Raw genomic sequence first — 144179 nt, forward strand, 5'->3', positions numbered from 1 at the left:
GAGCGGAAGGCTCTCCCTAAAGTAAACTGCTCGAGGCTCTACAGGAAGGGATTAAATGACGAGCTCTGATACCTACTCGGCCACATGTGATACAAAGAGAACAAATACGCAGCTGAGGAAAATCACAGGTAGCCAGACTCAGAGAATTTAATTAGCTTGGCCACAACTGAACCACCTATTTCCACTTTCTTACAAATTTACTGTGTTCATCTCCAGGCTTAGGCTGAACGCTTAGTTTTCCATCTCAGCTAAAGTCTAGATGTGTAAGCCGCAGGAGACCACACTCTTCTCATTATGCATGTGTAAGTTCTACTAGTGCTCATTTCTGTCTGAAGAGCTCTCTCTTTGATTCTCAGGCTACTGCACATTGGTTTTATGCATCAAGTATCACTGATAAAAAGCCCAATACCATTCTGATTTTCTTTCCTCTTGTAGTTGATTTGGTTTTTATTCTTCAGGATTTTCTTTTTATCTTGACTGCTTTGAAGTTTCATGCCAAGTTATTCATTTTTGTGAATGGTGTAAGGTCTGTGTCTAGGTTCACTTTTTTTTTTTATTTTAAAAGAAAAAAATGTAGTTGAATAAATGTGACATGTAACATTGTATAAATTTAAGGTGTGCCTTGTGCTACTTTGATACATTTTGATATTATAATATGCCTGTCATTGTAGTGATGCTTATCAGCATTATTTAATTATAGTACAATATTATTGACTGTGTTCATTGTACTGTGTATTAGATCTCTAGGGCTGATTTACTGCTGGTTACATGTTTGTGCCCCTAAACTCCATCAGTCTTATCCCCTCAGCCCTCAGCCCCTGAAAACCACTATTTTACATTCTGTTTTTCACAAGTTTGACTTTTCTAGATTCCACATATAAGTGATAGAGTACAATAGATTCATTTTTTGCTTCTGGCCTTCCAGTTATTCCAGCGCCATTTGTTGAAAAGGTTATTCTTTTACTATTGAATTGCATTGGCTCACTTGTCAAAGAGCTGTTAGGGTTTATTTCTTAGCTCCTTAATCTGTGTCATTGATCTGTATCAATCTATAAGTCTGTCACCAATACCCTGCTATCAGTTTGCCCTGCAAGAAAGGTTTACTAATGTGCCCTCCCAATAACAATGTTTTACACTTTCTCCATATACACATCAATAATGAACGTTATCTGTCTTTTAAACTGCCATATGACCCAGCAATCCCACTCCTGGGCATACATACCAAGGAAACCAGAACTGAAAGAGACACGTGTACACCAATGTTCATCACAGCACTGTTTATAATAGCCAGGACATGGAAGCAACCTAGATGCCCATAAGCAGACTAATGGAAAAGAAAGCTATGGTACATATACACAATGGAATATTACTCAGCCATTAAAAAGAATGCATTTGAACCAGTTCTAATGAGATGGATGAAACTGGAGCCCATTATACAGAGTGAAGTAAGCCAGAAAGATAAAGACCAATACAGTACACTAATGCATATATATGGAATTTAGAAAGATGGTAACGATAACCCTATATGCAAGACAGAAAAAGAGACACAGATGTATAGAACATACTTTTGGACTCTATGGGAGAAGGCAAGGGTGGGATGATCTGAGAGAATAGCATTGAAACATATATAATATCAAGAGTGAAACAGATCGCCAGTCCAGGTTGGATGCATGATACAAGTGCTCGGGGCTGGTGCACTGGGATGACCCAGAGGGATGGGATGGGGAGGGAGGTGGGAGGGGGGTTCAGGATGGGGAACACATGTAAATCCATGGCTGATTCATGTCAGTGTATGGCAAAAACCACTACAATATTATAAAGTAATTAGCCTCCAACTAATAAAAATAAATGGAAAAAATAAATGAAAAAAAATAAAATATTTTTCCAATTCACTGAACTTCCACCCCAAATCTTTACTTTTTCAAAATGCCTAATAAATTGTTTTTGTTTAATGATTTGTTGATACTGTTTACATATTATAGATATTGAACTTGTGTTACCAATATTGCAAATAGTTCCCTTCAGTTTCCTAATTTTCTTTTAACTTTGCTTCCCTTTTATCACACAGAAGTTCTGCATTCCTGTGTAGTCAAAACAGTTTTTTAAGTTCATGGTTTGGGTAAATGTTTTACTTCTGGGTTTCATTTCTTACTTAGAAAAGCCTTTGACACCTGTCAGGTTCCTAGGAGTCAAATTCTCAATCTAATAGTAGCAATCATGTGGTACCTGTATTTACATATTTTCATTTGAAATTTTTGCTTTCTTATATCATCATTCTAATTTTATTAAAGTTATCTAATATTAAATGGAGCTAATATATTGAATATTATCTCAAAACAATGTTTGTGTCTTACATGAAATGCAAATAAAGTGGATAAAAATAAACATACATTTCACTGTTAGGTATACACACAGAATAACTGAAACCATGTGTTCAAAGAGAAACTTGTGCAGGGCTGTTCACACAGCACTAGTTACAAGAGCCGAAAGGAAGAAACAAGCCAAATGCCCATCAAATGATGAACAGATACTAGATACTATCATATTAAGTGAAGTAACCCAGACAGGGAAACTCAAATATCATATGATATCACTCGTAGGTAGAATCTAAAATATGACACAAATGAACTTACTTACAAAACAGAAACAGGCTCACAGACTGAGAAAGCAAACTTATGGCTAGCAAAAAGGGAAGTGGGGGCTAGAAGGGAAACATTAGGAGACTGGTATTAACATATACACGCTGCTGCTAAGTCACGTCAGGCATGTCCAGCTCTGCGCGACCCCACAGACGGCAGCCTACCAGGCTCCCCCAGTAGATAATCAACAAGATTACAGCACAGAGAACTCAGCTCAGTATTCCATAATAACCTGCATGGGGAAAGAATCTAAAAAAGAATGGATACATGTCTAACTGAATCTTTTTGCTGTACCCTTGAAACTGACACAACATTGCAAATCAACAATTAGCGTGCGGGCACGCCAAGTTGCTTCAGTCGTGTCCAACTCTTTGTTAACCTATGGGCTGTGGCCCGCCAGGCTCTGCTGGGATTCTCCAGGCAAGAATACTGGAGTAGATTGCCATGTCCTCCTCCAGGGGACCTTCCCAACCCAGAGATCTAACACTTGGCTCTTCTGTCTCCTATACTTCAATATAAAATTAAATTTTAAAAAATGATGACAAAAAAAAATTGATGACAAAATGTGGTATACCATACATGGGAATAGCACTAAGAGTGAAATACTGACACATAATGAGCCTGGAAAACCTCATGCTAAGGAAAAATAAGTCAGACACAAAAGTTCTCATATTATATGACTCCATTTATATGAAATATCAAGAATAAGTAAATCCAAAGAGACAGAAAACAGATTAGTGGTTGCCAGGGACTGGGGAGAGGCAGCAGGGTTAATAGAAATTGACTGTGTAATGAGTGTGGGGTTTCCTTATGGGAAAATGAAAATGTTTTGAAACTGGGGAGAGGCAATGGTTGTACAGCATTTGCGAATATAATAAATGCCATTGAGTTGTGCGCTTTAAGTGCTTACATTTATATCATGTATGGAGAAGGAAACGGCACCCCACTCCAGTGTTCTGGCCTGGAAAATCCCACGGACGGAGGAGCCTGGTGGGCTGCAGTCCATGGGGTCGCAAAGAGTGGGACTCGGCTTAGTGACTAAACAAGGCAACAATATCATGTGTATTTTATCTCAGTGTTTTTTTTAAGGTACAAATATATCAATAAATGTTTCTTTCTAATATGACGATCTTAATCTCTACCCACTGCAAATGGCTGTTATAATTCTGAGATGAAGGAACTTTTTAGTCACCCCAATATTAGCATAGAACTACATCATGACCAAATATTGGGGTGACTAAAAAGCTCCCTCAGTTTTTAAGTAAAAATAAAAGACACATTTTCCTTTTCACCAAGAACTTTATTGAACAACATATTCACCATCTTGTTCTACTACCTTCTACCATTTTTCAGGCAACTACACAATTCCATCTTCCCAAAACTTTCTTTTTGAGCAAAAAATTGTTCCAGATGCCTTTTACAGTCTTCCAGGGAATTGGCATTTTTTTCATTAAGAGAATTTTGTAGAGACCAAAATAAATTGACATCTGAAGTTGTAGTGTCTGGTGGATACAGCAGATGAATCACAGCTTCCCAGCCAAGCTGTAACATTTTTGCCTGGTCATCAAAGAAACATGTGGGCTTGCATTATCCTGATGGAAGATTATGCATTTTCCATTGACTAATTCTGGAGACTTTTCATCAAGTGCTTCTTTCAGCTGGTCTAATCAGGAGCAGGTCTTGTTGGAATTAATCGTTTGGTTTTTCTGGAAGAAGCTCATAATACAGGACTCCCTTCCAATCCCACAGCATCACCTTCTTCAGATGAAGACTGGCCTTTGGTGTGGTTCATTGCACTTGTCCCAGACTGATGGGTTGTACCACTGGCTGCATTTCCCTGCCTGGTTTTTCTGTCCTTTGCTATGTAAACTTTTGGCTCTCTCCCATGGTGGGCAGAGTGTGATGTCACCTCTGGTCTCCGATGGCTGGCTTTGGCCAGGGGATGTTAAAAATGGGATGCAGAGAGGGTCTAGGAAAATGATTGTGCAATTGAGCGTAGGCCATTCCTAGCTAGCCTGCTGGTTCCAAAAGGGCAGTGAAAACAGAACTGCCCCAGTTAAATTGATTCAATAAAACTCCGAATAAATCAGCCAGCCATCTGAACCCCAGCATGGCACAAGCCACCATATTCACTCTTAAGAATTTATCCAAGGAAATGTTTTAACAAGATAAAAACAAAATAATGCACAAGAATGTTCAGCAACATGTTGATTACAATATGGGGAAACTAGAAACCTAAATATCCATGAATGGGGGTCTTTTTAAACACATCATGATATAAGAGAATGAAAACTTATGCAGCTATAAAAATTGAAATAGACATTTTGCTTCTTTAAATAGGAAGATACCCATTACATACTATAGAATAGAAAGGGTAAAAACAACTTAGAGAACAGAATGACTGACATGAACTCATTCGTGTAAAATGTGTAAATATTTCCACATACGTACATGAGAAATATCTTAAACAATGTTATCTGAGGTTTTCTCCCAATTGTCAGGGTTTAGGTTTTTGTTTTTCTCTGCATCATTTGACTTTAACAGTGTACATGCGTTATTTTTACAGAACAAGTGAAGTGTTCAAAAGCAAGTAAATTACTCATCTTTAAAACTAAATATATGGGAACCAAGGAATGGATGAAGATGATGTGGTACATAGATACAATGGAATACTAACCAACCATAAAAAAAGAATGAAATATTTTCATTTGCAACAACGTGGATAGACTTGGGGGGTATTATGTTAAGTGAAATAAGTCAGACAGACAAAGAAAAAAACCATATGCCATCACTTATATGTGGATCTAAAACCTACAACAAACCAGTGAATATAACAAAAAAGCAGACTCACAGATACAGGGAATAAAGTAGTGGCTACCAGTGGGGAGAGGGGGTGGAGAGGGGCAAGATAGGGGTAGATATTAACAGGCACAAACTACTGCGTATAAAATAAGCTACAAAGATAGACTGTACAACACAGGGAATGCAGCCAATAATTTACAGTAACTAAATGTAGCATAACCTTTAAAAATTGCGAATCATCATTTTGTACACCTAAAACCTATATAATGTTGTACACAAGCTACACTTTAATTTTTAAAAAGAGATTAAATATAGGAGAAAATAGACCTTTGCTCTTAATTCCTGATTCATTGTCAAGATTCATACTGGAAGCCCCAGTTTTTCTGCACACACACAAAAAAGAGCAACTACTCATTTTAAAACAAGTTTAATTTTTTTTATTAAAATTGAGTGGGAAGTACAAAGGTGTTTGTTATGTTATGCTTTGTACTTTTTTGTATGTCTTATTTCATAAATATTTTTGAAAAAATGTAAAACCTGTTTTATTGCTCAATGTATTTGATCACAAAAGCAATTTTTTTAGTTCTGAGCCTCTTAATGTTCATATTGAAGACTATTTTTAATAATTTGCTCAAAGCCTCTAACAAATAAGCATCATTTAATAAAGCTATTATTTACTGAACTCCTACTATAATCAGTGCACTATATCAAGGCCATGGGAAGTGTTTTTTTAAGTACATGACAAAAAGTCAACTTATAAGAGGCAACAACTTCATATTTTGAAGAATATTCTCCTAGTAGGATATGATACAAAGAATTTCTGCCTATAAAAGTATCTAAATGTCAAAGCTAGATTTCGTGGAGAAGATGAATCTCTCAGGATAGAGAGCATAGGTGTTCTAGGCCCATGCTTCCATCGGCTTAAAACTTGGCTCCAAAAACTGGACGGTCAATAGCGAACTTTAATTACACCCCAATTAAAAGCATCCTGGCCACAGGGTACTGAAAGGAATATGTTTTAAAGAAAAAGAACAAAAACAGTGATATTAAATAGGAAGCTTATGGAAATAGAACTGCCATATGACCCAGCAATCCCACTTCTGGGCATACACACTGAGGAAACCAGATCTGAAAGAGATACGTGCACCCCAATGTTCATTGCAGCACTGTTTATAATAGCCAGGACATGGAAGCAACTTAGATGACCATCAGCAGACGAATGGATAAGGAAGCTGTGGTACATATACACCATGGAATATTACTCAGCCATTAAAAAGAAATTTGAATCAGTTCTAATGAGATGGATGAAACTGGAGCCCATTATACAGAGCGAAGTAAGCCAGAAAGATAAAGACCATTACAGTATACTAACACATATATATGGAATTTAGAAAGATGGTAATGATAACCCTATATGCAAAACAGAAAAAGAGACTCAGATGTATAGAACAGACTTGTGGACTCTGTGGGAGAAGGCGAGGGTGGGATGTTTCAAGAGAACAGCATCGAAACATGTATATTATCTAGGGTGAAACAGATCACCAGCCCAGGTTGGATGCATGAGACAAGTGCTCGGGCCTGGTGCACTGGGAAGACCCAGAGGGATCGGGTGGAGAGGGAGGTGGGAGGGGGGACCAGGATGGGGAATACATGTAAATCCATGGCTAATTCATTTCAATATATGACAAAAACCACTGCAATGTTGTAAAGTAATTAGCCTCCAACTAATAAAAATAAATGGAAAAAAAATAAATAAATAGGAAGCTTAGATCAGCAACCCAAAATTGGCCAAAGTCCCAAACTGACTGTTCTCCAAGACTACTTAAAGTTGCTGGAGCTGTCTTGTTGTCAAAAAGACTCTGGTGTACACACCTCGGTCTTGGCTCCGTGTGTACACACAAATTCAGCTGTGACATTTTCAGCTCATTTCCTCTGCTTTCTACCAAAAATGAGGACTCAGCTATTTGTAAGAGCTTTGCATCATTGCCAAGGGACACACTGCAGCCAGATTTCTCAGCAGAGGACTGAATTGGTGATATACTCACTTTAGTTCTTCAACACAAAACACCTGCTAGAGGTGGTACTTGTTTCTTCAAACCCCTGCAGTTGATTCTCCAGTACAGTGGCACTTGATGCTGATTTGCATTTAATGCATTTTCCCTTGGGTCTTGCCTTCCCTCACTGTCTGTGTATCCCTAAAAGTCAAGAACAGCACCTACTCATCACTGAAACCCCAGGACACCTACGATCTGTCTGGTAAAGAGTGGTCCCTCAGTCAGTCAGTCAGTTAAGTCGCTCAGTCTCCCCCGACTCTTTACGACCCCATGGACAGGAGCACATCAGGCCTCCCTGTCCAACACCAACTCCCAGAGCTTGCTCAGACTCATGTTCATCCAGTCGGTGATGCCATCCAACCACCTCAACCTCTGTCATCCCCTTCTCCTCCCACTTCAATCTTTCCCAGCATCAGGGTCTTTTCCAATGGGTCAGCTCTTTGCATCAGGTGGCCAAGGTATTGGAGCTTCAGCTTTAGCATCAGTCCTTCCAATGAACATTCAGGACTGATTTCCTTCAGGATTGACTGATTCAATCTCCTTCCCTTTCAAGGGACTCTCAAGAGTCTTCTCCAACACCACAGTTCAAAAGCATCAATTCTCCGGTGCTAAGCTTTCTTTATAGTCCAACTCTCACATTCATACATGACAACTGGAAAAATCATAGCTTTGACTAGACAGACCTTTGTTGGCAAAGTAATGTCTCTGCTTTTTAATATGCTGTCTAGGTTGCTCATAGCTTTTCTTCCAATGAACAAGTGTCTTTTAATTTCATGGCTGCGGTCACCATCTGCAGTGATTTTGGAGCCCAAAAAAATAAAGTCTGACACTGTTTCCACCGTTTCTCCATCTATATGCCATGAAGTGATGGAACCGGATGCCATGGTCTTAGTTTTCTGAGTGTTGAGCTTTAAGCCAACTTTTTCACTCTCCTCTTTCACGTTCATCAAGAGGCTCTTTTGTTCTTCTTCGCTTTTTGCAATAGGGTGGTGTCATCTGCATATCTGAGGCTATTGATATTTCTCCCAGCGATCGGTCCTTCAATAAGCAGTTCTTTTTAAAGACTTTTTGGATGATATTTATTGATTTATTTTTGGCTGTGCTGGGTCTTCGTTGCTGTGTGTGGGCTCTCTCTAGTTGCAGTGGGCTGGGGCTGCTCTCCTGTCTCGCTGCGGGCTTCTCTTTGTGGTGGCTTCGTGCTGCGGAGTGCGGGCTATAGGGCGCACCGCTTCAGTAGCTGCAGCTTGTGGGCTTGATAGTTGAGGTTCTCGGGCTCAGTAGTGACCGCGGCGCCCAGGCCTGATTCCTCCGTGGCATGTGGGTGATCTTCTCGCCCCAGGGATCGAATCCATGTCTCCTGCATGGGCAGGTGGCTCCTTTACCACTGAGCCACCAGCGAAGGCCAAAGATGTTGTTGTTGTGGACCATTTTTTAAAGTCTGTATTGAATTTGTTACAATATTGTTTGTTTTATGTTTTTGGTTTTTTGGCCACGAGACGGGGGGTGCTGGGGGGGGGTTCTTAGCTCCCCAACCAGGGATCAAACCTGCACCCGCTAACTGGAAAGCAAAATGTCTGAACCACTGGACAGCCAGGGAAGTCCCAGACAATGGTTTCTTAATCAATTAATACATTCTAAGCCTGTTTCTAATTCTGACCAATAAAACTCAATCTGTTTTGCATATAGGGTTATCGTCACCATCTTTCTAAATTCCATATATATGCGTTAGTATACTGTGTGGGAGAAGGTGAGGGTGGGATGTTTTGAGAGAACAGCATCGAAACATGTATATTATCAAGGGTGAAACAGATCACCAGCCCAGGTTGGATGCATGAGACAAGTGCTCAGGGCTGGTGCACTGGGAAGACCCAGAGGGATGGGGTGGGGAGGGAGGTGGGAGGGGGGATCGGGATGGGGAATACATGTAAATCCATGGCTGATTCATGTCAGTGTATGGCAAAAACCACTACAATACTGTAAAGTAATTAGCTTCCAACTAATAAAAATAAATGGAAAAAAATAAAATTAAATAAAATTTTTAAAAAAGGAAAAAAATAAAAACCTCAATCTGATGAGATACACTAAAAAGGACACTGGATCTTAAGTACAGTGATGTAGTAGATAGTATTGGTTATCACCTCCACATCCACTTTATAATACTGTCATCCCTTGTGGCAAAATCTGCTTCCCATGACTGAGACTAAAAATGCCAAATATTCATTTTAGCTGCCCTTTTTGCAGTTAGCAATAATAAATGTAACCAAACTCGAGCCATACTGATACACTGGGAAATCTTAGGAGAACTGTTTCTTGGAAAGATGTGAACGGGAAAGTAGCTCAGTTCATGTCCAAGTCTTTGTGACCCCATGGACTATACAGTCCATGGGATTCTCCAGGCCAGAATACTAGAGTGGGCAGCCTTTCCCTTCTCCAGGGGATCTTCCCAACCCAGGGATGGAACCCAGGTCTCCTGCATTGCAGGCAGATTCTTTACTATCTGAGTTATCAGGGAAGATGCATCTCCTAATTAAAACGGGGAGAAGGAAAGAACGTGAAAGAGAGAAAGAAGACGTAAGAGATGGAAAAGGAGAAAGGGAGGGAGAAGTGGATGAAGTCAAGCAAGAAGGAGGGAGGGGTTGGGGGAGAGAGGGAAGCACAGTGGCAGAAATGGGCAGGAAAGGAAGGAGAAAGGAAGAGGGAGGAGGAAAGAGAGAGAGAGAAAGGATTCCTGTCTCTCTCTTCTGCTTTGGATTGATTCTATAATGTGAAGATGTGATGGCTGGAGCTGTTGCAATCATCTTGTGGCCTTAAGGGGTAGGTCAAGAGAATCAAAGAGACACAAGCCTGGCTCCTTGAACTGACCTGGAACCACTTGCTTCCAGTCTTCTGTTTATGTGAGATTGCTAATGTTTTTCATGATTAAGCCACTATGATCCAGGTACCTGGTCACATGTACCCAAAAGCATACTATCTGATACAGAAAACGTAGGTTTAAGACCCAGCTCTGTCACTTACTATCTGTATGACCTTAGAAAAACGTCTTAATATCTCTTATTCTCTATTTCTCTATCACGGCCTTCTCACAGGAATTGTATCATGAATGGTTATGAAAACTATTTTAATTACAGGTTGAAGCTAATGATATTCTCACACTTTGTCAATGATTGTTGACAGACCATGTCCTCAAATCTCAAAATCAACAGGTAAAGAAAAACATACCATAGAAACAAGATCACAGTCTGCTGATGAGCAGAAGCAATTAAATTTCTCACATCTCCAGATTATCTTCTTTTCAAAGAGAATTCCCAGAGACTCATTTGACCCAACCCAAGAATTAGCTGGGTGTTTTTTTTTTTAATGCAACGCTCTACCATGATTTTAAATAATGCCGATTTTAGTCTTTTTAAAATATGTTGAAAGTGGACAGAGAAACATTTTTCTGGAATGTAATTATTACAAACATGGACTAATTACAGGAGCAACCTAAGGGCTGTTTTTCTGTCCAGTTTGTATATACTCGCTCACTGTGGGTAATGGCTCAGTCACTTAGAGCAGCATAGAATTGCTCAGCACTTACAGTTCAGTCTTTTCTATACTTTTACTAAGTGAAAACATACAAATACTATAAGACTTGGAGGCAAGCAAACGATTCAGGGAAAGTATAAGTGTTTTCCACGAAGGTCACTTAGGCTGATTCAGGATGGTTTGTGCTCTAGATGCACACGTCCACAGGAACTCCGCCGCAGACGCTCATCAACTGGAAAAGTACAGCCTGCCCTTGAAATAAGAGGCTTGGTGCCGGGAGCTGACATCACAGCCCTACCCCTAAAAGCCGTAAGAGAAGAAACTGACGGGCAAGCGACAGTTTGCGGGTTCGAAAGCCAGCTCCGAGACCTACCCATGCAAGGTCACGAGAGAAAGCCTGAAGCAAGCAGATCAGGTTTACAGGATTTTGAAAAGCTGCCCGGCTAGTCACCTTAAATGATCTCTCTTTCTGATGCCTGCCTCAATGGAAACACTCCCTAATTTTCTGACACAGCAGGAAGGCACTTCACCGTCTCTATCCCAATAAGAATCAATTTAGAACTTAAATCAATAATTACCCAGTGGGTATTTATGGATTATTCAGTGAAAGGATGTTAATTTAAAATCCTTTGCTGCATTTGTTACCAAAATGCATTTAACCCTTGTATAATAGCATGATTGTTATAAACTAACAAAAAAGCATAAAAACCTGATTAATAAAAGACTAAATAATACAGAACCTTAGGGTAAAGATCTATTAGAAACAGAAGAAAAATTTTAAGGGTTATGGTATGTATTATAGCTGCTGTGTTACCTTGCGTATTTGCCTTTAATGTGCTAAGGTATAGTTAAAAAAACCATGTTAAAAGTTAAAGATCTAGAGAAATAAGAATTAGCCCAAGTGTGTAACAATGAGATGGTGTTAATTGTCAACACAGAGCTAGCAGATGGCTCACATCACTGAAGCCGCAGAGTTGTATGGTAAACTCTTAATAAATGCAACTGACAACTTGCAGAAAGATAAATTTTTGTATTAACAAAATAAATCACTCTTACTATCCCTATGACCTGTTACCTTTCAGTTAGGTCACATAAAAAAAATAAGTTTACAACAACCTACCTGCATGAAAGTAATAGCTCAAGGCCAGAAATCAGGCTAAAAATTACTATAAAATAGAAAGCAAAAAAATCTGTTTCCTAAAAATGCAAGATGTAATGCATAACTTGTAATATGTAAGCACTTGTACCTTGAAAACGTTTGTGAAGGTATAAAAGCGGTTGTCAAAAAGTAAAACACAACTTAGGCCCTATCAAGGCTGTCTCACTTCTTCTCTCATATCGCAGACGCCTCATCCGAGGGTACCCCCAGGATCCTGCCGAGGCTGGACCAGGCACTATGTTTTCGAAGACTTCCTGTTGATGATAAGTAGACTGAGAATTCTGATCTGCTCCACCTACACACTCCCTTCTCCACTTCCAGGAAAAAACTTCCAACCGGGTCACATGTTCAGCTGTGATACCCAATCAAAAGTGGGCATCATCAACTGGACAACATCCTCCTTGAGCCCAGGGATTGGTTCAGGGGCCCATGTAACCAACAGACAAATCTGGTCCCTATGGACAGTTGGAAAACCCCATCTCCAATAAGGAGCTCTGCTGGACCCATAAGGACTAGTTTCATATCTGAGTCAGCTTTTAGTTCATGCAGCTGCAGCTGCAATCACAGGCTCTGGCAAGAATGCTCTGATTAATTCAAAGATGTGTACTCAAACTGCTCCTAGAAATAGTAGCAATTAAATGGGTGCAAAGTCAGCCAATCGAGCTCAGGAAAAGACCTGGAACTGAGCTTCAGTGGACTGAGTGAAAATGGCGAGGAGGGATGTTTCGGGAACAGCATTGAAAACATGATATATCTAGGGTGAAACAGATCACCAGCCCAGGTTGGGTGCATGAGACATGTGCTCGGGCCTGGTGCACTGGGAAGACCCAGAGGGATCGGGTGGAGAGGGAGGTGGGAGGGGGGACTGGGATGGGGAATACATGTAAATCCATGGCTAATTCATTTCAATGTATGACAAAAACTACTGTAATGATGTAAAGTAATTAGCCTCCAACTAATAAAAATTAAAAAAAAAAAAAAAAAAAAGAATTGCTCAGCACTTACAGTTCAGTCTTTTCCATACTTTTACTAAGTGAAAACATACAAATACTATAAGACTTGGAGGCAAGCAAACGATTCAGGGAAAGTATAAGTGTTTTCCACGAAGGTCACTTAGGCTGATTCAGGATGGTTTGTGCTCTAGATGCACACAGTCCTACAGGTGAACTCCAGCCTGCTGACGCTCAGTCAAGCGGAAGTACAGCCTGCCCTTGAAATAAGAGGCTTGGTGCCGGGAGCTGACACACGAGGCCCTACCCCTAACAAGGCCGTAAGGGAGAAAACCTGCCGGGCAAGGCGGATCAGGTTTGCAGGGGTTTCGAAAAGGCCAGCTCATGAGACCCCACCCATGGCAAGGTCACGAGGAGAAAGCCTGACAGGCAAGGCAGATCAGGTTTTCAGGGATTTCGAAAAGCTGCCCCCGGCTCTCACCTTAAAGATGATATCTGTCTTTCTGATGCCTGCCTCAATGGACTACTCCCTAATTTCTCTGACACAGGCAGGAAGGCCTTCACCGATCTCTTCCCAAATAAGAATCAATTTAGAACTTTAATCAATAAGTTTCCCAGGTGGTGGTATTTTATGAGATTATTCAGGGTGAAAGGAGTGTTTTAATTTAAACTCCTTTGCTGGCAGTTTGTTAGCCAAATGCATTTATGCCCTTGGTACTAATATGCATGATTGCTTATAATATCCTAATCATAAAATAGCATAAAGAACCTGATTATATAAAAGCCCTAATAGATATAGAGCCCTTTTAAGGGGTAAAGGAGTCCTATTAGAAAACATAAGAAAAATTATTTTATAGGTGGTTATTGGGTTGTGATTTGCTTTCTGTGTTTATGCTTGCTGTATTTTTGTCTTTAATGTGCTAAGGTTGTGTTATAAAAACCATTGTTAATATAGTTAAAGATCTAGAGAAATAAGAACTTAGCCCTAGTGTGGTAACAATGAGATGGTTGTTAATTGTCAGTCAGGAGTGCTAGGCAAAAGCTGCCTCACTGAAGCCGCAGAGTCTGTATGGGGTAAACTTCTTAGATAAACGCAACTGACAACTTTTGCAGAAAGATTAATTTTTGTATTAACAAGAATATAATTCTACTCTGTACTATTTCCCTATGACCCTGTTACCTTTCAGTTAGAGTCACCATAAAAAATGGAAAATAGGCTTACAATCACCTGACTGGCGTGAAATGTTAATAGCCTCAAGGCCAGAAGATCATGTGCTAAAAATTACTATAGAATTAGAAAGCAAAAAAATCCTGCTTTTCCTAAAAATCAAAAGGATGTAATGCTAATCCTGTGTAATCATGAGTAAGCATCTTATACCTTGAAAACGTTCTGTGAAAGGGTATAAAACCGGTTGTCAAAAAGTAAAACACAGACTTGGCCCTATCAAGGCTGGTCTCACGTGTCTTCTCTCTCTCTCACCGACGCCGTTCATCCTGAGGTTACCCCCTGGATCCTGCCGAGGCTGGACCCTGGCAGCTTGGGTTTGAAGACTTCCTGTTGATGATAGTAGACTGTAGACTACTCTTCTGTCTGCCCCACACATACACACTTCCCTCTCTCCCTCCTTCTAGGAACAAACTCTCCCCACCAGTCACAGGCTTCAGCGTGTGACCCAATCAAAGTGGGGGTCATCATTGCACTGGGACAACATCCTCCTGTGTGAGCCCAGGATTGGTTCAGGGGTGCCCATGTAGAGCCAATCAGAATCCTTCCCTGGGTTCCCTGTATGGACATTAGGAAAACCCCATCTCCAATAAGAGAGGCTCTGCTGGGACCCAGAAAGGACTAGTTTCATCATCTGAGTCAGGCTTTTAGCTTCTGCACGCTGGCAGGCTGCCAATCCACAGGGCTTCTGGCAAAAATGCTCTGATTAATTCAAAGATGTGACTCAACTGCTCCTAGAAATAGTAGCAATTTTAAAATGGGTGGCAAAGTCAGCCATCATCTGAGCTCAGAAAAGACCTGACTGAGCTGTACCAGTGGACAGAGTGATCAACATGACGAGCAGAAGCAGAGAGTAGCTAACAGCAAAGATTAACTGACCCAGAGAAGAATCGAGAGCAGCACCACACAATCGAATCTTCATGTGACCCACCCATATAATTTTAAATCCTCTAGCAGCTGTTTCGGAAAGTAAAATGAAAGGTGAAAATAATTTAAACAATTGGTTTAATCTAACATAGCCAAATCTTATTATTTCAACATGCAATGGATATTTTAAAATTATTAGTAAGACACTTTGCTTTCTTTTAGTTGTAAGTCTTGAAGTCCTGTGTGTATTTTTTTTTAATTTACTTATTTATTTTTTGGCTGTTCTGGGTCTACATTGCTGCGTGTGGGCTTTCTGTGAATTGCAGCGAGTGGGGGCTACACTCTAGTTGTGGTGCACAGGCCTCTCACTGCAGCGGCTTCTCTTGTTGCTGAGCACGGACTCTGGTGGATGGGCTTCTGTGCTTGTGGCTCACAGGCTCTGTTGCCCAGTGGCATGTGGGATCTTCCCAGACCAGAGATCAAACCTGCAATGTACCCTGAATCAGCGGGTGGATTCTTAACCACTGGGCCACTCAGGAAATCCTTGTGTATTTTATACTTATAGCTGACCTCAGTTCAGACTAGCAGTATTCTATGTGCTCAATAACCTCATGTGGCTGGTGGTTACCATATTAGATGGTGAAGCTCAAAAGAATAAGATAACCTGATTTTTAACTTTTGCTGACAGTTCCCTAATATCTGCTTGAGCTGGTAATCAGTGATTCCCCTAGATTCACAGCCTCATTTACCAGAAAAATACATAGAAACTCCATGTTGGGTATTGTAAATGGCAAAGTCAAGATTTCATGTGGGTGTGAGTACACCCAAGTGTGTGTGTCAAGAATCTGAAACACCTTGTGTGGACTATGACACCTGCTCAGCAAAAATACAACCATGGATCATCCCTTCTGCACTGACGCCCAGGCTGTTGAGCAACTCTCTTGGAGAAAAATCATGTAACTTGGAGCACTGGTACCATTACAAATTCAAGGCTTTAAACCTCAACTGGAAACCTCAACAGTTGTACCCAGAAATTCTGTCCCTGGTCCATCCCCTTCCCCACTGTCCTCAACAGCTCTTTCACACTTTCACGATTTTCCTTAAGCCTGTTACCTCGGCATACCACCTTCCTCTGTCAGTTTCCCATGGATAACTCTAACCTTCCTTCATAGAGAAATGGAAGCTTCATGTAAGAATCCCATTTCCCTAAACCTGTTTCTCCTTCAGATTGCAGACTTCAGCTTTTATCCATCTTTCCTCTTGTCCGACTCCTGTCACCTCCCGCCTTCTTCAGAGCTTGCTCCAATCTGCCCTACTTCCTGCCTTTCTTTGGCCTTTCTTCTCCACTTCCTCTTTCTTTTTTTAATGGATTTTGTTTGTTTATTTTATATTAAAGTATAGTTGATTAGGAGCTTCCCAGCTGGCTCAGAGGTAAGGAATACACCTGTCACTGCAATAGACATGGGTTTGATCGATCCCTGGGTCTGGAAGAACCCCTGAGAAGGAAATGGCAACCCAGTCCAGTATTCTTGCCTGAAGAATCCCATGGTCAGAGGAGCCTGGGGGGCTAACTCAGCAACTAAACAACCACCACAAATAGTTGACTAACAATATTCTCTTAGTTTCGGGTGTACAGCCAAGTGATTCAGTAATACATGTGCACGTAGCCTTTTTCAAATTCTTTTCCCATTTAGGATGTTAGGCATAAAATGCTTCTTTTTCTTCAGTATATAAACGTGTTCAAATTTCTATTGTATTGAAAATTATATACACCCAACGATTGCTATTGCTCCCTTTCTCTTCATCCTCTCTAAGAAATCTGTCCCCTTTACTCCTTGAAGATGGCCCTAGGATCAGCAGAGATGCCTCTTCCTGGAGAATCCAAAAGAGCCTGCTCTTCGTTACTGGCTCTCAGCAGGCTTTGAGTCGAACACACTCTCTGTCTTGAAAATCTCCCCACAACTCACTCCATGACACAATAGCTCTCCTGATTTCTTCCATTTCTAGCTACTCTTCACAATCTGTTTGCACCTTTCTCCCCCTTTGCTGAGTATTAAAATATCATTGCTCCTTAAGTTTCAATCATCTATGCCCTTGTCTTTTCAAGCGTGGTCTATGAAACAGTAGCATCACCATCCTCTGGACCATGATGGAAACTCAGGCTCGTGGGCCTTCTCCCAGGCCTTCTGAATCAGAATCAGCATTTGCACAAAACTCCCAGGGCATTTACAGGCACATTCCAGGCTGAGAAGTGCTGCTTTTCCTGGCCTCTTCTCATCCTATGCATTTCTCCCAAGCAATCTCATCTGCCCTTACAACTTTCATCAGTATTCTTATACCGATGATGCAAACGTGCATCTCCAGCCTAGCTCTCTCTTCTGAGCTCCTTGCATGTTCATGGGCTTTGTTTTTTGTTTGGGTTAAGCCATGAGGCATATGGAATCTTAATGCCCTGACTGGGTATCAAACCCATGCCACCTGCAGTAGAAGCGCGACATCTTGACCACTGGACCATCAGGAAGTCCCCCTTGCACAAATTGCTGTCAGGAAATCTGCCCAGTTTACATAACATGGATATCAAATTTGTACAATTCCACGGGGAAATTTGATCCCATGTGTTCAGATAAGGGGGAGATGCTGAGAGAAGAGTAATCAAGGACCTCACCTTGGAGCTGGCATTAAACATGACCCAAACCCAGGAAAATGGGGCGGGCAGGGATTCGGATAAAGGGCGAGTGAAAGGAAACCTAAAGCATGTTTGTCTTTGTAACTGATGTGTAACGCTTGCCCCCAAGGCAGTCCCCTCTTGCCAGGAAGTCTGAGGAAGAGGCAGCGATTCAAGACTTCTTCAGCTGGGGTGAGAATTGCCTAGATCTCTTGGTCTCTCTCCTCTTCCAATTTCTTTTTATTCATTGAACAGATGTCTACTGAGTTCCTATTATGTGTCAGTACTGTTCTAAGTGCTAGAGACAAAGTACTGAGGAAAATGCAAAAATTGTTGCCCTCACATTCTTCATAGAAATATTTCTCTTCTCCCCTTAGTGAGTCACTTAAAAAAGAGATGATCATACGAGTTGAGTCCTTCAGTGACCAAGCTCCAGGACTCAGGAAGAAATCCAAAACATCACCCGAAATCTTTAAGGGAAAGGCTTTCCGTTTGTGAAACCTACCAGTAAGAGTGAATGCGCAAAAACGGCCTGAATCCTTCATGTTCCCATTGGCCCTACAGAGAGGCTTGATGGAAGCTGAGCCCCTGGTAAGCCAAAATGACTGATGCATTTATTCTAGTGCTTATCTATGCTAGACTCTGAGGTCACAAAGATAAATAACAGCTCTACCCTCCAGGAGGGATGGGAGGTGAACTGTGAATGGAACAGTGCAAATCCACCACATCTGAGAAAACTTTTCCAAGTAGATTAATAGATGTATCAGTGTAAATCAAAACACTGTGAGACAGCCTGCTGTATCCCTTGTTTAGCACAGATTTCACTTGTGACACAGTCCCCATTCTTTGGACAGGCTAATTAAAACCAGCACTCTAGTCCAATGACAATAGTACACCAAAAAATTAACTAATGAAACACACCCACAGAAGTAGTCTAGTAGAGTGCAGCTAAGAGCAGAAAAACATTGATAACAAAACACTAAAGCGCAGAAAATTTACAGTGGGATTGTAGATTAACTGCAAAAATGGAAAGTTCCCCTGATACCTTCATAGACTGATAATTTCCTCAAATCCCAAAGATCATGGCCTTAATTATGTTTGATAATTGCAAAAGTCTGCCACACTTACATCTTCACATTTTTCTCTTTATATCGTATTTCAGGGCTTGTCAACCACAAATTGGCACTTGCCACGGGCGCTTGCCATCTCCCTCTGATTTACAAGGATTTACAAGGATTAAATCATGAGCTGCTATATCATGCAGTCAAAGCCACTGACCTCCAACACCCTGTGAAAGGAGCTCAAGGTGGAGAACAGAAATGAGGCCCTCGGTGCTCTGGGGAAAACGCACAGAACAGGCCTTCACAGTTAGATGTTTCCAGGAGAGGATTTTAGGAGCCCAGTTCTTACATCTCCTCTCATCTAGAAAAGCACTAAAATCCTTCATGGTGACAGTCTGCTCTTCATGACTAGCAGAAACCTTCCACAAAAAAAATATGTTTCATTGCATGTACCCCGCCCTTCACCAAAATCACATGTATACTGACCTTCCCCCCTGCCTCTGTGGAGCAGTTTCTCAGAGCTATCTGAGGTGTTCTCTCCCGGGCTATAGTCTTCTTTTTGCCCCCAATGAAACTCAACTCACAACTCTTACATTGTGCATTTTTTTTTAAGTTGACATGCTAATAAAGTAGGGAAGAGAGAAGTAGAGCTTTGATATCAGGCCTCTTACCTTTTTTATCTCAATCCCAATATTGCATATTTCTAGAAATACACAATAGTGCATAATAGGCTTCTCTATCTTGGATTGGTAGTGCTGTATGTTAGCTATCATTGCAAAATTATTGTGTCTCCTACATGGAGACTGAAATTACAGACAATGGTTACTGACAAATTTCTCTCCAGTTCACTGATTCCTCAAAGAGAATGGATTTTCTACCCAGCTACAATTAATTATCATTGTTAGAGAAATCAGAATGCATGGGACAGCTTGAACAGAAAACACTGCGTGCTTCCCTTTCCACTGTATTATATCAGTAATCACATTCTCCAAAACCAATTTGTATCCTAGAATCTTTCTAAAGAAATAGCTACCCACTATATAAGCTACCTGTGGAAAAGTCAGGCACAAAAAAAACTCCTGAACTGTGGGGACGCAGTTTTGGGCAATGAGAGAAGACATCAGCAAACAACAAATGTTTTATCATCTCCTGTTGGTCCCAAGAACGTGGAGGATCTGGGAAAGTGATGCTGTGGTACCAGGTAGCCCAAGATGGGACGATCCAGGGTGCTTAAGGTAGTACTTCTGCCTAACACGCCACCCAAAACTTGATGCCTGAAAACAGCAGCCATAACAACAAAGTCCTACTGTTGAGCACAGAGAACTATATTCCGTCTCCTATGATAAACCATCATGGAAAAGAATACCAAAAAAAGGAATATATATATTTATATATATATAAAGAGTATATATATATATATATCTGAATCACTTTGCTGTGTAGCAGAAGCTCACACCTTGTAAACAACTGCGCTTCAATTAAAAGCCAGCATCCGTGTGTTATTCCCACCTGTGTCTGGGTCAGCCGTGCAGTCCGTGGATCTGAGCACACTCGTGTCTGCCGCCAGCTGGCAGGTCGGCCGTGCTCTGGCTGACCAGTGGTGGCTTCAGCAGAGACGCTCCTCCACGAGGTCTTCTCACCTTTCAGCCCACTAGCCTGGGCTCGTTCTCGTGTTGGTGGCAAGGTGAGAACAGGAGCATGCAAAGCCTGTGATGACTGGGATTGGCCGAAAGCAAGCCACCGGGCAACCCAGATCCCCGGGACAGGGCAACGGACCCCACCTCCAGACGAGAAGGTCCTCAGAGTCAGTGCAGAGGGCTGCAGCACAGGGTGGAAAATCATGGAGGTGTCTTGGCGTAAGTCTAACAGCCCTGCGAAACCCCCTGGCTAGCCGCCTTAGACATCACATTTCTACCTGGCGCACCCTTGGGCGGCTGTCCTTACTGTGACCCTGTCTTGCAATTGCTCAGTTGCTGTTCCCCTCTAAAGGCAAGTCGGAGGAGACAGGGCAAGAGGGGAAGAGGAGGACGCTGCCAGTGTCTGCAGGGCTTTATCATCTCTCCATCCGCACCAGTAACACATCCAAATCCGTGCTCTGGCCCCCTGACAGGCGGAGCAAGCTTCCCTGCCCCTCGGCTTTGGAACAGCACTGTGCCTTGCTTTGGCTGATGAGACGTGCCAACAGCAAAGGCTGAATGTGTGCTTGTGCGTTACGTTTATACTATTGTGCTTGAGTCTTTGCCGTGAGAAAAACATATTCTGGGTAGACGCTGCCCCTTCAGCATGGAGCAGACCAGCCCAGATCACCCAGAGTGTATGAGCCAAAAATAAATGTTTGTAGTTGCGTGAAACTGAAATTGACTGAGTTATTGACCAACTGAACTGAGTAGATGAAGTTGGTTTACAATCTTATGCCAGTCTCTGCTGTATAGCGATGTGGCTCAGTTATGCACATACATACATTCTTTTTTTAATATTCTTTTCCATTTTGGTTTATCCCAGGAGACTGGATATGGGTCCCTGTGCTATATCGTAGGACCTTGTTGTCCATCCATTCTCAATGGAAGAGTTTGCATTCACCACCTTCATGAAAAGACTCACCATTATTAAATCTGCCAGTTTTTATTTAAAAAAATAATAGAAGAAATGAAGACAAGGAAGAAAACAGGAATTCTGAAGGCAAGAAACCAGCAAAGAGGTGACGAAATCACCATCTTTAATCTGGGTTTATTCAACACATGAATTTTCTGGAAAGAAGTCATACAGAGTTGTTTTTGCTTACGGAACATTACAAGCATTAAACCAAGAGCATCTTTTCTCTGTGTGTGTGTATGTGTGTGTGCATGCATGTACTTCTTGTTTTAATGGTAAGTGCTGCTTGTGACTAATCATTAAGAGAGAACTTTGTATCATTTTCATAAGCACAATGGGATACACTGGTGTTTGTTAAAGATCTGTCCCATATTCCCCCATCTGTGAAATAGAGACTAAGATGCTACGATGCCTCAAGGGTTTTATTTTCTGGGGATTTTTTTTCCCCTGAAGAATAATGGAAAAGATAATTGAAAAAATTTAAGGAAATACATAGTGTTATAAACACTAAATAATAATTACTTGTAAGAACTGAAATGAGAATTGCTTTGCCAAGAATCTTGAGTAAGATTATAGCTCCATTATTTGTGAGGAACAGCTAATGAGAATCCTCATTAAAATTTCTAATTTTCTACTGACTCTTTAACAGGTCGAAATTATTAGCAAATCCCTATCAAGCATCGTGAAACAGAAAGATATTCAAAGCAAGCAGTTTAATTTCCTTTTGGGATACGGTTGACCAGGGTTGTCAGAAGTCACACAGCCATTGCAGAAAGACACAGTACTTCCAGTTAGAGAGGAAAAGAATCAGTCCCAGCAGACAAGGCTTCACAAAGATACTAGGCTGGGGCTTCTAGTTAGTTGGAATGCTAACTGATGTGATATTTGTATACTACCCTTCCAGAAGACTCGCTGCTGATTCACTCATGTAAACCAGTAATCATAATAACAATAATAACAGCTACTATTTATTCAACAGCAAGCATATGCCAGAAACTTCAAACTATCGTATCCTTGACACTTATCATGTACACTTCTTTATGTATAAAAGATGCCAATAAACGTTCCAAAAGTGAATGAATATTTATAAGTACTGTTGGCACCTTAACTCCTTCTTATAGACAGGAAACAAATAATTTGGGTGGTAAATGACAGAGTCACTTTTTTGAATCCAGAGCCTGTTCTCTTTCCATGACATCTCACTTCCTCTCCCATGTGGACAGGAAGAGCAAAATGGAAATGAACAGAACCCTTGCTCTTCAGACATTTCCCGTCTCAACCAGGTGGAGATGTTACCTGCCACATCCTGAGTCAGGCTGAGTCCAGCCATCCTGCAGGTGAGGTGGAAGGCCACGGCCCAGCTCAACTGAATTTCTCCACCCCCAGCTCCGGTGCCTCTGAGGCTGTGCCCTTCGGAAATCAGTTTGAGGAAAGGTATCCTGGTGCTTCCAAGCAAAGAGTCCAGCTAGTAGGGCTGCCAACACCACCCCTGCCCTAATCTCCTCCTTTGTCCCTACCCCGCCAAAGGACTGACCAACTCCTGGTAAACAAACATGGCCCTGTTACCCCACAGCAGGAAAACACTTGAGCAAGTCTGGGCCTCCAGGATCCCTTCCTTTTCCTGTCCAATTCTCCTCTTATCTACCGGGCAGAACACCCCCCCGCCATCATCCCCACCCCGTCCCACTCAGCACACCACATCGTTTCTCTAGTGCTAACTAAGTATCATGAGCATAAAGTTTGAAGCCAGAAATCTTGGCTCTGCCATTTACTAACTGACTTTCAGAATGTCACAATGTCACCTAAGGCTTGGTTTTCTCATCTATAAAGGGGGGGCTAATGTAAACATTTTAAAAAATACTTAAAGGCAAGCCTTTCAAATCTCACCAAAGGTGGCATTAATCCAGGTACTTCAGATGGGCTGTCAAAACAAGCTTGGGTGAAGAAGAATGATTTTTTTAAATTGATTTACAACATTGTGTGAATTTCTTCTGTACAGCAAATGTTAGCTGTTCAGTTGTCTCTGACTCTTTGCGACCCCATGGACTGTAGCCCACCAGGCTTCTCTGTCCATGGGATTTCCCAGGAAAGAAGACTAGAGTGGATTGCCTTTCCATTCTCCAGGGGATCTTCCTGACCCAGGGATCAAACCCAGGTCTCCTGCATTGCAAGCAGATTCTTTACCATCTCAGCCACCATCAACGAGATAAAGGATAAAGAAGATATGGTACATATACACAATGGAACACTACTCAACCATAAAAAAGAAATAATGCCATTTGCAGCAATATGGATGGACCTGGAGATTATCATACTAAGGGAAGTAAGTCGGAAAGAGAAAGACAAATATCATATGATATGGCTTACAAGTGGAATCTAAAAATATGGTACAAATGAACTTATTTACAAAACAGAAATAGAGTCACAGATATGTAGAAAACAAACTTATGACACCAAGGAGGAAGAGGAAAAGGCATGAGTTGGAATTTGGGATTGACACACACACATTACTATATATAAAACAGCATAACAACAAGGACCTACTGTGTAGTACAGGGAACTCTACACAATAATCGGTAATACCCCACATAAGAGAAGAATCTATAACAGAGTGGACACATGTATATGGATAAGTGCATCACTTTGTTGTACACATGAAACTAACACAACAATGCAAAACAATTATATTCCAATAAAAATTAATTTAAAATGATAATAAAGATCTGCCAAGCACTAAAACTAGGCTGGAGTAGAGTGAGCTGAAGTGGTGTAGATTATTTAGGAGCTTTTGAACCATTGCAAGGACTTCAATACTTATTCTGAAAGGGTTTGAGCAAAGGAGTGGTGTCAATGGCTTAGGGTTTATAAGGGTGATTCCAGCTGTTGGGTTTGAGAACAGGTGGCAGGGACTCAAGGAGAGAATCAGGGAGACTTACGACAGGGCCACGACAGCGGCGTGGACAGGAGAGGACAGTGACATGGACCAGGGCTTTGGAAACTGGGAGGGGACAGGGAGTGGACAGATACAGATATATTTTAAGGTTATCAGAATGGGCAGATGTCTGCAAGGTGCAGCCACAAATAAATAAAGAAAGAAGGAAAGCAAAAAGGAACATGATTCAAAAAGGTGTCTTATCTTTATAGTCTGGGACTGATAAACCTTAATAGGGGAAGAAGAGGGGGAGAAAGGACACATATGGGAAAACAAATGACTTTTAGGAGAGATAAATGGCCCCTCAGGAGAACAGACGACAGGTACGGTTTTGTGACAATGTCTGTTTAGATGTGGCTCCAGCTTCTCGTCTGAGCGATGAGTTCATCTTCCATCTTCCCTGGGTGTGCATTCCTGGAAATGCTACCACCACTGAGTTCTTCTGAGAGTCTCTGCTCTTAGGCAGATAAAAAAGGGTTCAGGGGAAAAAAAGTTTATTCTCAAATGACTTCATTTCAAAATAATATTTATGCCTCAATGGCATATTCTGAATCCTGCCACTGTGTTCTGCTACCTTTATTTTAGAGATACAAACTGGAATGTTTCAAAGTAAAGTGTATGAATGTAATCTGTTTCAAAATAATCAAGAAGAAATAAGAAAAGTGAATGGGCATTGGGTAAGACAAGATTGCTCGTAAATGGGTAACTGCTGATGAATACATGGGGGTTGTTATATTTCTCTCCGAATATTTTTAAAAATTTAAAATTTTTCCATCATAAAAAGTACAGAAGGACTACCCTGATGTTCCAGTGGTTACGGCTCCACGCTTCCATTGCAGTGGGGCTCAGATCTGATCCCTGGGATAAGATCCCACAAGCTGCATGGTGCAGCAAAAAAGAAAAAAAAAAGTAAAGAAGCAAAACAAAAAGGAAACAAAATAAAGCACAATAGTAATATGGTTTTTAATTAATTGCTATTATTGAACACATATTCCAGGCAACATGCTAACCACTTTACATTTATTACCTCTTTAATCTTCCCAACAACCCTGAGAAGTAGGTTCTATCATTATTCCCATTTTATAGATGAGAAGCACAAGGTACATTGCAAAGAACACAGAGCCCATTAGAGGTCAGAACTAGTGTCTGAACCCTTCTAGGCTGGCTCCAAAGCCTATTCTTCCAAAATTCTAGACAAGCTACTTATTAGATCCATGTGGCTTACCAAACTGGGAACTCTATTCTCAGTTCCCAAGCCGCTTTCCTAGTTAATATGCTGCTCTGGTGATATCTTTCTGGGGGGTCACCTCCTGGGTCTTTGTATTTGACATTATTATTCAATTCCTTTTTCTCACCCACAATATAAAAATTAAGCTTAGTTAAATCCTTCTGTATCTGAATGCATTTTTTATCAACCTTCTCCCTTCTGCTTTAGTCCAAAATATAACAATAACAAGAAATCTTTTAGAGGAGAAGAAAAAGACCCAACGGCTTGTATAAAACATGAGCATTTGAGTCCTGTTAATCTCCAGCATACAATTTTAACTAGGCAGGGATAGATTCAGGTCAGGAGCCAGTATTTTTAACCATCACTGTGTACAAAGGATTTTACATCGGCAGTATTAGCATAATCTTTAAACCGACATCAGAAAACAAAACCACAAGCTACAAGGAACCTTGAGAGGTCATCTCATCCCCCGCTGCTCTAGGAAGGGGTGGGCCTGAGCCAGCCAAGAGCGGCAGCTTTCTCATCTTTCATCTCTTCAGAAGGAATGTCTTAAGGTTCTTTGTTAATGCTTTACGCTTTACACTGCTTATTTTAGGGGAATTAATGTCTGGATATGGCGCTTTTAACCTTGACAAAGCTTTTCTCCTAGTTAATAACAGGTCACATGGATGACACTATAATAGTAACTGTAATAATAATAGTATTAATAAACCTATATAGAAATATGAAATAATAAAATCCAAACCAATTGAATTTTCTGGACTTAGCAACAAAGCTCCTAGAGAATTCATTAATATGGAAAAGTCCACATTCATCTTTTAACAAAATAGCCACTCTCTGTATAGAATAGAGGCTTAATATATTGATAACCTTATTTGAGGCTCAAAACCATTGTTGCATGGGTAATATCGTTGATTCTGAAACCAAGCAGCACCCTGTGGGGCCCTCCTAAGCTCCTCTGTGTCCCCATTTGTTGTTTATAGAGAAAGGCTTTAGTCTCTTAGACCTTCCCTAAGCTCCAAAGAAAAGGCAGGTGCAGTTACTAATTAGGGAAACATGAGATCCCAGAAACAAAAGAAAGCAGTTAAAGAAGAAAAAGAATGAAAACAGTACAGTGATGAAACAGTCTTACGTTCCTCCTCAAGAAAAATACATAACAATCTGATGCATATTGATGCTTTTGAACTGTGGTGCTGGAGAAGACTCTTGAGAGTCCCTTGGACTGCAAGGAGATCCAACCAGTCCATCCTAAAGGAGATCAGTCCTGGGTGTTCACTGGAAGGACTGATGTTGAAGCTGAAACACCAATCCTTTGGCCACCTGATGTGAAGAGCTGACTCATTGGAAAAGACCCTGATGCTGGGAGGGATTAGGGGCAGAGGTTGAGATGGCTGGATGGCATCGCCGACTTGATGGACATGAGTTTGAGTAAGCTCCAGTAGTTGGTGATGGACAGGGAGGCCTGGCGTGCTGCAGTCCATGGGGTCGCAAAGACGAGAGACTGATCTATGCCTATCTCTGAGCAGTTCTGCAGGAACTGAGACCTCCCCCAACCCGGGTGGAGGATAGTCACTCTAGGCTGAGCACAAGAACAAGAGCCCAGATTGGCCGGAACAAGAACGCTGATGATTAAGATCCCTGAAGCATCACCCTGTCACCTCCCACAAACCAATCAGAAGAAAGTCATGCACCCTGCAGCCCTCCCCTCAAAGGCTGCCTTTAAAACCTTCCCCTGAAGACTATCAGGGAGCCTGGGCCCTTTGAGCATGAGCTGCCCATATTCCTTGCTAGGTGCCCTGCAATAAACACTGTCTTTTTTCCTTTCACCACAACCCAGTGTCAGTAAGTTGGCTTTGCTGCGAGGCAGAAAGTGGACCCAAGTTTGTTCCAGTACATTTATGGATGAGAAAAAAGAGGGGTTTTTTCTCCTTTTTCTTAAATAACAATTAAAAGCAATCAGAGGGTGGTTGATGAGCAATCAGAGGCTCATCAATCATGAGCTGATTGATCATAAAAACTGCAACTCCCCTCCCACACCTGACCTTTAAAAATACTATCTTGAAACCCATCAGGAAGTTTGGGCTTCCAGAGAGCTAGCTGCCCCTGGATGCCTTGTCTGATGCCCTGCAATAGAGACTGTGCTTTCCTTCACCAGAGGCTGGTGTCAGCAGATTGGCTTTAACTGGGCACTCAGGCAGGTGAACCCAAGTTCAGTAGCATCATGAAGATGAAATTAGAAAGTGTTAAGAAAAGTACTTGAAATACTGCCCCATATACTACATAAGCATTGTTGTTGTTGTTCAGGCACCAAGTCATGTCCAACCCCGTGACCCCATGGACTGCAGCACTCCAGGCTTCCCTGTCCCCCACCATCTCCCGGAGTTTGCCCATGTTCATGCTCATTGAATCAGCGATGCCATCCAACCATCTCATCCTCTGTCACATCAGTTATTGCTATTACAATTATTGTTACTATTCCAGTCCCCAAATCCAGCTTTCTAAATTTATGCTGCAAAGTTTCTGGATCCCCTACTGGCACAGAAAGACTAGCTGGCTGAACATCTCTGAAAATGCGCTTCCTTGAAGACTTTGAGCAGGAATTAAGCAACTACAGCCCACTGACCAAATCTGCCTCCCCACTTCCAGCTCCCGCTCCAGGTCACAGCCTGCCCTGGCCGCTTGCTTAAGTATTGTTTATAGCTGCCTTTGCACTAGAAGGGCAGAACTGAGAAGCAGCAACTGAGACCATATGGCCCATAAAGCCAAAAATATTAACTCTCCAGCTCTTCACAGAAAAAAAACTGGCTGAGCCCCAAGCTAAAGGCATTTTTGTTCAAAACAACATAATTAGGCTTTTAAAATTCAAGGTACACTGCTTTAAAGCAATTCTAAAGAAACTACCAAAATATCCATGACCCTTCCTCCTTGGTCCCAGAGATCAAAGCTGAGCCTCAAATGACTAGACGGAGCAAAGCATTACAGCCTCTGCTAACCTCAGCCAAGAGTTCCACCCCCTGGACTTACTGGTGACGGTAAAAACAACTCTCTTGGTTTTTCCAAGGTCATGAACAAACTGCTCTTCATTGCTGTCTTCCTGAAACAAAGATATTTTAAGTCACTATTAGAGTTAACATTTTTCTGTTTGTATTGGGGTGTGTGTGTGTGCTGACGTGTGTGTGCCTCATGCTTGGCTGGATTCTGGGAATACGATTTTTGTTCCCAAGAACAATAAGATTTCTCTTCTCAAAAAGTTTACATTCTAACAGAGGAATTTAAAAGCTTAGAAAAAAATATTTTAAAAAGATCATTTCTAATAGTGAGAAGAGATATGAAGGAAAAAAAACAGGGCTCTGGAATGGAGAGAGATAGGGGGTGTCCTTACGATTGGGTGCTAGGGAAGACTCTCTCAGGAAGAGGCGCTTTGCTGAAACCTGAATGTCAGGAGGAAGCCAATATGCACACAAATGAAAATGGACAGAGAAGAGCAAAGACAGAGGCGAAAAGGAGCTTGATACCCCTGAGGAAGAAAAAGAAGACAGCGCGGCTTGGATGCAAGCAGTATGAGGCCGGCCGGAGCGGGCCGATGTTTGCCTTCCATCCACTCTGAGGTGGGCAGCCACGGGCAGCTTTCCAGCCGAGAAAAGGCATGATCTGATTTACATCAGAAAAAGATCAATTCAGTCAGCAGTGACTGGAATCGTGGCAGGGCCTTCCAGGGCCCCAGAATGGGCTCCTGTTAAACACTCAGAAATTAATTTTCTGAGGAGACGGATGTGCTGACAAAGCAAGAGATTTTATTGGGAAGGGGCGTCCGGGGGGAGAGGGCAGGGGAGCCCAGGAGAGCTGCCCTGCTACGTGGTTCACAGCCGCAGGTTTCATGATGATGGGTTAGGTTCTGGGTTGTCTCTGGCCAGTCATCTTGCTTGTCCCATATTTGTTCTGACTCAGGGTCCTTCCTCATGGCGAGTGCTTCTCTCAGCCAAGATGGACTCCAGTGCAAAGGATTCTGGTAGGTTGGCAAGACATATTATGGGTTGGCATCTTCTCCCTCCTTTTGTTCCCTCTGAACCCTCCCAGGAGCAGCACCTTGCTTCTGTCAGGGCTTCCTGTTGGGAGACTACTCATGCAAGTGGTCATCATCATGCCTGAGCAAGGCACATAGTTTCAGTCAGCAATTCCCTAACAAAATGAATGGTGCTTGGGAAGCAATGGAAAGTGGAGGCAGGAGGACCAGAGATTTGGCTCTTGCAGGAACTCGGGGAGACTGTCAGCTGTAGTGGAGGTGAAGGCAGTGCTGTGCAGGGGATATTTGGAGGACACAGTAAGTTAAGTTCTGGAAGGAGGGGCTGTGGGAAAGCAAACAGGGCAAGAATCATGGGTGCCTCCAACTAGTCTTATGGTTGGTGGAGTAATTTTCTGAGATCCACTCGTTTGTTCATTCAGCAAATGTTTATCAGGAAGACACTTTGTGCCAGGTACTGTTCTAGACACCAGGGATCACAGCAGCAAAATTAGCAGCAAAAATCCCTACTCTGGGGACTTCCCTGGAAGTCCAATGGTTAGGAGTCTGCACTTCAACTGCCATTGGCCCGGGTTCCATCCCTGGTCAGGTAACTAAGATCACACATGCCAAGCAGCACAGCCAAAAAATAAATAAATAAAATCCTACTCTGGTAGAATTTAAGCTCTAGGAGAGAATAGAAAATTCAGAGGATTTTAGGGGAAGCAAAGACTTTGGGAAGGAAGACAAGGGGAATCATTTACCAAATCCTTCAATTCTCCGATTCTGTCTCCTAAATATTCCTTGCACTAGTTCAAGCTGAAAACAGATGGCAGCTGCATTAAAGCCGTATTCAGGGTGTTAATCAAATAGGAGGCTGTTAGACTGATATGGCTCCAATGTCCTGGCAGCCTGAGTCAGCAAACCAAAATCTAAGGCTAAAATGCCTCAAGGTTATTAAAGTGAAACTAAGGACAGCCAATCACATTCAGCCAGCCGGGCTTTAAGCTGTATCCAACCAGCATGTCCCTGCCTTACTTCCTACAAGCCAGTCTCTGAGCTCCAGCCGGTGAAGCTGCCTAAACACAGTTTGGTGCTGGCTGATTTGAATCAAAAAATGTTCAAATAAACTCTTAAAATATTTGAAATGCCTAAGTTTATCTTTCAACACGGAGCATGCTTGAAAGACACTGACAGGGACACTTCCCACTGGGTAGAGCTGCAAACAATGCCTCTGGTCCTGCACTTTGCACAGAAGTGAGACTGTGTCAGTATTCCTGAACAGTAGCCAAAGGTCTGGGCTTCAGTCAGGGGTCTGGAGAGAAAAAAACCTGGAAGATCAGAGACGAGACAATCTGGGGTGGAGGCACGCAGAGGCACACACAGACCCTCCATGGAGGGTGCAGACTTGCATGTCACATGTTCACACCCACCAGAAACATCCACACGTTTATCCACTCAACAACCCAGGAGACAAAATGACTCGGTCGGCTGATGCTGTCAGCCATTGTCCCTGGCCACCCAGAACTTACACAAGAGGTGTCAGAAGTAGTCAGTGTCCCAGAGATGGGGCCACAGGCAGCACTGCGGACTCCCAGTTACCAAGATGGATCAGCTGCCTCTGCATGCCCCAGCAAGCTGCAACGGGAGGGCCCGTGGGCCATCCTTATTGGTGTCGGGACTTCCCCGGTGGTTGGTCCAGGGGTTAAGGCTTTTCACTGCCAAGGCAGTGGGCGTGGGCTCTATATCCCTGGTCAGGGAACTAAGATCCCACATGTCTTGCAGCATGGCCCAAAAAAAAAAAAAAAAAGGCATCCTCACAGGTGAGGATTCCAATTCCAGGCGTGGGTTTGCCTTTCCTGCCAGCTCGGTGGTCTGCGGGTCCACAGGCACGGGACCCCTTACAACACAGCTTATAGGTGCTGGCTCAAAAACTCCGGCATTCCCCAGGCGAAATCTGAAGCTGGCCCCCAAACACTGAAGGCAAGGAGGAACCAAAGTCAGGCAGGTAGGTGGCAGATTTAATAAGCAAGGGAACGTACATAGGAGGACTGGCTTGGGCGCCATAAGACCAGGCGGTATCTCCACCCTCCCGCCAAATCTTAACGTTCACGCAGCGACCTTAACCCGTTCAGTCGTGTGTTCAGTCCAGAAGGTCTCAACACCTCACTGCTCTCTCTCCAGCCTGCGTCCTTGCAAATGGATCCCACCGTGGGAAAGGAGGGCAGGAAGGTACATTTCAAGGTCGGGGAGGGACTGAGGAGCCTCTGATTGCCTGGGGCCAGCTCCAGGGTCAGTCCAAGGTCACATCCTTTTTAAGACCCCCCCCTCGACACTCCAGGCCTCACCAGTGGCTCCTCCAATCCCCCTTGCACCCCCACCCCCTCCAACGGGCCCTGAGAGGTCAGCAAGCCATTTCACCAGCATCAAGATGGCTTGTGGCTTGTTTGGCAGCAATAGGCACATGGAGAGAAAACAGAGATCAGAACGATTCCCAAATTAAGTAACACCTTTTCCCCATCAAGAGCCGCATGATCCAAACCACAGATTTACTGAAGTTCCCTTGGCTGTGGGTGGATCACTCCGGGTGTTCACTTGTGTCTCCATGTGACTTTAATAAAGAAGACACACTCACAGATCCATCAGGTGTGAACACACAAGATCCTGTTTAGATAACAAACACAGGCACCTCCTTGTGAAGCAGTGAGAACTTCCCAGGCCATTTTAGTTTGGAGGACGGCTTTTCTCCCTAGAGGCATTGTGGTATACAGAGGGGGCTGGCTTTGCCAGCTACTGTTCAAGGCTTGCTGGGTGAACTGGGGAAGGGCTTCTATGTGGGCTAAAATAGCATCCAGGCCAATGGAGGGATGAAAAGAACAGGCCTGCCTGTCCTCGAGGAGGGGGAGTTGGGCAGCTTTAGGACCTGACCTGGTTGAGCATATCACATATGCTGGCGGGAGCAGGCAGCCCAGTCAGGTGTGAGATGGACCGGGGTGGGGTCCACCTGACCAGGACCCCTCTCTCAGTGGGTGCACATTTCACTCTGAGAACGCTGCTTTTCCACAGCCAGCTGGCAGCACCACAAGGGTTCCCCCTGGACACGAGAGCAGGACGCAACCCTCCTCCCTGGGTGGGACGTCCCACTGCAGATCCCCAAGCATGCCACCTGTCCCGGGCGTGGGGGCTTGGTGCTCCCAGCAGCACAGCACGTTGACCCACGGTGAGAACAAGGCACTGCTGTCTGCTGACACTTCAGTCCTTCACGGGGTTCTGATTTTCAGCAGGGCCCCCAGGCTGGCCTAGCGGGCAACAGTCCCTGCCGGTTGATTACTGAAGTGCATAAAGTCTGGGACAGCGTCTTAGTCCACCCAGGCAAGGTGGTTGGACCTGTTAGTGATTTAGTCTGCTGCCTGCGGCTGTGAGGGCAGAGGGAACCTCCTTTGAACACCATGCTCCTTTGCTAGTCTCGCACATCCCGGCCTTTGACACGTGTCCCCCGGTCACTGTTTGACGAGGGAGTCAGTTCATGGCACTCCGCTTCTCTGATAATCCGAGGGTGGCGGCCTGGTTCACGCGGCGGTGGGAAAGCTTGAGTTAGTCCAGAAGCAGTGTCCACGAAAATCAAGGCATATTTAGAACCCTCACTTAGTTGAAATAATCTGGTTGCCAACCCATCACTGGTGGCAGGGGTGGCCCCGGACTCCTCTGGCAGCTGCCATGGGCACTGTTTAGGAGAGGACATGCTGATGCTGCATTAACCAACTCAGTGTATTTCAAGGGCAATGTAGGGTCCCGGCAACATGCCACCCCATCCTGGCGCTGCAGCAGATGCCCTTCCTGTGCATCCCACCTACTGATGATTCTGCTGAAGGGCCAGTAAGCAGGGCTGGTACCCAGCCTGGGGCATCAGCCTCCCAACTGCCAGGGGCGTCAGCGCCTCCTGAGTGGGGACATGGAAGACAAGTGAGGTGCCCCAGGCTCTTGCAGGGGGATGCACACGTCTCTCCATACATCCTGACCACACGAGGGGTTATTCATGAACATCTGCTTCCAGGTCCCCATTGTCCAAGCCACCAGGTTACTCCCTTGACAACAGCCCAGCTGTCAGGACAAAGGGCAATGGCTAGGGCTCAGGAGGGACCCCCCAGCTCAGTGCTGGCTTCAGCCCCCAGCTGCTGCATTCAGCCCCGTGACAAGAACAGATTCTTATTGAACGTATGCAAATAACTGTGTTGCCACGAATATAAGAATACTCGTTCTAAGATCTTCTGAGCTCTGGAGAGATCAAGTAGGGAGAAAAAGATAAATGTTTCATCTTTGTTCCCAAGGGTGTAAGTCAGCAAATGGCTGATAGTTTAAAAAACAAATGCTTTTCTTAAATCTGGAGAAAACATTAAAGAACCAACAATGTTTCCAATAAAGAGTCATAAAAATCATAGTCATCCTCAGCAGTTTTCCATCAGAACTCTGTGAATCTGTATTCAGTTTAGTGGTGTGATCTCAGTTATCGGAAAGCTATGAAGTGAAGTGGAAATGAAAGTCACTCAGTGGGGTCCTACTCTTTAGGACCCCATGGACTATACAGTCCATGGAATTCTCCAGGCCAGAATACTGGAATGGGTAGCCTTTCCCTTCTCCAGGGGATCCTCCAAACCCAGGGCTTGAACCTAGGTCTCCCGCATTGCAGGTGGATTCTTTACCAGCTGAGCTATCAGGGAAGTCCTTTGGAAAGCTATACTTTTCCACAAACCTTGAAGGAACGCTTCAAGATTCTTCTTACAGCAACACTGCAAAAGCATCAGACCATGACGAATGTCTGTAAATGACAGAAGGACTTTAAAATGGCCACAGATGAAGATCTGATGAGAGTTCATTATAGCACAATTGGCAAGGAAATCTGGTCATCTCTGGGACTCGCATCCTCCTGATGACCTCCTCCGACACTAAGCAGGGGACCTGCTTCGTAGCAAGGACGGGCCGTGGGCAGAGGCTAGGACACGGGATCCCTGGGTTGTGTGACACGCCCTGCCACGAAGAAGCAGCCGGCCTCCCAGAGGGCTGAACTGCCTTCCAAAGGGACCCTCAATCACCAGCTTAGATGCAGTTCCTGAAGGGATGTGGCACCCATCCTCAGGATGCAGCATCTGCTTAAATCAAAGACTTCTCTCTCTCTCTTTTAGTTGCTAACTTAGTCTGACTTTCCAGATCCCATGGAAAGAGTTCACCAGGCTCCTCTGTCCATGGGATTCTCTAGGCAACAATACTGGAGGGTGTCGCTGTTTCCTTCTCCAGGGGACCTTCCCGACCCAGGAATCAAACCTGGGTCTCCTGTATTGCAGGCAGATTCTTTATCAACTGAGCTATGAGGAATACTGTTTGGGGCTAAGTCCCCAGTAAGAACACCTGGGTACAGAAAGGGGCATGGGGAACAGGAGTGACCCACTTACCATCAGCCCACTGATCTAATCACAACGAGGAACTTCATGCTTTCCATTCTTGCCACCCTGAGCTCCACAGAGTTAAAGCTCTGATCTCCAAAGGGGACACACTCTCTGGCCAGGGCACACAGCCAGTGTCTTATTAGAGCCAGGACACTCTGGCCTCCGGTGCCCCAGGGACCAGAAAGTCAGCAGACTGGCCGTGGGATTTGACCCCGACCAGCCAGGGCAGGCGGTGCTTCTTCGCAGTGGGACGGGGGGACGTGGACGCCATCCTGGCGGTCCACCTGGGTGCCTCCTGGTGCCCCCAGGCTTCCTGATGCCAGGGGTCTCTGACCCCACAGCCACTGCTGTCTGAGAAGCGTGTGTGGTGGGACTGCCAAGGGCTGGCTTCCAGGAGTAAAGGTTTGAGTCACCAGGCAAGCGGCCAAGTCCTGCCAACGTAAGGGCTGAGGGCGAAGGGAATTTAGAAAGAACAGTGGCTTAGGCAGAGGGTGGCTCCTGACCAGGGCACGCCTGGAAACGGACGCAGGGCCAGGGGCTGCTGCAGATCCCACTGACTGTCCTCTTCTGAATTTTCCTGCAGAAAGGGAGGCCCGCAGGAGCCGGCAGGAGCTGCCCCTAAACCAGCTGGGAGTGGACCCCTGGTACAAGGGGCGCAGCATAGGGACCATGGAGCATTCATTCGATAGGACTCCATTTATAGAAAATTCTAGAAAAGGCAGATCTTATCTACAGTGACAGACAGCTCTTCTGGAGCTAGGGGGACTGACTGCAAAGGGGCACGGGGAGATTTTTGCAGTGATGGAAATGCTCTATGTTCTTTTATCTTAAATCCTCAGGATTCTCTTTATTTATTTCTTTATTTTTATGTTTTTGGCTGCATTGCATGGCTTGCAGAATCCTATTTCGCCAACCAGGGATGGAACCCACGCCCTTGTGCAGCTGAAGCGTGGAGTCCTAACCACTGGACCACCAGGGAATTCCTGGAAACGCCCTATATTCTGACTGAGGTGGCAGTTCCACAAGTGGAACTATTTTTATCAAACTTATTTGACTGTATACTTGAAATGGGTGCAATTTACTGCACATAAATTATGCCTCAATTTTCAGGCTCAGCCGCCACCTCAGCTCAAGCTTGTCAGCCAGCAAAGCCACAACCCACGTGAGCGACAAAGTGATTGCTGCTTCCCCTACACCCTGCAAATCGCCTACAAGAATCTCTTGGGGCCAACCCTGACCAAACATACAGGAGAGCGAATTCTGGGAAATGCATCCATAGTTCAGCCTGGCCAACTTGACAGGTTACAGAACCATTGTAACACCCCAAACATGCAATGGCTTCCAACTATTCTCAGTGCCTTAATAAAACTTATGAGGTTCTGGGACTTCCCTGGTGGTCCAGTGGCTAAGACACTGTGCTCCCAATGCAAGGGGCCCAGGTTCAATCCCTGCTCAGGGAACTAGATCCCACATGCTGCAGCTAAGATCTCACATGTAACGAAGACCCAGTGCAGCCAAATAAATAAATAAATAATATATATACATATAACATATATGAAAGAAGGACAAAATATATATGATAATATATAATTCATAAGATGTATGAAAGAACAAAATTGTTTTTAAAAGTTAAGGTTCTTTGTGACCTGATTTCCACCAGACCTTCTGGCTTTCCCTCCTGCCTGCTTCTCAGGCTACATGTATTGACATTCTGTGCTGATGCTCTTTCTAAATTTCCTAGTCTTTCCAAACTATGCCTCCTGGCTGGAATGTTCTTCCGTATGTCCCCCTATCCCGGCTGAGACCTGTTCACCCTTAAGGCCTCAGCTGCTTTTAGGGAACCACTTCATCCTTGGTGGCCAGTACATAAAACCACATCCACAGCTGGCTCCTAATAAACTTCAGCTGAGCGAACTGTGTGCCAGTGAGAATTACGACTGAGGGTCAATGAAAGAACATGGCTGGAGACTTGGGCACATAGGAGATAAAGTGCTACGGCAAAGGTCAGCAGGAGGTAACACACATAGCCCGTTAACATCTCACTTCTGTGCCCCCAGCCTCCCAGGAAACCAGTGGCAGCGCTGAGAGACATTTTTGGTCGTCACCGCTGGGGAAGGAGGGGGCACTGGAATCTAGTGGGCAGGAACTCGGACGCTGTAAAGTATCGTAGGATGTACAGGACAGCGCCCTCTTTCCTCAACAAAGAAGCACCCTGCACAAAACATCCACTGTGCCAAGGCTGAGAAACCCGGACAAGAATAAACAGTGCCTGGGTATTGTTATATAAAAATATGCATTTATATAAATGTATTATTTCTCAGTGCAGTTTATAATGGTTAAAAACATCAATATTTAATTACAAGTGATTTGTCTTACATGCCAGCAATACAAAGTGTTGCATTAGTACCGCCGAAACCAAAGGAATTGGTCAGTGCAATTCGTCTTTTCTCAGCTTTCCATTCCTGTGCCTTGAGTGGCACGTAATTGAGATCAAACTGCGGCTCTGTGCAGTCCAGGTTTAGAGTAGGCGGCAGTTTCCGATGATAACAAGCCAGGGCGGTAAAGGCGGCCTCGGCTGCCCCGGCAGCCCCCAGGAGGTGCCCCGTGGCTCCCTTGGTGGAGGAGACGGCAAGGGCGTGCGCGTGGTCTTTGAAAAGCCGTTTGATGGCTTTGTTTTCAGCAGCGTCTCCCAGAGGCGTGGAAGTAGCATGTGCGTTGATGTAGGTTACCTCCTCAGGTTGGATGCCTGCATCTTTTACAGCAGCGGCCATGCATCTAATAAATAAGAAAAAGGCAGCTGAACTCATCAGAACGACATTTCATTTTAACAAGGTACTCATTATCTGTGGGCCTCTCCAGTGGCTCAAAGGTAGAGAACCCACCTGCCAACGCAGGAGACACGGGTTCAATCCCCGGGTCGGGAAGATCCCCTGGAGGAGGACATGGCAACCCACTCCAGTGTTCTTGCCTGGAGAATCCCCATGGACAGAGGAGCCTGGCGGGCTACAGTCCATGGGGTCACAAAGAGTCAAACATGACTGAATGAACACGCACTCATTGTCCGTATGACTACAGATAATGGCTACAGAAATATCCAAGTACACTGGATGAAAAGAACCCTTTATGTTCCCAAAACAGAACAGCATCTTGGATTACCACGTGCACTAGAATGCTCTCTGCATGGGAATACCAAGGCACCCCCAGTACCCCAGACTGATTCATCACCGTGACATAAACATATAAACCTACGGATTTTATAATCTCTAATAAAACATATTTCCATTTTATTTGAACTGTCCTTTTTTCCTAGAGGAAAAAGTAAGGTAGACTCAACCCCAGCATAATTTTTCTTTGGGGAATTTCTTATCAGTGGAGAATGCATACAGAGTTAAAATAAGGAGAAAAGATTTATAACTGTTTTAATTTTTTCTTTCACATTTAAATGTAAAGGTTTGCATATTTGCCAATAATCTAAAAAAATGTCCGTGCCATCACTTTAATGCTTCAACTATCTTTCAAAACCTTCTTATTCAGGCCATAAGAATTCTAAGTGAATGAAGAAGTAAAAGCCAAACCTCCAAACAGACAAATTTAAAAGTAAAATATTTCAAATAAATAAATAAATAAAACATTTCTCTAGGAAAACCTTTGAAAATCTCATGATGTTAACACCTCCTTATTCAGTTCCGGGCTGCCTCGATTTCCTTAAGAGGTAGCTCAGAGTATAACCGGAAGTGTGATGAAGGGTTTCAGCGAAACACGACCTTCTTCTCATCTAGCTGGCTGCTACGCTTGACATTTCCAGTACCAGCAACTACTCAACAAAACTCAAAAGGATATGCAAACGTTTTCAAATATTTCAAACACGGTAAGGCAAAGAAAACACTGTTCAGTCTAAAACAGAGACAGCGCACCAAGGCCGGATACGACCATTTCCGCTAAGTTGAGACTCCAAAGGTCTTATCTGAAGAAATGGGAACAAACAAGCAGTCTTTACCTGAAGGCACCCTCTCCTCCAGGGTCGGGGGCGGTTATGTGGCCAGCATCCCCGGAGAGTCCGTAGCCCACGATCTCGGCGTAGACCCGGGCCCCTCTGCGGAGCGCATGCCCGTGTTCTTCCAGGACCAGCACGGCCGCGCCTTCTCCCATTACAAACCCGTCCCTCTGGGGGTGAAACGGCCGACAGGCGGACTTCGGATCCGCGTTTGTGCTCAGAGCGCGGGCTCTAGCAAACCCAGCAAGGGACAGGGGGCTGATGCAAGAATCTGCCCCCCCGGCCACCATCACGTCCGCATCTCCGTGGGCTACGAACCTGAACGAGTCTCCCACCGCGTGAGCCCCGGTGGTGCAGGCCGTGGAGACCGCGTGGTTGGGGCCCTTGAGCTTATGGCGGATGCTGACCTGGCCTGCTGCCATGTTGACCAGAATCTTAGGGACGAAGAATGGGCTGACTTTACTGTAACCTTTGGTCTGAAACGTCAAAGCGGTTTCAGAAATCACCTCCAGAGGAACCATTCCCATGCCGATTGCGACACCTGTAGCTGCCTGGTCAGCTTCTGATTGAGGGTGCCAGCCCCCATCTTTTAAGGCTAACTCAGCGGCCGCGATGGCCATCACCGTGGGAGGCGACATGGCCTTGGTATCTGACTTGGGCACAAAGCTTTGCTCATTGAACTGCCCTTCATCACAACCTCTTGGCACATAAGCGGCAACGCTGCACGGAATGCTCTGGTACTCCTCGCCAATCAGGGAGACTATTCCACTCTCTCCCCGGACAAGCCGGTCCCACACCAGCTGAGTTCCAACGCCAAGAGGGGTCACTAAACCGATGCCGGTGACGACGACTCGCCGACGCAATCCGGGTGCTGGCGTGGTTGCCAAGAACCGCCTTTCATTTATTAATCGCTGGCATGATCCTGCACGTATCAGATGACGTTTGGTAATCCTTAGGAAACTTTGCAAGCCGTCTGACAGCATGGTTGAGATTCAGAGGGTCAGCACCTTTCCTGTAACAGACCACAACACGCCCAGCAGGTATAGTCACTGTGGTTTAAAACACCTTAAAAGGTCTAAAAAACAACATGCAGGGTGTGGTTTTCAGGCGCTGGGTTGTGAGCTGTTAAGGGAACGCAGGGGAAAATAACGTTACATCATTTTAATTTATACTTATCATCGAACCACCTGTTTGGACGCAGCCCTTTTCAGACTCCAATTACCCTAAGATATAAGAAGACAAAGGAGTGAAACGACGATTCATTCGAATCACAGAAACAGAACTTGACTATGGAAAACACGGGCATTCCTGGCCTCATACAGGCTGCGGAAAGCATCCTTTTGCAGGATGACCAAGACCGTATTACATTTAATGCTCCTGGTGTTAGCGGCGTAAAACACATTTCGGGCCGTAGTGTTCGAAGTAGGGGTGAGAGGACTTTTTGGATCCTCAGCAGGGAATCAGGATTTCTGCGACCGCGAAGGCCAAGGTAGAGTGGAGGCCGGGGACAAGGGACGGTGGCCAACTCCCAGCACCGCCTCAGACACCCGAGGAGAGCGTGGAGAGAGGAACAGACAGCAGGCCCTGGTCCTCCACGCTGCTCTCCGCACCCGCCCCCGACCCGATGGGGCGCCGCAGCGCGAAAGCCAAAGAGGGGCGAGCGGCCACTACCTGCACCTGGTGCAGCCCGCGCAGCCGCGATTCCCGGCGACCGACGGGCGATGCGCACGCGCACAGGCACGTCCGCGAGGGCGCGCACGCACGAACGCGAGGGCGCGCGTGTGCGTGCACGCCCGGGCGCGCGCGCCCGCCGGCCCGAGCGCCCTTCCCCCGCGTCCCTTTGGCTGAGGTCAGACCTTCCTGGAGGCGGATCCCGGCTCGGGGCCTGCGGCCACGTCGGCCGCTCCAAGATAAGCTGGAACGCGCACGAAATGCTAGGAGAGCGCATTCTGCCCGTCACGAGGGGATTTTTTATTTTTTTCTAATAATGCCCAAATAGTCTCCTGTTGTGGAGAAAAGGGGCACCGTCAGATTCTGCTGGACTCCTAGGGAAGAGTTAAAGACGTTCCTATGTCCTTCCAGTGAAGTCTGGGTCGCCCACACCTGTTTGTAGTAGCAGAGTAGGCCGAAATAAAATGCCCAGCAGCAGGAAGTCGGCTGTGAGTTATGTTGTTCCGTCGCTACATCCTGTCCGACTCTGCGAGCCCACGGGCTGCTTTGTGGTACATCTAAATGCACTGCAGCCACTTAAAATAATTCTGTGTGTGACTATTAATGTAGGGCTTCCGGGTTGGCTCGGTGGTAAAGAATGGCTTGCCGGTGCAGGAAACACGGGTTCCATCCCTGGAGAAGGAAATGGCAGCCCACTCCAGTGTTCTTGCCTGGGAAATCCCAGGGACAGAGGAGCCTGGCAGGCTGCAGTCCATGGAGTCGCTAAACGTGGACTTATTTATTAATGTGGAAAGCATTAATTAATGTGGAAAGCCATTGATACTTTATTAGAAGATCCAAGTCGTAGCTTGTGTTTTTACTTTTTAAAGGGGATTTTTTTTGGGGGGGGTGTCCTCTGCAAAGTATGTACAGGAATAGTGATGTCCCTCCCACACACACCTTTTTTTCGCATTGGTGCAGAGACTTGAGGGATCTTAGTTCCTCCTCCAGGGGTGGAACCCAGGACCACTTGCAGTGGAAGCACTGAGCCCCACTGGACCTCCAGGGAATTTCCTCCCACCCTTATTTTTGCTTAGTTTTGTTTCCTATCTTGTCTACAGTATACAAATAAGCCTTTCTAATAATAAGCTTATGTTTACGTTTAAAATTTATTTTCAGATCTTGGGTGGTGCTCAAAATATCACACCCAGTGTCTGACAAGAATGGAGACAGGAATAGAACAAAGAAAAATGTAGACATTTATTTCTAAGTCTTCAAAAAATTCAGCAACTTATTTGCTCAGAGCTGACTGAATTTATCAAGGGAAAAGTAACATGAGTGTATTGTTTAAAATGCAGGAAGTCAGCAAGGTAATATTTATTGGAAGAGCGAACTCATTGGAAAAGAGCCTGATGCTGGGAAAGATTGAAGGCAGAAGTGGGGAGACAGGATGAGATGGTTGGATGGAATCATCGACTCAATGGACATGCATTTGCACAAACTCTGGGAGATAGTGAAGGACAGAGGAGCCTGGCATGTTGCGGTCCATGGGGTTGCAGAGTCAGACCTAACTTAGGGACAGACCTGACTTAGGGACTGAACAATTACAGCTCATGTGCTGTCCCAGATGAGTTTGGTTTCCTTTTTCCTTTTTTAGTTTTTGGTCCTGCTGGGCAGCTTGCCTGATCTTAGTTCTCTGACTAGGGATTGAATCTGCACCCTCATCCCTTAGCAATGAAAGCATGGGGCCCTAACCACTGGGCTGCCACTGAATTCCCTGTCCTTTTCTCTCCTTTATATAAAGGGTTGACTACATACTCTGCATCTGAACTTGTCAGCGTATTTGTCTCTTTCTGGGCAATGTCTCTTGAAGCATTATTTTCCAAGTAGAGTGCTTTGCCGTCTTTCCCCAGCTCTAGAGGCTTTGGGAGAAACTTAGCTTTTCCTGGTCAGTAATGGATTTAAATGTGTCTGGAAATACACTTTCTCTAAAATTGTTCCCTAATATGACCTTGAGTCATCCTTGATCCAAGGCCTAGTCCATTACTTCTTAGTGCGACCTTCTTTCAATGATAGTAGAGTTACTTTGGAAATTAAAACAAACGTAGTTATAAAATACAACTAAAACTTAACGAGTGAGAAGTACCCAAATTTGCTTTCTCCTCTCTTCATTGATATACAGTGTTTTCAAGTCACAGTGTGAGAAGACCTAAAATATATTTTATGAAGCCAAACTCATATGCAACATAACAGTTTTAACACGCTGTTCTTTTTTCTTTTGTACATCACTAAATTATCTTGGATAAGAAGTGACAAGTTGATTAAAATATTGTAGAAAAGTAAAGCCACTGATGAGTCATTTCATTTTCATTTCTCCCTCTGATCTCTGGTCTGGAAAGGGGTGAGAAATTTTATGATATTCTAATAGATGTATACGATTTAGTACCATGTGTGTGCATGTGCTTAGTCACTTAATCATGTCTGACTCTTTGCGACCCCGTGGACTGTAGCCCGCCAGGCTCCTCTGTCCATGGGGATTCTCCAGGCAGGAATACTGGAGTGGGTTGCCATTTCCTACTCCACGGGATCTTCCCAACCCAGGGATCAAACCCAGGTCTCCCCGCATTGCAGGTGGATTCTTTACCATGTGAGCCACCAGGGAAGCCCTTTAGTACCATATTCCTTGCCAAAATACATTGGTATTTTATCCAAAAACCTTCAAAACGGCCCCACTTACCATAGTCTCTTGTTCAGCTATAGGTTTACTTAAATTTTTGTGATTTGGTTCAAAACTGTATTTCGAGGTATAGTTAGTTCCCATTCTCTGTTAAAACAGATTTCCACCCAAGATGACTGTCTCTTGCTCTGCTCAACTAGAGTCTGTTTCACCTATATCTGTTCACATGAGTGACCTTCCTACACACTTGCGCCAGCCCCAGCTAGTGATTGTTCTAATCTTTAGATCAGAACCACCACCCCCCCCCCCAATGTGACAGTTTATCAAAGGGGCCATGAGATATGCCCCTCTGCTTCTCCTGGTAACCTATGAGCTAGCCGGATATCAACTGGGGCCCCCTCCTACTGGAAGCAAAGACCCCTGCCACGACCTGCCCACCTGCCCACCATCTGTGGCACACGTGTAAGATCCCTCCATCCATTAAACCATCGATGTCTCTGTCACTGACCCTGGGCCCTTTTTTCAGTCTTGAAGCTGAGCAAGTACAGGGTTTGCAGGCCTATGGGGTGCAGACCAACACCCAGCAAAACTGAGCTTATCACCTCTGGGTGGACTTCAGCTTCTCTTTTTTCATCTCTGTATCTTTGCTTGTACTTTCTTCAACATTCTGCCTAACCTGAGCCAGAAACTGGCATATGAAAATGAATAGGGTATGGTTCTTGCTTTCAAGAAGTTTATTGTCTAGTAGAAGGAAATAGCTGTGAAGACAAATACGTGCAAAGTACAGAAACAGGTGCTGTAATAGAAGAATATAACAATTATAATAATATGAAAGAGACAATATAATACTATGGGTAAATACTACCTTCCAAAGTCAGGAAAGTCTTCCAAAAAGTTGACCTTTGAACTTGCATCTTGAAGGTGAGTAAATGTCTAGTAATCTTGGTGGGAAAGGACATCCTGCCAGGCAGAACAGAACAAACTTCTGAGACCTGGTATCTTCTACAACCTGCTGGTAGTAGCTCAGTGTGGCCAACACTGGATTTGAGGTGTGGGACAAAGCAACAGGTAATGTCTGAGAGTGAAGAATGGGCTGATGGGAACAAGTCTTGGGTTTTGTGCAGAAGACTTTGGATTACTCCTGTAGGTCAGAGATGGTATGTGGGCAGCCCCAGTTGCAACCTATGGACTGCAACCTTCTTTTATTGAATCTAAATTCCTCTAGGAAGGAAATGGTACACTCTCTCATTCCCTACCCCGGGATCTCTGCTACTCCTTTTTGTCTTGAACAAAGCCACTTATGTTCAAATCTCTTGCCTTATTTGTGACATCACTTGACTGTAGAGAGTGTGCTCAATTGCTGAAATTTGGTCTCTGTACACTGGTGCTGGATTAAATTTCAGGGACAAGATTCTGGGTAAAAACAAAAGTAGCTTTATTGCTTTGCCAGGCAAAGGGGGTCATAGCGGGCAAATGCCCTCAAGACTACGTGTCCTGTCCTAGAAGGGGCAGTGAGGAATCATGGTGTTCGAGGAGCAGGATGTGGTCAGCTGTGGACGTCCTTCTGATTGGTTGGTGGTGAGGTAATCCAGAGTCAGCATCATCAACCCTCTGGTTCCAACTGGTCTGGGGTCTACCTGCTTGTGGGCAGCATGCAATTAACTTCTCCACCTGGTGGGGATTTCAGAATCTGCAAAACAGCTCACAGGCCAAGGCTCAGAATATTATCTATCGTCCTTGAGAAAGGGGAAAGGTCCTTGACTTTGTTTAATGGCAGAAGTATTGTTTTGTCTTGACTGTTTCCCTTTGACTAAAGTCTTTCTACAGACAAAAGGCAGGTGGAGGACATGGGTGGGGGAGGTCTATTCCAGGAAGGTTTTATAGGGGTCTTGCTCGGTCACATGTGGGCAAGGGGTAGCCACAGAAGACTTCTCAGCAGAAAAATAACATGATCAGAGGGGTGGTTTAGAAAGAGCATCACTGCAGTATGTGCAGGGGACTGGAGGGCATGGGAAGGGCAGTGGGGAAGACAGTGCGAACTGGTGGGGCCTGAACTAGGGCAATGGAAAGGAGGAGAGGTCTCGAGGATGCTGTCCTTAAGTGGGGGGGGGGGGGTGGTGATCTCCCACAGCAGGGATGTTCGCCCCTTCCCCACCCCATTAACCTACAAATTTAAGGGTTCTGTTCAAATTTATTCTCTTCCATGAAACTTCAATGACAGTGGAATCTTCCTTCCTCTAAATGAATACTTCTCAAACTTTACTGGGCACCTGAAAGGCTTACTGCACAGATTGCTGGGTCTCACCTGTAAAGATGGGGCTTGAGGGCGTCCCAGGTGGCTCAGTGGCAAAGAATCCGACTGCCAGTGCAGGAGACAGGGGTTCAATCCCTGGTCCGGGAAGATCCCGTGTGCCCCCGAGCAGCTCAGCCTGTGTGCCACACTACTGAGCTTGTGCTCTAGGCCCCATGAGCCGCCACTGCTGAGACCCGAGCACCCTCGAGCCATGCTCTGCAGCAAGAAAAGCCCCTGCAAGGAGAAGCCTGCACGACGCAGTGAGAGAGGAGCCCCCACTTGCCACAACTGGAGAGAAGCCTGCGCAGCAACGAAGACCCAGCATAGCCAAAAATAAGTAAAATTATGAAAAAAAAAAGATGGGGCTTGAGAACATCCTGACGAATTCCCTGGTGATGCTGCTGCCGGTCCAAGCAGTGGGCAGACTCACTGGGACTCCTGTGAAGACAGCGGGCCCGTGCTCATTGCCACTGGTTGTGTGCAGACAGCACCTTCAGTAGCCACTGCATAACTATTTGGTGAGTGAATGAATTACAGAATGAATGAACAAACACATACGCGTATGCATACACCACTTTGCACATTTCTTACCAAATGGTTTTTCACAGGGACTTTGTTTCATCAACTGAACAGCTATCTGTGTATAAGGTATTATTATTCGTTCTGTCCTTCCTACTAGATTAAATGTTTCTTAATGTCATTCATCTCAGGATGCTCAAGTGTGTGCTCAATAAATAGTAAATCGGTTACATACGTAATACGATCATACAATAGTGAATCATCACATACTCCTGAAAGGCTTCAACCCCTCTCCTTGCCAGTAGTCTTCATTTAGGTCAACATTTTCATTTTTTTATGACAAAACCTGTCCCAGGGAAATTTTAGTGAGTCGTATCTTTATTTCATCTAAGAATGGTGCCACCATATGTCATATGTCACCTAAAGATGGTGTTCTTAATAAAGCTGGAATCCTAAAAGGAAATTCATTATTCTGAAGCAAAAAAAAAAAAAATCAAGTGAAAGAACAGAAAGTTCAAACCTGATTTAAACTAGAATATCCTTTTATGTCTTTGAAGCAGTGGTGGGTATAAAGAAATTAAGAGTAGCTTAATATCTTTGATTTTTCTACAGGAAACTGAAAAATCAAAATATTTTCAACTTACGGAAGTAGAAGAAGCAGACAAGGAAAAGAATGAGTCAAGTCCCTTATTATAATAAATTCCTTAATAGCTCCATAAATGGTATCCTAGAGAGATTTTAGTTACTCAAAGTAAAGAGTAATTGGGAAGGATTAAAATTTCAGATGAATTAAAATAAACAATAACTCAGTGAATTACCCTTGAAATGGGGATTTTTATGACTTTATGGACTGTATGATATTATAATAGCATTAATTTTGTAGCACTGGTTTTCACACTGTGATTGCATGTTTCCCACAGAAGCACTCACAAGGCCAACACCTGTCAAGGGAAAAGCTGAGTTGATAATACTCTGTTCCTCCTCACACCACATATGCATTCCTGCTTCAATCCTAGAGTGCCTCCACTTTGGTGTTTTATATATACTAGGTTTTCTCTTAAGATTTTATTTGGAGAAAAAAAAAAGGTGTTCTAGATCTTTAAAAAAAAAAATTCTAACTATTAGATAGTATATGGTAACCATATGTGATTATTATAGAATAAATAAGTTGATGGAAAAAGAAACTCCAGGGGAATACAGTTTGTGATGGAGACAGTTAATCACAACCCCAACCACCACCCCCATCCTCCCTGCTTGAAGGTTGTGGGTGCTCCCTGTCCAGCTAAGGACTACATTTCCCAGCCTCCCACCCTCCCCAACCCCGGCCGACTTTTACGTAGTTGGGGCTTCCTTTTCACCAGTGATACAGTAAAGAAAACGCTGTTTGTCATTTCTGGGCCCATGAAGCAGATATGCCTTCTTTGTGCCAGCCACTAAGTAAATGCAGAAGTCTCTGAGGCCATATAGCAGTAGTTAACAAACCACAAGCTAAATCCAGAAGGCTGCTTGTTTTTGTAAATAGTTTCTTTGGAACCTAACCATACCCATTCATTCTAAAGTACAGTTGACCCTTGAACAACATGGGTTTGAACTGCCTGGGTTCACTTAATACATGGATTTTTTTCAATATTAAATGCTACAGTGCTACATGGTCTGCTGTTGGTTAAATCCTCAGATTCAAAACCACTCAGTATGATCTACGAGCTACAGTGGAACCTCACATATATACAGAGGATGTTATTCACAGAATTTGACTGCCAGGGAGTGTTGGTGACCATAACACCCCATGCTGTTCACCCCAACACCCCATGTTAGGGGTGTTAAGAGCAAACTCTACTGTTTGCTGCAGAGGCAGAGTAGTTAACAGTTGAAACAGAGACCCTATGGCCAGAAAGCCTTAAACATTTACTAAATGCAACCCACTCCAGTATTCTTGCCTGGAAAATTCCATGGACAGAGGAGCCTGGCAGGGTACAGCTCATGGGGTCGCAAAAAGTCGGACACAACTGAACAACGGAGCATGTATGCATATGGCCCTTTATAAAAATGTTTGTTGATCTCTATGCTGTGGGATGAAAGGAGCCTGGGGCCCTGAATCATTATACGGAGGAACTGACAAATGAGAACTGCATCGTTAAACTGTTGTGTGCACAAGAAAGATATTTCTTATGTTAAATCATGGGAATCTTTAGTTACAGCAGCTAACAACAAATTATCAGTTAAACACACCATTCTTGGAACCTGGTCCAAGGATATTATATTTATTAATACACAAATATTACATATTTATCAAAATCTCACATGTATCTGCCAATTGAATGATAATTGAAGTGGGTAGTATAGCTCAAGGACTTGCTCAGAGATACTGGAGGAAAATTTCGAACTTAAAAACCAAACTGAAGATAAAGCATCAAGAATATTTAAAGAAACTTAGACAAAAACTTACCTTTAAAATCGATCGTCAATAAACAATATTTGTTGAGATTTGGAAAGGAATTTCTGCAAAGAAAGGAGGCATTGTTGGTAAAGCACATTTTCAAAGACATGGAGAGGCAGAGCATGGATTAAAGAGGTTAGGATCCATCTTCTAAGAGGAATAAAGGACACTCATCACAGCCTCTACCTGCACAACAAAGTCACAAATTGATACACACCCTTACTATATGGGATGCATAACTTGCTGTCTCTCCTTTCCCCTCTATCCTATTCTGTCACTATTGGGTCTGTTTTTTATTTTGGTCAATAGAGTCCACCACCTGCAACCTGCAGTTTCAAAACACTTCTTTACAGAAACATCATACTATCTGGGCTGGGAATGATGCAAGAGATTTTCAGTCATTTATCTAGTTCTAAAAGGAATCCATAGAGGGGAATCCCAGCAGAGTTCATAGCCATGCCTTTGGTTTTGAAAACTGCTTGCTCCTTTCTCCTGGGGTCTTTCATCCCCATTTATCTAGGAAGGCCTGACAACCTGCGAGGAGGATGCTGTAAGATATTTTCATTTGGGAAAAAGCTGGCAGTTGGAGTACAAGGAGTTTCCCCACTGTCTTGGCTGGATCTATTGAGGTTGGCCTTGGGACACAGAGGAACCCAGGTTTCTGCAATGTACCAGCCAGCACCCACTAGCCCTGGCCAAAGCCGGCGACCCCCTGTACCAGCCCTTCCACCCCACCCCTGGCCCAGGCTACTGAGTTAATTCCTAGGCAGGTTGATAAGAAACCTTCTCTGTCCCTTTTCATACTTTAATGAAACTGTTACACAGAAGCTCTTGAGTGATCAAACCTGGTCCCTGGTCCCGAAGCTAAATCTTCAGAGATCACACATCTGACCTCGTTTACTGGAAGCTACCACTACCAGACTGCTACTGCTGCTGCCAAGTCACTCAGTCGTGTCCGACTCTCTGCGGCCCCATAGACTGTAGGACCCCATAGACTGCAGCCCGCCAGACTCCCCTGTCCATGGGATTCTCCAGGCAAGAATACTGGAGTGGGTTGCCATTTCCTCCTCCAGGGGATCTTCCAAACCAGGGATCGAACTCGCCTCTACGGCATGGCAGGCGGATTGTTTACAGCTGAGCCACTAGGGACGCCCAACACCCCTGGGCAAAGCCCCTTGTTCTGGACGATCAAGACCCCATCCCCGTCTGGTCGAAGATCCTTGGGCCCTGACCACCAGGTTTCTCTCGGCCCAAAACCTCGAAGCTCCCAAACAGACCCCAGCAGGCGGGGACAAGGCCCCAGCCCCGCCTAGACGACCCGTACCTGAAGGCCAGCCCCGCCCCTCCCCCGCCCTTGCCTCCCCCCCCGCCCCTCCCCGCCCCGCCCCTCCCCGCCCCTTCCCCCGCCCCTCCCCCCCCCCCCCCCCCCGCCCCTCCCCCCGCCCTCCGGGCCGGCCGCGGGCGCGGCGCGCCGGGGCGCCTGCTCAGAGCGCGCGCGGCGCGGGGCGGGAGCGGACGGCGCGGGGCGGGGCTCAGCCGCGCTCGAGCATGGCGGCGGCGGCGGCGGCGGCGCTGGGCGGCTCCGCCGGCTCCGCGTCCCCGGCTGTGGCCGAGCTCTGCCAGAACACCCCGGAGACGTTCCTGGAGGCTTCGAGGTTGCTGCTCACTTACGCGGACAACATCCTCAGGTGCGGGCCGCTGGGGGACGCGGACGGCAGGCGGGGCGCGGCCCCCGCTCGGCCAGGGCTTGGGGGGCGCCTGGCCGGTGGTGCCGGGGGCGGGGGAAGGGTCGCCCGTCCCGGGCCCCCAGGACGGAGACCCGGCTCGCCCAGCCCCGCCCGAGGGGAGGCGGTGTCCTGATCTGACCCCTGGCGTCGCGCGGGGCGGGAACGGGGAGACGCGCCCGGGGCTCCGGCCGTTGAACTGTCTTCCGAGTTCGGACAGAAGCGGCCACAAGCGTCTCACGCCCCCCGCGAGTGTTTTACCCACCGGGCACCTTCAGCTGCCACAGGCGGCTGAGAAGTTCGTCAGGGGCGCGCCGTTCTCCGGTCGGCGTCTTGCGGGCATCCTCACGCCGCCGTCGTGTCCGCGAGGGCAGCCTTCGCTAGGGGGGCTTTGTTCACCCCCAGACCTTCGAGGGACCTCGCGGCTTGGGGGCGTCGGGAAGTGGAGTTTGGACGACTTCCCTCGTCTCTTAGGTCCCACCACGTGGTGCCCAGAGGGACCAGAGGTGAGGGGCAGAGGGCACCTGAGGTGGGGGGCAGAGAGGCGCCCGTAAAGGCTCCGCCTGCCCCTCCGTCCCTCCCCCGCCTCGGCACCTGGTGCGCTGTGTGTTGGCGTGAAGTCTGAAAAGGAGATTCCCTCTCAGCTTGAAGGCTCTAGATTTCACGTGACCTGATTTTGGAGACGTTAGCTGCGAGTGCAGTGTTTTAAGACATGGCAGTTTCAATGCTCAGTGAAAGGCGCTCAGTCGTGTCCGACTCCTTGCGACCCCACGGGACTATCCAGTCCATGGAATCCTCCAGGCCAAAATACTGGAATGGGGAGCCGTTACCCACGGGATCTTCCCGACCCAGGGATCGAACCCAGGTCTCCCTCATCGGTGGGTGGATTCTTTACCAGCTGGGCCAGCAGGGAAGCCCTTCATACAGGTCCGCTTGATGACTTTACAGGTGAAGCGAAGGAACAACACATGGAGCCCTTGCCCTGAGCCAGCTGCTCCGAGGGGCGCGGTGTGCACCGCGGCACGATTGTGACCTATGTGGGGGCAGTCTCCTTCCTCTGTGACACCTTCTCGGCTCGATTTCCCTACCCCAGGAGGTCAAACAGCTCTTCGGAGCTCAAGGCCGATGCCGGAGGATTCTGCCCTGAGTGAACCCCGAGGCAGAGTTCTCCAGGGACCTCCCGCCTGGGGAGCCACCCAGCTGTTCAGACCCCGTTATTGGGAACAGGGAGTTGGCCTTACAATGAGGATTCACTTCTGTTTTCAACCCAGTGAAACCACGGATGCTGAGATCAAGGTGTTGTGAGAAAGGAAATCCTTTTGCATCACAGTTATCACTATGAATGTTTACCAAACTCATAGAAGAAACTTGGCATGCTGTTCTTGTATGTTACAGTCTTTACCGTGGCTTATGTTTTCTATCTTAAAAAATGTTTGTCTATAAAAAGAAGTTAGAAGTTGAACTCATATAGGTGGAGATGGTGTGAAAAACTATCTGTTCTAGTTTGTTTTAAGTAGTAATATTAGTTCCCCATTCTCATATTCTTACAGTTCAAACTCCTTTGATCTTGGTGGGGGGGAGCCACGTTTTCTTCCCCTTCCAAGTCCATTTACTAGCTTACTTGTTAACAGAAAAGCCCCAGACCTCTTGAGTCCTTAGCCTTTCTGCACTACAGATATGCTAGAGAACAGAGGAGACCCCAGTTTTCTGTTTGTTTTGATGCTTTAGGAAATCCTTTAACCTTAGAGATAAGGGAGGGTGTTGTCTTGATATCCCTTGCAACTACCTCAGGGTAGTTATTTTATAATATTTTATAGGGTGAATGCTGAAATGAGAATTTTATTTGCAGTTTGTCTTTAAATAGCAATATTTGTCACTGCACACAGGTGAAAATAATACTTTGGTTTAAATTTTAAATTTCTGCTTCAGATTATGCTTATCCTGTTCCCCAACCAAGAGTCATAAAGCTCGTGAAATTATAGAATGAAGTATATGCTAATTTGCATGCACAATATACCATGAGTTAGAACCATTTTTTTCAGTTCACTAACTTCTTGATAAAAATCCACTGTCCTCAGTGTCTACCTTTCAAAAATCTGTAATAGTTTTACTAACATTCCACATGGGCTCCCTGGAAAATTTGCTTCATTCATTCTTTTAAAAAATTTTGTTTCCCACTAATTTCCTTTGCAAACTGCACACAGTTACTGGTTATGAACTGCACTGGGTATGATTGGGAAGAGCTAAGAATGGAAAGTGGTTTCTTTCTTCAAAGAAAATATGTCTAGGAGAAAGACAGAGATACAGAAAATAGCCATAGCATAATATCTGGAGGACAATTCGAGGATGATGTTTAAACGCTTACATATTTATATGAGAGGAGATAGAAGGGACCTGATGTGGAACGGTTTTGAGAAGAAAGGTTTGATAAGATAACATATATTTGACATGATATGCAACAGAAAGCACTTGTAGTTTCTAGACTCAGAGCATAATGAGAGATTCGTGTAGAATGATGACATAAGAAGGCATGGGTTTCACGTCTGAAGTTGTTGCAATCAGCATGTATGTAACTGGATGAATGGAGAGACAGTTGTAGGCGAGGACTGGCAATCCTTGATGACTGAGTGCCAGGGGTACAGCTGGTAATGGGAGAAGACAGAACGCCTGAAATAACTTCGGATTTCTCATCTGGGTTACCACTGACACCTGGAGAAACTGAGCCAGGCAGTTAATGGAGAATGGATGAGTTTGTTGGCAACTGTATAGTGGAGAGTGTTTGTAATCAAACCAGTGAGTGGGTTTGAGTCCCTGTCAGCTGTTTTCTAGGAATGTGATTATAGGTGATTTATGTAAACTCTGGCTATCAATTTCCTCATGTTTAACAACTTATTGACCAGAGATGTATTAATACATCTTTTGTTACCCAGATGTTATTGACCAGAGTGTTTCAGTGCTCAACTACATAAATCATTGGCCACTGGTGTTAGTTTCTACAAAAATCCCCTGGTCAACAATGTGTTAACAGGAAAGAACAATACTTAAATTATAAAACTGTCGCAGAAGAAAGAAATAAATAAAGGACATGGCACACATGTTGTTTGTTTTTCTCATTCAGGTTTTCATGTTAAGCTGGGTTATATGCACATGTTTCCCATGTTGTCAGCTACAGAGAATGGTAAAGTTAGAGCCAGAGATGGTTCCCAGATGATTCTAAAGGCAGAGAGATGTTTTTGAAATTTTACTTGTACTTCAGAATAAGTTTTTCAGAAGGACTAAGAAATAGTGTTTCAAATGACCTACAAAATGACTTCTGTGATCAGTGATAAAAATACAAGATTATAGAATGCACTCATATACTATGTTTCTGTTTGTGAGAAGTCTTTTTGGGATTGTGCATTCCAAAGAAGAAGAGGACAAGTAAATTGCTCAGATATACTTAATTCCTAGCATTTCAGAAATTCTGAAGCAGAAACACTTAAGTTTTCCTTTTCTGAGGAAAGAAAAGCTGTGACTCAGTGGGAGGCTTTTTGCTAACATGTCTTAAAATCTTAGAAATATAGTTGATTATGACTTTTAGGGTGAAAAGTAGGGCTTTTTCCTACTACTCAGTTGTAAATTGTTGTTCAGTTGCTAAGTCAGCAGGCTCCTCTGGCCTCCATTATCTCCCAGAGTTTGCTCAAATTCATGACCACTGAGTCGGTGATGCTATCTAACCATCTATCTCATCCTCTGCCGTCCCCTTCTTCTCCTGCCTTCAGTCTTTCCCAGCATCAGGGTCTTTTCCAATGAGTAGGCTCTTTTCATCAGGTGGCCAAAGTATTGGAGCTTCAGTATCAGTCTTTCCAATGAATATTCATGATCAGTTTCCTTTAGGATTGACTGGTTTGATCTTCTTGCAGTCCAAGGGACTCTCAAGAGTCTTCTCCAGCCCTGAAATTTGAAAGCATCTATTCTTTGTCACTCAGCCTTGTTTATGGTCCAACATCCATACGTGACTACTGGAAAAACCATAGCTTTGACTGTATGGACCTTTATTGTCAAAGAGATGTCGCTGCTTTTTAATATACTGGCTAGGTTTGTCATAGCTTTCCTTCCAAGGAGCAAACATCTTTGAATTTCATGGCTGCAGTCACTGTCCACAGTGATTTTGGAGCCCAAGAAAATAAACTCTGTCTCTGTTTACACTTTTTCTTTTTCTGTCTTCCATGAAGTGATGGGACCAGATGCCATGATCTTATTACTTTTTTTTTTTAATGTTGAATTTCAGGACAGCTTTTTCACTCTTCTCTTTCACCCTCATCAAGAGGCTCTTTAATTTCTCTTTGTTTTCTGCCATTAATGGTGTCATCTGTAGGTCTGAAGTTATTGATACTTCTCCCAGAAATCTTGATTCCAGCTTGTGAGTCATCCAGCCCGACATGCAGATGAAGTTATCTGCATATAAATTAAATAAGCAGGGTGACAATATACAGCCTTGACGTTCTCCTTTCCCACTTTTGAACTAGTCCACTGGACTAGTTCCATGTCCAGTACTGTTGCTTCTTGAACTGTGTACAGCGGCCACGTTTTGTGAGAACTTTCCACTGTGACCTATCTGTCTTAGGTGCCCCTGCGTGGCATGAGTCAGCTTCATTGAGTTATGCAAGATCCATTGCTACAACAAGGTTGTGTGATACATGAAGGGATTAGTTGTAAATACAAAGACTAATTTTTCTATAGATGAAACAGTTTGGTGATACCTGTGGATAAGACAACTCACAAGACACCAAAATGTGTTCAGAGTGACAGTTGAGTAAGATTCAGGAAATTTTGCTGCCAAGCCTCATCTCTTCAACAGCATCATCCAGCAACCAGAAGAAACCTCAAGCTAAGGTACAAAATAATTGCTAATCAGCAAGATAAATACTGGAAGTCAGAAATAATTAATGGTCAGCAGAGATAGGAAGAAAAACATCAAAGAGTTATAGCACAAAAAATTTGAGAAAAATCTGTAGAGAATTAACGGAAGATCAGACAAAACTGAAGGTGATCCTTAGGGCTGCTTTAGATGCCACCGGGTAAGGAGAGTAGTAATGAGCTCAAGGAGAGTGGCTGCACAAGGCTTAAACTGTGAAGCTAGATGTCTAGGCGTGTGTGTGTGTCTGTGTGGCGCTTTTCCAAAGGCAGGAAATGGGAGTTGATGGATTGGAGACCTGAAGGTCCTGGAGCCAAATTCTCTAAGCCTTTGAGGGCTTCAGAGGTTGATTTTCACATCAGTCTCTACTCACTACTCTGGCTGTTCTGCTCAACACATTTTAAAAGAGGAAGATATTTGGGTAACTGGACATTATTGCCATTTTTTTTGTTTGCAATATGTGTTGAATAAGAAAAACAGATGAATAATATATGAGGTTCATAGATAGTGTACAAAGATAGGAAATTGCCTACTAGATGCTAGAGAGGAAAATCTAAACTATACAAAGCCCATATCAAAGATGCTGCATCGACAGTTACTTTGAAACACATCAAAATAATAAGCTGTATCAGAACGGCTCATGTAAGTTTTATAAGAATTTTTAAACACTAGTGGAAAGGGGAAGAAAAATTAGAAAATTAAGCGCAATAAAAGACTTTGATTATGTAGAAATCTGGGAACTGTTGGGAAAAAGTAGATTAAGAGCTCTGGCACTTTTGCACCAGTGGAATGTACCATCCTGGTGGTACTGCTTTGTTTATCACCCTGTGGGATGTGTTGAGAATCATGAAAAGATGCCTCATTTATCTGTAACCAGCTTTGATAAAGGTACGGTTATGCTGTCGTTTCATGTTTACATTGTAAGGAAGGGTGGCACGCTTGTGACCTAGTGTAGCAGAGAAGCCTGGGACACAACGTTTTGCTGTGCCCAGGCAGCTCCCACAACAAAGGCCAAAGGTCAGTATTGCCAAGACTTAGAAACTCTGATCTAATACACAGAATAAAATAGTAAGGCACTTGTCTCTCCTTATGTTTCTGACAGAAAATGACAGTTATCTGTCATTTTCAGATGACCTGCAATGAAGAATAGTGCTTTTGTTTTTAACCTCCAATCCTTTGTGGACCTATAACTTTTGTAAAATACAATGAAAATTGCATGGCAATGTCAAGTTACTGTAATAATAACTGAATGCTCTCAATTTCTGTATTCCTCATGGATGAATAGCAAAGAGTAGATTAGCACCAATCTGGACACTTTAACACTATTTTAAAGCTTTTGTCTCTGAATATTTTGTAATAAACTTGTGTAGTTTTTGAAATTAAAAGAGGTTTTAAAAAAAGTTTCATGTAGTGTTTATGACAGTTTGGCAACAGGAGCTGCTTGATGGAAAACAAATGTGAAATTTGTTGAAACTTCCACAATTAAAAATACCTATTTTGGTTTTGTTCTTATACCACAGTATCCAGAGAACATGTGTACGTTTAGGACTAAGGTGACTGGTTATCTGCTAGCATTTGGCCACCCCGCCATTCCAGACCCCAGACTGATGGCCTCGGGACTTCCTCTGTGGACACCTGGCGCAGCCACAGAAACCTTAATGTGCTGATGGAGGCCACCGTCATCGGACTCCCCTGGCAGCGCAAGACGGTTAGGAGTCTGCCTGCAGTGCAGAGGCCTGGATGTGACCCCTGGGGCAGGAGTATCCCCTGGAGAAGGGAGTGGCGACCCAGCATTCTTGTCTGAAGAATTCCATGGGCAGAGCATACAACCCATGCGATCACATAGAGCTGGACATGACTGAGTGACTAACACTTTAAGTTCCACCATTTTTAAAGGTGTCACTGTCAGATATGAAACCTGCTTATCCTGAATTATGTTCAGAAGGCCTTTTTTGAGTATAATACCATGATTGTCTTTAACCTTTTTTTTTTTTCTAACAATCTTTCTGGTTTATCAAGATTATTAAAAATCTCAAAGATGTTTCATGTGCTGGTCTCATCCCATGTGTAATATTCAAAATCTTAATGATTGTAAAAGAAATTCAAATCTTCATTTTATATTATTACCATACTTATTGTTGACAAAAATATATCTTGAGCTGAAACAAGACTTGTAGTAAAAACAACCATTGGCCTAGGGAAGGAAGAAAAATCAAATGCCTGTTAAGTTATAACTAGGTTCGTGTTTGTGAGAAGTAGTATTTGAGGAACTTTGGTTCATTTTTATGTAACTCCTTAGTTTCTTGTATCCATTCACAAGCATTTATTAATTTTTAATAAACTGTAAGTTATTAACACCATCTACATGTCAGGTGTTACTCTTGATGATTGAGATCCATCAGAACAAAACAGGCAAAACTTCTTTCTTCCCCTGTCTGGAGCTTGCATGAGTTTTTCTTCTTCTTCCTTTTTTTTTTTTTTTTTTTTTTTGAGTTTTTCTTCTTAGCAGCCTCATCAGTGTCTAATTTTAACAGCACAGAAATAGAAAGTTGCATGTATTTCCCTCCTGGCAGCATTAATGATCAGCTGTGAAGGTAAACAGTGATGTTGTGCTAAGTGTGCCCTGAGGGAAGAATCACCAGATCAGGGTGTCCTTCCACACCGGCTGTCTGTAAAGTCTCTACTGCCTTGAGGGAATATAGCCAGTGTAAAACGTAGAAAGAATGTAAAAACATGGTGAAAATTATAAATTGTTATATATAATCAGACTTTTTTTTTTTCATCAGAAACCCTAATGATGAAAAATACAGATCTATCCGGATTGGAAACACAACTTTTTCTACTCGACTCTTGCCTGTCAGAGGAGCTGTTGAATGTTTATTTGAAATGGGATTTGAAGAGGTAAGTGTGTTCTTGGCTTTCTCTGCGGTTTATGTACAGAGCATTCATTGTAATGTTGATCAGTGATTTCTAAACAAGATAATATTTTTTAATTGATTCGTTCAGGAAAGCTATGGAACCAGTTATTTCTTCACTTATTGGACATTGAAAAATCACAATAAATATACTTTAAAATCACAGTAAAATATAACTGCTCTCCCATGGGGAGAATTCTTACCATCTCAGTCCTTTAGGGAGGTCAGGCGTGTAACCCAGGGACTAAATTGTGACTCTTCTTAGACTTTTAGCCAAAATCTGCTATGTGAGCACAGAAGAATAGCCTCCAACCCCCTGTCTACAGGAAGAAATGAAAAGGGTAAAAACAAGAAAGGTCGAGTTTAGCTGCCACACATACGGGTTCTCTTCTGTGACAGGAGAAAAGACTCTCAGTGTTTTGTGTTTGTTTTTATTTTTAGGTCAGACAAAAAGTTTGGTGTTTCCATCTTGTAGAGTCTGTGGCATAGTTTAATTTTATGACACAGGAAAGTAGCTGTCTAGATGATGAGTTTTCTGTGTGTATGTCTATGCTTAGCCGTTTCTAGTTTATGGAGTACTGAAAGCTATCAGAGCCGGTTCTAGAGGCTGAGTGATCAGTAGCAGTTAGAGCTGGCAAGGCTGTGGCCTTGGGTGCGCTTGCCTCCCTGCCTCTCTGCTTCCCTCCCCACATCTGCTTCAGGCCTTAGGAATCCAGTGGTGAAGAGGTAACAGATCCCGTCTCACGTGGAGCTTGCATTCCAGTAAGGCAGACAGACAGATGTGAAAACATAGATGTCGTAAGGCTTGAAAAGACATTGTAAGCCGCTGTATTTGGGAGCAGCCATGCAAGGAAGAGTGGCCGAGGAGGCCCCCTGGGACCTGAGCGAGAAGCAGCAGCTGAGGTCCCTGATGCTCTCAGGCGAGGGCTTTCCAGTCACGGAGAGCCGCCCTGCAGAGGACTTCTAGCAGGTGTAGCTGTGGCACAGTAGCCACAGACTTGTGGGCGTGGAGTTTGGGGAGCTGTGGTAAAGATGGCTTGGTGACAAGTGGGATGGGAAGCCAGTGGAAGACCGCTCTGGCCATTGTAGAGAGAGTATCCTGAATGTCTTGCATGAGGGTGAGGGATAAGCCTCGCCTTAGAAAGCTCATTGTTTTCGTCTCTCTGAGAAATGGCCGTGGTTTGTGTGAGTTCTGTGCTGGTGGGCTATCTCTCTGTGTTTCCTGTGCTCTGGCTCCTGGGGAGGGACCAGCACACATAGGCACTCAGTGAATTAAAGTTGGATTAAAGACCAACCGCAGTGGGGATGAGGGAAATCCTGGGTTTCTTTTTGAAGCAGAGTCTGTGGGACTTGCTGATGAGTTAGGTGTGGAAGTATGAGGGGAAGGAAGAAGTCAGGGTGACATCTAGGTTTTGGTTTGAGCAACTACGTGGATAGGAGTTCCATTCATTGAGACAGAAAAGTCCTGGAGGGTAGCAGGTGTCAGAGGAGGAAAAACTACTAGCTGTCTTTTGGATAATTGTAACTGGTACACTGTTAAATATTCAAGTAGAGGTATCAGGGAGAGAGTGAAGAAAGCTGTGATGATTGCAAAGGAGAGGGCAGGGTAGTGTCAATTATTGTGTCATCCGCTTGTAGCTGCTCACAGGTATCTAAACATAAAGAAGTTAAAACTATAGACGGAAAATTGAGAAAATTGCTAATTTTGTTCAAGGAAATGCAAATTTTTGAGTTAAATGACAGGAAAATTAAGTAAATGATTCCTGGGTTGGGAAGATCCCCTGGAGAAGGGATAGGCTACCCACTCCAGTATGCTTGGACTTTCTTGGTGGCTAAGCTGATAAAGAATCTGCCTGCGGACAAAGGATTAATTTCCAAAATATACAAGCAGCTCATACAACTCAATACCAGAAAAACAACCCAATCAAAAGTGGGAAAAAGACTCAGACATTTCTCCAAAGAAGACATCCAGATGGCTAACAAACACATGAAAAGATGCTCAACATCTCTCATTATTAGAGAAATGCAAATCAAAAACTACAATATCATCTCACACCAGTCAGAATGGCCATCATCAAAAAGTCTACAAACAATAAATGCTGAAGAGGATGTGGAGAAAAGGGAACCCTCTTACACTGTTGGTGGGAATGTGAATTGATACAGCCATTATGGAAGACAGTATGGAGACTCCTTAAAAAGCAAGAATAAAACCACCATTTGACCCAGCAATCCCACTCCTAGGCATATACCCTGAGGAAACCAAAATTGAAAGAGACACAAGTATTCCATTGTTCATTGCAGCACTATTTACAATAGCTAGAACATGGAAGCAATCTAGATGTCCATCTACAGATGAATGGATAAAGAATTTGTGGTACATACACACAATGGAAATTACTCAGCTATAAAAAGGAATGCATTTGAGTCAGTTCTAATGAAGTGGATGAACCTAGAACCTATTACACAGAGTGAAGTAAGTCAGAAAGAGAAAGATAAATATTGTATAGCATATAATCATAAATTATATGATATAAAAATATACAAATCATAAATATTGTAATGCATATATATGGAATCAAGAAAAATGGTAAACATTTATTTATAGGGCAGCAGTGGAGAAATAAACATAGAGAATAGAATTATGGACATGGGGAGAGGGTGAGATGTATGGAAAGAGTAACTTGGAAACTTACATTAACATATGTAAAACAGATAGCCAACGGGAATTTGCTGTATGGCTCAGGAAACTCAAACAGGGGTCTGTATCAACCTAGAGGGGTGGGGTGGGGAGGGAGATGGGAAGGAAATGCAAAAGGGAGGAGATATATGTATACCTATAGCTGATTCATGTTGAGGCTTCATAGAAAACAGCAAAATTCTGTAAAGCATTTATCCTTCAATAAAAGTAAATTAATTTAGAAAAAAAAAGAATCTGCCTGGGATGTGGGAGACCTGGGTTCAATCGTTGGGTTGGGAAGATTCCCTGGAGAAGGGAAAGGCTACTCACTCCAGTATTCCTGCCTGGAGAATCCCAAGGACTGTATGGGGTCGCAGAATCAGACACAACTGAGCAACTTTCACTTTAAGTAAATGACAACTGGAGATGACTAGTTTTTTATTGTTAAAGATTCAGTGGAATCAGATTTATCTTTCATTCAGCAGATATTTGAGTTCCAGGAGAGGTGGCCAGCTGTTGCAGTTGCCTGGGAATGTGCTGGTTTTAGCAGTGAAATCCCATACTGCACACAACCCCTCCACCCCAGGTGGACTTGTTGTGGGTTGGTTATACCAGTACCAGGTGACAAGCCAGGTTGAGACTTGGAGTAGTATTCGACACAAATGGAATCACAATCTCAGATAAGACTATCCTGTTTTCAGACTAATTTATGTTTAGATTTACTGGCTGGCTTTGAATTTCACACTTTAGAACCTGTAGAAGTAAATGTTTTATCAGTGTTAGCCAATAGAACTGAAACTGAACTTTGCCTTCAGAAAGAAACTTGGTAGGCTTTGAGATGCAGTGGGAATCCAAGACCTATCCTGAAATTTTCAGTTGTTCATTAAAATCCTGACAGCTTTGGACTCACTTGACTGAGACTATTCTTTTTTATGAAAATTCTGAGGAGGAGGTGAAGAAAGACAGTGATTCACAGGGTGGGTGACCCATCAGGCCAGCTTAGTGGGGTGGTTCTCACCAGGAGCCGTACCCACCCCCAGGGAGGAGTGGGCATCATGGTTTCGGTTGTCTGGGTGACTGGAAGATGTCACCAGCATTTATTGGGCAGCGACAGGGTTGACTCACAGCCAGCAGTGAGAATTGTCTCAGCAGGAATGTGTTGAGAAACACAGATTTTGTCAAACAGTGGAATCCTGGTTGGTTTCTTAAAATGTTTGATCTCATGCGTTAAGCCTGTAGTTTTGTCCTTTTATGAAACTGCAGTGCTGTTGATCAAACTTTTTGGTACAGACACTTGGTTGATAACCACACATTCTTTCAGGACTGGTCCTGAGAAGATGGAAGGGACGGCACCCCCCCACCGAATTAGGGGGGGCTCTCTGAGCTGTGGCCCAAGCAGACCGCTGCCTGCGGGGCTCCCCTTTGCCTGTCCATGGCGTCATCTGCTTTCCTCTGTGTTGCCCCGCACACTGTGCAATATCAGAGGCCTCCCTGTTTGGTTTTAAACCAGGCATCCGGCTTCTCTTTCCAGACGTTGTCCTAGATAGGAGGTGGTTCCTTTCTCATGTTGGGAGATCAGTGTGTTCCAGTCTGTGCCAGTCATCGCGTGTATGATCATCGCAACTGTCGTGATACTTTCCTCTACCCTTCCACCTGTTTGTACAGGCTGTGGGATTTGACTGACCTCTGTTCAGTCTCAGATAGAGGTGGTTACAGCATAGCAATTACGGTTGTGTGAATCCTCTCACTGACATCGGAACATCAAGCAGGTTATTTAATTTCTCTGAGCCTTCATATTTTCATATGAAAAGCGGGGCTAAACCTAGTACCTACCTTTCAAGGTGGCTATAAGAATTCTTTAGATAATGTGTGCACAATACCTAGAAACACGTAAATGCAATAAATGATAGTGATCTTTCTTAACAGCTATTTTGGGTAATATATGGAGATCGCTGGCCTGTCCCAGCTTTTTAAAAAGGATTCACTTGGAATTGATCTTTCATGTCATTATTGAGTAAGGTCTTGGTCCGTTGATTCCTGTAGCTCTGCCATCAGCAGAGAAATACAGTCATTCTCAGTTGTGGAGTTTAGTTTAAATGCTCATGATCTACAGATTGGTCTGCTGCATGTTACAACTGTTTTCTCCTATTTGCAGTTGACAGAATGCTCTTGGTTTTAATGCTCTTGGTTCTTGACACCTAAAACCTTGATTGAATATGTTTTCATTTTACTTTTTGTTTTGTAATTTGCTGACTGTTTTACATTGTGAGCTTTGTTGTAATGTTTATTGTACCTTAGAGCACTCTGTATTATGTGAATTCTTAAAATGAATCACTTCTTAAAAGAATTGGATTTTTATTGTTTGTTTGTTTGGATCACCTTTGTATTACCAAACAGCAATCTGTAGTTTTGAAATGACCATCAGGGTATAATTTTTGTTACTTTGGAAGAATTAGTGGACCCCATAGACTTCTAATCATGCAGCTATTCTTAAAGACTTGAGAAGATTCAAAGGTTGTTATATAACTTCTTATTCGTTTCATGTGACCAGTGATCTTGTAGGAAATTTCATGGAGAATAGTTGTATCATATCCTATTACAGAGAAGATAGGAATGTGCTTTTTTTGCAGTCTTTAGGAGGCTTTCTGACTTATTACAGTATTCCTAAAAGATAGAATATTTTTAAAGGTCTTTTGAACCAATAAGTTAGGCTAAACATCTGATGCTAAAAAGGAGACAGATCTTCTTAATTTTCTGGTATACCTTTTCCTGTAATTTTTTTAAAAAGTGCCGTAATGGTACAAGGAGAATGATTGTTAAAGTATGATGTGTTCTATAGTGTTGGCTCCGTTTCATATATATTTCCCTAATTTTTTAAATTCCAGGGAGAAACACATCTTATCTTTCCTAAAAAAGCTTCAGTGGAGCAGCTGCAAAAAATCCGTGACCTGATTGCCATAGAGAGAAGTAGCAGATTGGATGGATCAGAGAAGAGCCACAAAAAAGAGTTATCTCAGCACCTTGCAGCCAGCTCTCAGCTTCCTACAGCACCTTCTTCACACCCTGACGGTGTGACCCAGCCTCCAGAGAACAGTGACGGGCGGGCACCCAGACCCCGACTGGCTCCAACGGTAATGTTAGAGTTAAGCCTTCCTTGACTTGTTCCTTTCAAAGTGTTGAAACAGCAGAAGCTTTGCTTAGATGACTTCATTTAATAGGAAATTATCCTGCTTACAAAAATCCTTTTAAATAAAGGTCCTTAAGCATTTTACTCATAAATTTTCACTGTCAGAAAAATTGTAATGGTTTTTCTGTAGTACTTTTATCAGTAGCAAACTTAAACTCATGTCCTGTTTTAATTTTGTAAAACACCTTATCGCTTTCCTCAATACAACGGAACCTTTCCTCAATACAACAACATATAGAGTCAGTTGTTAAATCTATTTTTCTCCAGCTGAATAATTCCGGAGCCTTTAACCTCGTTTTCCTGGTAGCCAGGTGATGAGTCATGGGGTGTCCTAAGTTTGTCTCTAAAAAATAAAGGAGAAAGGTGTAGGGGCCGAGAGAGGAAGAGACAGGATAGAGACTGTCCTTTTTATATAATTCCTGAGGAGTGGTTTCCCAGCTTTTTTTTTTTTCAAGAAGATTAACTCTTCTAAAGCATATTCTTTTGTACCTTGACTTCGGTTAACTTTTAAGTCTTTATAATATTTTCCCCTCTCATTAGCTTCACAGCTAATACTTATTTGTAATAATAAACATAACTTTGTGGATAAATGCTTCCAAGAAGCGGTTACTGTGTAGTATTGAATCAACTAGTAATGATATTAAGTGGTTGTGGGAGTCAGATGATACGGCATGTGTGAAAGCTTAATAAACTGTGAAGGGCTTTAAGATTTGCCCTTGGTAACAATAATTCTATGAAGTATCTCAGCTGCTTCATTTAGTACAGAGTTATCATAAGTAACAGAAAAGAAGGACCACCTATCTCTAGTGGGACAGAATAGTAATCCTAGTCAGTCCAGTCCTTAGAACACTGATTTCCACTCTTTCTTTGATTGCACATCTTACCAGTGACAGTGTTGAATACATAACTGAATAAGTGTCTCTTTACTTTTGAGTTCCGTACTTTTATGTGTATATGTTAATATACCTTAAACAAGATTAAAGCATGTCTTTTGTTACACTTTGGGTAACTGGGGTCTTCATCAGTTTTGCAGTTAAGGTTGAAACAGGTATAGAAGCATGCTTAACTTCTTTCTTGGTTTTTAGCACCGTTTCTTATGAATTTTCTAATTAAAGTGTGAAATATACCTTTTAAGATTCCCCACTTTATCTTTTGTTGAATCTCAGTATTACAGTTTAAAATGCACAGTATTGACCAGTCTTAGGGAAAAACATAAAATGCAGGAAGATACTTTATTTTACAAAATAGCTCTTTGCTGGACTAGTTAGAATTTCTTTTTTTACAAATTTTACAGATTTTCTGAACCTTCTTTGACCTCTTTGCTTTTTTAAAATTCTTAACCTCAAAATTCAGTTGTAATTTGAGGTTTTTAGAACTCTGCTAATTGCCAGAAGGAGTATGGACACTACACTGAAAACAAAATGTCATTCTGTTGTCAAAACAAATGCAGAGTTTAGAAGCAATAAACTTCAAACACATATGCTCTTAGAAGGCTGTTGTATATTTACTCTTATTTCTCTAGTTCCTGGGATATAGTATCTTTTCCTGTTTCTTAAGGGAGTTGGGAGAAATTAGAATGAATCTTATATATATATATAATTTTCTGTATATTGTTGGCTGTGCTGGGTCTTTGTTGCTGTGCAGGCCGCTCTCTAGTGCAGCAGGGGCCGCTCACCACGGTGGTTTCTCACGTGGAGCACGAGCTCTCGGGTGCACGGGCCTCAGTAGTTGTGGCACGCAGGCTCTTCCCAGACCAGGGATCAAACCCGTGTCTCTGGCATTGGCAAGCAGATTCTTTACCACTGAGCTACCAGAAAAGCCCTAGAATGAGTCTTGTTTTTATAGCCAACTCCTAGTTCTATGGATTGCTGAAAGACTTTTAAAGTGTTTTGTTACTTAAGCTCTATCACTGTTAATGGGTATACTACAGAATTTGATAGTTATGTTCTCCTGCCTTTCTCATTTTGAGTGTGGATATTAACTGAATTAAAATGGACCAAGTCAAACAACAGGAGAGAGATTAACAAAGCATTTAGCTGCATATAAACTAGACATGTGCTGGGCACTGATGAGCTTCTTAACTAATATAATATTTCTCTGGTTGAAACTGTATCAAGTAAAAATTTTGAAATTTAAGGCAAGGTGATGGTCGCTGATGTTGTAAGATATAAAATACTGGAATATATTGGTGCTCAATCTCAGTAGTTTAGTTAGAAACTTATTTTGCTGCTTTTTCTGGATATTTTATGTAAGTGGAATTATGCACTGTGTATTCTGCCTCAGGCTTCTTTTAGTTTGTGTTTGAAGTTGATCCATATTGCAGGCTGTATCAGTATTTTGTTCCTGTTCATTGCTGAATAGTATTCTCTGGAGAGCATTTGGATTTGCCCTGTTTGCCTTGTTAGTAGCAGTACTGCTGTGAATGTCCACAGACCAGGCTTCGTGTGGACATATGTTTTCACTTCTCTTGTGTAGATTCCTAGAAATGAAGCCACTGAATTATATCCCAACTTTTATGTTAATGTTTTAAGAAAGTGTAAGCTGTTTTCCAGAGCTATTACACCATTTTACATTCTAACCAGCATCAGTGTTCTCACTGATACTTGCTAATGTCTTTTTTGGGCTCCCGTGGTGGCTCGGTGGTAAAGAATCCACTTGCCAGTGGAGGAGACTTAGGTTTGATCCCTGGGTCAGGAAGATCCCTTGGAGTAGGAAATGGTAACCGGCTCCATTTTTCTTGCCTGGGAAATCCCACGGACAGATGCGTGGCATGTTTTTTATCCATTCCTCCATTAATGGACATTTTGGTTGCTTCCATATCTTGGCTATTGTAAATAGTGCTGCAGTGAACACTGGGGTATTTGCATCTTTTTGAATTATGGTTTTCTTCAGATGTATACCCAAGACCAAGATTGCTGGATCTTATAGTAGTTCTATTTTTAGCATTTTAAAGAATCTCTATGCCATTCTCCTGGAGGAGGACATGGCAGACCACTCCAGTATTCTTCTCTGGAGAATTCCATGGACAAAGGAGCCTGGTAGGGTACAGTCCATAGGGTTGCAAAGAGTCAGACACGACTGACAGACCCTCACTCACTCACTCATGCTGTTCTCCGTAGTGTTTGTACCAGCTTACGTGCCCACAGACAGGGCAGGAGGGTTCCCCTTTCTCCACCTTTGTTCTTTATCGACTTTGATCATGGCCGTTCTGACCAGTGTGAGGTGATAACCTCATTGTAGTTTTGACTTGTATTTCTCTAATAATTAGCATTGTTGAGCCTGTTTTCATGTGCTGTCTGGATATCTGTATGTTTTCTTTGGAAAAATGTCTACTTAGATCTTGTGCTTATTTTTTAATTGGGTTGTGTGTGGTTTTTTGGTTGGTTGTTTTTTGAGCTACACGAGGTGTTTGTATATTTTGTATTTCGGAGAGTAATCTTTTATTGGGCTTTTCCATCACAAATATATTCTCCCATTCAGTAAATGTTCTCTTTTCACTTTGCTTATGGTTTCCTTTTCTGTGCAAGTTTTCAAGTCTAATTAGGTCTCATTTGTTTATTTTTTAAAATTTTCATTAGTATGTGGATCCAAAAAGATATTTGCTACAGTTTATGTTAAAGAATGTTCTGCCTATGTTTTCCTCTTAAGAGTATTATAGTATCACTCTTACATTGAGGTCTTTAATCCATTTTGAGTTTATTTTTGTGAACGGTGTTACAAAATGTTGTTTTATTCTTTTATATGTAGCTCTCCATTTTTCCCAGCACTGCTTATTGAAGTGACTGTCTTTGCTTTTTTGTATTTTATACTGTGGATTTGTTTCTGAGCTTTCTCTCCTGTTCTATTGGTCTATATTTCTGTTTTTGTGCCAGTACCATACTATCCTGATTAGTGTCACTTTGTAGGATAGTCAGAAATCAGGGACCTGATTCCTCCAGCTCCATTTTTCTTCTATGTATCAATTTTGTATCCTGCAACTTTACCAAACTCATTGATAAAATCTGGTAATTTTCTGGTACCATCTTTAGGATTTTCTGTGTGTAGTAGTATTTTGTCTGCCGACAGTGACTTTTCCTGTCGAAGTTTTCCTCCTACTTTTCCAGCTTGGATTTCTTTTATTTCTTTTTCTTCTCTGATTGCTGTGGCTAGGACTTCCAAAACTTTATTGAGCAACAGTGGCAAGAGTGGACACCTTGGCTTGTTCCTGATCTTAGAGGAAATGCTTTCAGATTTTCACTGTTGAGTATGATGTTAGCTGTAGGTTTGTCATACATGGCCTTTTTTATGTTGAGACATGTTCCCCTGTACACCCACTTTCTGGAGTTTTTTATCTTAAATGTTGACTCTTGTCAAAAGCTTTTTCTGCATCTCTTGAGATGATCATATGGTTTTTATTCTTAAGTTTGTTGTCATGGTGTATCATCCTATTAATTTCCAGATATTGAAAAATCTGTGCATCCCTAGGATAATCCCACTTGATCATGTTGTATAATCCTTTTAATGTGTTGTTGGGTTCAGATTGCTAGTATTTTGATGATTTTTGCATCTGTGTTCGTTCATCAGTGATGTTGGTCTTTTGTGTGTGTGTGTGATCTTTGGCTTTGGTAATCAGGGTGATGGTGGCCTTAAGAATGCATTTGGAAGTATTCCTTTCTCTGCAGTGTTTTGGAATAGTTTTAGAAGTGTAGGTGTTAATTCTTCTCTAAATGTTTGGTAGAATTCTCCTGTGAAGCCGTCTGGTCCTGAACTTTTGTTGCGAGTTTTTTAATCACAGTTTCAGTACTTGTGATTGGTCTGTTAATATTTTCTGTCTCTTCCTAGTTTAGTCTTGGGAGATTGTACCTTTTAAAGGATCTGTTCATTTATTCCAGATTGTCCATTTTATTTGCATGTAGTAGTCTCTTATGATCCTTTGTATTTCAATGGTATCTGTTCTAACTTCTTTTTCATTTCTGATTTTTTGATTTGAGCCCTTTCCCTTTTTTCCTTGATGAGTCTGGATAAAGGTTTATAAATTTTATCTTTTCAAAGAACCATTGGTCTTTCCTATTGTTTGTTTCTATTTCATTTATTTCTGCTTTAATCTTTATGCTTTGTTTCCTTCTAGTAACTTTGAGTTTTGTTTGTTCTTCTAGTTGCTTTAGGTGTAAGCTTAAGATGTTTGAGATTTTTCTTGTACCCTGAGTAAGATTATATTGCTATAAAGTTCCCTCTTAGAACTGCTTTTGCTGCATCCCATAGGTTTTGGATCATTATGCTTTTGTTTCCATTTGTCTCTAAGTATTTTTTAATTTCCTCTTTGATTTCTTCAGTGACCCATTGGCTGTTTAGTAGCATATTACTTACTCTCCACATGTTTGTATTATTTACAGTGTTTTTCTTGTTTATTTCTAATTTCATAGCATTGTGATCAGAAAAGATGCTTGTTATGATTTCAGTTTTCTTAAATTTACTGAGATTCACTTTGTGGCCCAGCATGTGCTTTGTCCTGGAGAATGTTTTATGTGCACTTAAAAAGGATGTGTATTCTGCTGCTTTCAGATGGAATGCTCTGTAAACATCAGTGAAGTCTGGTTGAATGTGTCATTTAAGATCCGTGTTTCCTTGTTGATTTTCTGTCTGGATGATCTGTTGATTGATGAAACGGGGTGTTCAGAGTCCCCCACTGTTACTGTGTTGCTGTCAGTTTCTCCTTTCATGACTGTAAGCATTTGCTTTATATAATGAGGTGCTCCTGTGTTGGGTGCATATATATTTACAATTGTTCTGTCTTCTTCTTTGATCTGTTGATTTTTATATGCTCTCCTTTATCTCTTGTAAGAATCTTTATTTTAAAGTCTATTTTGTCTGATATGAATACTGCTGCCTCAGTTTTCTTTTGATTTCCATTTGCATGGAATATCTTTTTCCATCCTCTCACTTTCAGTCTTTCTGTGTCCCTAAATCTGAGGTGGGTTTCTTGTAGACAGCGTATACGCCAGATCTTGCTTTTTTAATCCATTCAGCCATTCTTTGTCTTTTCTTAAAGCATGTAGTCCATTTGCATTTAAGGTAATTATTGATAGTATATTCTTATTGCCATTTTGTTAATTGTTCTGCATTTGTTTTTGTAGGCTTTTTTCCTTCTTTTCCTTTTATGTTCTCTTGTGGTTTGATGACTCACCTTTAGTGTTGTGTTGGGTTATTTATTCTTTATTGTGTGTGTCTATCATGTATTTTCAGTTTGCAGTTACCATGAGATTTTGATATAGCATTCTATATATATGAACAAGATTGTTGTAAGTTGCTCATCTTTGAATTTCAGATGTGTTTGTCCTCTCCTCCTCTCACAATTGCTAGTTTCAGTATCACGTATGTGTGTGTGGTGGGGGCGAGGGGGTGATTTCCTGTCTTGACTGTATGTTTGCACTGGTGAGGTTTTTTTCACTGATCATTTTCCTGTTTCTAGTTGTGGCCTTCTCTTTTCTACTTAGAGAAGTTCCTTTAGCATTTGTGGCAAAGCTAATCTGGTGATGCTAAATTCTCTTAGCTTTTGCTTGTTTGTAAAACTTGTGGTTTCTCCATCAGATCTGAACAAGAGCCTTGCTGAGTAGTCGTCTTGGCTGTAGGTTCTTCCCTTTTGTCACTTTAAATACAGTGTGCCTCTCCCTTCTGGCCTGTGGAGTTTTCTCCTGAGAAATCAGCTGATGACCTTATGGGGGTTCTTTTGTATGCTGTTTGTTGCTTTTCCCTGGTTGCTTTTCAATTTTTGTAAGTTACCTGACTGTGTCTCAGCATGTTCCTCAGCTTTATCCTGTCCAGGACTCTCTGAGCTCCTTGGACTAGGTGACTGTTTCCTTTCCCATGTTAAGGATGTTTTCAACTATTATCCCTTCACACATTTTCTCAGGTCCTTTCTCTTCTTGGGCCCCTATGGTGAGTATGTTGGTACGTTTAATGTCCCAGGGGTCTCTTAGACTGTCCTCACTTTCTTTCATTCCTTTTTTTAAATTTTCCTCTGTGGCAATGATTTCCCCCATTCTGTCTTCCAGCTCACTTATTTATTCTTCTGCCTCAGTTGTTCTGCTATTGATTCCTTCCAATGTATTTTTCATTTCAGTTAGCATGTTGTTCATCACTGTTGTTTGTTCTTTAGTTCTTCTAGGTCATTGTTAAACATGTCTTATATCTCTGTGCCTTCATTCTTTTCTGAGACCTTGGATCATCTTAACTATCATTACTTTGAATTGTTTTTGAGGCATATTGTCTATCTCTGCCTCACTTAGTTGTTGTTCTGGGGTTTTATCTTGTTTCTTCTTCTGGAATATATTTCTGTGCCATCTCATTTTGTCTAACTTTGTTTATTTGTGGTTTCTGTTCCTCAAGCTGCAGGATTGTAATTCTTCTTGTTTCTGGTGGGTGAGTTTGGTCCAGGGGCTTGTGCAGCCTTCTTGGTGGGATGGACTGGTGACTGCCCACTGGTGAGTGGAGCTAGGTCTTTGCCTTCTGGTGGACAAAGCTTGTGTCTACGGTTATGTTTATTTAGAGGCAACTGTGGGGTCAGGATGACTTTAGGCAGCCTGTCTGCTGATGGATGGGGTTGCGTTCCTGCCCTGATGGTTGTGGCTTGTGGTGCCCCAGCACTGGAGCCTGCAGCCTGTTGAGTGAGGCCAGGCTTTGGTGTCAGGTTTTGGTAATGGCTGCCTTCAGGAGAGCTCACGTCAGATGAATATTGCCCAGTACCTCCGCCACCGGTGTCCTTGCCTCCACGGTGAGCCACAGTCGACCCCCACCTCCCTAGGAGACCTTCCTAAACCAGCAGGTAGGTCTGGCCAAAGCTCCTGTAGAGTCACTGCTTTGCCCCAGGTCCCAGTGCACATGAGACCTTGTGTGCCCTCCAGGAGTGGAGTCTGTGCCCCCCAGTCCTGAGGAGCTCCTGCACTCAAGCCCTGCTAACCTTCACAGCCAGATGCTCTGAGGGCGCCTCCTCCCAAGGCCGAGCTCATAGGCTGAGGAGCGTGACATGGGGCTCAGGACTCTCATTCCTGTGGGAGAACCTCTGCAATATAATTATTTTCCAGTTTGTGGGTGCCCCCCCCCCAGGAAGATGGGATTTGATTATATTGTGAAAGCGTCCCTCCTACCATCTCATTTTGGCATTTTCTTTGTTTCTGGAAGTAGAATATCTTTTTGTAGGTTTCAGTTTGCTTTATCGATGGTGGTTTAGCAGTTGTGATTTTGGTGTTTTTGTGAAAGGGACTGAGCCCACGTCTTTCTCTGCCACGTTTTATCCTCTCCTATTTATATTTTTAAATTGACACCAATTCTGTTTATTATATTCAAAACCCTTCTCTAATATCCACATCAGAGTTGGATTTGTTGCACCTTGAGGATGATAGAGTTAAGTCAGACTTGCAAAAGCTTGAAATGCACACCTGAGACAGTGGGAGCCCACAGGGACACGTGGCCTCCTGGCTGACCTGCTGGCTTCTTCCCCTGACTGTGCGCCTGAGTTGGTTGATTTTTTTTTTTTAAGACTGTTTCCTTTTTTAAAAATTTTATTATTTTTGGCTGCACTGGGTCTTTGTTGCTGCGCACAGTCTTTTTCTGCTGATGGTAAGCAGGGGCCGCTCTTCGTTGTGGTGTGCGAGCTCCGTGTTGTGGGGTGCGAGCTTCGTGTTGTGGTGTGCGAGCTTTGCGTTGTTTGGCTTCTCTTGTTGCGGTCACCCCGCAGCGTGTGGAATCTTCCTGAACCAAGACCTGAGCTGGCTTCCCCTGCATTGCCAGGTGAACTCATAGCCTCTGGACCACCAAGGGAGTCCCAGTTAGGTGATTTTTAAGCTAATTGAATCTCGTAAGACAACTTCTTAGTCTGGATCTATATGCAGTCTTTTTAAGAGAAGAAATCTATGCTCCTGTTTCCCATTTGGACAGAGGATTTAACTGTTCAATTTATTATTAACCATTCTTAAGAGTAAACTACATCTATATCCCTTTCAATAGACAGTTGAAATTATGACAAATCTTTAAATTGACACTCTTCATGTCCATTAAAAATGATGATGTGGTATATTTTGATGTGAAGATTATTACTATGTAGGGAAAAAGGTAAAGAGTTCGAAAATTAAACAGTATATGTTATGTATATGTGACTATTTCTGTTTTTCTTATTAAAAATGCTCATACATAAATATGTTTATTTTTAAAAGTTCTGGAAAGCTGTACACAGTCTGATTTTTTGAGTAGTGAAATTTTAATGATTTCTTGTTATTTATACCATTCAGTATATCCTGACATTTTTTTTGAAACATTCATTAATGTTAAATATAGAATAAAGTGGTTTTTGTAAGAAATTTCTCTTTAAGCTGCAAATTGACTTTAGATATCATTAAAAATGTTTTAAACAGAACTATATTTTTTACAAAAGCAGATTCTACATGTGAAAGCCATGGAAGCAGAGGGTTGTGAAAAAGCAGGAAGAGGACTAAGGGCGTGGGAAGCCTGTCCTTTACTCAAAAAGTAAACTTGCTGATCCAGCGTCCTCTGCCTTTATCATGTGGGTTGACAGAAATACACATCGTACTTGTTTTCTTATAGAGTCTTAAAAGTCTCTCATCAGAAACCAAATAATTGAAATCCAAGTGTGATTAGTGAAGGAAAAAAAATCTTTTTAATCTAAAACAGACAGATTTCATATTTTAAACTCCCATTTGTACTCCAAATAACTTTAATCGTTAAGCAGTTAACTGTTGCCTTATGTACATGGTTACCCAGCTGCTATAATTGCCATCAGCAAACTTCTATTTTTATGACTTAGTTTTTTTGGCATTGTGCCAAAGAAATAAGGCAAGAAAATAACCTTTATTGTTCAAGATCGTTTGCGTGCCATTAAATACCACAGTGAAGGGGGTAATTTCCAGAGCAAAAAATACTAAATTGAAAATAAAAATTCTTTGGCTGAGTTCTTACCTTCCCAGCAAATGAAACTCTGGTTGTGAAAAAGAAAAATAATACAGCCATAAAGGTCTCATCTTTATAGGAATTCTTTTAAATGGAAATGGAAAGCAATTATTCTCCAATGAAAAATAAATAAAATAAAAATGGGCATGTTCCGTTTGCTCTGGATCAGTTCTGGTGAGACGCACTCTTTCCTGCTGTGAGTGCCCTGGGTTTCCCGCCCCAGGTCCGCCCCAGCGCTTCTGCTGTCTTTGATGGAGTAAGTGCGTCTGCCGCTGCTGAAGGCCAGCCCCTCCTCTGTGCCTGTTTTCCTATCTGCTCTCTGTGGGGTCACAGGTGGGCTGTGCAGTCGTGACCTGCCCCTTTTCTTGGAGATTCTTCTCAGTGGTTTTGAAACCTTGTTTTAGACCAGTTTTCATCTAAGTTTGGACCACTGGTGTTAGAATAGCCTGGGTTTGCAGATTCCTGGGCACACCCCAGACTGGCTGAACCAGGAGAGAGGGAACTTGGAAATCTGCCTTCTTCACAAACAGGTCAGTGGTTACAAACATTTCCTGTAAGCTCTTAGACACAAGTCAACACACAAATATCGCTAGATCCTGCCTTCTTTTATTTCTCGTTTCCTCTTCACTGCAAGTTTCACGGGGAGTCCCCAGTATCCACCCCTGTCCTTACTCCTCATAGTTTTGTCTAGCAGGTTTCCACACTTGATGTGCCCCATCAGCAAAATATTTCTGAGCGTGTCCTCTTAATATATGTTTATTTGTTTATGAATTGTATACTTACATTAGCGTGCCGCTGTGCTGGGCACACGGTAAAGCGGTGTACAGAGGCGGCGAGGATGGGAGGGTTAGATAGCACCGCAGGCTCAACGGGCGGGAATCTGAGCAAACTCTGGGCCATGGCAGAGGGCAGGAGCCTGGCGGGCTGCAGTCCGTGGGGTCTCAGGGCTGGACACAGCTTAGCAGCTGAGCAACAACAAGAGGAGATAGGAAATAAGTAATATTTTTAATTTTAAAAAATGATTTAGCACTATCATTCAGTGAATGTAGACCTAAGTCTATGTTTTAAATGCTCTTTTGATAATTTTGAATTTGGGAGGCTCACTTTATCAGATCTCAGCAGATTGTGTTCTTTTTTCACATTAAAATTTGGCTGTTGAAGGGGCTCATACTGAAAAAAAAAGACGGATTAGCCCTACCATTTCTTCTTTTACACACTCCACACGTTCTTACATCGTAAGTATTAGCCTTATTGCTTAGAGGTCTTTGAAATCTTTTTTAAGTGAAGTTGAGGGTCAGTTTAGTAAAAGCTACATAATATAACCTGCAAAGCTGTTGAACCGGGCACATGTGGCCCGCAGAAGCTTGCAGAAGGAGGAGTGGGTGTGCCACTGGGTCCCCCCACTCCGTGCGGCCTTGTTCCCCTGGGGCGGCTTCTGTAGCTGCGGAGGGGCAGCCACTGAGCCACATGCTCAGTGGTATAATGACTTGGTTGTACTTTGGGGCACAGATGATATAAATAACAGTTGTAATCTTTTCTGTCTGTATCCCAGCAGACCACTTTGTACAGCTCCTGGCCCAGGTTGGGACAGCACTTAAACCACTGGGTCTCCTACACTTTGTTTTCCTTATTAACACTGTTGCAGAACTTACTACTGAGATCATCGCTGATCTCCATGCCCCTAAATTTAGTGGACTTTTTGGGTTCATTTTTACCTGACCATTCGTAGCTGTAAGTGCAACTGACCATTTCCTGGTTTTTTCTCCTCTTGTAAGTGGTTCGACCATTGACCCAGTTGCTCTCACTGAAAATCTGTGGGTCATTCCCCTTGACTGCACGGTTCAGTCAGTGGGACCTGTTGATTCTACTTCCTCTGTGATTGTGAATCCGTTCACTTTTCCACCACCTCTGTCCCCTCCTGGTTCAAGCCTCTGCTCCCTCAGAGCTCAGCAGTGGTTCCCCTGTGGGTCTCCTGAGGCCTGCTTTCTCCCCCCTCAGCTGGAAGCTCGGAGAACGTGAAGCTGCCTTTTTACTCCTTCGCTCCGTAGGTCTTGGGTAGCTCTCGGTACGGCCGGAAGAGACAGGGAAGACCTGGCTGTCGCCCCGCTCAGCTTCCTGCTTGGGGCTCTGCGCTCCAGATACCCTGACTTTCTGTCTGATCCCCCCTTTGCATGCTCCCTAGCCACCTACCTACACGTTATTCCCTCTTCACAGGAATGGTCTTCTCCCTTCCCTGGTCACCAGCTGCTTCTCATCCTTCATATTTGATTACAGGATCGCTTCTCCAGGGAAGTCTCATTAGAGCCCCTGCCAGGCAGTTACACTGTCCTGTATGTTTGCTTTATAGCTCTTCCCCTGAATATGAATAAACTAGCTGTTATATCCCCTGTATCTAACGGATCATAAAGATTCCTTAAATATTTGAGTAAGTTGGCATTGTTGTAGCAATATTCGTTTCTATGTCCATAGGCTTGTTATCCTGTTAGGATAATGCCCTTGTCTGGCTTGGCCTCCATTATTTTTCTATCATCTAATCATTTACACACAAACACACAAAATTTGTTGACTTAATGTGAAGATTCTGTCATTATTTCTTCAGTGTCTTTCCCCCTTAGACCATAGAGTGATTGTCTGTTTTGTGCACACATGCCCAGCGTTCGTATACTGACATTATAGTCAGTATTTGGTGTTTTTTTAATTAGTCTATTTCTGCCTTTTTCTATACACATTTAATCCATTCGTATTTACGATAATTCTAATATGTTTGAACTTCTTTCAGACATTTTGTGTTATGTCCTTCTTGTTTTTTTTCTTCTATTTCTTTCTATTGTTTAAATGGATCAAGTTTTATTCCATTATTTTCCCTCCAAAAGTTAGAAAGTTAAATATCCTCTTTTAGTCTTCTAATTATTGTCTTAAAATTTTTAATGCAAATATTTATTTTATATTTTTCTAGCATCTGCTCCTGTCCCTGCCACCTTTATTATGTGATTTTGCTTTTTAATTATTTATAACAACAGAACTTAAGTTTTACCAGTTTTTTAGTTTTTATTTAACTCGCTTCTGTTTCTTTTATCTTGGGTTCTACTCTATGGTGTTCTATTTATTTACTTTGGTTCTATTATGTTTTGGGGAGACAGTAACTTTTGTAATAATTTTTTAAAATAGGATTTGGGAGTGATGTATTTTCTGCATTGTTACAGATCAGAAAATGTGTTGTTTTGCTCTTTGTAATTAGTTTACCTGGGTATGCATTGTGTGTTCTCATATTGCCTCAGTATTTCAGAGATTTTGCTTCACTGTTTCCAGTGAGATGTCTGATAGCATTGAAGGCTTTTAATATTTTGTTTTTACCTTTATTGTTGTTATAAAATGTCACTATTAGTCTTTGTTTGGTTTTTTTTTTCTCCCGTTCACACTGGCTCTTTCTTTCTCAGAAATTTCCCGTTATTTCTTTGATAAGTGTTTTCTCTTCCATTTTTTTCTACTCGCGTTTCTAGATATTTCCCGTTAGCTGGATTGGGAAGTTCTGAGTTCATCCTTAGTGTCGTTGTCCCTTTGTACCATACTGTCAGAAAACGCCTCGTCTCGGTCTTGTAATTGATCGATCACTTACCTGTGTTTGTTTTGCTGTTTGACGCACCATCTGTGTTTTCTTCTTCATTCAGTGTTTGAATTTTTAGTTCCCACGATCTGTGGGCGTCTTCCTGTGGCTCGAGTGTGCTCCTGCGCTTCTGAAGGCGGGCTCTCTGGGTCTCTTCTGCGTTTGCTGCCCTTGCAGGGCTGCTTCTGCCGTGGACGCCGGTGCCCTGTCTCAGCGGCACTGGTGGCCGTGGGCTCTCAGGGGCCTGAGAGCTCCTGCCAGCCTGTTGGCGAGCGCCGCGTCTGGTTCTGACGACTACGGGGGAGGGCGGGACATGCCACCAGGTGGGCTGTGCCAGACCAGCACGCTTCTGTGCTGGGACGCCGCTTTCCTTCTGTAAATCTAGACGTCCGCCCTCACTGCTCAGAGACACGCCTTTTTGTGGAGAAGGAGTGACCACAGTGTCCAGCTGTTCCTGCGGCAGAGCCTGACGGCCTGCGTAACACTTAGTCCAAGACCCCTTCCTGCTCTGTGAAGCCTCCCGCCCATCCCGCCTCGGGATTATATATACCACTTTCTCTAGACGGCGTATTGCCATTGTTTGTTCCTTTTGTCTGTTTGTACCTGCCTTCTTTCAGGAATTTCTCAAAATTTCTGATCCCTTGAGATCAGTCCTCCTTAGCTAATGCTGTATAAAGAAAAAAAAAAAAGACATTTATCAGGACTTGAAGTGGAAAGAGCTGTCAGAAGCACTGCTCAGAGTGCTGTCTTGATCCAAGCTGTGCTCAAGAGTTCAGCATATCCCTGTTTAAATATATCCTCAGTAACATCTATTCAGATGAAAATATAGACTTATCTTAGACTGTGATACAGATGTGACTATCTCCTAGTACTAATTTTGTAAAGGTTTTCATTATAATTACTATATTTCAGTGAATCCGTACATTCCTTTATCTATGAACTCATAGAACCAGTATTTTTTATTATATTATTTTTATAGCATACGAAGAAAAGCTAATTTCATTGTTTTCTTTATATTAGGTTGCTGACAATTCAGTCATTCTAAAAGTTCTTCGGTCCAACATTCAGCATGTACTGGTCTATGAGAACCTTGCTCTCCAGGAGAAAGCACTGGCTTGTATTCCAGTCCAAGAACTGAAAAGGAGATCGCAAGAAAAGTTATCTAGAGCCAGAAAATTGGATAAAGGTAATGGCTTTACAGAACCATTCATTGCTAAATATGCATCATTACTAAATCAACAAAAATGCTGAAATGGTGCCCTTTACTGTATACATTGTAAATATGTAACCCAGTTCTATTTGGATTTTTAAGAAGTACAACAGTAGTATAATTTTTTGTTGCATATACCTCGTGCACACATCTGTTAAAATTTTTTAACTCAAATAATGTATTTTTAGTTTAATCATTGGCATGTGATTTTTTTTTTAATATAATATCACCAGAACTTCAGTCCATGAAATATGTGATGGCATTATTAGTGAATTTTAATGTGAAACTGAGAAAAAGCTTATTCAGAATGAATTCATGTGATTTGACCACTGACTCCCTTTAACTGTCAGTTACTGATATAGCATATGCATGTACAAGCCGACTACCTGGGTATGGATTCAGCTCCACCTCTCACCTTGAATCACTGAGCAAGGAATTTCATCTCCCTGCTACAGTTTCTTCATTTGATAATAGGAATGATAATTCTCAGAAATAACTAGAATAGTGCATGTGAATGGCTCAGAACAGTGCCTGCCACATTCATCAACCAATACTTTGTTGTTTTCATTAATAGTCTTAGGATTTTAATTGTTAAATTTTTCCAACTTCAGCATTTTTACTTTGAATTTGCATACAGTTGTTTTTTTCTGTGAACTCAATTTCCTAATACTATATTTTCTGGGGGAGTTGTGTAATATTCTTTTGGTGGTTGATCTAGTATGCAATAAACATTTTTGTTTTTCCAGTTTAAAAAACTGTTATTTTACATTGAAGTAGAGTTGATTTATAATGTTGTGTTACTTTCAGGTATCCAGCAAGGGGGTTCAGTTGTGTGTAATGCAGTATGTCCACTCTTTTAGATTGTCTTCCTATTTACATTATTACAGAATACTGAGTAGAGTTCTGTGTGCTGTACAGTGGGTCTCTGTTTATTTTATATCTAGTGGTGTGTGTATGTTAATTCTGAGTTTCTAACTCATCTCTCCCTTACCTCCACACGCGTTATACAGCTTCCTGTATAGTGCAGGTAAGTTTTAGCAGAATGTCTCAATTCTTCCTCCCCATCCCTTGAGACTCTACCGTCCTTCATTTCACTGAACTAGACACTAGTCACCCAGTAGACTAAGAGTGAGAAAAATGACAGGTCTTATGTTAGCTTCATTCATTCATTCTTTGGGTACTCTTCCAGTATGCAGGCCTGAGTTTTCTTCTTTCTGAAGAACAACCTCTTTTACTGTTTCCTTCAGGGCAGGTATTCTGGAGGAAAAGCCCCTCAGTTTTTCTCTACCTGGGAAAGTCTTTATTTCTCCTTCACTATTGAAGGTTAATATCACTGGGGTGTAGAATTCTAGGTTGGTGGGGTTTTTTCCTTTCTGTCAGTGACACTTGATTCTCTTTGCTGTTGCCTGCTTGTATATGATGAGAAGTCTGCTGTAATTTCTGTTGCTGTACTTAGGACCGTCTCCAACCTCACCCCAGCTTCATGCAGGATTCTCTCCCTGTTCATTTTCTTCAGTTTGAGTATGACGGACCTGGATATTGTTTTTTTGGTATTTATCCTACTTGGTGTTTTCTGAGCGTCCCAGTTCTGTGTTTTGGTGGCTCATTAATTTTGGAAGATTCTCGGCTGTTGTTACTTCAAATGTCTCTTCTGCTCCTTTCTGTCTGTTTTCCTTCTGATACTCCAAAATAGGGTGTCCTGTTATACTCTTTATTTATCAGCTGTTTCCACCTTTGTTTGATGTGCTAGGCCATTATGAAAATCACCCCCCCCCCCACCATAATTGCATGTTCTGGGTGGTTTGTTCCTTTGTTTTCATTCTCTTTCTCTTTGACTTTCAGTTTCTGGTGACCTGTCTTCAGGCTCAGTGATGCTTTCCTTGGCTGTGTCCAGTCTGCTGATGAGCTGATGAAAGGCATTATCTCTGTAACAGAGTTTTTGATTTCTTCCTATCTCTCTGCTTACATTGTGCATTTGTTCTTGTATTTTAGCCTGCTTTGTAATTTTTTGTTAAAAGTTGAATATAATGTGTTGGGTAATGGGAACTGAAGTGAAGAGGCCTTTTGTGGAAGGCTTAACGTGACTCCTCAACTCTGAACTGGGCACGTTTAACCACACTGTCTAATGCTTGGTATGAGTGCTGGGGCCTTCAGGCTCCTCTGGTGTTCCTGGCCCCTCTGTGGTCTCCGAGCCTCCTTGAGGAGGACTCCTGAGCTCATCTCCCTCCTGCAGATGGCCTCATGTAATCGTGCCCTGTTGCTGTACTGGGGTCCTGTGGATGGCGAGGTGTAGGGGAGGAGCATCCTACAGACTTAGGGCTCGGTCTCGGTGTTGTAGGGGCTTGTGTGCAGGAGCCTGGGACATCCCCACAGTGAGACAGGAAGGCCGGAGGGGCCTAGAGTCAGGGAACTCTAGAGCTTTAACATGAGTAGGGCAGAAGGAATGCAGCAGGTAGTGTACATTGGTATTGTGAAAACCAGAAGAAACTGGGCTTTTGTTTTTTTAAGTTTTTTTAAGTTGGATTTACAGCCTGAGATGCCAGAGGACACGTGAAGGCAGGGATGAGGGACTTTTCCTGCAGGTGCAGGGAGCAGTGTGTGTGGGGCCTCGGCAGCAGGCATCATGGGGAAGGGCACACGGTGCCGTCTGCTTGTGTCAGGTCGGCGGAGACACATGAGGCAGGCCAAGACCATGTTTTGTTTGACACAGTTTCAGGCAGAGCAGAGCACACTGAGTTTATATTTTTAACCTTTCAAAAAAGAGTTAGAGGTAAAATGAAACAAAGGACTTGTAATGAGGTTTTGAAGTAGAGAATAAGGACCAAGGAAATTTGAAGGATGAACGCATCTTAGAAGGCTAATGCTGTGGTGTTCGTATGATTGAACTTATAGCAGAAGTGTTAAATAACCTGTTCACTAGGCAGGAAGAAATAAGACGACTTCTCAGGAAAGTCAGATGTTCTTGATGACTTAAGTCAGAGGGTTAGGCACTGAAGCATCAGCAAGGGGAAGACAGGGTGCCCTTCAGGAAAATCAGTCCAGCAGTCACTTGTAAGATGAAGAGAATCAAGAGAGCACACGGCGAGAAGAGCTCAAGCTCAGCAGTGATAGAGTTTCCCAAGAAGCAAGAAGGCACGCAGGGGCTGCGACTGAGAGGGACGCCATGGGCGTGTGTTGCTGGGGTGTTTGCAGTGGGTCAGACGTGGCGTCAGGGATATGGAAGGAAAATGTGCAAGAGGACTGCCTCGTTCTGAACTGCAGTCAGTATGGGCAGGCTTTGAAGATGAGGGGTCTGCGTTCAGGGCCTGCTGGACGTCATCCGAGCCCCCACGTGAAAATGGAGGCCTGGAGCTGTTTTGGAAGTCACACCTTGACCTATACTTCACCATGACAGGTGAAGCCATGCAAGTGAGTGAGATCACCCAGGTTGAAAAGACAAGGCAGCGGGGAGAAGGGGAGGATTGTGAAGGTTCTAGAAAGAAAGGTAGCATTGGAGAGTATTTACACTTACATTAATTTATATTAAATGACATTAAAAATTGAGTTCTTCAGTTGCATTCAGTACATTTCAAATACTCAGAAGTCATCATTAGTAGCGACCCTATTGGATAGTGTAGGTATGAATTATTTCCATTGTTACCAAAGTTCTATCAGATGGTTGCTGTTCTGACCTGTCTGAGCTCTTAACCTGCACAGACAGGACTCCACTTGGACTTCTCTGAGTCATAGTTAAGGTCTTACATAACCAGGGAGCCCTGACCCTCTCTGTGTGATGTGCATGCTGCTACCTGGGAAGCCGCACCATATCCCGGGAGGAATCGGAAGCAAAAGTGTGCTGTGTTCCGTCCCTCCTCCCATCCTGACTGTGACTTTGCTGAGCAGTAATGACTCTCAGTGATACCATGAGGCTTGTCAGTTCACTCAGTTTCTGTCGTTTATTCCAATATTCACAGAGCACCTACTGTGTAGCAAGCTCAGCTGCTGAAGAGACAGTGGCAAACAGAGTCCCTGCTATCGAGGATGAGGAAGCCAGGGACACATGCTCAGCTTGGGCAGGTGGGGAGACGGGCCAGGAGGACAGGGGAGAGAGCGCGCAGGCTGCTCTTGGGGGAGGGTCGTCAGGAAAGCGTCCGCTGAAGCAGCGATTCCCCTTCTGCTGGAGGCCCTGCCGGCTGCACGGCCCCCTGAGTGGGCGTGAGCTCGGTGGGCTCAGGGGCTACAGACGGGAGATGTGGCTGCAGCAGCAGGAGCACGGCCAGACGCGGTCAGGGAGACGAAGAGGATCTGTTAGCTTCCTCCTGTGGCTGCTGGCGCAAGTTATCACAAGCTTGGTCCTTAATACAACAGAAGTGTACTGTCTCCCAGTTGTGGAAACCAGAAGCCCATCATCCACATCTCTGGGCCAAAATCAGGATGTTGGCAGGGCCATGCTCCCTGGAGGCCCTAGGGAGACTCTTGCCTGCCTCTGCCAGCCTCTGGTGGCCGCCTGCAGTCTTTGGCTTGTGGCTGCATCACTCCCGTCTCAAAGACCAACATCTTCAAATCCTCCTCCTCTTTAAAGTCTCCCACCGCTTCCCTCTTGAAAGGATACATGTGATGCATTGAGGGTCCATATTTAGTAACCTGGGGAATCTCCTTGCTTCAGAGTCCTTAACTTCCTATCTACAGAGGCTTGCTTTTTTTTTTTTTTTTCCCCCTTCATGGTGACATTCACAGGCTCAGGGGTTAGAATGTATATGTCTTTGAGGGGCCATTTTCAGCCTCCGCATGGGCCAGCTGCAAAAATAAGAGACTTTGGGTTGTATTCTGAATGAGATGGAAAATCACTGGAGAGTTTCAAATGACATGAGCTGCCTTGTGTTTTTGAAAAGATCACTTTGCTGTAGGGACTCAAAGGGGCAGAATGGCAGTGCTATTTTTCCAAAAGTTCATTTTTAGAAATGAACATGTTGTACAGGAAAGGCTAAGCTCTTCTTCCAATCAGTCTACCCTCTTACTCCACACTTAAGAGCGGTTATCGTGTGTTTCTTTTCATATCTTTTTCTGTTTATTTACATCCATAAGTAGTTATATATAGGAATAAACAGCTTATGTTGCAGAGTTTACATAAAGCAGGTCATCCCTTATGTATTCAGCTCCATGGTGTTTTCCTAACATGGCTTGGAGGTCAGCTGCCCTTCCCCTAGTTCTCTGCAGCGTGCATGCATTGTCACTTACGCTGTGTCCCAGTGCTCCACTGACGGACATTGAGAGGGGTTTTCCTCTATTCTGAGGGCTTCTGCAGGGAAAATCCTTGTACAGTAGGCCTGCCTACCTGAAGGAATGTTTCCCTGGGATGGATGTAAAAGTATCACGGGCATGTGATGCTTCTGTTCCACAGGGGGTCCCTGGCAAACAGACTGTCTTACAACTTGTAACAGAAGTGTCTGGGAGTGTTTGTTTGCGCTTAATGAAATTATTGAACTTTCTTATGGACTTTGCTAAGTTTTCTAATGATTTTATGGATATTCTTACTGATTTATAGACATTCTTTATATATTCTGGATACTTTTCTTTGTTAGATGCGTTACATTTTGCTCTCAGTATTCTTTAATTTCATTTACTGTACCTTTTGAAATTCAAAAGTTATAAATTTTAATGAGAAAATTATTTTTACAGTTGGTGTTTTGTTCTCTCCCCCAAAGATGTAAACATAAACTTCTACTTTTATAATATTCCCGCTATATGGTGTTTATATATATGTGTTAGAAGGAATGGAGGAGGGATCTGGTATCTGGACAGCTGCTTGTCCCAATACGATTTGTCGAACAGTCTCTCCTCTTAGAATTGCTTTAAAGGCTAACTTTATTAAATACTGTGCATCACTTAGAAATCTGTCTTTCAGGACTCTTTCTTTTATTTCATTCGTGTGTCTGTTCTTTACCAATATCACAATATTTTATTTAGAGTTTTTTAATGTGCCTTGAAGTACTATAGACAGATTTATCTTAAAAGTTGACTGTTTTGTACATTTCTTCTTTCATGTGAGTTTCTTGCAGTTAGCCTGTCAAATTTTATGAAAAATTATTTTCTAGTGTCACTTGGGATTTCATTAAAGTACAGGTTGATTTGTAGAGAATTAACAACTTGAGAATATTGTTTTCCCACTCAAGAACATAATATATTTTGGCTTTTTAATTAATTAATCTCTGTAGTTTTTTCTTAATTTTTTAAAATAATTTTGAGATATATAAAATATAAATATAAAAATAGAGTATAATAGATTCAATACCTGTGCCCAGCATCAGATTTTATTAGATCTTAATATTATGCTGTATATTTCCTTCATATATGTGTTTTTTAACTATTTAATAATAAAACATTAAAGACAGGAATGAGAGACCCATCCATGTCTCCCAGATTCTTTTCCTGTCTCCTTTTCTTCTTCCCAGAGATAACACTGCCTTGAATGTGGTTAGAGACCCTTTTATTTGATACAGTGGATATAATCTGATATGTTTACTTGCAAGGGTTGTTATAAATATTGTAAATATGGTTGTGCTTTTATGTGTTTTGTGGTAAGTGTTCTCAGATGAATTACATTGTACAATTAAAGCACTAATAGTAGAAAAGCTAATAGGATGATTTTTAATACGTTCAGAATTCTGTGATTTCTGCCTCTAATTTTGTGATTGTTTCATATTTACTTGTGTTTATGTCTGATAACAGGTTTAATGCAGTCATTTAAAAATGTTTTTCAAAATCAGACTTCTGTTTTGGGGGGGTGGTAAAGTAGGAAAGGAAAGCTTTATTACTTTGCTAGGCAACAGGGGAACAGAGTGGGCTTCTGGGAAAAATTGTGTCCCCAAAGTCAGACTTACTTTCTTACTTTGCACGTGTGTGACGATCCCTGAGAGCTGGCCGTGCTGAGTATGGTGTCGGTCAGAGGACGCAGTACTCAAGCCCGATGGCTGTGAGTGTGCCGTGGACTGTGCCATTGTGTGCCTGCCTCACTGACAGCTCTATCTGCATCCTCTCGTGAAGACCTTTTAGATAGTCTTCTGTTTTCATTTATTTCAGCTTCATATTTGAGAACAAAATGTATGTGGGTGTTTTTCGTTTTTTTCTGCTTTAGGTCTTAACTCGGTTCTGTTCTAACTTTTCAGGTACTAATGTAAGTGAAGAGGATTTTCTTTTGCTGGAGCTTTTACACTGGTTCAAGGGAGAATTTTTTCACTGGGTGAACGACGTTGTGTGCAGTAAGTGTGGTGGCCAGACTAAGTCCAGAGGCGAGTCATTACTCCCCAGCGATGATGAGCTGAAGTGGGGTGCCAGCAGAGTAGAGGACCACTACTGTGACGCCTGCCAGCTCAGCAGCCGATTCCCACGGTGAGCGTCCGCCGGCGGCGACGGCGGAGCGGCCCTCGCGGATGGGTGGAGAGCATTTTATTAACCGACTTCTAACCTCCACTTTTGTCGTTAGAGGTATATTCCTCCAGAACAGGGCTCGGCCAGCTGCGGCCGGCAGGCTCAGTCCAGCGCACACCCTGGTTCGCGAATGAAGGTTTACTGGAGCACGTCGTGCTGCTTTGTTGTCACGGGGTGTAACTTTCATGCTACAGCGGCAGAGTTAATACTGGCCGCAGAGACCGTGTGGCCTGCACAGTCTAGAACATTTGCTGTCTTGCTTTTTATAGGAAGAGCTTGTTGACTCTTGAGTGTTGTCCTAGCAATTTAATGCTATAAATTGTGAGTTTTTCTTCTTTTAATACATAAATTTTAACTTTCTGATATCATTAATAATAATACTGATAGCACATAAAAAATAATGCTAAAAGATTAGAATAAAACTAATCCTTGTGATGGTAAATACAGTGCTGCACTTAAATCATCAGCTGGTAATATGGAAGGTGAAAGTATAGTTAAAGACTGTCATGTTTTATATAATTTTTTGAAACTAATTTTATTTTTCCTTTTTTATGTTTATTGTCGTGATATTATTCATTGAAGCATGCTCGGCATACAACATTACATTGTTTTCAGGTGTACAGCATAACAATTTGATATCTGTATACATTGTGAAATGATCAAAGTAAATCTAATTGCTTTTGGTTGTTATACAGTTAAAATTTTTCTTTGTTATGAGATCTTTTAAGATTTTTAGCAGTGGGTGGGTGAATGGCTAAAGAAGATGTGGTGTTATATATACACAATGCAATTCTACTCAATCATAAGAAAAAAGTAAAATCTTGCCATTTGCAACAGTATGATGACCTTGTGGGTGCTATGCCAAGGAAATAAGTCACACAGAGAAAAACATGTACTATATGATTTCACCTGTGTGTGGACTCTAAGACCAGAGCAAATAGACACACAAAGCAAAACTAATAGATACAGAGAAAAAAGATTGGTGGTTGCCTGGTGGGAAGGGCATGAAGGGAACCAAGTATAACGTCCAGAAATAAAGTAGTCCTGGGGGCATGATGCACTGTGGTGTCTGTACACAGTGCTGTTGTTTCGCATCATATTTTATTTTTAATAAAGAAGTTTGGTGCCTCCCCTGCCATCCTAACCTACCCTCATATCTCTTAGTTTTAAACTAAAGGAATTGGAACTTTTCTGTTAACTTTTCCCATCCTTTAATATACAAGTCTCTTATTAGATATTCTTAATTGACAATACTTGTAAAATTTGGTTGTGTCATCAGGTAGGAAAAGATAGCAAGTTTTTCTTTTTTTTAAGCAAGTTTTTGAAATACCTGATTTTAGGGGCCTCAGTACTCAGTTCTATCCTAAGGGAGAATCAGTCCTGTGATATACAGAGTCCAAGATAAACAGAATCCAGTATCCAATAATTATCTATAATTAACAGTTGTTTCTTCATTCAGCATATATGTGCACAGGTACTTGCAAAGATCTGAAGATAAAAATATGTATGATTATAGGTAAATTGTCCTCATAAACTCTAGGCTGTGGGTATGGACTGACAGTGCATGGGGCGGGGGCAGAGGCTAGGGGATACAAAGGTATTGTATTTGTACCTTGTTGTCCTTTTCCCGTCGAATCGTGCGCTCATCTTGGCTGTTCTCTGTGAAGGGTTGGGAGGATGGACACTACTCATTAGAGCCTGTGGCCTTTCACCTTAACACATGCGGTGTTGAGGCGTGGAGGCACAGGACACCCTGATTTGCTGCTCTTACTTCCTCATGTAAAGAGACCACTTGTTTCAGTAACTACATTACCTAAATTATAAATTCATTTCACTTAGCGCAAGCCAGAGCATCTGCTTGATTGAAGACAAGCTCGTCACTGCTGAGCCAGTGCACTTGTGAAGCTGTGTCCTTCCCACCCGAGCTCATGGCCAACATTTCTGCTCAGCTGGGCGCTTTCCCTGTGTAACTTTATTAGCCCCAAATTCCTTCTGAAACATAATATGCAAAATTTGATGTTCTTTAGCTTGATGGTAATTTTAGAACTGGAGTAACTTTTTTTGTTTCACTGTGCAGCTTGCAAGGTCTTAGTTCCCTGACCAAAGATTAAACTTGGGCCCCAGCAGTGAAAGCACCCCACCCTGACCACTGAACCATCAGGGAAGTCCCTGGAGTAACCTTTTAAAGAATGTGGCAAATACATTTCAAAAAACCACTTCCAAATTAGCAAGCACCTTCAAGTGAATTGGAAGAATAAAAGTGTAATCCAAATGATCGTTAGAAAGAAAAATAGTGTTTTAAGTATTAATAAAATTGAGTTCAGCTAAGCTTTCAAATCTTTATTGAGCAGTTTGTTTAAGTACAGTGACATAGTTATACCACCTGTTAAGCTAACACTCATGCTTAAAGCAGATTTCGCAGAGAATCTCTGCCTGTCCTGCAAGGCCCAGTTCAGATGCAGTCTCTCCTGCCTGAACCCTATCCTGTTACACCGATTCTGACCTGTTGTGTAGCTTGTGTCATGTCCTGCCATGTACTAAAATTATCTGTGTTCTGTCCTTTTCTCTCTCAGGACCGTAAGCTCCTGAAGGCTATGTACCAGTGTTTAGTCATTTTCACCCAGGATTCTAGCACAGTGCCTCACACATTCTTTAAGAATATGAAGTTAAGAAATATTACTGTTTAGCACAAAGGTGGCTTCCCTGGTGATTCAGACAGTAAAGAATCTGCCAGCAATTCAGGAGACTCCAGTTCAGTTCCTGGGTATGGAAAATCCCCTGGAGGAGGAAATGGCTACCCACTCCAGTATTCTTGCCAGGAGAATCCCATGGACCGGGGAGCCTGGTGGGCTACAGTCCATGGGGTCGCAGAGAGTTGGCCGTGACTGAGGGACTAACGAACACTTTCTTTCAGTGTGAATGCTTTAGAGTTCTTGGTTTTGATAATGAATCGGCACTTTTTTGCTGTTGCTACTTTGAACCAGGTATACTAATCCCGAGAAGCTTCTGGAGACGAGAAGTGGGCGGTGCGGGGAGTGGGCCAACTGCTTCACGCTGTGCTGCCGTGCCCTGGGCTTTGAAGCCCGCTACGTCTGGGATTACACAGGTGCGGGGCGTTGGGGGGCGCTGAGGCTGGGGTGCACACTCCCCTGCCTTGTCAGTCTGAGGCTCCTTTTGCCTTCTGTAAGATAACAGGTTTTTTTATGGGGAGCACAGGGTCTTTTTTTTCTTTTATGGCTAGTACTTTGCATCATAAATATTCTTTAACAATTTGGAGGATACCATGCCGTTTTTTAGTCATGCTGTTTCTCTTGGATAGGAACATGTGTGATAATGTTATGTAGAAATTCTTTATTTTTGTAGAGATTAGTATAAAAGATTTAGTAATTTTAACTCAGTATATAGATTTTTTTCACTTGTTTGTTTCTGTTGTTTTCTTAGGGTAAAATGAAAGCTTCACTCAATAGTTACTTGTTTTTTTTTCCCTCACAATCAAATAGAGACCATGAATAACCAGACATCCACTGTTAGATCTCTGCTGGTCTACAGTTCCAAAGTGGAGTTAACTCCTTCACATTAGCAAACTGTGTGTATTAGCCCCGTGGTTTTTGTTTTTTGCTATTTTAATTTTTTAAGTTTTACATTTTAATACTCATGGGCACCATAATTTCCAAGTACCATGGGCTGCTCGATTGCTATGTGTACTTTTTTTTAAAGGATGATGTATTGTTGCTTAGTGGAAATTTTATTGATCATTTGTTAATATTTATTTATTGGCTGTACCACCCAGAATGCAGGACCCTAGTCCCCTGACCAGGGATTGAACCCATGCGCCCTGCAGTGGGAGCACAGAGTCCTAACCACTGATCCACCAGGGAAGTCTCAGCTCCATGTTTTTGATGCTGTCGTTTAGCTTGTTTGCCCCTTTTAGAGTTATAGCTCACATTATTTCTAACCAAACCTAACACTGACTCTACTGAGAGTTTCCAAGACATTTCCCAAGATTCCAGGGAGAAATTAGAACAACCATTCTAGAGTCTTGTATGCCACAGAATGGTCAGGCTCACTCATTAAGTTCAGAGTTGCTTGATGCTGTGTGGTTCTCCTCTTGGGTGTGTCCAGTTACCGAAGGTCCTTCTGGTTTTATCCACTGAGCTTTTGTTTCCTGCCCCGCTGCCTCTCGCCGCCCGTCACGTGTGTAGACCATGTCTGGACGGAGGTGTACTCGCCGTCTCAGCAGCGCTGGCTGCACTGCGACGCATGTGAGGACGTCTGTGACAAGCCCCTGCTCTACGAGGTCGGCTGGGGCAAGAAGCTCTCCTACGTCATTGCGTTCTCTAAGGACGAGGTAGGGCATGGGGGGGGAAATTGCGTCCTAAGAGTAAAATTACTTTGTTCTTTTAACAGCTTTTGAAGGTATAATTAACATAGACTAATCAGCATATATTTGAAGTTACAATTTAGTAAGCATTGCCCTGCGTCCACGCCCCTGAGATACCTTTGCAGTGGTGTCGTGAGCACACCCGCCATCCTTGCAGTGTCCCTGTTGCTTCATCTTCCCTCATCCTGGCCCCTCTCCCTGCAGTCCCCCACAGCTGCTTTGTGAGACCATAGATGAATCTGCATTTCTAGAGTTGTGTATAAGTGGAATCATATTTACTCTTTTTGATGGGGGGGTGCTTTTATCTTACTCATCGTAACTATCTTGAGATTCCTCTGTGTGTTTTCATGTATCAATAGTTTGTCCTTTTCATTGCTGAGCAGTATTCCACTGTATGGATGTACCATGCTTTGTTTATCTATTTGCCTGTTGATGGACATTTGGGTTTTTTCCAGTTTTTTACTATTTCCAGTGCAGCCGCTATTGTCTTTATATGACAATGTAAAGGTGCAAGTCTTTGAATGAGCATAGCTTTCTTTTCTCTTTGGTAAATGTCTACAAGAGGAATGACTAAATCACATGGTGAAAGTGAAGGTGCTCAGTCATGTCCAACTCCTTGTGACCCCATGGACTGTAGCCTGCCAGGCTCCTCTGTCCATGGGATTCTCCAGGCAAGAACACTGGAGTGGGTTGTCATGACTTTAACTTTTTAAGAAGTTAGCTCAACTATTTTCCAAAGGAATGGTGCCGTTTTTATATTCTCACCAGCACTATGTGAGGATTCCCAATTTCTCCATACTCTTGCTGGCAGTATGGTCTGACTTTTTCTTGTGGCCCTTTTAATAGATGTGCAGTGACTTCGTTTGCATTTCCTCAAGGGTGAATACTGAGCAGCTTTTTATGGACTTGTTTGTCATCCATTTCTCCTCTTTACCCATTATTTTTTTTAAATTGGGTGGTTCATTTTCTTATTCTTGGGTTTTGAGAGTTCTTCATATATTCTGAATACAAGTCCTTTTTCAAATAAGAGCTTTGCAGAGATTTTCTCTGTGTTTGGCTTGTCTTTTTAATTCTATTAATGATTTTTGAAGAGAAGAAATCGATAAAGTTCAGTTCATCGATTTGTCCTTTTGTGGATCTTGCTTTTTGATGTTACATGTAAGAGATGTTTGCCTATCCCAAGCCACAAGGATTTCCTCCTAAGTTTTCTTCTGGAAGTTTTATGCTTTTAGTTTTACATTTGCGTCTGTGATCCATTTTGGGTTAACTTTTATGTATAGTCCAAGGTGTGAATTGAAATTCATTATTTTGCATATGGATAATGAATTGTTGTAGCACCATTTGTTGAAAAAAATTATTTTGTCTACTGAATTATCTTTGCACCTTTGCCAAGAAACAGTTCTATTATGTTCATATATATATTTATCATTTAGATATTCAGTACAATAAAATGGAGTTTTATTTTTTGAATTTTATGAGATCAGCTTTGTAGATAAATTCTGATAGCTAATTGTTGGGAAATTTTTATCTCCTAATCAGTCTTCCTTGGATGTGTGCCATTTAGAATATGAGTAAAAAGCATGTTTGATTTTTTCTACAGATTCAAAAATTTAAATGAAAAGATTGGCATTTAAAAATTTCTATTTAAGAACTACATGCATTCTAGGTGTTTAGCAAATTAATGTTGATGGTTTTAATCTTGTTAAATATTTGTGTCTTGTAATTCAAGGTGGTTGATGTCACTTGGCGATATTCTTGTAAACATGAAGAGGTAATCTCTAGAAGAACTGAAATTAAAGAGGAATTACTTAGAGAAACTATTAATGGACTTAATAAGCAGGTATGTGATGGGTGTTTGTCATTTTTGAGAGGACATTTGAAATTTTTTATATAATCAAGAATAGCCAGTTTTTAACCCATTGCAATTCTTTAAGTAGTATGCAAACAAAAATATTTAAATATGTTAAATGTCTTTTTTCATTAAACATTTTGAGGACTCATTTTAAATATTGTGGGTGGGTGTTTTGTTTGTTTGGGGTTTTTTTTTTTGCCTTAAATTGTCACATCTCAAAGTGGGGGGAAAAAAATTCAATTCAATATATGTAATACTTGACATAAAAAATATTTTGCCTTGGATGTCCCTGGAGGTCCAGTGGTTCAAGACTCTGCTAATGCAGAGGGCACAGCCTCAATGCCCATGTTCCCTGGTCAGCTGAGATCCCACATGCTGCCAGGGGTGACCAAATAAGTAAAAGTCTTTACCAATCCTCCTGTTTAAAAATATAATATATATATATATAGCACCTTATTTTTCTAAATGTCACTTGAATATTATTACATGCAATTATCCTTACATGTATCTACATGGAGAAATTTCTGAAAGAAAGCACAGGAAATTGTTAACTATGCTTATTTTTGAGGAGAACTAGGGATCCAAGAGGGAAGTTTCAGCTTTGATTTTCTACTCCTTTTGTGTACTGAAATTGTTTTTACTATATATTTGTGTATTATTAGTATTTTTCATGATTTGAAAAACAGCTAAGTTTGCATCTGGCAGGCAGTTAGAACAGGCAGATCACCTTACAGTGCTTGAGAGCCAAGGTGAGTCTCCTCCTACTTGGACTTCTGCCATACCTCTAGAGTGCAGCCTTTCTGAGTGCCTCAGCTGAAACCCCGCAGTATCTGCTGGAGCCGGGGGAGGGCCTGGACTCTGGGGCCGGCTCCCAGCACTGGCAGCGCTGCTGTGTCCGTGCCCGGCCTGCCGGGAGCGTGGCTCCCTGTGCCGCTTGGTAGGCGGCAGGTGCCTGGCAGGGAGTTCAGTTCGCCTCAGTTTGCTTCTTCCCTTGGTCGACCATGGTAGCTTTTTGTTGCATTCAAGCAGGTGTAATGTGTGTGTGTGGTCCCCGCTTTCCTCATCTTCTCAGCAGGACAGCTGGTCTTACTCAGAAACAGAACCTTCTGCCTCTGTGTAAAATCTGGGCCAACAGAGGACATGGAGTGGCTTCCCAGGTGGCGCAGTGGTAAAGAACCCACTTGCCAGTGCAGGAGATGCAAGAGACCCTGGGTTCAGTCCCTGGATCAGAAAGATGCCCTGGAACAGGAAATGGCAACTCACTCTAGTGTTCTTGCCTAGGAAATGCCTTGGACGGAGGATCCTGGTGGGCTCCAGTCTATGAGGTCACAAAGAGTCAGACGTGACTGAGCACACACACATGCACACATACACAAAGGGTGTGGAAAACTGGATATGGTTGCCAAATGGTTTCTCAGCATGAAAGTTACAAAACCATCTTAACTTTCCACAGTGTCGTTTTTATTTTCCAAGTAATTGTATGTATGAAAATAAAGTTGGTTAGTTGGACATTGTTAAAATACAAATGTGTTAATTATAGTCATGCTTACAGATGGACCCCTGCATTCTCTTTATCTTTAGTGACTTTTTTGTTTTTAAACCTGAATTACAGAGGCAAGTATCTTTGTCAGAAAACAGAAGGAAAGAACTTCTTCAGAGGATCATTGTGGAACTTGTTGAATTTATATCTCCCAAAAACCCTAAGCCGGGAGAACTTGGAGGAAGGACATCTGGGTCCTTGGCCTGGAGAGTCGCCCGAGGTGAAGCGGGTCCAGAGGTATTTGCTTCATTGCAACCCGATGACAACCTCACTTTCCCACTTCCTGTCCTATGCACTTTTCATGCAGCAAACCCACTGACCACTACCTTTCAATGAACTTCTCAGAGTAATTGTTACAAAGTGTAAACATTGAAGAGAGCCAATAGTGGATTGACATAGTATAATTGCACACAGGAGTTAGCAAAGCAATTAAAATGGGACTTTTTATTGTTACTTTATGTACATTTCTAGTGCAGTTATAACTTTTACTGAAGTACATGAAAATACATGAATTATAAGTGCACAGCTTAACAGATTTTCACAAAGTGTTAAACACATAACCACTAACCAGAATGAGAAATAGACGACCAGTCACCACCTTTCACCTCTTAAGTGTGACCGTTATCCTGGTATCTAATATCACGGACTAGTTTTGCCTATTATTCTGCTTTATGTAAATGGAATCATACAGGATGCACTCTTTTGTGGACAGTTTCTTTCTCTTATTATTTAGTGAGATTCATAGTTGTTGCTGTATATTTATAGTACATTTATTGTCATTGCTGTATAATATTCCACTGTGTGGATATTCTATAATTTATCCACATCACTATAGGGTATTTAGGTTGTTTCTCAATTTTGGTCTAAAATTGTGCTACTTTGCTGTCGACAATAATACCCAAGATATGGAAGCAGCGTAAGTGTCCATCAGCAGATGAATGGATAAATAAGTTGTGTTGTTATACAATGGAATAGTATTCAGCCATTAAAAAATAATGAAATAGTGCCATTTGCAGCAACAATGGATGGATGTACAGACTGTCATACTAAGGAAGTCAAAGACAGATATTATATGATATCACTTATATGTGGTATCTGAAAAATAGTACAAATGAATCTGTTTACAAAATAGAAGCATGCTTTGCAGACACAGAAAACCACCCTTTGAGTGCTCAGAGGGGAGAGGGGCGGGAGGTGAGTTAGGAGGCTGGGAGGCGCACACTGCCCATTATAAAACAAGCACGCAGCACAGAGCGCAGTGTCCCGGGATAATCTACAGGGGAGATCCTCTGGGAACAGGCACCGCTTGTGTTTGTGTATGTGCTGGGCTCAGTGGCTTCAGTCATGGCTGACTGTGACCCAGGGACTGGAGTCCACCAGGCTCCTCTGTCCATGGGATTTCCCAGGCAGAACGCTGCAGTGGGCCGCCATGCCCTCTTCCAGGGGGTGTTCCCCACCTGGGGATCAACCGACATCTTCTGTGTCTCCTGCATCGTAGACAGGTTGTTTACCCACTGAGCCACTTGGGAAGTCCTGTATGTGTATAACTGAACCACTCTGCCATACAGCTGAAATCAACCCAGTGTTGTCAGTCAGCCGCCCTTCAGCTTTAAGTGTTGCTGCTGTGAACACATGCAGACGTGTCTTCAGTGAGTGTTGTGCATGCTCAGGTGGGTGCACACCTGCGGCAGAAGAGCCGGGTCAGAGTGTGAGGACCGGCTGCTTCCAAACCGCTTCACACTGCCCAGCAATAAGTGAGATTTTTCCATGTCTTTACCTGTGGTTCCCAGTCTTTTTCATGCTAGCATTTGTAGTGGTATATAGTATTATACTGTGATTTTTTTCCGTAGAAATTAATTTTCTCTGGAAATTGTGGTGGCTTTCTGTTCTTTAATGTTACCTGTTTCTGCCTGTGCTCCTCATCGCTGTGCCGAGCGGGGGCTGCTCTGTGGCTGTGGTGTGCAGGCTTCTCGCTGCGGGGCCCCGGCGCTGGGGCCCGCAGGCTTCCGTGCTCCGAGCTCGTGGCTGTGCCTGGGCTCTCTCGGGCTGTGCCGAGCGGCCTCCTCGCTGTACAGGCTTCTCTCGCTGCGGGGCCCCGGTGCTGGGGCACGCGGGCATACTGTCCCGCAGTGTGTGGGGTCTTCCCGGACCCAGGAGGGAGCCAGTGTCCCCTGCATTGCAAGGTGGGTTCTAACCACTGGACCACAAGGGAAGCCCTGACATTTGATTTTTATAATTTATTTTTTATCCAAGTTCAGTTGATTTACAGTGTTGTGTTAGTTTCAGGTTTACAACAGAGTGATTCAGTTTTACATGTATATTTTTTCCCCCGTTTTAAAAATTGCATTTTGATGCTGGATAATGACATTGAATGTCTGTCTTTAAACTTTCAGATATCATCTTTTGTGAAGTCCTGTTCAGTGCTGTGAAAACTTTTTTAAGTATAGTGGGGAACATAATAGAAATCTGGGCCATTCCGCTAGTGAAAGTGTTCATTTCTTATTACATTCTTGACCACGTCTAGTTTTGGCTAGAAATTGTTGTTGGTGTGAGTACTATTACATAGTCAGACTTTCTGAAAATATTATCAGTTAATCTCTCAAAATTAAGTGATGAACAATGGGAATATAATTTCTAGAGTTAGAGGCTTGCTGAAGGCATTGTGCTCTCTAATGGACATTAAGAAAGTTCTTTGCCCTTAGGGAGCTTAAAGTTGACTCACTAGAAAGCATTTATTATAAACGCCTAAGAAGATAAGTCATGAAAAATGCTTGAAAGGAAAATAACCAAACAAAGTTTTATATCTACTTTTTCCAAATTTGCCATTATTACACCTCATTTCTCTAATAAAGGAAGAGTGGTGAATTATCCCTAGTCAACATTGTTTACTTTTAAATTTGTCTCATCATATTTAGCAGGCAGTTAGAAGTGGTGGTTCAGCCATAGAATAACGATCTGAATTCAACAGATAACTCCAGTCCCTCCTGATGCAGTGCACATTACAAGTAGAAATCTAAATGAAGCCAGTTTGAACAGAGCCAGTGTCATTCACAGCTGTGTTCAGTTTAAAATATGGGTATTTAGGTCTTCATTTCTTTTCCTTTTCATGGATGAGTGTGCTTCCTCTTGCATGGCATATAAGTTAATTAAACTTTAAAAATAGGAATTGGGCTATATGCCCAGATTGTTTTCTCTTTTGAAAAATTTTTAAATTTCTCAATTACGGAGATCGTTTTAGAGCTGTGAATTTTAAAAGTCATTTTTCTCTTTTGAAATAGATGTTTATTTTAAAAGTCAGTCCTAAAAATTAGGGAACTATATATCTTGAAATCAGCTGGACAAAGAAGGAAACATTAGTGATGTTTTCAGAAAGAGTTTTGTCTTAACCTTAAATTTTAAAGCATTTATGAAATATTAATGTTATAAATGATATATTCAGTAACATACATATTTTTCTTTTCCCTTTGTAATTAATTATCCTTTGGTAAAATAGTAGATAATGATACTTAAAAATTTTAGTTCCCTCTGGTTTATGGCAGTACTCTGAAATATCTTTGATAGTGAAATGTCTTTGATAAAGAAGAGAAGAATGGGAAAGTATTGTTACCTGCTAATATACTAATTCATATTTAGAAAATCACCTTCTAAAAATAATAAACTGATTTTTTTTTACCTTATCCTTGTGGCAATAATAATTACAGGTTCTAGGGAATTATCTTCTTATACATTTGTAAATACTTTCTGTTTCTAAGATATTTTATATTTTACTTGCTAATTCTTATACATTTGAAGTTTTCACATTGGTTAATACCTGGTACCCAGTGTTTAACCAAAAAGCATTAACTACTATCATAATTGATTAGTAAATGATTCGTTAAAGCAAGACATTGATACAGACTATAGCAGTGGTTCTCAGCAGCGGGTGATGTTGCCTTCCAGGAGACATTTGGCGGTGTCTGGGGACATCTCCGGTGTTAGAACTGGGATGGGTGGTCCCACTGGCCTCTTGAGGGTGAGACCAGAGAGGCCGCCACACAGGCTGCAGTGCACAGGGCACCTCCCCATCCCCACCCCCGAGAAAGACTGACCTGACCCGCAGGCGCCTGTGCTCATGTGTAAGGGAGAGGGGACATGGTGTCGGTGCCATGCAGATGCAGGGTAAATGCAGCATCTTTCTCACACTGTAAATGCACTCAGTGACTTCAGGGATTTAGGGGACTATTTTACATTAAAAGAAACAATTTATTTTGTAAGAGAATGCAAAATTGCTTGCAATTTTAAGGTAAAACATGAGATTTTGTAGTAATTTCACCCACGCAGACAGTCATTTCCAGCTATCCTGTCCTCACTTCTAGCATCAGGAAAGGACACTGATGAAATGACTTTCGGCTGTGGCCTGGAGCGGGAGAAGGAGTTAGGTAGCTGGAGAGCAGCAAGCACAGCCTTCCAGATGCGCGTGTCAGGGCTCTGAGGCAGAAAGGAGCTGGCTTTGTAAGGAGCTAAAGAAGGAGGAAATGGTGGGGGGTGTGGAGGCAGCAGGGAAGAGGAGCCTGGGGTCTGGTAGGAGAGGTCACAGAGATCAAGCCGTGTGTGGCCCTACAAAGCCACCTTTGTAGGGGCTTAGGGTCTCTAACAGGAGGTCAGTGTAGCGAGTTTGGCAAGTAAGTGATGTGTCCCAATTTACGTCCTTAACAGTCACCTTGATCTGTGTGGAGAGGTTGAGTTGAAAGCTAGGACTCAGCTATAGGAGATGACTGCTGTGTCCAGTTAAAAGGTGGTGACGGTGGTGGGAGTGAATTCATGTTGACGCACAGTCCCCAAAGTGTAAGTCACAGCTGTCACAGCTGCAGTTTATGTTTCTTGTTTTCTGCTCAGTAATATCTACTGCTGTGTCAGCACCACACTGATGATGTTTAACCTGTAAGAGTTTCCAAATTTCCCGACAGCGCCACTACACTTCCCCGTTGCAGGGGTCGCTTAACCCCTCTCCACTGCGGTACCTCTTTGTGCACCTGTCTTCTATGATGTTGGAAAACTAATTCTTCTTTTTTTTCCAAGAGTAAAGAAACCCTGTTCATCCCCTCTGAAAATGAGAAGATTTCTAAACAGCTCCACCTTTGCTATAATATTGTAAAAAATTATTATGTCCGAGTTTCAAGTAATAACCAAACCATTTCTGGATGGGAGAATGGTGTGTGGAGAATGGAATCCATATTCAGAAAAGTTGAAACAGACTGGAACATGGTAACGTAATGCTTTAAAATCTTAGTCATTCTTTAAACAAATAGAGATTGGCTTCATTTTTCACCTGGTCTTAATGTACAAACTGATATGAGAACAACACTTAGTTATCCTTAAACTTGTAAAAGAAGATCCTGCTCCCAGTGTTTAATGAAAAGTCCATTGGAAATTTGTGTGTTTGTATCAAGAATGTACCCGTTTTCATCAGAGGCTGAATTTAATTCTTTCATGGAAAAAAAATCAAGTGTATGAGCAGCTCATGTGACTAGTTTTTGCATGAATATATGGAGTATATTATTACCCATTTCCTTTGTGGATATGTATTGATTGCCTGCTAAAAAAGCAAGCTACTAGATACCATAACATTTAGTTCAGAGTCCCAAGAGCTAACCATTGGACATGCTTCCATCTCAACGGATTGTGGCTGGTTGAGCAGCAAGATTGGTTTATTTCTTCTCTGTTTCCTCTAAAATAATGGAAGAAATGGATGCTGGGAACGTGGTAGTTCACTGTACCAGCTTGTACATTGTTGTCATATGTTATCTGTAATAAGTAAGAGGCTTTGCTTTTAAACTACCCCCTCCCTTAGAAAAACTCACCAAAAATAAGTGCAGAGCTACTCACATGCCCTCACTAGATCCGACCCTGTCACTGACAGATTTCATGGGCATTAATGAGCTTATGGGCCTCTTTAACTTGCCAAGTGAGGGGTGCGAAGGTGTTCACTTGTGAGACGCTCGAGTGGATGCAGCGGGAGAGTCACGGATGAGCAGCCGCTGGTGTTGCTGAGCATCTGCACCGTGCTAATCCTTGAAGGCTAGGCGTTCCTCAGCATGCACAGGGCGCACACCGATAAGGTCCCTGCTTCCTTCTCTTCTTCCCCACAAGTTTGTCTCCTAAACTTGTCTTGGTGCGCATTTGGACCATCTTTTTGTAATAAGCTAAAAATGATTTATAGGCTTATTGAGATTGTAGATGTAGGAATTTACTTCTTTAGTTAGAGAAGGACATGAGAGATAAAATAAGATGTAAAGTTTCCAGACGTGTGTATCTGTAATTGTCTAGTTGATGAGCAAGGGTGGACTTCTAGAAGATGCTCCTCAGTTGCGGGATTGCTCTGAACAGAAAGCAGGAAGGGGCAGACGTGGCTCTTACCAAGGGCTTGTCTGCTGGCTCCCGCTGCTAGCCCAGCGTCCGGAGGAACCACTGTGCGGGGAGCAGAGGTGGTCTGCGGCAGGCTCTTGGTCCTGACCTGCAGTCGTCCACCTGCACGTGAGGGCCAAGGGCCCGCTGTGCCCGCATGGACATGAGCATACTGGCATGGAAACTCCCGGAGGGAGACACGCCCTGGTTGCGGGAGCCGGGCAGAGCGCTCAGTGGAGCCCAGCGCTGAAAGGAGAGGTGTGGTTAGACAGGAGTGGCAGGCGCTTATAGACCTCTGAGTCGATCTCACAGCCCGGGCGGGTGTGTTGTGTGAGAAAGCTTCTGAGTAAGGTAAATGAGATGTGAAGGCCATACAGGCAGACACGCCGGCTTAAGTGTATGCCTTCATATACTTTTACAGGGGGCCCTGTTTTTTTTTTTTTTTTTTACAGCTGAATGAATACATTTCCAGTTCTAAATGAAAAATGCTAGAATTGTAACTGTACTTGTAGAAACGTAACTCAGAAGGAATACGTTGCCATTGAAAGCGTGGGTTTTCCACCTGCACCCGTGTTTTCGCTCTGTCCTAGGTTCCCCGTTGGGGACTTTCTGACTGCACCAGACGCAGGACCCATTTCCCCCACACCCTCCCTCGCAGTCTCCTCATGGGGCCGCGGCAGGGCACGGCAGCCCGTCTGTGGGTGTTGAGAAAAGACCTTACCCTCTCCCGGGAGCACAGAGACTCGCTGAATTTTACTGCTTACAAGTATACCATTCAGCGATGTCTGGATTTGAAAGGAACATAAAAAGCTAGAGTTTACTGAAGAGTTCACTTTTTAAGGGCACTTTTTAAGTGTTCTTAGATGCTCTGTATCTTTGAACAGTTTTATTCTCTTTGCCACTAGAGTCATGTTAGCACTTTTTGATGCAGGACATCATGCCAGGAATTGATGCAGTCATTCAGAGTCGGACACTGCTCAGCATTTAGGATTAGTGGTGAATTTCGAGGCAGACCTGCAGCGAGGGTCTGTTCGTGCCAGAGGAAGACACGGGGAGCGGCTGCCGAGACGAGTGAGGGAAGCACTGTGTGAGACGGCGGAGCCGCCGGGTCCCGGAGGGCCTGGCAGGGGAAGGGGGGTCTGCGCCGGCCTTGGAGGCGGCGGCTGAGGAGCCTCTGAGAGTGCGGCGTGGGAAACGCTGTGTGCAGTGCCCGCGCCAACCTGAGAGACAGCTGGCAGGTTCAGAGAAGAGGGAGGTGTCGGGAACGTGGGGAAGTGAGGCTGCAGGGGTGAGCGGGTCAGGCCCCAGGGGCTTGGGTGGCCTTGCAGTCATGCAACAGGAAACCACGCAGGCGTTCAGGCGAGGGAAGCCCATCGTCACACTGGCCATCCAGAGGCTGCGAGTGGAAGCACGGGAAGTGTGGACTAGACAGTGTTCATGACGGACCTCAGCGAGAAAACGGAATAACCAGGATTAAGATTGCTGAGCAAGGGCAATGTACTAGCATTGGAGGAAGACTTGAAATACAGCTGCCCTGCTGGAGATGCAGGCATGACTGACTGCACGGTGAACTCAATTAGAGCTCATTCAGCAGCCTCAGCAGAATGCTGATTTTTAAGAGCATGCTAGAGAACCACTCCCGACGAGAGCAGTACACACCAGACCTCCAGGAAGCCGGAGCGGCGGGCTGACCAGCCTGGCGTGTAGTCATCAGAAAATCATTGTGTGAAGGTCTTCACAAGAACAGGAGATGGCGGGAGGAAGCTGGCGTGCACGTTGCTCTCGGTCTTGAAAGCAGTGGTCACGGCCACAGCCCGCAGGACTGGTTCCATCAGGGTGCCTCGTGAGCAGCACGGCTTGACCCCACGCCGTCGATCTCGCCCCTCTTCACAGGTGGTCGTGTGCCTCTGTCCTCACAGGTGCCGGAGCGGGGCCAAGGGCCTCACCTGTGAGTTTAAAAGGCCAGCACACAGACAGGAGTCTGCAACAGGCAGCAGTTACAAAAGTGCTTTTTTTCCCCCTTTAGAGCAAATAGTTGACTAAGAGGTTATAAAGTGTTTTTTTCTTCTAAATAAATTATAATTACTAGTTCTGTTGGTTTTACACATAGACTGGACCACAATTGGAGGTTTATATAAGTCCTGTTGTTTTTGGTTTCAAATTACCAAACTGAGTATACTGTATATAGTAACATCCTACCACCTCTAAAAATGCTGAGTTAAATAAGTTGGCTAAAGTGCTACAGATAGAATATATTGTGCAAAAAAGATGACATGAATTTTCAATAGAAATAGGACCTGTTTTATCTCCATGTGCTCTTCCTTTAACCTAAGAGAACTTTTATTTGCTCACAGTGTGTTTAAAGGTTTATTTAAGCATTTTAAGAATTCAGTGATGAATTCCGTCTTACCTTTTAACTTTTTAGAGTCATTAAAAACTGATGCCTTTAGAACTGAAAAATGTGAGTCTTAGAAAAAGCAGTTCTCAGACAGGTTCAGTATCCATCAGAAACCTTTTGTGACAGTTAAAACAGTTCTGGCCCAGACCCACCTGATACAGTGAAGGCAGGTCTTGGGGGCAACTTGAAATTTGAGGTTAACCTGACTTCAGCCTATCCTGTTTCATATGCCTACACTTTTATGGGGGGCATTTGAAGCTACTGAGCTCTGAAAACACACAGGACGTAGAAGACACACAGAAGTAAGATCACTTTCCCCCAGTCTTTTCATTTCTTTCCACCACCTTTCTTCTAGTAACCCCTCTGTTTGGCTCATTTTTTTCGGATGACCCCCTTTACTAACCTCTGTTTTGGAGGAGTAGTTAAGTCATGGATAACCCATAGGGGCCCGGTCGTTCAGCAGAGGTGAACGTCTGGCTCCCAGGAGCACAGGTGCAGCCCTGAGGCCAGTTCCCCTGCAGACAGCTGCAGGGGGGGATGCGGTGGCCACCCGCAGGCCGAGGTCCTGGAGTCAGGCAGGCGGCAGCGCCCACGCCCGGGTCTGCTATGCAGAACAGCGGTAGGCGGGTGTGCATTTCTGGTCTCAGGAGGTTAAGTGGTTTTCCTTGGAGACTGATTGTTTAATGATTTTATCATCACCAACTCGCTGATTCTGAAAACTCAAATTAGCTGACACATTTAACCTGGAAGAAAACTATAGGTTGCCAAATAGAATGAAATGTTGATAACGTGCTGGCAGTGATTGACTTCTTACTTGATGACTGAAAACTGGAATAGTACGGACTTAGATGGCAGCTGTGTTTCTTGTGGTACTTCCAGCTGTTTGCCCCTGAGAAGTAGATTAGATGTTTCTGAAAGAGTGCATGTGCTTGTGCAGGTTTCTGGTCAAATAAATACTGTTTATTAAACTCGGTAAATCCAGAACCTATACCCCAGAGAGTTTATGATTTGGTTAAGTTACGTAATACAAGTACATCTGAAATGAAATAGTTATACTTGGGTCACAGAGTATTGGCAGTTCAAGGCGGGATGAAATTCTGGAGGACCATGAAAGCCAAGAGTTTGGCTATAATGTGAGAGGCAGGCACTTGCTGTGAGTTCTAGACCAGGCAAGTGATATGAAGGAAGTGGCATTTTAAAAGCGTTAATTAGGCAGTTGCAGAAAAATGAGAATAAAGTCATGACCATATTGACAAGTGCCATATAATTAAAGAGGTTTTTGTGGGTTTTTTTCCTCCAAGACTTATAATGTCCAGATTTTGTGTGGGGAATTTGGACACTGGGCATAAATGATGAAAGAGATTTTCAGGGGGTTGAGCCGGGGTGAGTGGACATCCGTTTTCGTACCAACATTTGCAGTGTGTAGATGAACCTGTGAGAGCAGATAGACTGGAGGCGAGCCTGGATGCCTCCACTGGGATGTTGGTCAGGGCGCTGATGGTGGAGGCCCGGGGAGTGTCCTGTTCAGAGAGGCACGAGAGGAGCATGGACATGACATTTTTAACCAGACCATTACTTTAGCAGTGACTGAGGTATTTCTTGGTTTATAGGGTGTGGCCCATCTCATTCTAGGAAAGCTTATCCGAAAACTCAGGCTTAGAAAAGAAGATAAATTAAGGAATAATTGCATTTAAGAGGACTCTTCATTTTCATCCAGATTCATCATAAAGTTCATTTTAGACAGCTGGACTTGATAACTTAAAAGAGAATATAATTCACCAAAATTTGGTTAGCGGGCAGCCTTAGGGCTGTACTAATTGATGCACCTATCATTCAAATAGTATCTTCCATCCCTAGCAAGAGATGCTAGTAACATGAAAAATTGTTAGCAGTAAAAATCTTTGCAGTGGGGAAAAATGAGACTTTTAATAACCAGTTTTTTATAGCACATGTGATAGACTCTTGACGATCTGTGCTCTTACACTGGTTGATTATTTCTGACAGCCCCTTTTTTCCCTCCCTCTTTACAGGTGTATTTAGCCCGCAAGGAAGGATCGTCTTATGCTTACATTTCCTGGAAGTTTGAATGTGGGTCAGTTGGCCTAAAAGTAGACAGTATTTCCGTTCGGACAAGTAGTCAGACCTTTGAGACTGGAGCAGTACAGTGGAAGCTGAGCTCTGATGCTGCGCAAGTAGCGCTGACAGGCGGTAAGCGTCTGCCTGGGGAACTGATCACGAAGGGTGTGCTTGATGCTCTGGGGAGTAGCTGCACTTATTTGAAATGCAGTTAAGGGCTTTTCTTACCCTGGAGTCATTCATACTATTACAGTAAAAAAAAAGTTTCAGTTAAAACCTGTAGTTTAACCTCATATAATAAAAGGGCTTATGTTTCTTATTGTGAAGCACAAATGGAAGGAGAAAAATCATTTCTTTTTCAGAGGACACATTTCCTCCATAAAGAATAATTTGTATTTATTTTTTTAAGAGTTGATTTTTACCTATAAGGTAGTTATATAAAATGCATTCTCTGTGTTCTTATCAAAAGCAAAGTGAAATTAACTTTTTTTTCCTCCAATAGATAAAACTCTTCGCTCCTATCACGATTTTTCTGGGGCCACTGAAGTTATCCTGGAAGCAGAATTAAGCAGAGGAGATGGTGTTGTTGCTTGGCAACACACCCAGCTGTTTAGACAAAGCTTAAACGACCATGAAGAAAATTGTTTGGAGATAATTATAAAATTCAGTGACCTTTGAGAACCTGAGCGTTACAGAGAAGCTGGCAATGATCAAGGACATAGCTTGTTCCAAAGCAGTCTGCTGGTGCCGTGCATGCTTAGTTGGCAGTCTGCTCTCCTCTGGTAGCACGTTTCCCTGTTGGCTATCCATCATGTAACCCTCATGAAAATATATACCATGGACCACAATGAAACCTCGAATTAAAAGCTCCTTTCCATATGTGACTCTGATTTGGAGTGAAATCTTACTGCCCCACTATGAGAATTTAACTTAAAAATTGTAATTGTGGCTTTAAAAGTAAAGTGAAGGTATTCATGACTAAATACTGTTAAGGATTATGGTGAAATCTTCAGCTAATAATACTAATTTGACAGTTTCTGATCAGCCTTTAATTTTTCCATAAGTAGCTAAAATAGATTTCATAAGATTTTAAATTTTTAATAAATGTGAACATGTATCTCATGTTATAATGCATGAAAATTTTTATGATTGTAAATATGTAGGCATTTAAGAAATAAATTATTTTGCGTTACATCTTTTTAGTGGTTACTTTGACCAAATAAAAATCTTAAGTATGCTAAACATTGAAAACCACTTGAATAGCCAAGAATTATGAAAACAACATTGCATAAATTCAAAGATACATTATAAATCCATGGTATGTGGACACTTCTGAGAATGCTTTACTGTTGAGTTTATTTTTGAGTATTTTTATCTACCTCATTGAATAAAACGTTTTTTCTTGACTTTGAAACAATGTAACTATATTATTCAGTATCCATACAATGTATCAGGAGTTTTCTTGCTGTGTTGGGTGTAACTTCTCCAGTTAAACTTAGTGAACATGTGTGAAGTGTTTGTGTGCAAGAGCCTTGTGGGGGCGCCATGTGGGGGTGGTGAGAAAGATGACCGCTGCAGCCCCAGCCCCCAGAGGCCTGTGTGGACGGTCTGCAGAGGGGTTGCCCAGCTCTCCCAGCCAGAGAAGTACGTTCTCAGACTTTCTCACCCTGTGTAGTCCAGTAACGTGTTTACAAGCATTATAAAATACCTCCCAAAATTCTGAAACAATGGTATTATATTTTGTTTTTAATTGTAGTCAAACTCTGTCCAGGATCACTTTCTTGCTAAAACCTTACATTTAAAAGAAAAGTAGCTTGTACCTCTAAATTTATGAATATGTCTTGAATATTAGAAATTTTTCTGGAACTCTCAAACTCTGAAGTTAATCACAGATCATGGAGTGGCCAAATAGGTAAAATTGGGGAGATGACTCCCACCTATCTTGTGAAGTGTCTGGTTTCAGCACAGTAAACATTTGGGTGGTAAATGGACCAGCACTCCTCGTGAGAAAAACGAGCGGAACAAGCAGTCTCATAAAGATGCTTGCTCCTTGAAAGAAAAGCTGTGACAAACCTAGACAATACATTAAAAAGCAGAGACATCACTTTGCCAGCAAAGGTCCATCTCGTCAAAGCTGTGGTTTTTCCATTAGGCATGTGTGGATGTGAGAGTTGGACCATAAAGAAAGCTGAGTGCCGAAGAATTGATGCTTTTGAACTGTTGTGTTGGAGGAGACTCTTTGAGAGTCCCTTGGACTGCAAGGAGATCCAACTGGTCCATCCTAAAGGAGATCAGTCCTGAATATTCACTGGAAGTACTGGTGCTGAAGCTGAAACTCCAATACTTTGGCCACCTGATGCGAAGTACTGACTCCTTGGAAAAGACCCTGATGCTGGGAAAGATTGAAGGCAGGAGGAAAACAGGAAATTGGTCATTGGTGGGTCTGACCAGCATTGTCTTGGTCGTTTAAGGTACAGTTGGTTTTCACTTCCTGGGTTGATTTGTTCCCATTTCACTGAGACCGGTTCTCAAAACTGTGACAGCTTATGTCATGGACTAAAGCCTGGCGTGCTGCAGTCTGTGGGATCGCAGAGTCAGACACGACTGAGCGGCTGAACCACGTCATGGCTACAGTCTGGTCATCCTGTAGTTAACTTCTTCCACCTGATGGGCGTTTCAGTGTAAGACAGCTCACAGGAAATGGCCCAGAAAAGTATTGCCCGTGGTGGTGGTGGTGTGTTAGTTGCTCAGTTGTGTCTGACTGTTTGGGACCCTGTGGACTGTAGCCTGCCAGGCTCTTGTGTCCATGGGATTCTCCAGGCAAGTATACCGGAGTGGGTTGCCATCTCCTCCAGGGGATCTCCCGACCCAGGGATTGAACCCCAGTCTCCCCATTTACAGGCAGGTTCTTTACCGCCTGAGCTGCCAGGGAAACCCCTTGGACTGCTTGTTCTGGAGGAAGATCATTGCTATGCCAGGAGGCCTCTCGAGCAGGTGTGGAGAGGAGCCAAGGACTCCCTCCAGCCCCATTCAGACTTCAGGGATGCCTCGTGAGGAGTCACACAGTTGGACCTGCCCAGCTGAACCACTACTGAATTCCTAATGCACAGAAGCCAGATCTAGTGAGTGGCTTTTTAAAAATGTGTGTTTATAGAGCATGATGTTGCTGTCATGGACTGAATGTTTGTGTAAAGTGAAAGAAAGAAAGTGAAGTCGCTTAGTCATGTCCGACCCTTTGCGACCCCATGGACTGTAGCCCACCAGGCTCCTCCGTCCGTGGGATTCTCCAGGCAAGAATACTGGAGTGGATTGCCATTTCCTTCTCCAGGGGATCTTCCCGACCCTGGGATCGAACCCAGGCCTCCCGCATTGCAGGCAGACGCTTTAACCTTTCCTACCCTCCCCCGAATTCATGCATCGAAATCCTAACCCCCAAGTGTGATGGTGTTAGGAGGTGAGGCCTTTGGGAGAGAATTAGGTAATAAAGGTGGGACCTTCATGAATGGGTTTCTTGCCCTTCGGAGAAGAGAGGAGAGAACCTCGAAAGAAGCTATCTGGAAAACAGGAAGAGGGGAGGGCCTCCAGCAGGAACTCAGCCCGATCTCAGAGCTTCCAGCACTGTGAGAGATGGGTGTTTGCCGTGAAGCCCCCAGTCTGTGATCTGTTTACTGCAGCACAAAGGCCAGTTAATTAAAACGGTGTTGCTCTTTTTGCCAATTTGATGGGTGAAAAATACCTAGTTTTAACTTCCATTTCCTTGATTACTATGAGATTCCAATTGTTCATTAGCCAGTTTGGTTTCTCCTTTAAATGTTCTGTGTTTACAGTCATCCCTCAGTATCCACAGGGGTTTGGTCTAGGACTGTCTACAGATCCCAAAACCCAAGGATAATCCTCAGTTCCCTTATATAAAATGCCATGGTATCTGTATACAACCTACATGCATCCTCCTATATACTTTAAACCATCTCTAGATTGCTTGTAACACCTAATAATATAAAAATGCTATGTAAATAATTTCTGGTATGAGGCAAATTCAAGCTTTGTTTTTGTGGAATTTCCTGGAATTTTTTTTTCTGAATATTTTTTAAGAGTTTTTTTAATTTACTGTTTTTATTGAATGAAAGATTCTTTACATTTATAGTACTTTAAAATTTTCCCAAGTGTCACACAACGATTTCATATAATCCCATTATAACCCTTCTTTTGTTCCCCTCGTCTGTATTGCCCCCACCTGCTTCTCTCTCCACTGGTAACCACCAGTTTGTCCTCTGTATCTGTGAGTCTGTTTCCCTGTTCTGTTCACTAGTTTGTTGTATTTTTTATATTCTGCTTAGAGGTGATAGATGATACATTTGTCTTCCTGTTTCTGGTTTGCTTCACTTGGTTTGCTCACCTCTGGCCACATCTCTGTTGCTGCAAACGACATCATTTCATTCTTTTCTGTGACTGACACTCCATCGTGTGTATGTAGTGCATCTCCTTCATCCCTTCCTCTGCCGATGGACATTTAGGTTGCTTCTCCACCCTGGCTGTGTGCCCAGTGTTGCTGTGTATCTTTTATCTGTGCTGGATGCCTGTATCTTTTCGAATGATCATTTTGTCTGAATATATGCCTGCGAATGAGATCGTCAGATGATCTGGTAGTTCTATTTTTAGTTTTTTTAAGAGGCCTCCATATTGTTCTCCATGATGACTCCACCAATTCCGTTCCCACCAACTAAACTTTGTGGTTTTTGGCATGATGATCTGTGTGAGACAGTATTCTGCCACTTTGTGTTTGTCTGCTGACTGGTGGCTGGAGCGCCTTTCACGTTTATTGATCGTCTGAGCTCCCTGCTCTGCAGTCGCCTGTTGGCGTAGTTTGCCCCCTTTTCTATTGGATTCTTTGTCCTTTTCTTACTGATGCTTAGTTCTTTATATATTGGGACAGGAGTCTTCTGCCCGCTTTATATCTGTCTCCATCCGTGATCCATCTTTTAAATAAATATGTTGATGATCCTTGGCCAGACAGAAACAACAAAAGGCCCTCTTCTCTACAGGGTCTATTTAGGACGATAACAACCTTTGACTGTACACCCTTTTATGAGCCCTAAAGCCAGTCTTACTAGAAAAAGGGCTTTGTGGGAAGAACAGGAACAAAGCCGTATCTGGTGGCAATAAAGAATAGTGTGTTGAATTCCTGATGTTCTTGAAACATAACCCTGAATGAAATTCCGTGTGTGATGGCAGTATGCTTACAATCGGAGAACGTTTCGAGAGCTTAGAGAAAAACAAATGCTTGAAGGCATTCTCATGCTAAATTCTTTGGTGGAAAGAAAAACTGTCATCTGAAATGTAACGGTGTCCCTTGCAGATGTGTAAAAACTAAAAAAAAAAAGCAAAGAAGACCTTTGATCTTCACTTAATAAATATGGAAACATCAAAGGTCTTGTAGTCCTCGTAAACTTAAATTTGAAACAGATTAAATGCCAAGGAAGAAGGATGGCAGGGAAACTTTGTAAAAATGAATCACAAAGTAGTTGAATTAGAAAGAGGCCAGCTGAGGAAATGTATACCGTAATTTCAACTGGATGCAAATCGTTTCTCAGGATGAGGAGTGTCCATACCAAACAGTCACACAATCAAATCACGTATCTTTGCCACTAGAGGGAAGTTAAGGAATTTTTTTCATTAACAAAACACTATTATCCTGAAAATGCCGGGTGGCAGCGGAGTTGCCCCAAAGGGGTGGTGCACACCTGAGTACCAGTTTTCCTTGTCCACGCCCGGTGGGAAGGGGCGTCTGCACTGAGGTGTCCGGAGGTGGCTGTGCTCTCTGGCCCGCCAGCCAGCTGGGGCAGGCGCTGCCCTGTCCCGCCCTCCTCCTGCTGGTCCGTGGGGCACTCCCACCCAGCCCTACACCCCCAGGAGCCACAGGGATGGCTTGCTAACCAACAGGCCATCAACTTGCTAACCAGCGTGCTTGCTAACCAACAGGAAACCATCACTACTTTTAATACACATGCTCAGTCAGAGAATGGAAGTCGCCTACATTAGGTTTCTCAGACTCTCCACATCATAATTCATAAATCAATATTTGAGGGAAACTTTTCATTTTGCTTTGTGAATACAAGTTAATTATTTTTCTTAGTGGGAATGCAGTGTTGCCTTTCAGCCTCGTCTTCTGAAAATATAATTTTGATTTCACTGAAGAGGGAATTACATACAGATTAAATCATACTGTTTATGAAATAATTCCTAATTTAAACTGTTTGTGATGTATTACATTGGGAACATATAAATGGAAACAGGAAGAAAAGAAATGGCAAGTTAGTTGCATATTTAATACTTCTGCTATTTTCCTTTTGCACTGGTGATGCCTCACACAGAACACAGGATCTTTCAGGCTGTGTTCCCGAGTGACGGTATCTTCCACCATCTGAGGGGTTCCCTTAAATGCAGATTCCTGGGCCTTGTGCAGGAGATAGTAAGTCAAAACCCTAGGGTTAAGCCCAGAGAATTTGGTTTATTAATAAGTCCCTGACTCTTTTTTTTTTAATTGAACTTATTTGAACTGGAGGATAATTACAATATTATGATGGTTTTTGCCACACATCAACGTGAATCGGCCACCAGTACACATGTGTCCCCCATCCTGGACCCCCTCCCACCTCCCTCCTCACCCCATCCCTCTGGGTTGTCCCAGAGCACCGGCTTTGAGTGGCCTGCTTCATGCATCGAACTTGCACTGCTCATGTATTTCACATGTGGTAATGTACATGTTTCAATGCTATTCTCTCAAATCATCCTACCCTCGTCTTCTCCCACTGAGTCCAAAAGTCTGTTCATTTCGTCTGTGTCTCCTTCATGTAGGATTGTCGGTACCATATTCCTAAATTCCATATATATGCATTAATACACAGTATTTGTCTTTCTCTTTCTGACTTACTTCACTCTGTATAATAGGCTCCAGTTTCATCTACCTCATTTGAACAGACTCAAATGTGTTCCTTTTCATAGTTGAGTAATATTCCATTGTGTGTATGTACCACATCTTCCTTATCCATTCATCTGCCATTCGACAGCTAGGTTGCTTCCATGTCCTGGCTACTATGAACAGTGCTGCAATGAACATTGGGGTACACGTGTCTCTTTCAGATCTGGTTTCCTTGGGGTGTATGTGCAGCAGTGGGATTGCTGGGTTGTATGGGAGTTTTATTCCCAGTTTTTTAAGGAATCTCCACACTGTTCTCCAAAATGGCTGTAATAGTTTGCATTCCCACCAACAGTGTAAGAGGGTTCCCTTTTCTCCACACCCTCTCCAGCATTTATTGTTTGTAGACTTTTTGATGATGGCCATTCTGACTGGCATGAGATGATAGATACCTACCTCATTGTGGTTTTGATTTGCATTTCTCTAATAATGAGTGATGTTGAGCATCTTTTCATGTGTTTATTAGCCATCTGTAAGTCTTTGAAGAAATGTCTGTTTAGGTCCTTTGTCCACTTTTTGATTGGGTTGTTCATTATTCTGGTATTGAGTTACATGAGCTGCTTGTATATTTTTGGAGATTAATTCTTTGTCAGTTGTTTCATTTGCTATTATTTTCTCCCATTCTGAAGGCTGTCTTTTCACCTTGCTTATAGTTTCCTTCATTGTGCAAAAGGTTTTAAGTTTAATTATGTCCCATTTGTTTATTTTTGCTTTTATTTCCATTAAAAATAAGACAAGAGTGCCCACTCTCAACTAATATTCAATATAGTTTTGGAAGTCCTAGCCACAGCAATCAGAGGAGAAAAAGAAATAAAAGGAATTCAGATTGGAAAGGAAGAAGTAAAACTCTCACTGTTTGCAGATTACATGATCCTCTACATAGAAAACCCTAAAAATGTCACCAGAAAATTACTAGAGCTAATCAATGAATATAGTAAAGTTGCAGGACATAAAATCAATACACAGAAATCCCTTGCATTCCTATACACTAACAATGAAAAATCAGAAAGAGAAATCAAGGAAACAATCCCATTCACCACTGCAATGAAAAGAATAAAATAGGAATAAATTTACATAAAGAAAAAAAAGACCTATATATAGGAAGCTATAAAACACTGATGAAAGAAATAAAAGATGACACAAATAGATGGCGAAATATACCATGTTCTAGGATTGGAAGGATCAATATAGTGAAAATGAGTGTACTACCCCAAGCGATCTATGGATTCAATGCAATCCCTAGTATTGGTATTTTTCACAGAACTAGAACAAATAATTTCACAATGTGTATGGAAACACAAAAGACCTCAAATAGCCAAAACAATTGTGAGAAAGATTGGAGGAATCAACCTTCCTGACTTCAGACTATACTACTAAGCTACAGTCATCAAAATAGTATGGTTCTGGCACAAAGACAGGAATATAGGTCAATGGAACAAAACAGAAAATCCAGAGATAAATACATGCACCTATGGATGCCTTATCTTTGACAAAAGGAAGCAAAATAAGTCCATGATTCTTAAATGGACAAACATTTGATATCTTCTGTGCTAGCCTAATTCTCTCATTTTTATGAGGAAATTGAAGATCAGGGAGGCTGAAATGTTAGTCCAGGACCACACAGAGTTAGCAATTCCTTACCCAGTGTCTAGTGTTTGGAAGCCTCAGCTATGGCTAACCTGTCTCATTCCTGTTTTTACTAAGATTTTACTGTTGCGAGATTCTTTTGTTCTTTCCCTTGCATTATTATGTACTAGCATCATTATCATTTACGTCATTATGTTCATTTTTTGAAATTTAATAGGAAAGGAATTTTTTTTCTGGTTCTTTCAATTCTTAAAGCAGACCAAGTTTACCTCCAATGGTAGAGGGGGGGAAAAGAGAAAAAAAGAAAAAAACGGGTGTTCTAGATTAACTGAGGCTACTTCTTTGCATCCTGTTTTACTTTGGACTCACTGCAGTGTGTCCTCTACCTCTCTGCTGTTCTGCCAGCCCCTTAACTCCAGGAACTATGTCTGTTCTTTCTTGTTACCCCAACACCCAGAAGGGGTGGAGTCAGGCAGCAAAGGATAAGCAGATAAACTCCAGAGTGAAAGGAACCCCTAAGAGGGTTGTTCCAGCCTCTCCAGGGAACTGCTACTCTGAGGGTATATTTAGCAGTTTTGCCCCAGGACACATACACAGTTTGCACTCACGGTGCTGTGGATTCATTGAAGGTCTGCTTCTGCGCTCTTTTGTATCTTTACTAGTTTCCATACATGGGTATCTTCTCATCCTCTCCATCACCAGGGACTCACTCTCTCAACCCACATTCTGGTTCTTTTTCTGTTTGGACCCATCAGCATAATCCACATTGGTTTTCTGTTACCCTAATCAGTTCAACCAGTGCTGGTATTATTATTTAAATTAAAATCTGTGGTTGAAATAATCACTGGGGTGGTTTGGCAGCTAGCGGCACATACCACAACCTAAAACTTTTTTTTTTTTTGTGGTGGTTAATCCTTATCCATCTTTTAGTTCTCTTTTACCAAAAAGATCCTTTACCCAAGCTGCATTTTGAGTCCTCTTTCTAATTTCACCATTCCCCTTTTGTTTGTTTATTTTTGGCCGTGCTGGGTCTTTGCTGCTCTGTGGGCTTTTCTCTAGCTGAGGCTACTAGTGTGAAGGTGGCTCTAACTGTGGTGCATGGGCTTCTCATTGCGGTGGCCTCTCTTGTGGATCCACGGGCTCTAGGACTCGAGGACTTCAATAGTTGCAGGACATGGGCTCAGCAGTTGCAGTTCCCAGGCTCTAGAGCACAGGCTCAGTAGTCATGGTAACCGGGCTTAGTTGCCCTGCAGCCCATGGGATCTTCCCAGATCAGGGATCAAACTGATGTGCCCTGCATTGCAAGGTGGACTGTCTGCCACTGGACCACCAGGGAAGCCCTGTTATAGAATGGCGCACATCTCGTGGTCTCACTGATTAGCCTGGACATAGCTGACTCCCACATTCAGAAAACTAAGATCATGGCATCTGGTCCCATCACTTCATGGGAAGTAGATGGGGAGACAGTGGAAACAGTGTGAGACTTTAATTTTTTGGGCTCCAAAATCACTGCAGATGGTGATTGCAACCATGAAATTAAAAGACGCTTACTCTTTGGAAGGAAAGTTATGACCAACCTAGATAGCATATTAAAAAGCAGACACATTACTTTGCCAACAAAGGTCTGTCTAGTCAAGGCTATGGTTTTTCCAGTGGTCATGTATGGATGTGAGAGTTGGACTGTGAAGAAAGCTGAGCACCGAAGAATTGATGCTTTTGAACTGTGGTGTTGGAGAAGACTCTTGAGAGTCCCTTGGACTGCAAGGAGATCCAACCAGTCATCCTAAAGGAAATCAGTTCCTGAATATTCATTGGAAGGACTGATGCTGAAACTGCAATACTTTGGCCACCTGATATGAAGAACTGACTCACTGGAAAAGACCCTGATGCTGGGAAAGATTAAAGGCAGGAGGAGAAGGGGACGACAGAGGATGAGATGGCTGGATGGCATCACCAACTTGATAGACATGAGTTTGAGTCAACTCCGGGAGTTGGTGATGGACAGGGAGGCCTGGCGTGCTGTGGTCCATGGGGTCGCAAAGACTCGGACACGACTGAGCGACTGAACTGAACTGAACACTAATACCTTGTCAGTCCCAGTGCACCCACTTGATCACATAGTCATGTAGGTTTAAGTAAGTTCCTCCCGAGTCTGTTTTATTGTGTGGCACATAGAGACAATTCCAGCATCTCCAGGATGTGGCGAGAATTGGAGATATTTCCTGTAAAGTATTGGCATAGCCCTTGGGTATATGAGGACCCAGGGCATGCTAGTGGTCAGTGTCATTGGTCTGCCCTCTCCCTAGAGAGCCAGGCCTGGCCAAGCTGTGTCTTCTTCCTGAGCTTTGGCCTTGGCCACTCCCACTTATATACCTTTCTCCTCTCCTTCATAATTTGGCTTCACGTTTGTAATTTTTTGTAAATTCACAGTTCCTATTTTCAAAAATGTAGCAAGAAAATGAGAAATATTGCAGAAATGTAGCAGAATTCAGTATTATTTAATTGAAAGCAATTAAAATTGGGGATTTTTTTCTTAAAACTTTTTCTTATATGTTCCCTATAGAACAAAAAATTGAAATACAGATAACAAAACTCACCTGTAACCCCATTGCTCAGAGATGATCACATTTTAGATTTTGATATTTGTCTTTTCATACATAAGGATACACATTTTAAAGTTCATGTTATCTTTTTTTTCAAAATTAGAATTTCACTATACTTCCTTTTTTTTAATGTAAATGTTTGTGAATCATAATGTGATTTTCAATTTATAATCATTTTATTGCAGGCTTTTCTCTGGTTGGGGCAAGAGGGGGCTACTCTCTATTTGCGGGGCACGGGATTCTCTCTGTGGCTTCTCTTCTTGCAGATGTTGCCAGCACAAGCTCAGTAGTTGTGGCAGGGGCTTAGTTGCTCCACAGCATGTGGGATCTTCCCCGGCCAAAGATTGAACCTGCGTCTCCTGCATCGGCAGGAGGAGTCTTTACCGCTGAACCACCGAAGCAGCTCTTTTCACTAATTTTTATGATTGCATAGTAATCAACGATGCAAAGTCGTTGTCATTTGAAGCACACCAATCTCCTGTTAGATTTTTTAATGGTTTGATTAGTTTGTTGTTTGGTTTCGATTCTTGTCGGGGTTTTTTAAGAGAAAGAGGTACATAACAAAGAAAAGACAGCTCTTAGCCAATATTTCCCCCCAAAGATCAAGATACCTGGAAAAGGCCCTGAAATGATGCAGATTCAGTCTAATTTCCCACACTTTTAGTAACATCTTAGTGATGGAACCAATTCATCATGACCAACACAAAGCACTGACTTCTGCCCTCCCTCCTCTACATGGAGTGTGACAGTGGGAACTGAGGTGGCAGGACAGTGTCAAGAACCTGCTCGGCTCCTCAGCACAGGACTAATACTTTTTGGAGGAGAAAATACTTCAGCCTGGGTTTTATAAAGACCTTTCTGATTTACTCTAATATAAATTAAATCAGCCAGATTTTGTGGTTTGTGTCATTGCTACAGAGATGCTCTTTAAATTCAAATCTCAAATTTATTAACTATCTAAATACATGGGACATCAAGCAAACCATTTTCCAATCTTCTGGTTTCCTACTTCCTTATCCTGTGCTTAAAAAACAAAATGCAATTTCCTTGCTTATTCTCATGTAACGTAAAGATGAATTGAACGGGCTCACAACTGGAAAGGACTTCCACGATGTGCGGCTGATACAGTTGGCGTTACAGGACACCAGTCATTCTGAAGAGGATGTGAGATTAAAACAGAGGATGAGGGATTCCCTGGTGGTCCAGTGGTTAGAAATCAACTCTTCCACTGCCGAGGACATGAGCTCAATCCCTCGTAAGGAAACTAAGATCCCATGAGACATGTGGCACAGCCAAGAAATTTAATAATAATTAATTTAAACTGGAAAACATTCCTTAAAAGACCATAAAAACTTTAAAGAAAACAAACACCATAAAATAAAATGGAGGCTGATGGTTGAGTACAGGCCAGATGGTCCTGGAGCTGTGGGCAACAAAGCATAGATGTGGATGTGCCCATTCTTAGAATTCCAAGGTCCACAGGGAGCTAAATACACTGACTTCTGTGATCTACTGTAAAGAGAACAGCAATTTGTGACTAACTCAGCAGTAGGCAAGAGAGGCATAGCCCCAGTCTCCTGACAAGCTGCCCACAGGGGCAAAGTTTGACTCTATTGACTGTCAATTGGCAAGATATAGACAGTATTTGCCAACAAAGGTCTGTCTAGTCAAAGCTATGGTTTTTCCAGTAGTCATATATGGATGTGAGAGTTGGACTGTGAAGAAAGCTGAGCACCGAAGAACTGATTCTTTTGAGCTGTGGTGTTGGAGAGACTCTTGAGAGTCCCTTGGACTGCAAGGAGATCCAACCAGTCCATCCTAAAGGAGATCAGTCCTGGGTGTTCATTGGAAGGACTGATGCTGAAGCTGAAACTCCAATACTTGGCCACCTGATGTGAAGAACTGACTCATTGGAAAAGACCCTGATGCTGGGAAAGATTGAAAGCGGGAGGAGAAGGGGATGACAGAGGATGAGATGGTTGGATGGCATCACCAACTTGATGCACGTGAGTTTGAGCAAGCTCTGGGAGTTGGTGATGGGCAGGGAAGCCTGATGTGTTACAGTCCATGGGGTTGCAAAGAGTCGGACACGACTGAGCAACTGAACTGAGCCAGTATTCATTGTAGAAGAAAGTAAGGTTTCAAAGATACCTCTCAGCTTTCTGTAACAGGTATTCTCCCTGACCTGCATTCGTTCAGTTCAGTTCAGTTGCTCAGTCATGTCCGACTCTTTGTGACCCCATGAATCGCAGCACGCCAGGCCTCCCTATCCATCACCACCTCCCGGAGTCCACCCAAACCCATGTCCATCAAGTTGGTGATGCCATCCATCCATCTCATCCTCTGTCATTCCCTTCTCCTCCCACCTTCAATCTTTCCAGCATCAGGGTCTTTTCCAATGAGTCAGCTCTTCACATCAGGTGGCCAAAGTTTTGGAGTTTCAGCTTCAACATCAGTCCTTCCTGCATCCATTAATGGAAGGTAAATGTGGAAAAGTGTGCCTCATAGATTTGCTTCTTTCAAAACTAACGAAGGCATAAATTGGGAAGGAATTACACGTACTGCAGGTTCTCAGTTGATCAAGTCAGTCCAACAATCATTTAGAGCAGCAGTCCCCAGCTTTTTAGGCACCACGGACCTGTTTCATGGAAGAAAAGTTTTCTGTAGAGTGGGGTAGGGGGATGGTTTCAGGATGATTCAAACACATTACTTTTATTGTGCACTTTATTATTATTACATGGTGGTGTACAATAAAATAATTATATAACTCGTCATAATGTGCAGTTCACAGTGGGTTCCTAATGCCACCCCTGTTCTGACAGGAGGCAGGGCTCAGGCAGGAACGCCCGCGATGGGGAGCAGCTATAAGTATAGATGAAGTTTTGCTGGTCTGACCACTGCATGCCTCCTGATGTGCAGCCCACAGACCAATACCAGTCCATGACCCAGGGGCTGGGGACCCCTGATTTAGAGCCACCATCATCTTAAACTGAAGGTATTCTGTCCCAACCCAAAATCCAATTCCTCATCTCTGGGTGGTTCCTTTTTCTACCAATAATGCCACTTTATCATGAAACTTTTCAGGTCTTCCCTGTTGATTATTCCTTTAAAATATGTCTCTCTCCCACTCATTTCTTTGTCTTCCCACACCAGGACCCAGGCACTCATCCCTTCCTCGTTGGTTTTTGTGCCTCTGGTCTCCCTTTTCTAAGATATTCTGTACATCACTGCTAACACAATATGTGATCTTTCTAAATTATTCATTCCATCGGGTCAGCCCTTGATTCCCCACAACTTTAATTCCTGGCACACAGTAAGTTGTTAAGAACTGTTGCAGGAACTCGATGATTGGTGAATGTGAGGTTTCAGTTTTGTTTTAGCTTAAACATGTGATTCACTAAACTTGAACTCGTAACTGTGGAACTGTACTTCTTTTAGGTTTATTTTACTTACAACTATTAAGTGAGGCATTGTAAAACAACTGCTGATAGTGAAATAAACTAAGGAGATGAAAGTTTTAAGGACATGCCTATCCTGTGGAGTAATTTGAAGTCACAGTCTAACTTTCACATCACGAAAACTTGGATCATTCACAATGTGTGTCCTAAGTTGAGGACACTGATTTTCATAATCCTCACTTGCAAATCAGCTTCATTATTTTCTCCATCTCTATGTGTGCACAACTCTTCTTCCCATTCTTTTATTTTTAGATCCAGCCAACCTGCCAATCTTCTGTGAGCTGCTCATGGACAAGACCATCCCCAAACAGAATTATAGCATTGGGGGTTTCTGCTTCTGCGTAAATGCTTGTAAATTACCTAAATTCATTGAACAAGTGGAGTTGAATGAATTTACCTCAAAAGGAAGTTTTACATGAAGTGTTCAGTGTTTCCATTTGGGTTGCAAGTGCTTTCTCCTCTTCTGCATTCCCGCATCTTGGATTTGCAAAAGTTGTGACATCATGGGGATCGGGATGGGGAATACATGTAAAACCATGGCTGATTCTTGTCAATGTATGACAAAAACCACTACAATATTGTGAAGTAATTAGCCTCCAATTAATTAAAACAAAAAAAAAGTGTGACATCGTAACTTTCAACCAGGTTTCTAAGAACTTCAGATAAATCACAGAGCCCAAAATTATACATGTAATCCAAATTCACAGATTGAACAAAACCAATGAGTTGGTTAAAACAGTTCCGGGGGTGATTCTGATATAGCATCTCTTCTCGTTTATCCCAGTTCTTTAGCAGAGCTATGTCTTAGAGCCCAAAGTATCAGCTGATAGGAGAGTTTGCTTTGCTCTCTGGGCTTAATTTTTATAGGTACTCCTGAAACTCCACAACTTGCTGATAAGTGACTGAAAATAAGGCAAATGAGGTAGATTCGCTAGGTCTCCTCTGGCGGCTTTGGATGAGTGTGGGTAATTAGCTTCTGAATGACTGACTGCAGTCTGCATGTTTCTCTAGGTCATAGCTGGAAGGTCTTTTAGCTCCCCCGACTGCACTCTGCACTTCCTAATGGTGTGCATGGGGTCAAGTTGCCCGTGTTCCAAGCAGACTGAGAAGAAATGTGGGAAGTTCTCTTATGTTTCAAAGTTATTTAAAGCCTGCATGGCTCTTCAGCTGTGGTAGGCTATTCTTGCCAATAAGCTAAATTTAACATTTCTCTCAATGTGCTGCAATGAGGTTGCTACTATAAATTGCTGTTGTGTAGACTGCAACTTCAGAGAGTGATTCTATGTGCAGAGGGCTCCAAGCCAACTTCTTGACAATCTTGCCTGCAGCCAGTGTGATAATACTAGAAATTACTTACTCTTCAGCACAAGACAACACCTGTAGCAGAGTCTGAAAACACCCAGCGACGACCTACGTGTCAGTCCCGGCTGAAGTGGAAATCAGCAGGAATATATGACAAAAAAACGTGAAAAATGCAGGTACTTCCTTTGTATGTCTGATGGTGAGCATTATTTTAAAAATCAAAGGATTAAAAAAAGTAAATAAAAATCAAAGGATTATTTTTATGTGGGAGCACTGTTTCCTTCTGAGGGCTTTTTGAACATTCAATTTAGTATTATGAAGGTTTTGTTATTTGAATTAGGAAATGTCAAATGAGTATATATTGTAGATTTGATTCAGTCTGTACCATATAATGACGAGCCTTAAGTGTGGCAATTTGAGGCATATTTTATAGAGACTTTTGGGGAAAATGCAAGTTTTTTTTTTTTTTTAATGAATTAATGCTTCTGATATTCAAAAACACAGATTTTAGTTTACTGTTGGCTTGTGTTCCATAAGTCTGATTTGAACAATCAGTTATAGTGGAAATGCCAAGGACTTGTGGAAAAAAGCCAAACCTGGTTAAAATTTGGTCTATTATTTCTTAGCTGGATAAAGTCCCTTAACCTTTCCGAGACTCATTTTACATGTGTGTGGGAAGAATGCTATCTCCCTGAGTTGTTACAAAGCTTAAGGGGAATATATGTAAAATGCAAAGCATAACACTTGAGACATAAAGTGAAAGAAAGTGAAGTCGCTCAGTCGTGTCCAACCCTTTGCGACCCCATGGACTATAGCCTACCAGGGTCCACCGTCCATGGGATTTTCCAGGCAAGAATACTGGAGTGGGTTGCCATTTCCTTCTTTAGATCTTCCCAACCCAGGGATTGAACCCGGGTCTCCTGCATTGTAGGCAGACGCATAGTAAGTTTTCAATTAAGTACAGTAATAGATTAGCAGTAGCAGTTGTCAGAACTTAGAATTAATAGTAGGAAGGTAGGTTACTTCTGCTATGCATTAAAATGAGATTTTGTGGATCAGCCTAGAAATCCCATCTAAATTTTAAAACCAAAGTGAACAAGATTTTCTTCTTAAATTAAGGTTCAATTCCAAGATACAAAGCTGTTTCAGACCCACTTTTAAAAAAATCTCATTAGGGCATTAGCCTTTGGGGGAAGAAGCTTGTGGTTTTACAAGCTAAAGGAGCTTGTTGATTAAAAGAAAGCCACTGGAAATAGTGGCAGTGTCCTTGACCTGAAAGCCAGGCACCTGCCAGTATTTGAGAAAAAGCAAAACAGAGACAAATTTCATTCCTCTTTTCACGTCTCCAGAGCTTCCAAGTTCATCAGTGAGTCCTTGGGGGCTCCCTCAGGGATCAGCCCCACTTCACAGATGCAGAATCAGCTGCCTGAAGTCACACAATGGGTTAACAGCCAAGTGGAAGCTAGAGTTAGTCCATTCTACTTACGGAAACATATGCAGAGTGTGTGCCAACAGTGGGCATATGGCCACAAGGCCTCCTCCCCAGCCCCTCCCCCCAAACCACACACCCTCTAAGCCTCCTTCTGCCAGATCGCAACTGTCCCTTTGGAACAAGTAGGGCTCCCTCCCCGTCTTTGTCCATTTGCCTCTATAACAAAACATCAGTACCATAAAGTGGATGGCTTGTAAACAAGTTATTGCTCACAGCCCTGGAGGCTGGAAGTCGGTGCAGCTGGGCCAGGAGAGGGCCCCCTCTCTGGGCTGCAGGCGTCTGGTGGTGTCCTCGTGGGGAGGAGCTCTCTGGAGCCTCTTTCAGGAGTCCCTAATCCCTGGTGTAAGTGCTCCACCCTGGAGGCTAAAGCATCTCCCAACGGCCCTGCCCACTGAAACCATCACATCAGACATTAAAATTTCAACAAATTAATCTGGGGGTGGGGCACAAACATTCCGAGCTTTGCACTCCCTTTAACCAGTGCTCGGGTATCCTGGAAGGTCTCAGAAAACAGGAGCGATTTCTTGTTACAAGGCAGAGAGGTGCTGGGAATTACAGAGAGTCAGCATCACGCAGATTTGAGTATTTGTATTGTTGACTACATGCTAGTTGACAACTAACAGTCAGTTGGGTACCTCTTGAAGCACCAAAAGTTAAAGTGTCTAATTTTCTACAATTCAGTAACATTCTATTATTCTCTTTAAAAAGGCTTTTTGGTTTTTTTTTAAACATCTTTTTAAATTGAAGCTTAGTTGATCTACAAGTGTTTCAGACTTAAAAACACACACGCAAGAAAAACTCTCATCCCAGTTTTGGAGAGCTGTAGGGCAAGGCCAAAACAAACACCCAAAACAAACACAGACATATATTCGAACGGATGTTCAGGTTTCAAGAGCAGATGTACAGCTTCACTTTTTTTTCCTCCCTCCTGCAGTGTTCACAACATTTTAAGAAGAGAGTCTCTGATGAAATAAATTGAGGTATTGAGGTTTTCAAGATTCAGATCACGAGTGGGTTTTATTACTTTCCTCCAAAGCGTAATATATTGCTGGGTTTCTCTTCCAATATCTAAACAGCTATTAGCTTTGTGAAACTGTGTTCTCTTGCCTAAAGAGGAAATTCTAATTAACTCAAAGCACTTTGATTCAACCTCTAAGCCATTTACAGACTGGGGGTTGTGCTACAGTTAGTTTTCGTGGTTTTTTTTTTTTTTTTTTTTCTGAAGTCCTTTGTTAGCTTCATAAAACTTCTATGGATATGAATCTTAATAGATTTCAGCCCTGTTCTATTTTCACATTCCTGCTTGTCCTAGGGGAGTAGTATAGTGTGCTTACTGTTGGTCTGGCATGCAGCTGGAAAAAGAATGTCAAGTTTATGGGAGAGGGGGGTGGGGTCCCTGCCTGTTTCTGCTGCCAGAAATGTGTGTCTTGCAACTCCTAGGTTTTGTGCAAGACATGATATGAAAGGAACTGAAACATTAGCCTTGGCCCATGAAATGGCGAGTTTGGGGAAGGATGTTAAGGGACGGGATTGAGGCTAAGCCCTTGGACGTCTTCCTTTCGTCCAGGCCCCTCAGCTGCTCCAGGCATTGCTCTCCTTCCCGCCCGTCAGAGCCTCTGGGCTGCAGCATTTGGTTCCTGCCTCACCCACTCTGCTACCCTCATCACTCGGTGGTCCAGTGCCCCCCGCGCCCCGCGTGTGGCGAGTCAGCCGGGTGGCCTACTCCGCAGCCTCGCCCCGCCTGGCACGCTGGCCTGGGCCTGTGCTGCCCGGCTGCACCCAGCGTGCCGCAGAGCTGGGCCTGCAGGCCAGACCTCTGTCCTGACTTCCAGCCCCATCTCCTCCCACTTAGCGCGCAGACTCACTTAGACATCCCAGGCGGAGTTCACCTATGTCTCTCTTAAACTTCCAACTCCTTGGATGACCGTCAAGACCTTAAGGTCCTTGAGGGGGGGCGGGGGAAGAGGAGAAATCAAAAGCCAAGGACCTGGCATCTTTCGCCTCAAGGCCCTTCTCATCCAGAGCTAATCAGAGCCTAGTGCATCAGAAAGCAGGCACTGTCTGCTTTGCTCTTCAGTAGCCTGGTGATCTCAGTAGCTCTGTGCAGAAGGTCAAGACTTCAGGATGGGACACGTTCATTCATTCATGGTGTCAGCAATGATGCCAGATATGGGCCTGGAACATGAAGAGCTCCTTAGATAAATAAAGACAGGTTGCGCTATTGTCCTTACATGCACCGCAAGATTGTAAAGATTTCTTGAATAACCAGTTTCCCTGGGGAATCTGCGTTCCTTCTAAATGTCTGTGCACTGCCCACCCCGCTTCCGTGGGAGGAATTTGCATTTAGAGCATTATCTCAACGTATAATTTTTGAAAGGGGCTACAAAGAAGGCTGTAGATTTCCTTTGGGATCAATATAAAGCCAATGTCACATTGCACAGGAAAAAATCATATGCCTCAGCTTCCCTGCTGCCTCAGATGGTAAAAAATCTGCATGCGATGCAAATATGGGTTTGATCCCTGGGTTGGCAACCCACTCCAGTATTCTTGCCTGGAGAATGCCATGGACAGAGGAGCCTGGTGGGCTACAGTCCACAGCGTCACAAAGAGTCGGACACAACTGATCGACTAACACTTCCAACACTTTTTGGCCAGGAAAGAACTACGGGATTAGGAGTGATTAAATCTTACCCGCCGGGCTGAGCTGTTGGGAAGGATTGAGTTGTGGGGCAGGTTCCAGGAGCCGTTGACGGCCTGGCCCTTGGCTTTCTGAAAAAGAACATGATGATTTGGGTTTTACTTCTTCAACCAACAAAAATGGTCAAAAATTAAGGTGCCCATGTTGAGGTTTGGCTGCTCTGCAGAGATTCGTTCAAGTAGAAAGAGCAAGGAGCCAGGAGAGAGCTTGAGTTCCTCTGAGCCGTGTGATCTGAACCAGGTGACTCTGTCTTCCCGGCTTCAGTTTCCTCTGCTGTTAAATGATGATTCCTGTATTCCATGTAAAGTCATCTTGGATCTCTAGTGAAACACTCAGGAAAGTCACGCTTGGGATAAATATGTTTCTACAGCACAGACAGACCATATCTTTAAGACCTTGTGATTCTGATTCTAAGAATTCCTGTATTTTGGGGAGGTGGGTGTTGTTTTTTTTAATTTTTAATTTATTTTTTAATTGAAAGATAATTGCTTTACAGAATTTTTTCGTTTTCTGTCAGAGGGGGTATATGCACACCTATGGGTGATTCACGCTGTAGTTTTGTTTTTCAGAGTGATGCTTGGATTTGAAGTACTTTTATTACTTGTTGGATGTGAAAACTTAATTTTAAATTAATAACTTCAGGATTATTGGCTGCGAGCTCCTGGTCGCCAGGCCCCCTTACTCAGAATAACGGTGTATGTGAAACTGGAGAGTTGTGTCCTGGGGGTCTATGAACTCTAAGGAGCGGAGGGGTGTGTCATAGTTAGGACGAGGGAAGGGCCTCCACCGAGAAGGGGAACGGGCCGTGGCGCAGCCGGGGAGGGTGGCTGGGCTGGAGGCCCGTCAAGTCAGAGCGGGCCACTCGCGCCGGAGACTCGGGCGGCTCCACCGCCCCGGGTGGACCTGCGGTGCCCCCTCAGCCTGCAGGACCCGCGCTCCGGCCGAGCCGCTTCTCCAGACCGGCCCCGGCCTGGTTCCGGGCCGCGGGGAACCTCCACCTTCCCGCAGTCTGCCGCTGTCCTCCCAGCGCTCACGGCCTCGCTTTCTTCAGGCTTCTACTCAAATGCCGGCTTATCGGTGGGACCTTCCCTGACCTCCCCAAAGTCAAGGGCACTCCTGCTCCCACTTCCTTGGCTCAGGGCCCCTTTCTTTCCCTTACCTGCCTTTCTGGTTCTAAAGCCCCTGCATGTATGTGGGTCACTTCAGTTGTGTCCAACTCTGTGAGATCCCATCCACAGACTGCAGCCCCCCAGGTTCCTCTCTCCATGGGGTTCTCCAGGCAAGAAGACTGGAGTGGGTGGCCATGCCCTCCTCCAGGGGATCTTCCCAACCCAGGGATTGAACCTGCGTCTCTTATGTCTCCTGCATTGGCAGGCTGGGTCTTTACCACTAGCGCCTCCTCGGAAGCCCTCTCATGCCCCTGCCACCACCTAAGGTTGACTGTTTTTCAATCTGTCCTCCTCAGGTGAACATCAGATGCAGGGGAGAGGGGATACCTATCTGTTACGGTATCATCAGCACCTAGAATTGGCCCATGGTAGATGCTTCACTTTCACTTTTCACTCTCCTGCATTGGAGAAGGAAATGGCAACCCACTCCAGTGTCCTTGCCTGGAGAATCCCAGGGACGGGGGAGCCTGGTGGGCTGCCATCCATGGCTTTGCACAGAGTCAGACATGACTGAAGCGACTTAGCAGCAGCAGCAGATTCTCAATAAACCATTTTTTTCCTTTTATTTCTTAATTTTTATTGGAGTATAGTTGATTTATAATGTTGTTAGTTCAGGTGTATAGAAATGAGAATCAGTTATACATATACATATATCCACTCTTCTCTAGATTCTTTTCCCATATAGGTCACTACAGCATAGCCTCCCCTGGTGGTTCAGTCATAAGAATATGAATTCACTCGCCATTGCAGGAGACTCAGGTTTGATCCCTGCATCAGAAAGATCCCCTGGAGAAGGAAATGGCAACCCACTCGTGTTCTTGCCTGGAGAATCCCATGGACAGAGGAGCCTGGCGGGCTACAGTCCATGGGGCCGCAGAAGAGTCGGACACGCCTTAGTGAGTAAGCAGCCACATTGCAGGGTATTGAGTAGAGCTCCCTGAGGTCTGCAGTAAGTCCTTATCAGTTATCTCTTTTATATATAGCAGTGTGTAAATGTCAATCCCAACCCCCCAACTTCCCCCTCCCCAGCCCCTCGCCCAACAAACCATTACTGAATGAAGAAAAGCAATGCAGAAATAGAGGTGTCTCAGTTCCATCAAAGAGGAGCCAGACACAAGCAACTGAACACTGCAGGTTCCACGGGGCGGCCTGGGGGACAGACGGGGAGTCTTTGGCATTTGGGAGTTGGGGTGGGGGGTTGGGGCGCTGTCAGGGAGTGAGGAGTGAGACGAGGCCAGAGCCAGGCCTGCATCTCGGGGACACCAGTCCTGAGGCGCTGGTGACCGGAACAGACCCGTGAAGGGGACTCAGCAGGGGTAGTGACTGAGGGCAAAACCATCCAGCTGCACGAGGGGAGCCCTGGGTGCAGGACAGACCGCCGGCGCTGGGGGTGAGGCTGGGTCCTTGGAGCGGGCTCCCTCGTGCCCCAAGGGCGAAGCTGGGCGGCAGCGAGCTGAGGGCCAAGGCGAGCCTGAGACCAGAGAAGAAGCCGGTGGTGGAGGACTGAGCTGAGGCAGGAACAGCAGCCTTCTTCAGTGAGACGGGAGGTGAGAGGTGTCTGCTGATGGAGCGAGACCGGGAGGTGGATGCAGACCCGGGGGCACAGATGAGGCCCCGAGGGGAAGCCGCGTGCTCTGCGGTTGGCACAGGGGGCGGGCAGGGGCAGAGGAGAGCCGGCCCTGACGGGACCTGGGCCAGGGCAGCGGAGGAAGACCAGCGCCTTCGGCCCCCAGCGGCCACATCACCACCAAATCAAGGCAGAAGGGATGCTCTCTGGCTGGCGAGAGGCCAGAAGTAGGGGATGGATTTCCAAACAGAAGGTCAGCTTTGGGGAAGGGGTGACATGAGTGCCCAGCGGTGGTCAAGGCCACCTAGGACTGGAGATCACGTTTCTTTTCTTCTTCTTTTAAAAAAAAAAAAAAAAAAACTTATTTTTTTTAAATACAGAACATGTCAGCAATCTGTGTGACATCCTTGCCCGGGTGGCGGGGGACAGGCTAGTCTTCTCTGGATCGTTCCACGTTGAGTGCATTCACTGCCGCAACGAGCCGAGACCGCGAGTCTCGGAGCAGCCCCGGTGTTTCGTGTTGGCCGCCAATTTCCCGGGGCAGGGAGATCACCTGGGGATCTTGCTAAAAGCTGTGAATTCGGACTCATCGAGCCTGAGATCTGCAGGCCCAGGAGCTCCGCGTGAGGCCGAGGCGACGGGCCTCCCGTGGAAGGTGTTGGGGATGTTCTTCGCCCGCATCCAGCGGCCCGTTCTGCGTCAGAGCGGGGAGCGCGGGGGCCTGAGGGTCGCCATGTGGGCTCCGACAGAAGGGAGGGGAAGGGAGGCTGAGGCGCTTCGGCCTGGAGACGCTGGAGACGGATGCGAACACCATGGAAGGAGGCGCCTGAACGGTGAGCGCGGCGGAGCCAGAATTGGAGGTGAGTGCGCAGCGGGCCTGCCCTCGCTGGACCAGACCGGGTCCTGGGCGCCGGGGTGTAAGTGCATCTCCCCGGGGCCGGTACACGAGAAACGGGGAAGGAAAAATGCCAGCTGTCTACAGTGCCTTCTAAGCACACACGAGTGAGCCAAGGGCATTAACGTTCTTACCCTCTTTACGTAATTTCTACGTAGTTAAACGTCTCTTCTTTTTCCTGTTATCCTCGTTCCGGATTTTAAATGTTGACTGGGCCGAGATTTTACTTTGGGGTTAACACGTATACCCTGATGCTGGGAAAGATTGAGGGTAGGAGGAGAAGGGGACGACAGAGGATGAGATAGTTGGATGGCATCACCGACTCAATGGACATAGGTTTGGGTAAACTCCGGGAGTTGGTGATGGACAGGGAGGCCTGGTGAGCTGCGGTTCCTGGGGTCGCAGAGGCGGACACGACTGAGCTAACAGGCATACAGCCCTACATGGCACAGGGGGCTTGGCTGGTCAACGTGCGGAGGGAATTCGCTGGTCGTCCAGTGGGTGGGACTCGGGTCTGTCTCTGAGGTGGCCAGTTTCTATATCTGGTTTGGGAGCTAAGATGCCGCAAGCCCTGGGAAGGCCAACAATAAAAACAAACAAAAAACCCAAGTATTGAAATACTTTTCTTCTGGGCAAGCACATGGACTTAAATGATCCATGACTGTAATCATTCTTTATTAGGAAAATTGTTAGCATCATCTTTACATTATTTCGCAGTTATTTTTCTTTGGAATAGGGCATCACCCACATGCCTAGAAACACAACTCTGCTAAAACACTGAAATATGTGGCCAGCCCATAGTCTTAAGAATTAGTGTCCAATTATACTGTATTTTAAATTATTTTTTGTTGATATACAGCTGATTTACAATGTTTTAAATTTCTGCTGTGCAGCAAAGTGACTTAGTTATACACATATATATGTTCTTTTCTATATTTTCTGTTATGATGTAGCCCAGGAGACTGAACGTTGTTCCCAGTGTTACACAATAGGACCTTGCTGTCGATCCATTCCCTAGAATAGTTTACATCTGCTCATCCTCACCTCCCAGCCCTCCCCTCTGGCAGTCACAAGTCTGTGATAGGTTCGTTTGTGTCATATTTTAGGTTCCACGTAAAAGTGGTATCATATGGTGTTTGTCTTTCTCTGACTGACTGCACTTAGTGTGAACATCTCCAGGGCCGTCCATGTTGCTGCACATGGCATCATTTTGTTCTGTTTGTGACTGAGTAATATTTCATTATACATATATGTACCACATCTCCTTTATCCATCCCTCTGTCCACGGACACTTAGGTTGCTTCCATGTCGTGACTCTTGTGAATAGTGCTGCTGTGAATATAGGAGTGCATGTGTCTTTTCTAAAGATACTTTTTTTCCCCAGTGATATGCCCAGAAGTGGGATTGCTGGGACATTAGGGCAACTCTCCTTTTAGTTTTCTGAGGGACCTCCATACTGTTTTACATAGTGGCTGCACAGATTTACATTCCCAGTTATACTATTTTATATCAAGATCTCTTATATTTGAAGGATTCATTATTAACTATTATTAGGACTTGGTAGTGCATGATGGTAATACAGAAGCTAAAGTAAGGGCCCCTCCCCTCAGCTCTAATCAGAGACTAAGATACACATGTGTGTGTTATGTGTCTTACAAGCAACATGAGGCAGTATGGTTAATTAAGTACCAGGAAGAAAAAAATTAAGAACTTGTACTAAAGGCACCTTGAAAGGAAAGGTGCTTGCTTAGTCGCTAAGCCATGTTCAACTCTTTGTGACCCACGGACTATAGCCCACCAGGTTCCTCTGTCCATGGGGATTCTCCAGGCAGAATACTGGAGTGGGTTGCCATGCCCTCCTCCAGGGGATCTTCCCAGCTCAGGGATTGAGCCCAGGTCTCCCACATTGCAGGCATATTCTTTACCATCTGAGCCAAGTCCAAGTAATTCAAAACAAAAAGCAGTTACCAGATTTTTCTGCTTTAGGATCAATTTGAAGGTATGATTTCCAATTAGCATTAACCCTAACTCTGCCTTGATTGCTAGGTCTTTTTCAAAACCTGAAACCAATATTAGCAGTTGTTACCAGCCAAACTAAAACTGAACATTTTTAATTACTCCTTTAAAATCGTGTATCATAAACTTTCAAGCACACACAAAAGCATAAAGAGCAATATACAAAATAACTATTCTCTTACTCACCAATCTTTATCCCAATAGGTACTTGGTGAATGTTTGTTGAATGAAGAAAGGATTCTCATTTATTATTAAATACCTTTGTATCCTTGGAGCCAAGGACAATGTTTTACATTTGTTTTCTTTTTCATAGTGCTGTTCAATGATGCTTATGTGGTTAGTGTTCAATCAGTACTTGTAGATTGGCTGATTATTTAAGGTCTAGGCTTCCTATGTTTGTAGTTGCTTTTACACTTGAGCCCTAACTGGTAGCTTTTTTTCCCCCCACTCTAAGCCAATTTTAACTTAATTGAAATGGTTTTAATTGTAACACATTATTGATGAAGTACACCTCTAAAATTTGAAAGCGAGAGAAGCTAAAAATCATTGAAGCTATAGCTTTTACTGGATTTTATTATTACATCCTAACATCTTTTATTGCTAGCTTCTATTTTTAATGTTTGAATTAGAAATTTGTTTAAAGCCCTGATTTTTAATTAGAGTAAGAATAACTCAAAAATCTGATACTGCAAAATGTTTAAACACAGGTTTCTCTTGTAAGGGGAAAAAGAAGACTTGGCTTTTTCAAGGTCCTCTGTGACTGCTACAGGTGCCACAAAATCCCAGAAATTATTCCCATGCTGCCACATGCATTTATTTTCGGCTTCTTCCTCTGGCTCACTGTTTCAACATGGCTGGAAATCTCTGGGGTCCTTGTGGTATAGATTCCCAACTCTCATCTCAGTCGTCTTGTGTCCCAAGCAGGATGAGGGGTAGCAGGTTGACGCCAGCATCTTTAAGGTCTCCCTGTGCTTCTTCAATGTGCTAAACTTGGTAAGTGTTAACTGCTGCTATCTTAGCTCCTGGTTTCTTGTTTAGCTTTCCCTCTCACAGTATCTTTCCATTTCTGTTCCCGTTTCCTCCTTTGCTGATCCTTCCATACCCCATCCCTGCTCCCACTCTGGCCCCTCCCTCAAGGGTCTCTTCCCTCCTCCATGGCCCCCGTGATCCACCTCCCAGTTCAGAAACTTAAGGGTAGCCCGGCTCACAGAATCACTACCCCTCCTCACTTAAGTCTCAGGGGATGTAATCACCCAAGACACTGGAAATCATTATTCTGTTTCAAATGTGAGGGGCTGTAGATCAGAGCTACTCAAAGGAGCCTGTTCAGGAGATAAACTCATGCTGTATAATCAATGCACACTTTCCTTATGAGGAAAGTTCTGCTACAATCTCATATTTTGGTGTAAGCTCAACTCTTCATGGACTAACCAAAGACAGTTCATGGAAAGCACAGTTCCACTCACTACATCTTGAGTATTTGTGCTATAGATTATTTGGGGGGGAAAGCTTTCTTAAGATATAGTCATATACCATAGGGCTTCCCTGGCGGCTCAGACAGTGAAGAATCCACCCTGCAATGTGGGACACCTGGATTCGATGTGGGACACCTGGGTTTTATCCCTGGGTTAAGAAGAGCCCCTGGAGAAGGGCAGGGCAATCCATTCCAGTATTCTCGCCTGAACAATCCCACAAACAGAAGAGACTGGGAGGCTACAGTCCATGGGGTAGCAAAGAGTCAGACGTGGCTGAGCAACTAAGGACACACACAGTCATGGGCCGTGAAACTCATTTCAGTACATAAAAAGTGACTCATAGAGTTTGCAGCCTTTGCCGTAATCAATTGTGGAACATTTTCGTCTTCATTGGGAACTTCAGAAAGAAACGTGATGCTCCTTTAGCTGTCACCCACCTGCCCTTCCATCTCTCTTTCCCCAGCTAATCATTAATCAACTTTCTATTACAGTATCCTTCTGGATATTTCATTTAAGGGGAGTCACAGAATATGTGAACTTTTGTGACTGGCTTCTTTTACTTAGCATAATATTTTAAGAGTTTCTCTGTGTTGCAGCATGTATTAGTAGTTCATTCCTTTCATGGTCAAATTCCAATTCTAGATATGGCTTGATTATTCATTTATCAATTGATGGACATAGTTTCCACCTTTTGCATATTATAAACAATGCCACTGTGAACATTCATATGCAAGTTTTTGTGTGGATTTACATTTTCAGTTCTATTGGGTATATGATTAGGAGTGGAATTGCAAAGTCAAATGGTAATTCTGTTTAAATATTGAGAAACTGTCAGATGGTTTTCCAAAAAGTGACTGCTCCATTTTATGTTCCTATAGCTGAGTATGAGGATTCTGATTTCTCAGTATTCTGCCAGCACTTCTATGACTTTCACGGTCATCTTCCTGGATGTGAAATGGTACTGGGGTTTTGGTTTGCCTTTCCCTAATGACTGATAATGAGTATCTTTTCATGTGCTTATTGGCCATTTGTCTATAGTCTTCAGAAAAATGTCAATCCAGATATTTTTTTTGCCCTCCTTAAAATCAGCTTTTTTATTGAAATCATAAAAGTTCTTTCTTCTGGCAACAAGTCCCGTATCAGATCTGATTTGCAATTTTTTTTTCCTCTTCTGTGGCTTGTCTTTTCACTGTCTCGATAGTGTCTTGTTGCACAAGAGTTGTTAATTTTGATGAAGTCTAATTTGTTTTTTTTGTTGATGCTCAAGCTTTTGGTGTTTCAGAATTCATTCCAAATTCAAGGCCGTGAATATTTACCCTTATGTTTTTCTCTAATAGTTTAGTTTTGACTCTGCATGTAGCTCTTTGATCCACTATTTCATTTTTGTACATGGTGTAAAGTAAGGGTCCACCTCCAGTCTTTAGCAGGTGGTTATCCAGTGTTTCGGCACCATTTGTTGACAAGGCTACTCTTTCCCTATTAAATGATCTTGGTACCCTTGTTGAAAAATCAACTGACTATAGATACAGGATTTATTTCTGGATTTTCAACTGTATTCCACTGACCAATATGTTTATCCTTATTCTAGTTCCACATTATCTTGATGAGTGTTGCTTTTGTAATAAGTTTTTAAATTGGGAATTTGGGGGTCTTCCAACTTTGTTCTTCTATTTCAAGATCGTTTTAGCTGTTTTAAATGTTTGAGTTTCATATGAATTTTAGGATCAGCTTGTCATTTTCTACAAAGAAGCCAGCTGGGATTCTGCTAAGGATTGCATTAAACTGTAGATCAATTTGTGAATTATTGTCATTTTAACCTATTGTCTTCTAATCCTTGAATATGAGATGTTTCCATTTATTTAGATCTTATTTGATTTCTTTCGACAATGTCTTGTAGTGTTCAGAGGATATTTGGTACTTCTTTGGTTAAATTTATTCCAAAATATTTTATTTCTGATGCTATTGTAAATGGAATTGTTAATTTCATTGTTGGATCATTCATTGTAGTTCTCACTCATTAGGGACACATAGAGGAAAATTCAGCTATTGCAGGGAAAACGTGGCTGGTCTGTGAGCTAGCATTTCCTAAGACAGATTGCTTGAGATTCTATACAGAGAAAAACTATTCCATGTCAAGTAGTCTTGGAAGATGTTTCCTGTCTGAAAGTTTCATGATCCCTATGAACATATAGAATAATCTGAGAAATCAGGCAGAAGTTTTAAATCCTAAGGAAGCAAAGTCTTTTGTCTATTTTGAAGTACTTAATCCTGAATGATTTTCAGACCCTTCTTAGGATGCGATGAGACAAGAATTTATGTGGCCAGTGTCTTGAAAGACAGTTACGCTATTTCATAATTTTGCCTAGAGTAGACGGTGTCATGGTTGGTCATAATATTATAAAATGTACTGCTAGTACCAGCAAAAATAGTTCTTTTTGAAAGTGACATTTAAATTTACCCAGTAATATACTGTCTTTTGTTGAATTGTTTCTCCCTTGGATTAAGTATCATAAATGTTCATAATCCTGTTTAATGATAAGGATAGGGTATTCAAGACTGGAGAAAGGGTCTTTCTATTAAATGAGTAAGCATACACAGTTTTGAGTTTAGGAAGGTAAGGAGTAAAGACAGTGGGACCTGGGAGTTGGACATGCTTGTTTCAGAATCTTAGCTCTGTGTGTGTTACCTGAGTGATAGTGAACATGTATAAAACTGAATCTCAGTTTTATCACTTAAAAAAGTGGTCTTAAGAGTTATATCACTTTATAAAATGCATAGTATAGTACATACATAACTCAAATGTAAAATGGCTTTGTTCTCTAATATAAGGCTATATACATTTATAGTCCATTTTGCATATGCTTTACCTATACCCTTCAGATTTGTGTCTGATTTGAAGGAACGCTGGGGACTGAATTCCTGGAACAAGTTGAGGGCCTTGCTTCAAGAGAGTGGACCCAAGCACTCCATCGACCTGCGCTACACTCCAAGCTGGCTGCAGGCCAGCTTTGTTACCGTCGCTGCTTTTAAATTTTCTTTATTTTGGCTGTGCCGGGCCTTTGTTGGTGTGCGGGCTTCTCACTGCGGTGGCCTCTCTTGTGTGGAGCACGGGCTCTAGGGCGCGTGGACTCCGGGGTTGCAGCTCGTGGGCTCGAGAGCACAGGCTCAGAAGTTGTGGCGCGCACACGGGCTTCGTTGTTCTGCAGCATGTGGGATCTTCCTGCATCAGGGATTGAACCCGTGCCTCCCGCACTGGCAGGCAGATTCTCCACCCCTGAGCCACCAGGGAAGCCCTGCAGGCCCGCTTTGAATCAGGCAATTTACCTGGAGGGTCCACCAACTTTTTTTCCCATCTTCTTTCCCTCCAATTCATTCCCTCCCTCTCTCTGAAGTATGTCTGTCCTGACAAAACCAACTTTCTGGAAAAGTAATGTCTTAGTCTGTCTGAGCTACTGTAACAAAATGCCAGAGACCAGGTAACTTACAAACAAACAAAATTGGTCTCTTAATTCTGTAAGCTGGTAAGTCCAGTATGATGGGACTGCCAACTTATCGTCTAACTGACCCTCTTCGGGGTTACCGAGTCTTCGAGTGGTCTAAAGGGCCAGGGAGACCTCTGTGTTAGACTTCCCGTTGCCCTCCCCCTCCCTGCTATCTTCATTTCCCTTAGCATCTAGCTCATTTCTCAGCAGCATCAAGTCACCTTGGAAATAACTACTCAATCTCATTTTCCTTGTACTTACTGTTTTCTTCCATAATTTCAAATGCCTAATATACTGCACCAATGGATGGTACAAGAAAACTTGTATATTTTCTTCTATTAATAAACATATAATAACATTATAATTAGTGTTACAGATTGTTCTCCCCTGGTTTGTGATTTCTTCAAGGGTAAGGCTGTACTGTACTGATGTTTGTCAGGCCTTTTTTAAATAAGGGCGTTAATCTCTGAGGGTGGGCCTTTGGGCTAAAAACTTCCACAAGGCCCCATCTCCTAATACCATCACATTGGGCATTAGGATTTTAGTATGATGTTTGGGGAGAACACAAACATTCAAACAATATCATGTAAAGTATCATCTAGTCAAGTGACCTGTACCAGTGATATTCAGCAGTTTTTCTGTCTTCTCTAAATATGGACCGAAAAGCATTGTTTCCAGTTAAATTTTGCAACTTTGTCATGGAGGGCAGTAAGAAAGTATGGAATTCTGTTGAACAGATGACCCTTTCCTGATGCTTCTGGTTTTATTATGTTTGCCTGATGACTAATTCCATTATACCTCTTTTACTGGGCTCTGAATCACCAGCTAACTTTCTGGGGAAGGAAAGAACAACCTTTGGGTATTTATTATTGGTCTTTATCTTTCTGGCTTACTTCACTCTGTATAATGGGCTCCAGTTTCATCCATCTCATTAGAACTGATCAAATGGATTCTTTTTAACGGCTGAGTAATATTCCATGGTGTATATGTACCACAGCTTCCTTATCCATTCGTCTGCTGATGGGCATCTAGATTGCTTCCATGTCCTGGCTATTATAAACAGTGCTGCAATGAACATTGGGGTGCACGTCTCTCTTTCAGATCTGGTTTCCTCAGTGTATATGCCCAGAAGTGGGATTGCTGGGTCATATGGCAGTTCTATTTCCAGGTTTTTAAGAAATCTCCACACTCTTCTCCATAGCGGCTGTACTTGTTTGCATTCCCACCAACAGTGTAAGAGGGTTCCCTTTTCTCCACACCCTCTCCAGCATTTACTGCTTGTAGACTTTTGGATAGCAGCCATCCTGACTGGCGTGTAATGGTACCTCACTGTGGTTTTGATTTGCATTTCTGTGATAATGAGTGATGTTGAGCATCTTTTCATGTGTTTGTTAGCCATCTGTATGTCTTCTTTGGAGAAATGTCTGTTTAGTTCTTTGGCCCATTTTTTGATTGGGTCATATATTTTTCTGGAATTGGGTGCTCAGCCTTCTTTAAGGTCCAACTCTCACATCCATACATGACTATTGGAAAAACCATAGCTTTGACTATACAGACCTTTGTCAGCAAAGTGATGTCTTTGTTTTTTAATGTGCTGTCTAGGTTTGTCATAGCTTTCCTTCCAAGGAGCAAGCATCTTCCAATTTCATGATTGCTGTCAACATCCAAGGTGATTTTGGAGCCCAAGAAAATAAAATCTGTCACTGTTTCCATTTTTTTCCCATCTATTTGCCATGAAGTGATAGGACTGGATGCCATGATCTTAGTTTTCTGAATGTTGAGTTTTAAGCCAGCTTTTTCGCTCTCCTCTTTCACCTTCATCAAGAGGCTCTTTAGTTCCTCTTCATTTTCTGTCATTAGAATGGTATCATCTTCATATCTGAGGTTGTTGATATTTCTCCTGCCAATCTTGATTCCAGCTGGTGGGTCATCCAGACCAGCATTTCTCATGATGTACTCTGCATATAAGTTAAATAAGCAGGGTGACAATATGCAGCCTTGAAATACTCCTTAAACTGTCAGTTATTCCATGTCTGGTTCTAACTGTTGCTTCCTGACCTGCATACAGGTTTCTCAGACAGGTTAAGTGGTCTGATATTCCCATCTCTTTAAGAATTTTCCACAGTTTGTTGTGATCCACACAGTCAAAGGCTTTAGGGTAGTCAGTGAAGCAGAAGTAAATGTTTTTCTGGAATTCCCTTGTTTTTTTCTATGATCGAACGAATGTTGGCAATTTGATCTCTGGTTCCTCTGCCTTTTCTAAATCCAGCTTGTACATCTGGAAGGTCTCGACTCACTGAGAACCTATAGCTGAAGCCTGGCTTGAAGGATTGTGATCCTTATGTTGCTAGCATGTGAAATGAGCACAATTAGATGATAGTTTATACATTCTGTGGCATTGGAATGAAAATTGGCCTTTGCCAGTCCTGTGGTCACTGCTGAGTTTTCCAAATTTGCTGACATTTTGAGTGTGCACTTAATAGCATCGTCTTTTAGGATTTTAAATAGCTTAGCTGGAATTCATCACCTCACTACCTTTGTTTGTAGTAATGCTACCTAAGGCCCACTTGATTTCAGACTCCAAGATGTTAGGCTCTAGGTGAGTGATCACCATTGTGGTTATCTGAGTCATTAAGACCTTTTTGTATGAATGAGTGAAGTCGCTCAGTCGTGTCTGACTCTTTGCAACCCTATGGACTGGAGCCTACCAGGCTCCTCTGTCCATGGGATTTTCTAGGCAAGAACACTGGAGTGGGTTGCCATTTCCTTCTCCAGGGGATCTTCCCAATCCAGGGATCAAACCCGGGTCTTCCTCATTGCAGGCAGACGCTTTTCTCTCTGAGCCACGAGGGACATTGGAGTTTAGAGTTCAGAGACGTGAAGCTTTTTTGTATAGTTTCGTGTAATCGTGCCACCTCTTCTTAATCTCTTCTGTTTCTGCTAGGTCCTCACCATTTCTGTTCTTTATTGTGCCCATCCTTGCATGAAATATTCCCTTGGTATCTCCAGTTTTCATGATGTCATTTCTAGTCTTTCCCGTTCTAGTTTTTTTCTCTACTTCTTTGCACTATTCATTGAAGAAGGCCTTCTTAGCTCTCCTTTCTATTTTTTGGAACTCTGCATTCAGTTAGGTATGTCTTTCCCTTTCTCCACTGCTTTTTGCTTCTCTTCTTTCCTCAGCTGTGTAAAGACTCCTCAGACAACCACTTTGCCTTCTTGCATTTCTTTTCCTTTGGGATGGTTTTGGTCACTGTTTCCTGTACAATGTCATGAAACTCCATCCATAGTTCTTAAGGCACTGTCTACCAGATCTAATCCCTTGAATCTATTTGTCAGCTCCATATAACCATATAACCAGCTCTGTATAACCATAAGGAATTTGATTTAGGTCATACCTGAATGGACTAGTGATTTTCTCTACTTTCTTCAATTTAAGCCTGAATTTTGCAATAAAGAGTTGATGAGCTGAGCCACAGTCAGTTCCAGGTCTTATTTTTGCTGACTGTATAGAGCTTCTTCATCTTTGGCTGCAAAGAATATGATCACTGTGATTTTAGTATTGACCATTTGGTGATGTCCATGTATAAAGTCAGTCTCTTGTGCTGTTGGAAAACCGTGGTTGCTGTGACCAGTACATTCTCTTGGCAGAATGCTGTTAGCCTCTGCCCTGCTTCACTTTGTACTCCAAGGCCAAACTTGTCTGTTATTTTGGGTATCTCTTGACTTCCTACTTTTGCATTCCAATCCCCTATGATGAAAAGGAATTGTGTGTGTGTGTGTGTGTGTGTGTGTGTGTGTGTGTGTGTGTTCTAGAAGGTATTGTAGGTCTTCGTAGAAATGTTCAACTTCAGCTTATTCAGCATTAGCAGTTGTAGCATAGACTTGGATTGTTGTGATGCTGAATGATTTGCCTTGGAAATGAACAGCAATCATTCTGTTTTTGAGACTGCATCCAAGTACTGCATTTCAAACTCTTTTGTTGACTATGAGGGCTACTCCATTTCTTCTAAGGGATTCTTGCCCACAGTAGTAGATATAATGGTCATCTGAATTACATTTTTCCATTCCCATCCATTTTAGTTCACTGATTCCTAAGATGTTGATGTTCACTCTTGCCATCTCCTGTTTGCTGTTCAGTTGCCCAGTCATGTTTGACTCTTTGTGACCCCCATGGACTGCAGAACACCAGGCTTCTCTGTCCCTTACCGTCTCCTGAAGTTTGCTCAAGTTCATGTCCATTGCATCGGTGATGCCATCCAACCATCTCATCCTCTGATGCCCTCTTCTCCTTCTGCCTTCAGTCTTTCCCAGGATCAGGGACTTTTTCAATGAGTCAGTTGTTTGCATCAGATGACCAAAATACTGGAGTTTCAGCTTTAGCATCACTGAATATTCAGAGTTGATTTCCTTAAGGTTGACTAGTTTGATCTCCTTGCAGCCTAAGGAACTCTGGGGAGTCTTCTCCAGCACCACAGTTCGAAGGCATCAATTCTTCGGCTCTCTGCCTTCTTTATGGTCCAGCTCTCACAACCATACCTGACCACTGGAAAGGCCATAACCTTGACTATACTGACCTTTGTTGGCATGGTTTGTTGGACCTTTGTCTGCTTTTCAATGCACTGTCTAGGTTTGTCATAGCTTTCTTGCCAAGAAGCAAACGTCTTCTGATTTCATGGCTGCAGTCACCATCTGCAGTTACTTTAGAGATAAGAAGAGGAAATCTGTCCGTACTTCCACCTTCCCCCCTCTATTTGCCATGGAGTAATGGGGTCAGATAGCATGATCTTAATTTTTTTTTTAATATTTAGTTTTAAGCTGGCTCTTTCACTCTCCTCCTTCACTCTCATCAAAAAGCGAAGCTCCTCTTCGCTTTTAGAGTGGTATCATCTGCTTATCTGAGGTTGTCGATGTTTCTCCTGCTGTAACTCACCCAGCCCAGCATTTCTCATGATGTGCTCAGTGTATGGATTAAACAAACAGGGTGACAGCAGACAGCCCTGTCGTACTTCTTTTTCAATCTTGAACCAATCAGTTGTTCCATACAGGGTTCTTAATGGTCACTTCTTGACCCACATACAAGTTTCTGAGGAAACAGTTAAGATGGTCTGGTATTCCCATCTCTTTAAGAGCTTTCCACAGTTTATTATGATCCACAAAATCAAAGGCTTTGAGGTAGTCGATGAAACAGAGGTAGATGTTTTTCTGAAATTCCTTAGCTTTCTGTATGATCCAGTGAATGCTGGCAATTTGATCTCTAGTTCCTCTTCCTTTTCTAAACCCAGCTTGTACATCGGAAGTTCTTGGTTTGCATAATGCTGAAGTCTAGCATGCAAGGTTTTAAACATGATCTTCCTAACATGAGAGGTGAATGCAATTGTCCAATGGTTAGCACATTCTTTAGTACTACCCCTCTTGGGAACTGGGATGGGGATTGACCCTTTCCAGTCCTGTGGCCACTGCTGGCTCTTCCAGATTTGCTGACATAGTCAATGCAGCACCTTGACGGTATCATCCTTTAGGGATTTGAATAGTTCTACTGGAATTTCATAGAATCCACTATCTTTATTAACAGCAGTGCTTCCTCAGGTCCACTTGACTTCACTCTCCAGAATGTCTGGCTCTGGCTGGCTGAGCACACCATCATAGTCATCTGGTTCACTTGGATCTTTTTTGTGCAGTTCTTTCCAGCTCTCCTTGCTCTCTCCAGCATCTACTAGGTCTCTCCTGTTTATGTCCTTTATTGTGCCCATCTTTGGGCAAAATATTCCCTTGATGTCTCCAGTTTTCCTGAAGAGAGCTCTAGTCTTTCCTTTCTGTTGTTTTCTTCTAGTCTTACACACTGTTCATTTTAGAAGGCGTTCTCGTCTCTCCAGGCCGTTCTTTGGAAATCTGCATTTAGTTGGATGTACCTTTCCCTCTCTTCCTTGCTTTTTGCTTCTCTTCTTTCTTCAGCTGTTAGTAAGGCCTCCTCAGACAACCCACTTTGACTTCTTGCTTTTTTTTTTTTCCTTTGGGATGGTTTTGTTTGCTGCCTCTTGTACAATATTACAGACCTCTGTCCATAGTTCTTCAGGCACACTGTTTACAAGTTCTAGTCCCTTGAATCTATTTGTTACCTCCACTTCATAGGGGATTTGATTTAAGTCATACCTGGCTGGCCTAGTGGCTTTCGCCACTTTCTTTAGTTTAAGCCTAAATTTTGCAATGAGAAGCTGATGATCTGAGCCACAGTCAGCTCCAGGTCTGTATTTATTTATTTTATTTTGCTGACTATATAGAGCTTCTCCATCTTTGGCTGCAAAGAATGTAATCGATATGATTTCAGTATTGGCCATTTGGTGACGTCCATGTGTAAAGTTGTCTCTTGTGTTGTTGGAAAAGGGTATTTACTATGACCAGTGCATTCTCTTGACAAAATTCAGTTAGCCTTTGCCCTGCTTCATTTTGTTTTCCAAAGCCAAACTTGGCTGCTACTCCAGGTATCTCTTGACTTCCCACTTTAGCACTGCAATCCCCAATGATGAACAGAACATCTTTTTTCTGGTGTTAGTTTTAGGAGGCCTTTTAGGTCTTCATGGTCTCCTGCTTGACCATGTCCAATTTACCTTGCTTCATGGACCTAACATTCCAGGTTCCTATGCAATATTGTTCTTTACTGCATTAGGCTTTACTTTCACCACCAGACACACCCACAACTGGGCATCATTTCTACTTAGGCCCAGCTGCTTCATTCTTTCTGGAGCTGTTAGTAAGTGCCCTCTGCATATTGGACACCTTCTGACCTGGGGGGGCAAGGCTCATCTTCCAGTATCATCTCTGCCTTATCACACTGTTCCTGGGTTCTTGAGGCAGGAATACTGGCGTGATTTGCCATTCCTTCCTGCTGTGGACCATGTTGTGTCAGCATTCTCCACTATGACCCATCTGTCTTGGGTAGCCCTGCACGACATGGCTCGTAGCTTCATTGAGTTATGCAAGCCCCTTCAGCATGACAAGGCTGTGATCCATGATGGGCGGTGTGTGTGTGTGTCATCTTCTGCATCCATTTCTCTGGATGGTCATTTAGTTTGCTCCCTCGTCCTGGCTCTTGTAAATAGTGCTGCAGTGGACATGAAGGTGCGTGTACCTTTTCAAATTACAGTTTTGTCCAGCTACCCGCCCAGGAGTGGGCTCATACAGTGGCTCTTGATTGAGTTTTTTTTAACAAATTCTGTACTGTCCTCCATAGTGATTGTACCAATTTACAGCCCCACCAACCATGCAGGAGGGCTCCCTTTTGTCCACACATGTCCTCTCCGGCATTTGCTGGCATAACTCACCTTTGACATTACCAAAACCAAGCACAGAATGGATCTAGTCGCATGTCCCTCTGCTGTTTAACTAGAATATCTGATTTTTGAACTCGGCAAACAATGGATGCTCTCATCCAATGCTGCTGCAAGAAGCCTGGTTGTATTCATTTTTCTCAAAAACGAACAGTGTGGACAAAGTATGCAACGTTTGGTATCAAGTTACAGAAAAAAAGATTCTGTAAAACTGAAGGGGTAAATGCAACTCACTGGTCCTATTTCTCAAATTACTCTCCCATTTGAATAATGGGAGGACTAAAGGAAAGGATGGAAATACTCAGAAGGAGCATCAAATCCAAATTCTTTACATTTTACAGATGAAGAAACCAGGCACCCCAAGAAATTACACTTTGCAACAAAATGATTTAACCAACAAAACCTGTAACATTGAGGCCAGGGAATTAAAAACAGCTGTGAAAAACATTATTCACGGTTAGTTCCTGCAGCTCATTGAACAAACGAGATGTAACATGACCGAGTGAAGATGAGAGATAGCTTAATTAAAGAGCAAGAAATGTGTGATAAGTTCCTGAGAGAAATGTATCACCAGGGTAATGGGCAAAACGTTTCAGGGTTTTACTCCTCTGTATTATGAAGTGAAGCGGTCATCCTGTGGTTGTCAGGTGACAATCTGACATCTAGGTTGCTTCAATGTCTTGGCTATTGCAAATAATGTCACAATGGACATTAGGGTACGTGTGTCTTTTTTGATATATAATTTTTTCCTGATATATGCCCAGGCTTCCCAGGTGGTGCTAGTGGTAAAGAACCCGCCTGCCAATGCAGGAGACATGAAAGGTGGGTTCAATTCCTGGGAAGATCCCCTGGAGGAGGAATTGGCAGCCTACTCCAGTGTTCTTGCCTGGAAAATCCCATGGACAGAGGAGTCTGCTGGGCTAGTCTGTGGGGTCACAAAGAGTCAGACACAACTGAAGTGACTTAGCACAGATATATGCCCAGGAGTGGGATTGCTGGATCAGATGATAGTTTTGTATCTAGTGTTTTAAGAATTTGATTTTTGACTCTCTGGAAAGGGTCAGCTCAGATGCTGTGGAGACTACTTGATCACCAGTAAAATAAGAAAGCAGTGGCTTTCCAGATGGTGTGTTTAAGAGGGCAGATTTTAAAATGACATCTCATACCTGGTGCTTGCCTGACTTAGAATCACTGAAAATTTTTTTGTTCTTAGAACTCTAATAGCAATCAATA

The 144179-nt window shown here is 43.1% G+C and overlaps 2 protein-coding genes across 12 annotated transcripts; one reads left to right on the plus strand and one right to left on the minus strand.

Moving 5' to 3' along the window:
• Window positions 1–37466: 37466 nt before the first annotated feature.
• Window positions 37467–51414, minus strand: OXSM (3-oxoacyl-ACP synthase, mitochondrial). 7 transcript variants are annotated; one of them, XM_070459820.1, is made up of 4 exons: window positions 50707–51414; window positions 48720–48772; window positions 39138–40146; window positions 37467–37915 (listed from the first exon to the last, which is right to left on the minus strand). In XM_070459820.1, the coding sequence occupies exons 3-4, from the start codon at window positions 40115–40117 to the stop codon at window positions 37513–37515; spliced, it is 1383 nt and encodes a 460-aa protein (XP_070315921.1). In that variant the 5' UTR covers window positions 40118–40146; window positions 48720–48772; window positions 50707–51414; the 3' UTR covers window positions 37467–37512. The 7 variants fall into 7 exon arrangements, with proteins under 7 accessions (XP_070315921.1, XP_070315918.1, XP_070315920.1 ...); XM_070459817.1 differs by having other exon boundaries at window positions 50700–51414; XM_070459819.1 differs by lacking the exon at window positions 50707–51414 and adding an exon at window positions 50382–50681.
• On the plus strand, window positions 50225–106318 carry NGLY1 (N-glycanase 1). 5 transcript variants are annotated; one of them, XM_070459814.1, is made up of 12 exons: window positions 50227–50398; window positions 58118–58232; window positions 63809–64054; window positions 78674–78839; window positions 86009–86231; window positions 89255–89376; window positions 90473–90618; window positions 92381–92491; window positions 94116–94280; window positions 99102–99287; window positions 104856–105033; window positions 105404–106318. In XM_070459814.1, the coding sequence occupies exons 1-12, from the start codon at window positions 50259–50261 to the stop codon at window positions 105577–105579; spliced, it is 1974 nt and encodes a 657-aa protein (XP_070315915.1). In that variant the 5' UTR covers window positions 50227–50258; the 3' UTR covers window positions 105580–106318. The 5 variants fall into 5 exon arrangements, with proteins under 5 accessions (XP_070315917.1, XP_070315915.1, XP_020737223.2 ...); XM_020881564.2 differs by lacking the exon at window positions 50227–50398 and adding an exon at window positions 51522–51730; XM_020881565.2 differs by lacking the exon at window positions 50227–50398 and adding an exon at window positions 51793–51818.
• Window positions 106319–144179: the final 37861 nt, after the last annotated feature.

The sequence above is a fragment of the Odocoileus virginianus genome, chromosome 32 (assembly GCF_023699985.2).
Source record: "Odocoileus virginianus isolate 20LAN1187 ecotype Illinois chromosome 32, Ovbor_1.2, whole genome shotgun sequence".
NCBI classification, from domain to species: Eukaryota; Metazoa; Chordata; class Mammalia; order Artiodactyla; family Cervidae; genus Odocoileus; species Odocoileus virginianus.

Bases quoted from the DNA above. Each gene is read 5' to 3' on its own strand.
- OXSM (XM_070459820.1), bottom strand. From the start codon at position 40,117: ATGCTGTCAGACGGCTTGCAAAGTTTCCTAAGGATTACCAAACGTCAT. The intron at 37,916-39,137 runs GTAAAGACTGCT...CTTATTTATTAG, and splicing joins GGAGGAGAGGGTGCCTTCAG to ATGCATGGCCGCTGCTGTAA.
- NGLY1 (XM_070459814.1), top strand. From the start codon at position 50,259: ATGGCGGCGGCGGCGGCGGCGGCGCTGGGCGGCTCCGCCGGCTCCGCG. The intron at 64,055-78,673 runs GTAATGTTAGAG...TCTTTATATTAG, and splicing joins GACCCCGACTGGCTCCAACG to GTTGCTGACAATTCAGTCAT. The intron at 86,232-89,254 runs GTGAGCGTCCGC...ACTTTGAACCAG, and splicing joins CTCAGCAGCCGATTCCCACG to GTATACTAATCCCGAGAAGC.